This window comes from Tympanuchus pallidicinctus, unplaced genomic scaffold (genome assembly GCF_026119805.1).
Source record: "Tympanuchus pallidicinctus isolate F22 unplaced genomic scaffold, pur_lepc_1.0 scaffold1, whole genome shotgun sequence".
NCBI classification, from domain to species: domain Eukaryota; kingdom Metazoa; phylum Chordata; class Aves; order Galliformes; family Phasianidae; genus Tympanuchus; species Tympanuchus pallidicinctus.
The window spans coordinates 40606915-40751093 of record NW_026294618.1 but is presented as its reverse complement, the minus strand read 5'-3'; positions in this window follow the sequence as shown (position 1 = coordinate 40751093).

The following is a 144179-nucleotide window of genomic DNA, read 5'->3' as shown; positions in this document are numbered from 1 at the left end:
GAAAAGTACAGAAAATGGATTCATTTTCTCTAATCCTTCATAACAATATGCATGTTTCACCCCACTCCACCCTTCTAAGCACATAATACTAATAAATAATTAAACATTTTAAAGGCCAAAGAACCTTATTGAGGCTATATGGTGCCAATTAAGCATGTGGAAGGAAAAAAGAAATGAACTCTGCTCCATCAAGATAGCAGTCCACCTTTCAGAGACAGGGTACCATCTTTCCTTGTTATTCAAATCCATAGCGTAGATAAATAGCATGAGTGCATTTCTGAATTAGCTTGTGTTTTTGCATTTTATTTGCATTATCACCTGTCCAGAAGGACAAAATCCAAGTTTTTGTTTAGTAATTAATGAATGTTACCTTAAGGTCTTTGAAAATTCTGCATTTTGTTATCAGCTTTCTGGAAAAAGTAATTTATAGGTGTCCCTTTTAAGTAATGGATTGTAATGCATTGAGACTGTAGGTGTCTCAAATATACTTCTTAATTATTTTAATATGATCCTCTTCCATATCTGAATTATTCAAAAAACACTTATTTCTCTTGATCTGAGAAGAATATATTTTCCCACAGTTCTGCAAAAATGAGACTTGTATTTCTAATCAAAAACTCTCAACTTGGTTTCCTAGGCAGACGGATTATTTCTTTTCTTTTCTTCTCTTTTTTTTTTTTTTTTTTTTTTTTTTTTTTTTTTTTTTAATTATGTTATAGTTATTTAATTGTTTTTTTGTTTGTTTAGACTCAGCTCCCACATCCAGAAGCTCCACTATTTGGTAAAGATTTAGCTGACATCAAGCTCAAAGAATTCACTGAAATAGTCCATTTATGTGACAAATATTCCAATTATGAGGGGATGATAAAGTCATTACTAAGATTTTTAAAAGAAATAAAAGGAGAATATTTTCCTTTCTTCCAGAGAATAAAAGCTGCTAATGTTAGGCTTTTAGTTGGATAAGATTAAGGAATTTTACATGTTATTGTCTGCTTCCCCACAAAAATACACATCTATGCTATGGAGTACTTCGGGTTTCTCTTCTGTTCTTTCACTTGCTACATATTCCATGAAATAAATTATTTTTAACTCCAATGGCACATACAATGAAGTACAAGAGGCAAGAAGAAATAACAATGTAGAAGAAGATGTGAAATTGAAAACTTGAAAATTTGAAAAAGAAAGAACTGCCTTGTAATTTTGTTAATTATCAAAGTTGATAAATTTGGGGATAAATTTCCAGTAAACCCTAAAACTGTTATTTCTAAATTCTAACAAATGATTTTATTGCAAAGGTTGTGACAAAATTAATTTCAGGAATTTCCTGTAAGTTTTTAGGTCTACTATAACAATTTTCTTTTGGAATGCAAAAAAAAAAGAAACCCAAACCAACAACTGTTGATGTTCACATATTATACATACATAATCAAAGAAGAAATAGAAGAAGAAAGTAGTCCCTTTATCACTTTCCTGCTGTTAGTAGGAAAAGCATAGAACGTAATACCATTTTAACATGACAGATTGACTCTGGCTCTGTTCTACCAGCTGCTTAGTAAGTTAGACTATTAATAGATGGAAAGAAAAAAAAATGAAAAAGACTGTAGACAGGTAAGAAGAAAGAGACAGCAAAAGAAATCAACGCAGAAGATAGGAAAGAGAAGAAAGCTTATGTTCTCATTTCAATAATATCTTCAGATGCAGCTATAGAGGTGATTTGTAGTTCCTGCTCTTCTTCCCTTATTTAGTCTACAGATGACATCTTAGAAGATCAAGAAAAAAGCCCACTCATTAGGGAAAAAGTGACATTTTAAGTGACATTTTACTGTTTGGTTTCATCTGTCAGAAGACTTGCAACATATGTGTGAAAGAGAAATTGATTTTGTATCTATAGATTTACAATGAAAGGAGGTGTTCACTGTAAAAAGAAAAATAATAAATCTGAGATCTCTTTATCTCAAATCACATTCACTTGAAAACTATTATTTGATAGAGAGATGAAATGTCAGTCCAGACAAGAATATGGAAGTGTCAATAAAGAATTGGTTAACTAAAAATGGGAAAGATATCTGAGCAGCTGGAAAGCAATAAGGAGAGCCAGAAACTATTTTCCAAAGAAATAACCCATATATAATTCATTTTTACACTAAATTTTGTGGGTTTTGCCATTTTTTTAATTTTTATTCAAGGAAAGATGATCATATTTGGACCAAATTCTTAAAAAAAAAAAAAAATTGAATGAAAAGAAGTTATGAAAAGAAGTTATGATGAATTAAAATATTTTTTACTGTTTTTTGACTTCAGGAAGCAATGAAATACACTTCACCTTTTCTTTTTCAGACTGAACAGACAAATTTTATTCAAGTTATACTAACGGTATTAGAATAATTCAGTTTTTTCACAGAACAACCTCGTGTCTATTGATTTCTCATCATTATCCACATTTTCTTCTTCCTTTCTCAGAAGTGGAGAGAAGCAAAGGGATTGAGAGGAGATAACACTCTTTTGAATTAAGACTCCAAATCTTTTTACTTGAAACATACTTGGCACTTCATAATTCTATTCATTACTGGCTCTTTTCTATTATAAACAAAAGTACTTTTTTGTTTGTTTGTTTTTAGTTCAGTGAACCAATTTTGCTCTCTGCAGAATTTTATTCATATCATCGTGATTTTTTTACTATTATTTCAAAGCATCCTAAAGCAGTTTGCAGACCAAACACATGAAAACTGCATTCCTTCCACTGAAGTGTAACCACTTGGAATGTGCTGATTTATGGTAATGTAGCAGAAGATAAAAAGATTGAAACTGTCTAACTGGAACTAGAGTAAATTGATTTGCCCAAAATATAATTTAACAAGACATTGCAATTAACAACTCTGTGCCTGTTAGAAGTGTCACAAGAGCCTTGATTGCTAGAGCTGGTGAGAACATTAATTTTGCACTTTATATGATAGATGGAAGCACTAGCTAAACTGATTCCTGTTTTTCTAAGCTATAATAGTATAATGAAATTAATTAATTAAATTTATCATTCATTCTGCTCTTTTGGGGAGTATGCAGAGGAATAAAATAAAACAAACAAAGAGAAAGAATCAAGAAAAGCAAACAAAAAAAAAATCCAACCCAATAACAAAAAACTCAACTTTCTCATACCCTTCAAATTCTTTTCATCCTGTTCAGACCTACAAACTCTGTTATGTACTGAGTATATTTTTTATGGTTATTAAGCACAGAAGCATTAAAAGGAAATCCAAAGTTGTTCTGAATGTCTGTTTCATACATATATATCTGTGTTAACATGTTGGGTTTTCTGTTGCACTTAACTTGGTATCTGGGCAATTTTTTTGTAAAATTCGTTTTCTAGGATACTTATAGTACATTTAAAATAATTTTAAACTAAAAGTTGTTGGTAAAAACACAATAAGCTGAGGTCCAACCTGAGCAGACAGACTGCACATATTTTACTGTCATAAGTCACAAAGCTGCTCTGCTGAACAGGACAGATTTAATGAGTATCATAGAGTGTCCTTGTTTTGGTTGGGATAGAGTTAATTTTCTTCCTAGTACTTGGTATGGTTTTTAATGTTGCAGACCAGTGCCTACGTAGTCAAAGACTTTTCTTCTGCTGATGTGCCAGCAAGGAGGCTGAGACTGCTCAAGGAGTTACGAAGGTATACAGCCAGGACAGTTGACCTCAAATAGCATTATGCATCTCTTCTTTTGTATGTTTTCTTTTATCATTATTATTTTCATTTCCTTTTCTGGTCTATTATACTATCTTTATCACAATCCAGTTTTCCTATTCTCTCCCCAGTCCCACTGAGGGTGGGGGATAGTGTGTGAAAGGCTGTGTGGTGTTGAGCTGCCTGCTCAACCAGTTAAACCACAACAAAGGGCATGGTATTTCCACAGTTCTCCATTAAATTCACATCTGACAGAAGCATTTGTTTTCCTCTGTGAATAACCGGAAATAATACTTCTCTTGCCACAACTTTGATAAATACATTTGTTTGGAATACAAGGAGGAATCGGTCTGACACATAAAAATAGATCTAGAACTGCTTTGTAGATATTGCTTTGCTTTTTCTGCAGACTATTGCAAGATTGCAACTTCCAGTACTGTCAATGTCAACTTGTCACATGCCTGGAGGATTGTCAGCTTGGGTCACTATTTATATAATTGCCATTAAGAACAAACCCAAGGACTTGAAATATTGTTCCCACTAATGTGAATTGTGAATTTAAATTTTCTTTGTTATACTTTCCTTTAGATTTAAATAATAGAAATAACATTTTACTGTCTAAAATCTGAATTCTGAACTTGAAGAAAAATGGGAAACATATATTTATGGAACATATCTACATTATTGGCCTTTCTCTGATTGCTTAAACGCTGATTATTATTGTTCAGATGCTTGATATATTTGACAGGTAGAAAATGTGAGTTGCATGAACCTAATTACATTTCATTTTGTCCATGAATTTGGCTTTACTGTGAAATGTTGAGGAAAATATTAATTTCACATCGAGTCTGTGTTGAAAAGAGATTGTGGTGAGGCACATCCTAAAAATAAACGAATTAGGATGATATTCTTTTAACAGAAAAACTGTTTTAAAGTGCTCACACAGACAGAAAAGGTGTTATACAGCAGAAACACTAGATTTCCAGGATCAGATGAGTTTTTTGCATTATCTTATGTTTTTAGAGACAAGATAACTGTGCTTAAAAATGTTTTATTTTACTATTTATTTATTGATCGAAATGTTCTCTACTTTTGAGGACTTCATTGAAAGGAGAAAAAAATGCATAATTTAAAAATATTTATATTAAAAATTATTGTAAAAATAATTACTCTCTGTATTCCCCATAGTGAAGGATGAAAATTCTTTGAAGTTAAACTGTGTGTTAGTAAGCATGGCTTTATATACTTATAGGCTTCTTCCCTAATTTCTAGAGCAAAAAATTTCTGTTCTGCAATGCATTTTCATTGTGAAGAGCTCAGGTCAGCACTTTTAAGTGCTTTTTTCCAAATGTGTTCCAATTCACAGAACATAGTTTCTGTTTTTCCCTATATTGATTTTAGCAGTTTCAAGTAAGCCTGTTTTCTTTATATAAAAAAAAATCAAATAAATCCCATCAAGTAGCAAATTGTTCCTTTCAAACTGTCATTAATGAGAATATCAGCTCCTCCATGACATATATATTTTAAAGGTCTTTTAATTTTGATTTAAATAATTTACCACGATTCCATTTCTTCACTGTCATTTATGCTACATTTCTGTTTCATTCTTTTTAAAATTAGATGGAATTCTCAACTATCTTAATTAATGTTTTGCAAGACTGAGTAGACAGGTACATTTCATATTTCTTTATTATAATTATCACAATGATATAACAGATAATAATTATTTTTTTCTGTAAAGAAGTGTTGCAAGTATAGTTTCAGTTTGTAGAACATGAAATTTTAACAACACTTATTACACAAATAACACTGAAATAAGCAAAGAAATAATGATATTTATGCAGTGAGTGAAGCTAGTTCTCAGTCTACAACATAATTTTGGACTTCAGTACTCTTGAAATTCAAGGCATGTACTTTCACTTCCATTCAGCAATCTGTCTGCCAGTTCGATTGCCTATATGGACGCCTCAAAACCAGCCTGTGTAAACACTAAACTGATTGAAAACATGTCTGTGAGTGATCCAAGAAGGTTTCAAGTCATTGGGTACCACAGATACAAAGTGCTGAGATAAGTTCACATTGGCAGGTAAACTTCATTCTCCGGAGGAGTGCCTTTTACTAAGCACCATGGGCCCTTGTGTGTTTTCTAGTCATAGGGATGCTTAAGATGTTGTCCCAACAACAATGTTGTTGTTGTCTTCCAAAAAAAAGCATCTCTTCTCTTCTCTTCTCTTCTCTTCTCTTCTCTTCTCTTCTCTTCTCTTCTCTTCTCTTCTCTTCTCTTCTCTTCTCTTCTCTTCTCTTCTCTTCTCTTCTCTTCTCTTCTCTTCTCTTCTCTTCTCTTCTCTTCTCTTCTCTTCTCTTCTCTTCTCTTCTCTTCTCTTCTCTTCTCTTCTCTTCTCTTCTCTTCTCTTCTCTTCTCTTCTCTTCTCTTCTCTTCTCTTCTCTTCTCTTCTCTTCTCTTCTCTTCTCTTCTCTTCTCTTCTCTTCTCTTCTCTCTCTTCTCTTCTCTTCTCTTCTCTTCTCTTCTCTCCTCTCCTCTCCTCTCCTCTCCTCTCCTCTCCTCTTCCTCTCCTCTTCTCTTCTCTTCTCTTCTCTTCTCTTCTCTTCTCTTCTCTTCTCTTCTCTTCTCTTCTCTTCTCTTCTCTTCTCTTCTCTTCTCTCTCTTCTCTTCTCTTCTCTTCTCTTCTCTTCTCTTCTCTTCTCTTCTCTTCTCTTCTCTTCTCTTCTCTTCTCTTCTCTTCTCTTCTCTTCTCTTCTCTTCTCTCCTCTTCTCTCCTCTTCTCTCCTCTTCTCTCCTCTTCTCTCCTCTTCTCTCCTCTTCTCTCCTCTTCTCTTCTCTTCTCCTCTTTTTCTCCCCTCCCCTCCCTTCCCCTCACCTCTCCTCCCCTCCCCCATCCCTCCCCCCTCATCTCATCTCATCTCATCTCATCTCATCTCATCTCATCTCATCTCATCTCATCTCATCTCATCTCGGGTCTGTATAACAGAGTAGAAACAGACTTCTGTAGCATGTTTGGAAATCTGGATGAGAATTTTTTCTGATTTTTTTTTTTTTTTAAACTCTTCTTAAATCCAAATGCTTAATTTCATGTTCCCTCAATTTTCAAGCTCCAATTAAATCACAGGCTGATGTCTCCTCACAATATTTGCAATGCCAAGAACATGTCAGCATCTTTATGTAACTATGGGTTGACATTGCTGAATTTTCTGGCTACATTTAAAGTAACTGGGTTCTAGAAAGAACAGAAACTTTTGGTTTCCGACATCCTTGGTACATAAATCTTTTATCTTTTGACCTTTTTCCCATCAGTTGGTTTTGTATGAATGAGCAAATTATTTTGTTTTTAGTAACTCTATAAAGTACTAGTATATATATTTTATATATATATAGTATTAGTATATATTTTTAAACAGTTGCTGACAGCGTAGTTGGAATATTATATTGTTTCTTTACTGTGAATAAGAGTTCTTATAAAAGTAAAAATAGAGAGGATAAAGGCCCATATTTGAGTCTAAAAAAAAAACCTTTTTGTTTGATTAATTATAAACCTCATGCCTTGAATTCTTAAGATGAGGAGAATATATTATTTGAATGACAAGGGGGGCCCCATGAGATTATTTATTAATATGAGAAAAGAAATTAAAATTTTGATCTAAATATTTAATGTTTCAGATTTCCTTAGTAATGTATTTGCTCATGAATTAAAGGTTACACTTTCAAAGCAAGTTTAATTTGCACAAAGTTTATAAAAGTTGAAAAAAAAGAAAGGCATGAATGTTACATCCTACTCACTCTTAATATGAGGTAGATTTCAGAGTACAATGAGGTAAATGAGGACTTTTCTCATACTCATCTCTCTCTTTCTGTCTGACAGCATGCCACACACAGTACTGCTTTAATCTGTCATGCCATCCCCATCACTAAAACTGGAAGTCAGTGCTAAGCTGTCCACCCACAATTTTTATGCCATGCTATCCTTAGGTGTACAGAGAAATGGCAATTAAGCAGACTAGTTTGGCTCAGGCTCCCTATGAAGAGAGGTCGAGAAAAAGTGAGGAAATTCTCCAGAAATAGAAGAAGATCACTGATAACTGAATATCGGAATATAGTCAGAATTTATGAAGGCTTCTCAGCATGACTATATTATGCAGAAAATAAAAAAATAAAAATAAAAAAAGAATCTGTTTGAGCTTTCATGTTTACTTCTAACTTTTTCACTCTCGGAAAGACTGACAGTCTCTTCAAAACGAGAAAGAACCAATTGGAGAAAGACACTGGAGAAAGTTATGTTCTTACCACTTAGGTAGTGACAATATAGAGGAAGAGAAATCAAGGCAAAATATATTGAAATTAGATTAAAAACCTGAATATCAAATGTGCATTTGATTTGTTCTTATTTATTTACTCTCCTAATCAGCCAAAATGAAACACAAAGTGATGAAATAAGCTGTTAATGATAAAAATGTTCATGGAGATATTAAGGAATATTAAGGAAAGGATATTAAGATATTAAGGAAAGACTAGGTGAGTAGGTGAGGCTAGCAGCTTTAGTGGACGAAGGATAATGTAAGACTACAACATTTATTCAAAGTTATATCACTTATTCAAGATTTCAACATTTTCTGAGTTCATAGATTTGTATTGCTAAACTACATCCTTCAGAAAAAGCTGAATATTGGAGTGTGATTTCCTGTGGGCTGTTTGAAATATTTGAATATAAAATAACCTGAAAGTAAGGAGGCTTCACAAGAGATCCACCTAGAAGAACAGATGTATGTTAGCTGTAAGCTTATATATATATATATTCATGGTGTATAATACACGTATAAAATATTTATTTATAGCAGAACCTTCTACATCTGTATATTAATATTTCTGTAATATTTCTTTAGAATTCTTTTGGAAATTATTTCTCTGTCAGAGAATTGTGAGCTGTTCATAGATACAGCCTCCATGCAAATGGCAGAACTAACAAAGCAAAATATTTGAGAACATAATAAATATGATCTATTTTATCTGAATGAATTCAAGGGGGGTGGCGAATGGTCTGTAGATAAGTGTGCAAATATTGTCATAATTTTATTATATTCTCATGTCATTATTGTCAAATAACTATTATTCCACTTTGTCTCAGGATTTTCACTTGCATTAGATTATATGTTAACACTCACCAGATATTACGCCTGGAATTTTCAGAATGAATGGAACAGAGTTCAGATGTATGAATATATGGAATCATAAATTAGTTTTTTCTCTCAAACATGGTCTCTTTGCTTTATTATAATGAAATAATATGTTTTAGAAATACCATAGGAAGTATTTGGAAGGATGACAGAAGAAAAAATATCAATGACAGACCAGTAGAGATCAAAACAAGGTTCTTAGCTAACTTAATCCTGTGGATTTGAGAATTTGTATCTAAACTGAAGAAAAAAACATCTCCTATATAGTTGAAACAGTGTTAAGTTCTATTTCCTTAGCTAATTAACTCATTTTGCTGTGAACACGCACAAGCTACCAAACGTCACAATAAGATCAGCTAATGTTTGAAGGTAGATCACACATGAAATGTATTGTAAATATTGAGTAATTTTTGAGTAACTTCTGTATTCTGAAAAATATGAATAGTAAAGAGCAGAAGGGACATTTAATATTAGTATCGGTATTGACTAAAAAAAATATAACAAACATATGCTAGAAATTTTCTCACAATGTCATTTAAAAAAACCTTGAAAATAACTTTTAAAATTCCTATATTCAGTGAAACTGGAGCTAAAGCCACATGCCTTCTTATATGCATCTGCTAAGTTCACATACTTGCACATCAGTTCTATGCACTTTCAAACTGTTGAATTGCATAGCTAAAAAAGGCTTTTATAATTTTCACTTCAGAAATCATTTGGATAAGTGTAGATGCTGTCTGACAAAAAGATGAGAAATGAATCATACCTTGTCAATTGCAACTCAATCTTAAGCAATCTGCTAAATACATAGCCTTTCTTCTTTTGAAATTTCAAATGAAAATTCAAAGAGGAACTTTAATTTAAGCAAATAAAAGTATATAAATCTGAGTATCTGTCCAAATGAATATTATTTATGGTCATAAATATAGAAACATACTTGTGTTTCTACGTACATGCTCATGCACATACATAAGAAAGTAGAAGCAAATTGAGCAGTCAGAATTTTTAATTTGTAACTTTTTATATCCTTACTTTAAGAAGAAAACTAACCTGAATACATAAATAAAAACAGAAAGACTAAATAGGATTTGAGATATTTTAAAAGGCTTTTTTCATGCTTCTTCCTAGTTTTTCTTCATGCATTCACATTAAAATTTCTGATACCACGTCTAATGGAAGTTTAACTTTCAAGTGTGAGATTTAGATATATGTTAGATTCATCCACTCATATAAGTGGATATTTACTAAGTGATTTAAGAAAGGAGTTGCCCAGTTTGTTGTCTGTCTATGGTACAGGAAGAATTAGTAATTAACCAGATCATGTATTCTAGTGTCACCGCACTCAAATTCTCCTTCAAAATCATTTGAATGGATCAAATGCACATAAAACCTAAGCTTAATAGGCAAGCAGAAGTTAGGTCACATGCCTTGATTAGAAAGTTTACCACTCACTGATTCTAAGTAGGTAAGGATTTCCACTGCATCACAAACAAAAATAAAGCTCTATTTCTGTGCTACCCATCTTGAATTCTGGTCACCTTATGTATCTCAGAAGCAGAAAGTGACTACTGATTTTTATTTTAAATTTAAGTTTAATAAGCAACAGCCCCTGTCAGCTTTGTCATTCCTGTCTGAAAGATCAAGAGCTATAACAAGAAGCAATAGTAAGGGAAGATTAAAAGAGACTCAAGCAATGAAGAGAATTTAAAAGACTAAAAGCCAAAAAAAATCAGATAACCAGATAAGAAGATAACCAGTTGAGAGACATCAGAACTGTGACAACAAAGATATAGTCAGTAGCATAGTCAGAGATTAAATGAAATTGGAGGCAAGTGAGTTTTAGAAGAGCAAAGCACAGGGATGGAGGAAGTAAAAGTACAAAGAAAATAACAGCAAGGAGGAGAATAGACGGATCAAAGGAAAGAAATTAGATATACAAGACATAAAGGAGAGAAGCTACAAATAAAACCTGATATTGCATTACCTAGGTAAGTAATCAAGCAAACACCTTCTCAAATTTTGAAATTATACTAGATAAAGAGTACTGAAAGCTTTAGTGTGAAAAGAAAAACACAGAATATTACTTAAGGTGGAATGACTATGTTTCCAAAGTCAGGAGGTCTCCATAAACTTATAGTACAAAAATACGCACCTCTTTAATGTGTGCTAAACTAAAGTAGTTCAACACTCAGTTCAGTATCAGCAAGATCAAAACTGGAAGGGCTAGAAAGGGCAGAAGGAAGAACATTATCGAGAAAGCTTTTTACATTTATGCATAGCAAATTTGGTGAGTTCTGCACTGCATTCCAAGTAGCAGTCACTTTAAAGGCAAAATTATATCATTGTCAGTATATGCAAAGAGGCAAATTCTTGTTAGCATAGAGTTTGCTATGCTAACAGGGGAAAAATGTGTATTCTATTCTTACTCTATTGCAAATAAATTGAGAACATGTAGAGAAAAAAATAACTCCCTAACTAGGTTCCATTGGATTTCCTATAAGTGAGGAAAAATATATTGAAAAAAGAAAATGAAAATAATTACAGAAGAACAGAATCATAGAATCATTGAGGTTGAAAGGGATCTCTGGAAATCAAACTTCCTGGTGAGTGAGGTAGGGCTTCCTAGAAAACATCAGTAAACTTCGTTCAGATTGCCTTTGAATATCTCCAGAGAAGAAGACCCCACAACCTTTCAGTAGAGGGTAGCCTATTCCAATGCCCCATCAACCTCACAATAAAGAAATTTTTTCTCATGTTTAGATTGAACTTCCTGTGATTCATTTTGTGTCTTTTCCCTCTTGCCCAATCCCTAGAGGTTCAATCACTCAGAAGAGTATGGAGTATGGACACAACCTTCTTCAAGTACTTAAAAACATTGATCAGATCCCCCCTTCAAGCCTTCTTTTCTCCAGGCTGAACAGGCCCAGCTCCCTCAGTCTTTCCTCGTAGGAGAGATACTCCAGTCCACTCATCATTTTAGTAGCCCTTCTCTAGACTTGCTCCAGAAGTTCCCTGTCTCTCTTGTACTGGGAAGTACCAGAAGTGGACATATTACTCCAGGTGAAGCCTCATCATAGAATCATTGAATTGCTTGGTTGGAAAAGACCTTTAAGATCATCCAGTCCAACCACAACCTAACCATGCTACCCTAACTAACAACCCTCCACTAAATCATGTCCCCGAGCACCACATCCAGGTGGTTTTTAAACACAGCCAGTGATGATGACTCAACCCCTTCCTGGGGAGAATCATTGCTCATTAGATGAGGAAGATTACCTTCCTTGATTCCAGTGCAACCCAGGATACCATTGGCCTTCTTAGCTATGAGGGCACACTGCTGGCTTATACTCAAATTGTTCTCTACCAGATCCCTAAGGTCCTCTGCAGAGCTGTTTTCCTTCCAGTCAGCCCCCTACCTATACTGTTGCATGGGACTATTCCTCCCTAGATGCACTTGCCTCTCCTAAAGTTGCTTTTGTTGAATTTCAAGAGATTCCTTTCTGCCCATCTCTCCAGCCTGTTGAAATCATATGTTAATCTAATTTCTCATAAAACCCAAGCATAGCAAAGAAAAAAAAGAAACAGCGTCTCTTTACATACTAATGTCTAGAGTTTATTTTCTAAAAAAGCCTTGGAAAAATTGCGCATTAAATAATTGGAACACTTTTTTTTATTATTTTTTTTTTTTCCTTTTTTGATATATTTTTCAACAAATATTTATATAACATCATAAAAATTAAAAAAGAAAAACCCAGCAGAGAATTCCTGAAATTTTCAGGAATTTCACACCCATTTTTTTTTTTCTTTACCAGATATTTTTTAGAATTAATCACTAAGTCTGCCACACAGACCTTATTCTGATAATTAAAAGATCAGGTGGCTTACGCAGTTTGGTAGAGGAAGATCCTGCTGTTCTGTGGATGTCTATGACAATTTCATGAGTTTATTTTTATCTGAAACATATGAAACCTCAAGATTGATTATCACTGTAATTATAAGTAGAGTTGGCATTTAAATAATGAACATCTTTTTCAAATATTTTTATAGATTACATGTAAAAGTAAGATAATACCATAAAGATAATGAAGAGCATAATTAGTTAAGTTTTACTTTCTATAGTATTCATATATTTTCTAGGTAATTATTAGAAAATTTTGAACAAAACAATATTTGTTGTAACTTTTTTATTAAAAAACTTCACTTGTTCTTTGAGTAATCTGCAGAAAATGCACAGTTATGCTAGAGGTGGTTGAGTAGTTAATGAAGATTCAATAGAAGCTCGAAATTGACCAGTTCAGTAATCCTTTCCCATTTATCAAAAAACATAGAAATCATAATATGTAGTTATTTTCAGGCAGGATTTTATAGAAAGCAAATAAAATTGTTTAACTTTTCTTGTTGACCATTTTCGATTGGCAGATAAAGGTAGATCTTTTGAGTATGTCTTAAATAGGAGAAGATGCTTTCATTACTCTGAGTTTAAATTTCACTGAGAAACAGGAAAGACTGTCTATCATGGTTTGATTCAGGTTTTCTGATTAGATTTAAATTACTGGTTTATTTTAAAAAGCCTTGAATGTGTAAAATTACTTAAAAAATCATAAAGAAGATAAAGTAAAATAGTTTCAGTGTCATAATTATTCCTTAAAAATATAGATTACATCAATATTATAGAAATACTTTGGAGGATGTATGTTATCAAATCATTAGGGGAATATTCATAATGAATAACAAAAATTGGCATGCGTGGAAAAATAGGAGGCATTTTTTTGCTCAGTCTATCTCTGAAACTTGATCATATTCCTCACATGATCGTATTCCTTACAAACAATTATCCCTGTTATTTATTCAGAACTATATATAGTTTTTTATAAAGACATCAAAATGATACTTGAAAGGATGTGGGGAGACTGTTCCTAAGGTTGTATGAAAATAAGCTTCCATGAGCTTGTATGAATGAGCATCATCAAGATGGGATGTGTTGACTAAAGTACACTAGGGATTAAGGAGTGATGTTGAAATCTTCATCCATGTATCATGATAACTGTGCCTGGATGAAGATGATCAAGTTTCAAGATGAATAATTTGGAGTGACAGCGGGCAGGTAGAGATTGCCGAATAGCTACATGCTGTGACCTGTGAGCAGGTTACCCATATTTCCTGCTTACAGTTATTTCTGTTTGAAGACACACAAGGAAAATGATGGATTCAAAACCTGTGTTTCTACATTAAACAGAAGGAAGAAAATAAAAACTATAGATATTTGGGGGGGGGGGGGGGGGGGGGAGGGGGGAGGGAAGAAAAAAATTAGTTGTGTTAGCTCAGGCTGTGTTAAACATTAGTTTTATGACAAGGAAAACAAAAAGTTTAAAAGTTAGATGAAGAATGAGTAAAAGCAATAGAGATTAAGAAGTAAATATCTGCAGTCATGTGGATAAAAATTTTGTAATTATGAAGAAAAATATTACCTAAGGAAAAAAGATGAGAGACTAATGAAGGTAACCACAAGGAGTTATTGTGAAGAAGGTTGAATGAGAAAAGTATGCCCAGAAGAGATTTTAATGCAATGACCATGATGAGGGCTAAATCAGACAGACAAGTGATTATATTTTCAGTATATTGGCAATATACTATTACTGACAGCATCCAAATAATGAAGAGATAATGTTGAATTAGAAACCAGTAGATATGGACAGCAGACAATAACTAGAGAAGAAGATAGAGTGGGATAATGCAGAAAGAGTGAAAGTGAAAAAAATCTGGGGGAGTGAGATTATCTAAAATATCTGTATGTATAAATATCTATAAATAACATCATCCTTAAACAAACAAACAAACAAACAAATTTTAAATGCACTCATCTACATTTATTCAACAATGAGCTTCATTTGTCCTCAGCTACATGGAATTTTATTAACACTTTCGACAAGAATTTCATACACTGCTCTCTGAGATGATTTCTCATTTGCTACTAGTATTAAATCACTCTAGAACAAAATCATTTTAGAAAACTCTTTCCAAGCCTCATTAAATGTTCTGTTTATAAGGAACAGGCAGAGTAATTTATTTCAGTAGTATTTACTTTCCTTGTCAGTATGTAGTAGAAGTACTAGTTGTAATGTAATTTATTTTAGAAGGAGATACATTTCTTCCTTGTGATACATTTGTTTACAGTGATCTTTTTTTAAAATGCCTAATTTATATAATAAAAAATACATTATTGTAAGACGTCACCATTTAGCTATAGAAGAAGCTATAAATTATTTCCAATTAAGATAAATAGTTTTGGTGAGTCTATCCTATTCTGATAAATACATATTTGTTTTTTTTTGTTTTTGTTTTTGTTTTTGTTTTTTTTTTTCTTCTTTCCCCTGTTAAGTAAAATTTATAGCATTGGGTACATTTGGAGATGACAATAAAAAACTTTGGTTGAAAATATTTTATTTAACAACTGTACCATCCTTTCTGATCATTTAAGGAAAACAAAGTGAAGGAAATCTGCCACAGCTTAAAAAAAATAAATTCTGCTGTTGGCAAGCTTTTAAAGATTTTACTGACTTTAGAACTCAGTTTTAGAAGTCTGCACTTAATAGTAACTGTTACTGTTCACTAAGTCCTGCTATATGTGTGTTTCCAGTGTTACAATTTGAACAACATGATCTGCTCAGGGCTCAGAAAGCAAGAAAATGAATCAGTAATATGTTTTTAAAATTATATTCTCATTTTAGGATTACAAAAAAATTCTCAGTCAATTGATTACTGTATGAATCCTTCTTTGCTTTCTGGCTCAAAGCTTGCTTGTTGAAGTATTTCTTGTGATAAAACTCTAGGAGATGAGAGATGGGTGATACCGTGTAGCAATCAACATCACTGTCTGCACAATGTTACATTTGAAAGCATTTATCTGGAGCTGTTTGCCTTCAGAAGGGAGTGCTCAGGGCTGTTTACTGGCAGAAGATCTAGCCTGTGACCCAGTAACTCCAGCTATGAGAGACTTGGGGATGATACAGTTGTATCCTGTGAAGGCAAGATACAAGTTGGTACCTCCCTGCTCCCTCTTATCTGCTGGCAAGGCCTGGAAGATAGGAACAAAGGAATTTCTGCTGAGATCCCAGAGCCAGAAGCTGCCACTCCAATGAGATCTGACTTAACTACTTTGGATTTGAGCTGTCGCTCCAAAGAGAGCTGGCTCAACCACTTTGGACTTATGAATTAGTTGGTACTTTCATTGAGAAGTTGCCATCATCACCATGGTCGTTGTCACCCTCAACAGAACAACAATGCCTGATGACCCACCACTACTGAAGATCAATGACTGAACTACAAACCACACTGGATCCATGGTGGTGACTATCTCCATCTTGCTTCCTATAAAGACTCCTTGCTTCTTCTTTCCTATCTTTTCTATCACCCTCCTTTCCTTCCCCATTACCCTTATTCATAGTAGTGTCCATCCTCCCCTTCCTCATCTCCCTGATTAAGATTGGTAATAAACTGGTTCGACCAACATTTGAACCTTTGTTTCTTAATCTCATGCAGGGTATACAAATATCAAAGAACCTTCTCTCCCTCCTATAAATCGGAGTGAGACAATTATCCTCTAAAAAACCATCTTCCTTTGTATTAGAAGTTCTGTATTCTGGTCATGGAAACAGTGTAATAATGATAAGGATTTTTGAAATATAAAATTGTTCATGCAAAAACACTCAAACTCTAGCTACACTGAACAAGTTTTAAACTTGTTTAACTGTGTTAGGAACACTGGGAAAGCAAAATGTGATATATGAGTAGAGGTATATAGAAGGCTTTAAGATTATTTTCAAGTCGCTTCTGTCAACATTAGTTGCTTTGCTTTTCTTTCTATTAGATAATCTTAAAATCGATAATTAAGCTTTTATGAAAATGTACTTGGTTATTGGAGAAGGCCTGATCCCATTTGTTAATTAGACATACTCTAGCAGAATAGCTTTAGTTCTTAGTGACTGAGCTTTTCATACACTTTGATTCAGGATCTTGATAGCTTACTTCCTTTTCAGTGGAGAGATTCATAGTTTCTTGAAAGATGTAAGAGATTATCATAAGCTTATTTTCTATTATGAATGCCAAGTGCAAATTTGATATGCACATTTACGTATGTTCTAGCAAGACCTTGTGGATGAAAATACTTCACTCTGTTCAGAAACTAAAATAAATGCACATTTTCTGCACTGCATAGATTGCATTTGAATGATATGTTATTGTGTTTTCCATAATAGAAAACACTTCAGGACAGAAGAAATTTTTTGGACCACATAAAGTGGTCAAAAGGATTAATACAAAGTAGAATTTATATGTGTGCCACAAGGCTTTTTCACCTCATTGGTTTCTAAGCTGGTGTAGTGCTAAATTCTGATACAACATCAAGACTGCTTAAAACATAAGCACTTGCATTTTTAACGAACCAATCCTTGAATAAAGTGCATGCTATGCAGATGTTACTTTTCACCTGTGTTACAGAAACATAAAAATGTGTCTCTTCCAGTATAATAACAAATCAGTATATTTATTAACACATTATTATTAAGTTTCTCAGGGCTCAGCATGATATCTAAATGTTGCTGAAGTTGAAAATATAAAATCAAGTGAAGACGCAGAAGAAAAAGAAAGGATTTGACTTCTGAATAAGTAAACTAATGGCATGAAACACAGAAAGATGTTTTTTAAAGTGTATGTGCATATAATTGATTTTAGAAGAATAAAAAAAGGAAGACTGAGCCCCATGAGTATATTCAATTGTTTGTTGAGTACACAGCCTAGGAACATCACAGTTTTGAATTAAATTAAAAAGAGGAATATAACAGAATGGATCACAAACAGTGTTTTCAAGAAGGTCAGAACAAAGCTGGTGCTCTCAACACACTGACACTCAGTCCGAGAAACTTCCAGGGAAAGAAAATCACAGAATGACTGAGGTTGGTAGGGTCCTCTAGAGGCCATCTGATCCAACTCAGGTGCTCAAACAGGGATGCCCACAGCAGGTTGCCCAGGGCATTGCCTACGTGGCTTTTGAAGATCTCCAAGCATAGAATCTTTACAACCTCTCCATAATCTATTTCAAGCATTCAGTCACACACACAATAAGGAAGTATTTATTAGTTTTTTGTTTGTTTGTTTGTTTAATTTTATTTTTATTGGAACCTCTAGTATTCCTCCTTGTGTCTAGTTCCTCTTATCCTGACACTGGATGCCACTGAAAAAAGCCTGACTCTATGCTCTTTGCACCTTTTTTATAGGTGTTCATACACTTTTACAGGATATCTTGCACCTCCACTTTGAACAGCACCAGTCTCTCAGAATCTCTTCTTCCTTTTAGTAGAGGTACATGATCATCTTGGTTGCCCTCTGCAATAAAAATACTGTAAGAATTTTCTAGATCAGCAAATTATCTTGCAATATTCTCTCTCTTAGTTCCTGGAAACTTCATTGAAAACCAGTTAAAAATATCTACAAATTTCTGATAGCTTCAATGAACAATTTTTCTTATCTCCATCAATGTTAGCCATTTTTCAGTACACTTGCAGTGGTTTACCTAACAAGAAAATATTTCTTTGTATTTGAGATATTAAACTTAGCAAGAAAAAGGTGTTTTCCTTTTTTTTTTTTTTTTTTTAGATAAATAAATAAATAAATAACAGAAATGGAGCCTTGAAGAACAAGATGTTAATGAAGTTTCTATGATGTGTGCAATATTCTCATAGGCAGCACAAGGATAACATTAAAAATAAATTATTAGCACAAATATCTATGTATTATTTAAATTTATGCAAATTTAAAGGATTGCTTTCAATAGCAGATGGTTTTCTTATTTTGCAAGAAAATATTTTAATAGAACAGAATTACTCTGGAATGAATTCAGAGCATATAAATTTGAAGTAAGAGGACATAAGATAATAAAAAGAGTCAGGAGAAGTGACATTTAAGGGAAGAGCATGTGCATACTTGTATGAGGAATGTCAGGATCTGAAGGAAGATAGAGGCTGCTGAAGGCAGGAAACTGTGACTACATACTCAAATACAAACAGAGTTCATTAATTGATTACATGTGTCAAAGTGGGATTGACTATTGAAAAATATGTATATTGGATCTAGGCCTATGAAAAGAGGAAAATTTAAGACTGGAAACTAGAGAGGTTTGAAAAAGTACATTAAGTTTGGATAAAGAGGAATGACTCAGCAGGAAAGGAGAAATATTAGACCAACAGGTAGGACATGAAGGACATCAAAGTGATAGGTGAGTATGAAGACTGTCAAAAGGTATAAAAGTAACAAGGGCTGACTTGTTATTTTACAAGGGAAAAGAGTTCTGAGATGGAAAAAAAATAAAAAACAGTATTAATAGGTATAAGAAAAGTATAAGAAAACAGCACTAGAAAAAATGAGGCAGATATGAACACAAAGCATAGCTAAACTAGCTAAAAAGGAATTAGTTAAATATGATAGTGTTGAGTATGCTGGAAGAAGTTGAGCTGACTGAAGTACACTCCTTCAAATATACATAAATACAATCCGGAATTTGTAGTGGGAACAGCTTTCACAATTGTTATTTATCTGTACAGCGATGTATCTTGATGAATGTTTTAGTGTACCTCTGGCTCATTAGCTCATATGGTAGGGTTGTGTTATTAACAACCTTGCTTTATTGTGCAATGGCAAATATAATACAGTGTAAAATGCGCACCTTTCCAGAAACATGCCTATAAAAAGTTTTTGAGACAATCTATTTTTATTTGTTAAAGGTACAGTTTGTATATGCAAGTTGTAGTCATTTACTAAAATTCTTTGGGGACAAAAACAAAACAAACAAACAAACAAAAAAAAAACCTGTTTTTAAAAGCCCAGAAGTTTAGAAGCCTGGCCAATTGGAATAACAAATAATGGCTCAGAAATTATTTAACTTTACGTATGTAGCATTTGATTTTCTTGTATTCTGTGTCTATTGACTACAAAAGAAAGAGGTCTTATCAGGTCTAGTTTAAAAAATTGACATATGTAATACAGTTTGTAATCCTAACATTACAATTTTTAGTAGTACTGGGAAAGATATGCTGAAAAATTATACTGAGCCTATAGAAATGGAGTTTATCAGGAGGTCATGCACCCTATATTACTGATGTAAATCAGACCTTAGGAGATTAAAAAAGTATTTAATAATACTCGTTTGAGAAAAGATTTACCATAGGTGGATACTTAACACTTGTCTTACTTCTGCGTGCTTAGGTTGTAGTTACGAAAGAAATATTTTGCATGTTTTGTCACTAACAGTGATCTTGATTTTATAGCTTTAGACAATTAACTTGCAATGCTTTAGGTTTGAAATGGTCAAACACACAGTCTCATATGATAATGTTTATGCACTAATCTTTAGATGAACTTCACTATTGTATACTATTGCCATCGCCCAACCTACTGATTAGGAGGATTCTTCCAGAGTTAACTAAATCAATCTGTGCCCATGACAGGGGGACAGTAGGTCTGTGAGCCCCTTAGCCCCCAAAAGTGGGAAGGAAAAGGGAAAAGAGTTAGGGAGATGAGAGCTGGGCTCAAGAGAAAAGAAAAAACAGAACATCTGCAATGATCTAAGGAGGAAAATTTTACTAACTATGATATCAGAATGCAAGATAACACAATATAATACAATCTAATTGAAATTGAGATTGATGAATTAAATAAAATAGGAGAGAGAGAGAGAGATTTCCAAAACCAAGCAATCCTGAAAGCAATGGCTTGGAAGCATCACTACCCTCTCTGCCAGAGTGTGCATGAGCAAAAGGAAGGGCCAGATCCCGTAACTTCCGTAATCTATCTTCCTCTCTGGCTGTGAGGTAGTGTATTAACTCTTAAATTTCCTGTGCTTTTCATGATATTATTGTGTGGAATATCAATAACAAAAATTACAAAACCGTGACAAATCTCATGGGCAGAATCATGAATGTAAATAAAGAAACTTTTAGGTGTGAGTTCTCTTATGTGAATCATTCTGCTTCAATTTCTATCTGCTGATGTCCTGCTCAATTTATAGGAGGAAGAGGAGGTTCTTTAAATAAAATGCACCTGTTGTGAGATTAAGAAACAACGGCTCAAATGTTGGTCTAACCAGTTTATTATAAATCATAATCAGGGAGATGGGGAAGGGAAGGAGGACAACTATTACGAATTAGGATGATGGAGAAGGGAAGGAGGGTGACAGAAAAGACAGGAAATAAGCAAGAATTAAATAAGCAAGAATTACATAAAGTGGGGATATCCACCAGTGTTCCGGTTGCATGCCGACCAGATGGTCCGAGGCAAAGCACAGGGGGAGAGCAGCAGCAGTGTGGCAGGCTCTGGGAATCAAGCAGGTAGCAGGAAGAAGCCACAGAGCGAGTCTAGGAGGAAGCAGCAGAACTCAGGTAGCAAGCCCAGGAGAGTCCATCAGCATGCAGACATTCCATAGTGAGGAATCTGATGGCAGACACCTTTGCTCTTCTTCAGCATGCTGGTAGAGTGCAGAGCAAGACCAGGAGGGAGAGGGGCAGGTCATGAGGCTTCTCATGGTAGAAACCTCTTCCTCTTCATGAGGAATCTGTTGCCAGAAAACCTAAACTCACTGTTATAGGTCCCCTTTTTATCCTTCTTCTGACAATGTGGCATTCCTCTGCACTTGGGTGAGAGTCACATGCAGCACTTTCCTAGCAATATTTCTCGAGATAAACTCACAGAAAAGACTGCTTCCTGGCCATTAATATGCAGCATATATCTCTCCTGTTGCCCCAGCCTTGTGCATCTATGTCCCTCAGGCAAAGGACTTCTTAACCCTTGCCCAGGACTTGCTTGGACTTGTTCATCTGTGTCCCCAGCAAGCTTTGAGGCAATGATGTAAAAGAATAATCTCTTACAGCTGAGGATTTTGAAAAGATGAAGAAATACATAAATTGCATTTACTAAACTTTCAGTAGTTGGGAGGCAGAAAATACTGAAAAAGTGGCTGAGTCAATAGTAGAAATCAACATAGATAATCAGATAACAGATAATCTCCATACTTGAAGCATACTATTATACTGCACATTGTCTACCTAACACCAGTGTTGGTGCTCACAAGTAACCATTCTTGATCAAGATCCAACTTCTTGTTAGTACAGATCTATCACAAGTAGAGGCAAGATGTGTTGGCATGGAGACCAACACAACTCCTGAGGAAGGGATGCCTTAATAAAGAGAAGGTAACAGTGAAGAATTCTTGTTTTACAAAGCTAATTGAAGTAATTTTCATTTTTTCTGTTTCATGGGTTTTTTTTTGTGTGTGTGTTTTTTTTTTTTTTTTCTCAGTTGAGGACACAGAATTGCAAAGTAAATATCTGTCACTGTATTTTCTGGTTTCAGAAACATAATATCTATTAGCACTGGGTGTCTGAAATACATATAAGCAAAGGATTAAATAGAAAAACTCTTCGTACCTTGTTCAGAGCATGGATGAAGTCTTTTTGTAGCAATTACTGTGAGATATATGCAGTTTCAATATAAAGATGATTGCAGTTCTTGAAAAGAGAGGTATTGTGTTATCTTTGACACAATTGCAGATTAATCCTAGTCCTGGGTGAACACGTGTAGTCTAAACCCTGAGCAAGCATGGTTTTACATTATAGTTATAGTAGGACAGCAAGGAGTATGTATAAATCTGTCATTATACATAGAGCAGACCAAAAACAATTAATCACTTAGTCCTAGCTAATAAACTCTGACTTCTGACTGGCATTTGTTTGATGCAGATTGAGTTACCATCTGCCCACAATATTCCAGGCAAATAAGGAAGTGTCAATTTATTTTCCTAACAAAGTACCCTGCTTGCCTTGTCAGCAGTATACTTTTTTCTTTAGGGCTAAGTCAATTAGGAGACTTTGGTGGCATTCAAATTTCTTCGATTAAAATTGCCATGCAAAGAGCCACTGACTGGCATTCCACATGCTCTTTTCCCAGGAAGGAGCTTTGTTTACCAGCCTGTGGGCTGAAGCAGAAAGGGAATTCTGACTCTGTAGAGTGTAGACAATGAGAGCATTCAACTGGGAGCTGACAGTACTGAAATTCTGCCTTTTTTTTCCTCTGAACTATACATTCGGTATTAAATTTCTAATAGGAAAAACACTATGGAGAATATTTCTTGATTTCTCCAATCTGCTTGCTTTCTTATTCTTATAAAAGGACACATTACTGTTATTCGCAACTCTTTCCTGAAATTTTGAAATGATAACAAGCTGAAGCTCACCTAGTCTATATCAGCCATATCAGCAGAACAAATATTTGTATCTCATCCAATTGTTTAAACTGTAGTGACAGTATAACAGGTATTCCTGGAACCTTTTATGTTATGATACTTTTGAACTACTTGTGATATATAAATTAGGTTAAAATTATTCATGTACTACATGTGTCTGTTTCCAGTGTCTATGATACTCTCTTGAATGATGTTATGATATTCAGACCTCTACATTTATAAATATTGGCCTTGCAGAGAATAACCTAGGGATACTGATAGATGAAACGTTCTACATAGTTTGGCAACATGCATTTTTGGCCAGAAAGCTAACTGTATCCTGGATTGTATCATAACAAGTCTGGCCAGTATGTCAAGGATGGTGATTTTCCCCAACTTGTTAGGCACCACTGGAAATATTGTATTCAGCTCTGGGGCCCCTAACATATGGAAGGCATGAATCTGTTACAGGAGCTTAAGAAAAGGATCATAAATATGACCAAAAGGCCAAAGCACCTCATGAAGACAGACTGAGGGTACCATAGAGTAGAGAAAACTGTTAATAGATCTTAGAGCAGCCTTCCAGTACTTAAAGCTGCCTACTAGAAAGATGGGGAGAGACTCTTTTCCAGGGAGTGCAGCTATACAACAAGGGGTAACGGTTTTAAGCTAAAAGAGGGTAGATATAGGATAGATATTAGGAAAAAATTCTTTTTTGTGATGGTTGTGAGGCACTGGAACAGGCAGCTGAAAGAAGTCATGCATGCCTCGTCCCTGAAAATCTTCAAAGCCAGGTTGGTCCTTGGGCAGTCTAGTGGAAGGCATCCCTATGGCAGGGAGGTTGGAGCTAGATGATTCTTCAGAACTCTTCCAACTCAAATCATTCCATGATGTTATGATGTTATGTGTTGCTTACCTTAAGGTAAGCAGTGTTAAAAAGCAAAATGCTGCAAATTGGAAATTCATACAAGTTATTATTTAAGATTAAACATGAATGAGAAACAAATAGATATTTTATTACTTCAGTGTCTATAAGACACAAATAATTTATTTAAGTCCTGAAAACAAATTATTCTGAGAAAGAGTTGCTAATCTTGACTAAACATAACTTGCCTCTGCAAGGCATTCTTACTATATCACACTTTCTGAAGGCATTTAAACACAGAATTTTAATCCAATATGCACAAGTGTTGCACTTATTTGAAATGAAACTACTTTTGCCAAAGCTATTACAAAGTAGAAACCTAAGTTTAAATTCAGTGGGTTATATATACACACTTTAAAGGGGCCACCCTCAAAAGAAAAGCATGAACATTTCTTCATCCTTTTTTTCTTGTTTCCTTCATTTTATAATTTTTTAATTTAATCTGTGATTGATATAACTGATCCTGGAAGCTATAGCCGTGTTTTTTGTATGCCTGCCAGTCTCCAGGAAATCTGAATACGCGTCATAGATTAAGATTTCAAATAGATCTTCTAAAACTAAATTATATACTCCTATGCCCTTGTGCAAATGAACAACATTCATATGTTATCTTAGCCTTGAACCATAGAAATTCTTGAGCAAATATCTACTTCCTACACTTTTTTATTTTAATTACTCTTCATCACTTGCTATTGTCAGTGGAGGATGCCACTGCAACCTTTCCCCAAAATTATTGATATTCATTGAAATCACATGTAGCTGAAGCAGTGGGATTTTCGAATGCTAAAATAGTTTTCTTTCCTTTTTTTCCTTTCTCCTCCCCTCACACCCCCCCCCCCCCAAAAAATACTGATGCTAGAAAATTGAAATGAAAAAGAAACTATGAGGTTTTTAGAGTGGATAACTTGTAATTCCTGTCTTCCTGTCTGAAGAAGTATCAGAAATTTCTGAAAATATGTTAGAAGCTCTGAATAATAGCATTGCTTTTATATATGATACATATAAAGGAAAATGTTTCATCAAAATTACTTGGTGGATAAGACCTTTTTAAGGCAAACAATCATGAACTATAGTATAGGAGATAGGAAGTAGAGCTCTGGCCATAATTTCATGTCAACATAAATCTCCTAAAGATGAAAATATTTTGTTTCTTTTCAAAAAAATATTCTTCCTATAACAAAAATAGCTGTATTCAAAAGAGTAGAGGAACTGATGGAAGAACGGTTTTCCAGTAATTTAGTATAGTAAACTTTAACTGCCACTGGTTTTAGTTTGAACTTGATTTACAACAGTATATATTCTACTCGCATCTACCTACCTAGCTACCTACCTACCTATCTATCTTTCTATCTATTTATCTGTGTTATATGGGCATTTTTTGAACATCTTGTTTTTATCCTCCTGCTTTTTGTTGCACTGAATACTAAGTTCACATGTAGGTCATTAGGCACTACAACATCCAGAGAATTTTTAATCAGACCTGCAACACTGAAATTAATTTGTGAACAGGAAATAATTCTATATTAATTTTTATTGATGTAGCTACAAACTGTTGATAACCCATCTTCTTGCTGTCTCCTTTGATTCTGGGATTCATAATTTATGCTTGTTTATTTCCTTGTTCTGCTTTTATTTTATTTTGTTTTGGGGGGGAGGATATTTTAAGCAAACTTAGAAACAAAAATCAGTGCAGAATTTTTAACATTGTATTCACGAGGAGGAATTATACCCTTTGTTCTCTTAAATTTCAAGCATCCCAAGAATAGATTTGCATTTCATTTACAGATATATTTTATCTACTACTCTTTGCTTTCTTCTGATATTGCACATGATAAAGCTATATTTTAACAGATTTCATCTTGTATTTTCAAGATTCTGAATGTACCAGCAGACTCTATAACTTGTCTCCTTCCTTAAGAATTGTACTTCCTTGTCCTGAGACTAGGTATGCCCTGATTTAGCCTTATGAAGTCTCTGCTCTCTCAACTGAACATAGAGAAGTCTAACTAATCCTTTTAGTGGGCTGGGTATTAAATCTCAAGCCAGACTTTAAAAGCGTCTGGAATTTTTTATGTTCATAATTTTTATCTCTTGGGTAAAACAGTTGTGAAATACTTAATTTCTTTAATATGTAAAACAAGATTCAGTACATTTTTAAAAACACATAAACAACCTCAAATCTGAAAGGAATATCCAACCTAAAATCTACTGCACTGATATAAGAAAGTAACAAAAGATATATTGGAACTTTGTATAATTTGTACATCAAATGCTCCAATCACATAAACATGCTGTTAGCTTCAGACTGCCTGAAGTGCCTTTCAGCATAACACGAAGGACAAGAGTAGAAAATGTATTTTGTGCAGCACTGGCTTAATAGGAAGTCTTAATCCTTTCTGCTTAGGGGAAAAATTAAGCTAGAAGTATCACTCAGATGCAGAAAAATAGGTTTCTGAGCAGAGAAGTAGCAGTGAATGCTACTGAGTTTTAGCTTAAAAAGTGTTTTTAAAAGCAGACATATATAGAGCAGCTATAACTTCATTTCCAGTATCTCTAAAGGAAATCGTCCTGAGTGAGCAGACATGAAGGAAAGATTATCCCTGAGTGTACACTGGACATTTTATTCCTATAAGTATTTGTTTTCTTGTGAATAAGGATTTTCTGCCTCTGTCATATAGTCTTTTCCTCAGACACACATAAGTAATAATTTTTCAAGAGCTGAATACATAGGTCTGTTTGGAAAATTTTTACATATGCCGTTTGCCTTTCTCCAGATTATGTAGTTTGGAGAAAGCAGATTAAAGGTCAATATGTTTATTGTCACCTGCTGTGGGAAAAAATATCTTACAGCAGATGATGCAAATAACTCAGATTTTTCCTATCCCTTTTTCTTTCACGTGTCTACTTCCTGATGTTATCTAGTTTAACTAAGCCAAAGATAAATTGGGCAGCATAATAAATGTTAGAACGCTGAACAAAAATCACTCACTGAATATTGTTAAAAGTTCTGGGCTCCACAGTATAAAAATACCATATGCTGGGAGGCAGGTCCTATGAGAAGAGGTTGAGGACACTTGGGTTATCTGGTCTGGAGAACAGAAGGCTGAACGTTGCTCTCTACAACTTTGTGAGAAGAAGTACAGAGGGAGGTGCCAGTCTCTTCTCCCTGATCACTGATGACAGGACATGAGAAAATAGCATAAAGATGTGTCAAGAGAGGTTCAGAATGGGCATTAGGAAACATTTATTTACTGTGAGAATCATCTTCCTAGTAAGGTGCCTAATGCCCCATGCCTGTCAGTCTTATGAAGACATTTAAAAAATACCCTCAATTAATAAGCTTTAACTTTTGGTTAGACTCAAAATGGTCAGTCAGTTTGACTACATTATCTTTGAAAGTCCTTCCAAGTGAATTAGTCTATATGAAATGGATCATATTCAATACTTAGACTGGACACTTCTAAGATAGTGATATACATATAGGAATACTAAATTCTTATCCCGTTATTTCATACTCATCAAAACCTCCTGAGATAATCAGTGCAAGTGTCCATTGCTTTCATGCATTTTCAACAGCACATTTTTTCATAGTTGTAGTACTTCTTAGGTCCTGTGTGTTAAAAATAATGTTGCTGTTGATTTAATCATGAGGAATCCATTTTTGTTCTTGTTTGGAAAAAGCAGTTCTGAAAAGTCATATGATTTTCTTGTTACTGATACAAATATTTCTTCATTTTTAATCACTATTGGCTAGTAAGAAAGCATGGGAAAGAGCAGGCCAGTGACCTGAATAAATTTTGTTTCTTTAATCAAGGATTGAATCTGTTCAGGTTCTTGTTTCAGTCATGATTTCTCTATACCTGCATACTATTATTGCGAACTCCTGAACACCGTACTTATTCCAGCAGCCTGATGTTAGGAGACATGCCAGTATGTGGGTGTATGCATAATGGTAGCTCCTGAATGGAGTTCCAGATGGCAACATCCAAAGGCTATCTACCCATTTCCACTTGATTCTGCAAAGCTTGATAGAGGGTTATCTCTTGAGATGCGTGCCTTTTCAACTTTTTCTTTGTTTTTTTTGATTATTTGTTTGATTTTTTTTTTTTTTTTTTTGGCCCATTCCCAATCTGTGGGAAAAAAAAGTAAAAGCTAGTTGTAAATCTGATATATTTAGTGAAGAATTTACAGCAATCCTTAGTGTTCACCAACCTTAATTAATTCTGAATGTGAATGTAACATAGGACTAATCTGTAAACACTGTCAAGACATCTGAAAATATAAAGAATAGAAGCCTATTAATACTTCCTTCAGAAAACAACTGACATACCTTCTGCATAAATAATGAGACTCTGTAAGCAATTTGACACTTTTTTTGCTCAGTTAAATTTAAATTAGGCTGTGCAAAAACAATGATGAACAGACATTCTTAAAGATGAGACAAGAGTTACTGGTTAACTGTGAGAAATTATTCTTTTATGCCATTGCCTCAAAGCTTGTTCATGAACGAGTCAAAGCAAGTCCTGGGCAAAGGTTGAAAAATCCTTTCTCTGACGGACACAGATGGACAAGTCCTGGGCAAAGGTTGCAAAATCCTCTGTCTGAGGGACACAGATGGACAAGGTCAAGGGTATGTAGAGAGAGATAAGCCACAGCTTAATGGCTGTGAAGCGGACTTCTGTGTGGACTTATCTCAAGGAAGATGGACATCTCAGGGGATACTCACATGGCATTTGCTCAAGTACCCAGGGATGTCACATAGGCAGGAATAAAGAAGGATAAAAGAGGGATCAACCACCATGAGGCTAGGTATCTGCCATCAGATTCCTCACTATGGAATGTCTGCATGCTGATGGATTCTCCTGGGCCTGCTACCTGAATTCTGCTTCCTCCCAGACTGGCTCTGTGGCTTTTTCCTGATACCTGCTTGCTTCCCAGAGCCAGCCATGCTGCTGCTGCTCTCCCTCTGTGCTTTTGCCTCGGACCATCTGGTCAGCATGCAACCGTAACACTGGTGGATCCTGCTGGTGACTGTCCCCACTTTACATAATTCTTGCTTATTTCCTATCTTTTTTTGTCGCCCTCCTTCCCTTCTCCATCATCCTAATTAATAATAGTAGCTCTCCTTCCCTTCCCCATCTCCCTGATTATGATTTATAATAAACTGGTTAGACCAACATTTGAACCGTTGTTTCTTAATCTCATGCCGTATATACATATATCAGAGAATTCCTCTTCCTCCTATGAATTGGAGCAAGACACTGTTTTAACATGTAGATTAATGCAAGATAAAAAAAAAACAAAACAAAACAAAACAAACAACAACAAAAACACACACACACAAAAAAAAATCAAAACAACCCACATAAACTGTCGGAGATTCAGACTTTGACCAGAAGAGAAGGAGAAATTAAGGCACAAAAGGAAGGACAGTAGTTAGATTTATGAGAAATATTCTTAGCTGGTACTTCTAGTGAAAATACCTGAGTAGAAGTTGAAGGACACTACTTGTGATATAGGGAAATGTAAGTAATATTGGAAAAAAATTGAAAATATATTATACACGTACAAAGTTTACATTAGCTTTCCATAGTTCCAGAAAGAACACTTCATGCTAGTGATATCTTCTACCGCTTGGTTTCTAATGTGGGATATATGTATGGTTATTTTTGATAGACTTTGTAAACTAGATTTAATATAAAGGATGCCAACATGTTTTATAAAGTTTAGTGAATTTGAGGAATTCTTAGAGATTACTACCTCTTTTTTTTTTTCTTTTTTTTTTTTTTCCTTCGGAGTTTTAGGTTTTATCTAAGGATTGTTTGTTGGTTCCAACCAGCTGAAAAACAAACAAACAAATATTTATTTGCATTACTCATAACTGTTTTTAGAACTAAATTCTTTAACAGTGGGTCTATTGACAGTACTAAGTTCGACGTTGCCATCATGTTCTGATTTGAATGACTGAATATTCCAGGGAACTTCTGTTCCATTACTGTGCACTCATTTGGAAAATTAAAAATAAAAACTCAGGGGATACTATGCTTTTATAAATTACAAGATGTATGTGTTGGAGATGGAAAACTTCAACAACTTTTTAAAGCAAATAGTACCTATTTCCTTACTGAGTGTAAAATACTGTGTAGCACATACAATCTATCATGTGAATTAAAAAAAAAAATAGAAAATTTCAAATATAATTTAAAATAATACAGCATTTATATCCCAAATAAACTTGTATCTGTTGAAAGTAATAAGACCACTGTCTTTCTGAAGTGAACTCTGAGTACTAAAATAAATCAAGTCTTTCATTTACCATGAAGGAAAATAAATACGCAGGCTAGATTCATGAAAGCGTTGCCGGCTCATGTTAAATCTTTCATCAGTCAACACTCCCAAATCCTTCTCCTCAGGGCTGCTCTTAAGCCTTTCTCTGCCAACTTGTATGTGTGCTTGAGATTGCCCTGACCCAGATGCAGGACCTTGCAGTTGGCCCCACTAAACTTCATGAGGCTGGCGTGGGCCCTTCTATCAAGCCTGTCCGGATCCATCTGGATAGTATCCCTTCCCTCCAGCATGTCAGCTGCACCACACAGCTTGGTATCATCTGCAGACTTGCTGAAGGTTCACTCCATCCTACTGTCCATGTCACCTACAGAGATGTTAAATAACACTGGTCCTAATACCAACCTCTGAGGAATGCCACTCATCACCATTCTCCACTTCGACAATGAGCCATTGACTGCGCTTGATGTGTTACACACAATAACCCTTTAATTATTTTAGCAGATGTAAGTGACAAAAAACTTCTCAGCTGACACTTAACATTACGCTAAAAGAAAAAAACACATATATTACTTTAAAAGATGTTGCTGATGCTTTAGAAAATGTCAGTGTCTGTTTTAAAACATTAATTTTGACATTTTTCATTTAACCTAGGGTTTTCAAGAATGCAAACATGTCTGTGGCACTTCAAGAGGCTTGAAAGGTAAAGAATAAGGATGGCATTCTCATTCCTCTTTTCATTCTAGTTCAGTATGAGCGGATTAAAGCTATGTCACATTAGTCATGGGACTAGGATATTGGTATGACTGGCATTTATGCTACTGTGTAGCATTAGTCATGGGATTCTGTTATCACTGTCAAGTCCCCTATTTCCATTTACTCGGGATTTCAAATCAGTTCTGTGTAAGGCTGATTCTTTCCTTTAGAGGGGAATACTGTTAAACTTGGCTCACTTTCTAAAGGAACCTTAGGACATGCGGGTCTGTTCTTATTCATAAAGTAGTTATAGGAATTTCCCATGAAAGGAGCAGAGATAAATGCATGGTGACAGATGGTGCAGCCAAAATAAATGTTTCACTATAAAAAGAATTAAACCAACAACTTTATTTAATTATCTATCAGTGTGCAGCCAATAAAATGAGCTGAATCCATATTGGCTTCAAAGCCTACAATCTCTCAGATAAAGTGGATTAAGACGATTTTGTTTTGTTTTTACACTAAATGGTAATCACCCAAACCTTTTGATGCTGTGACTTTCTTTAAATTTTAAACACCTTGCTCTATTAGGGAAGGAAATGAGTGGATATCCATTTCTTCTAAAGTATGTTCTTAATTAAAGCAACTGGAGGCAAGCATATACCTCAAAAGGCAAATAGAAAATACTCAATTCTCAATTAAGCAGCTACTTCCATGAAAATATAAGGAACTAAATGTAAATGCCAAATTGCCTAACTTCACTCGAACCCAGTTTTAGTTTTTTGTAGTTTCAAACCTATTTTCTGATAATCTCTTTAATAAACAACATTAAGTACATTTCCCATCTCTTTACAGTTTGGGTGATTTAGGCACAAATTAACACAGCTAGAACTGGGTTGTAGGACTTCTTTACCACAGAAAACTTTGATTTCACACCATCTACAAACCTTTAGTGTTCGCCAGCCCCTGAACTGTAAAAGCATGTTGGTTTTTTTTTTACCATTTTCTGGCACATTGGCCATGGTGTTTCCAGGAATCAAACTGTCACACACACACACACACACACACACACACACACACACACAAAAAAAAAAAAAAAAATGATTTTGAAAAACAGAGGAATAAGGTTCTGTTTTCTGAACTCACATTCAAAATTCCTTGTTACACAGTGTCTGGATTATTTGCTAACAAGAGTATCTGCAGTTATAACAGATACTGATTAACAAGGTGGTAGTAAATATCGATCTTCAACATCTAAATCAGTATCACTTTCTTGTTTTTCTCTCTTCCGTTTCTCTCAACCTGCCTGTCATATGTGCCTGTGCCTTTTTCACTTCATTGTTCTGCCCTTTTGGTGAAAGTAAATAACTTTCCAAAAAGTGGAAAGATCCAAAGTATTGCAAAGTATGATGATTTTAAAGACAGTTTACTATATTTAGTTTAGATCATACTTGAATGTCTACCTTGTAATTACATCTCCTTGAGAAAATTTAAATGAAAAGCTGGTATTAATATTGTATACATAATGTGGATGTGATCTCCCTCAAGAATTTTCATAAAAGTTTCCCACAATGCATTTGTGCTTTTCTTTTTTCATCCTATTTTTTTTTCTTTGTCTTTACAGGAATACAGGAATGTTTCTGCTGTGTCTGCTGACTTTTTTGTGTACACCTAGCGGCAGAGAGGAGAAGCATCACTAATCAATCTATTCTGAATCATGTGAATCTGTTAAACTATTATGAGTGCACATGGGCAAAAAATATCTATTAATGATATCTCTTCCATAAACATCTAACAGCTGCCTGTGAACAGACAGGGAGACAGAGGACACATATCTAACATTAAAAAATGAGTTGCTTCCCCAGAATTTTGTTATGAGAAATAATGTGAAGGGAGCTATAAGTAGAAAAGTCATGTGAATAATTCACTGTTGAATTTGCTTTACAGATTTTCTTTAGTGCTTTTTGGCTTTTATGTTATAATTTCAATTTATTAGTTGCCAAATTTTACTTGTTCAATTTTTTCTCAACATACTGTACCACATTTCACAGTAGAAGTTTGAAATGCAATTTATGCTACATTGGTTGTGATCACTTGTCAGTGTTAATTATAGGCATTCAGAAAATGAGTGAACCAAAGAAGCCTTGAGATCTGAGACTCTTGTCAACACAGATTTAAGAAAATTAATATTTAGGCACAATTGAGGAATTTAAAAACATTTATTCTCTTTTAAATACACGTAGAGCACTGAATAATTGCTAACTAGATTGTTACATGTTTTCTTGGCTAGGTAATTAGCAATGTTTTCCTATGCTGACATATGGCTATTGCATATCCATCTATTTTAGTCATAAAAGTTAGGGCTTTTGTCATCTTGGTTTAGCCCTCCACAGCATCTCAGGAAATATTCTGACTTTTTCACTCAAAGCTGTCTGCATCATGAATGAAGAGAGAAAACAAAAGATTATTTATCCCAAATGTCTTAGACGTCTACTTACTATGAGATCAAGTGTTCCCTGAAAACTGAAGTGTATTTTCATTAATGAAAGTCTAAATAAAAGCTGCCATTTAAGATCTGCAACTGAAATCTGATTCTGCTCTCCTAGTTCTGTTTCAGGTAACCAACTTAGTGTCAAACAGAGCATCAGAACATATAAAATTTATTGTTTACAAATACTTCAGAGGATTTTCAGCAATGTTTTTACAGTTCTAAGTTTAAGCCTATCATAGGTTTCACACATCAAAGGTCTTGTGATTTGCTGAAAGAGAAGGGAAGTTGTGGAAGAAGTGCTGAGCAGACAAAATCTGTTCTGGAAAGAATGTGATGCCTCTGGCACTGCAAATAATACTCATTAATGTCAGATTTCTTTTACCATAAGAGCTAATGACCAGAACATCTAATACATTTTAACACATTTTAATACATTTAGCTGGTTAACAGTAACTCATGTATTTTATTCCAAAGCAAACATTGAGAAAGCAGAATGGTAGATTCAGAAATGGTAAGAAGCTTCAAGAATTCCAAAAAACACCAAAGAACTGACCTCCAATAATCTTATTTTCTTTGATTTTGATTTTGATTTTATGCTTGTTGGCAGACTGAGTGTGAAAATGTGTTGAATTCTGTGGTACTTTTATAAAGACTGCTGCAAAGCAAGAAGTTTGGAAAAAGTTGTATCTAGAATAAAAATCAGAGAAGTATACAGAGAAATATTTTTTTCTCTCTTCTTTGAATATTTAATGGAGCAGTTGAAACTTACTTATGTGCATTCCTGTATGTTAAAATAAATATAAGTAATATAACATAAAATGTAAATAGACAAAAAATTATAATTGGCTTTTACATTCGGTACATGGGCAGACATAGTATACAACTGTCAAAAACAATGTTTCCTAATTACCCAGGAGTCCAGAATGGACTGTTTACTTAATTTACTTTAATCATTTTATTTTGTATTTTCTTCATTGTATATGCAAATGATATGACAATGTCACCTCTGGCATAGCTGTGGGTGAAAGAAAGAAAACTACTGATTGATCTTTAGTCAGAATTAATTCCTTAACACAGTAGACTTTAACCTGAGTTTAGTCTCAGAAATGAAATTTAAATGCTTATATGGATATACAGTCTTGATGTTTTCTTATGCAGATTGGTACCATAAAAAGCAAGCTGAATCCTTCTGAACACGATTATACAAGTTATTCTCAAGTGAATGGAGAACCAGGAGCTAGAAGAAAGAAAAAGTAGATGTTTACTGAGTATATTTATAGAAAGAAATCTACAGTGACGAAAATAGTTATTTCTAAACTGTTACGAGTTAAAAAAGTTTTTAAAATGGACATTTTTTTTACCAACATGAGACACAAATTAACAGAAAAGAATTACTTTTATACGATTAATATATTTTTCAAATCTAAAAAATTCATATAGCTCATTATTTCTAGTATAATATAAATAAATAAATAGATCAAATGAAATAGATAAGTCTAAGCCTACTTTTTCTTCAGTTTGCTTAACCATAACTGCCATGCACATGACTGCTTCAGTGGATGGGGGAAGGGCAGTGGATGTCATCTACCTGCACTTCTGAAAAGCCTTTGACATGGTCCCTCACCACATCCTTCTCTCTAAATTAGAAAGGTGTGGATTTGAAGGATGGACTATTTGATGTATTAGGAATTGGCTGGCTGGACATAGACAAACAGTTCTGATTAATGGTTCTGTGTCAGAGCGGAGGCTGGTCACAAGTGGTGTCCCTCAGGGTCGGTGTTGGGACTGGTGCTCTCCAACATCTTCATCGATGACATGGACAATGGCATCGAGTGCACCTTCAACAAGTTTGCAGGTGACACCAAGCTGAATGGTGCAGTCGAGACATTGGAAGGAAGGGAAGCCATCGTCTGGAGAAGTGGTCCCATGAGAATCTAATGAGGCTCAATAAGGCCAAGTGCAGGGTGCTGCACTTGAGTTGGGGCAATCCCAGGTATTTATACAAACTGGGTGAAGATCTCCCTGAAAGCACCCCTGCGGAAAAGGACTTGGGCATGCTGGTGGACAAGAAGCAGGACACAAGCTAGCAGTGCACACTTGTGTGTGCACAGGCCAACTGTGTTCTGGGCTGCATTAAAAAAGGGGTGGCCAGCAGGGAGAGAAAGGTGATTGTCCCCTCTACTCAACTCTTATGAGGCCCCATCTGCAGTACTGCATCCAGGCCTGCGGCCCCCAGTACAGGAAGGACATGGAGCTCAGTGCGAATCCAGAGGAGTGCCATTAAGATGATTAGAGGGTTGGAGCACCTCTCCTATGAAGAAAGGTTGAGGGTTCTGGGCTTGTTTAGCTCGGAGAAAAGAAGGCTCCAGGGAGACCTCATTGCAGCCTTCCAGTACTTGAAGAGAGCATATAAATAGGAGGGGAAACGGTTGTTTACAAGGGTCAGTAGTGGTAGGACAAGGGGGAATGGTTTTAAACTGAGACAGGGGAGGTTTAGGTTAGATCTTAGGAGGAAGTTTTTTACCCAGAGGGTGGTAACGCACTGGAACAACTTGCCCAAGGAGGTTATGGATGCCCCATCCCTGGAGGCATTCAAGGCCAGGCTGGATGTGTCTCTGGGCAGCCTGATCTAGTGATTGGCAACCCTGCACGTAGCAGGAGGATTGAAACTAGACCACACTGTGGTCTTTTTCAACCCAGGCCATTCTATGATTCTATGATTCTATGATTCTATGATTCTATGATTCTATGATTCTATGATTCTATTATTTCTTATTTAATTATTTATTTATTTTTATTCTATGTGTTTTGATGTTATTAATGCTGTATTTTATCTTGTTTATTTCTTTATTTGTTTTTGTTTGTTTGTTTGTTTTTCCCAAAGAAGGCACACTGTATGTTATATCATGCTGTCCAAGCCAATACTTGCAGATCATATGATTTTTTAAAAAGTGTAATATTATATGGTTATACTTATATCATTAGAATAGTCTATATTAAATTCTGTAGTCAATCCAACATATCATATTCCAAAAAATGTAGGTATCTCCAAGCTACATGATTTATATATTTGGCAGTATCAGTATTCATTTTCAATGCTCCTTTAAACTTTGTTACAATGAACATGATATTTGTAATGCAAGAAACTCCTTTTTTTCTTCAGGCAATTCCATTATGTCTGAAAAGTTGTTTTTTTTTTTATTTGATATGACCATTTTATATTTACAGACCAAATTTGTGTCTTAATTCTTCCTCACTTACAGCTTTAACAAATCTAGTAAACAATTACAGAGCACATTTAAAAAATGTATTTGTCAGGATTTATAGATTTGCAGCAACATCTATGCTCATTGTTAGATTCCCTGATATATGATAGATCTGATACTTTGGTACTACTTTGAGATTTAAAAATATCTAATTTTGTAAACAATCAGTAAATATTTTTTATCTTTCCTAAGTTTCTATATGCATCTACACTGGCTTTACCTTGTACCAAGTTATAGATTCACTCTTCTGTGACTTTTTTCTATAGGATTTCAGAAACAATAGACATTTTTTTCTTGAAAAATGTATTTTAGTCTGATATACAGATTAGAACTACATGTAGTTGTGCTAAAATGGCGTTGAACTATACTTCTGTGCATCCAAGAGAAACGCTGTTCTGGCAGTTGTTGAAGACCGTGTAACAAATGTGGTTACGTTTTTACATTCTCTCTCATCTTTGCCTTCTTATTGGTGCAGAAATTAGAAAGTCAATAAGGAATGAGGAAGAAGATTGTAGGAACAGAAAAGCTGTTGTGGCTACATCAAAATGTCAAATGGGCATTACTCATTTATAAATAACCATAGACGTAAAAGTCACACAGAGTCATACAGAATGGCCTAAGTTGGAAGGGACCTCAAGCATCATGAATCTCCAATCCCCCTGCCACATGCAGGGCCATTAACCACTCCATTTAATACTAGACCAGTTTGCCCAGGGCCCCATCCAATCTTGGAGGCCTTGAACACCTCCAGGGATGGAGCATCCACAGCCTCTCTGGGCAGCCTATTCCATCACCTCACCACTCTCTCTGTAAAGAATTTCCCCCAGACGGCCAATCTAAATCTTCCCTCCCTCAACTTAAAACTGTTCCCCATTGTTCTGCAGTTATCAACCCTTTCAAAGAGTTGATCCCCCTCCTGTTTGTAGGCTCCCTTTAGATATTGAAAGGCTGGAATGAGGTCACCTCGCAGCCTGCTTTTCTCCAGGCTGAACAAGCCCAGCTCCCTCAGCCTGTCTTCATAGGAGAGGTGCCCTAGTCCCCTGATCGTTTTTGTGGCTCTCCTCTGGACCCCCTCCAACAGCTCCCTGCCTTTCCTGTACTGGGGGCTCCACACTTGGATGCAATATTCTAGATGGGGCCTCACAAGAGCAGAGTAGAAGGGAACAATCATCTCCCTGTCCCTGCTGGCTATCCCTCTTCTGATGGAGCCCAGAATACCATTTGCCTTCCAAGCCGAAAGAGCACACTGCTGTCTCATGTTAAGTTTTGCATCTATCAGGACCCCCAGGTCCTTCTCTACAGGGCTACTCTCAAGGACTGCTCCTTCCAGTCTGTACGGATGCCTGGGATTCCTCCGGCCCAAGTGCAAAACTCTGCACTTTGCCATGTTGAACCTCATCAGGTTCACCTGGGCCCATCTTTCAAGTCAGTTGAGGTCCCTCTGAATGGCATCCCTTCCTTCCACCATGTCAACCACACCACTCAGCTTGGTATTGTCAGCAAACTTGATGAGGGTGCACTCGATTCTGTTATTGATGTAATTGATTAAGATGTTCAAGAGACACTGATAAAGATGTTCAAGAGTCTGTACCAAGACAGACCCCTAGGGGACACCACTCATTACCAGCCTCCACCTGGACATAGAGCCATTGATGATCACCCTCTGTCTGAGGCCTTTCAACCAGTTTCTTATCCATCGAGTGGTCCACCCATCAAATCCACAACTCCAATTTGGAGATAAGGATGTGGTGGGGACCATGGCCTTGATCAAGTCCAGGTAAATGACATCAGTTGCCTTCCCTTTGAACACCAATGCTGTCACTCCATCATACAAGGCCACCAGATTGGTCAAGCATGACCTTCTCCTGGTGAAGCTGTGATGGCTGTTTCGGATCTCACGCCCTATCCTCGTGTGATCAAGCATGTCATCCAGGCCATGATCTTCCCAGGTACAGAGGTGAGACTCACTGGCTTGTAGTTCCTGAGGTCCTCTTTACTCCCTTTTTTGTAAATGGGAGTGACTTGACCCTTCCTCCAGTCATCTGGGACCTCACCTGAGAGCCATGACTTTTCAAATATGATGAAGAGCAGCTCAGCAACCACCTCATCCAGTTCCTTTGGAACCCAGGGATTCATGCCATCCAGCCCAATAGACTTGTACACATTCAGTCTCATGAAGCAGTCTTGGACCTGCTCTGTCCTCACAGTGGGGGGGATTTACCACCCTGGTCCCCGCCTAGAGGTTTAGGGATGCAGGGCTCAGGGACATGAGAAGTACTGGAATCCTGGCTGCCAGTGAAGACCGAGGTAAAGAACTCATTCAGTACATTAGCCTTCTCTTCGTCTGTTAAAGTAAGTTCTCCTTTTACATTTACCAAAGGAGGTACACTCACTCTGGTCCATCTCTTGTGGCCAATGTACCTGTAGAAAGTCTTCCTATTGTTTTTCATGTCCCTCCAAGTTCAGTTCTGCCTGCACCTTTTGTCTTTCCTGATCCCACATCTGTAAGCCCGGATGGCATCCCTGTATTCTTCCCAGGTGATACGCCTTTGTTTCCAGAACTCGTACACAACTTTCTTCATCCTCAGCACACCCAGCAAGTCCTTATCAAGCCATGCTGGCTTCCTACCTCCTCTGTCTGCTTTCTTATTCAAAAGGACAGAGAGTTCTTGTGCTTTCAGGAAGGCATCCTTGAAGAGCAGCCAGCTCTCCTCAACATCTTTGTTTTTAAAGACAGCATCCCAGGGGATCTTGGCCAACAGTCCATTGAGCAGCCTAAAGTTCGCTCTTCCAAAGTTCAGGATCCTGATGCTACTCTTCGCCAGGACCACATCCCTCGAGATCACAAACTCAACCAGGGCGTGGTCACTGCAACCCAGGCTGCTTCCATCCTTAACACCTTCAATGATTTCCTCCGCATTGGTGAGCAGCAGGTCCAGCATTGCTTCACCTCTGATCGGTCTGTGCAACATCTGGACCAGAAAGTTGTCACCAACACATTCCAGGAGCTTCCTGGGCTTCTTGCAGCTCACCGTGTGATCTTTCCAAGAGATATCAGGATGGTTGAAGTCCCCCATCAAGACAAGAGCCCGTGAGCATGAGGGCTCCCACATCTGAAGCAAGAAAGCCTCGTCAACAGTTTCCCCTTGATCAGGTGGCCTGCAGTATACTCCTATCACCGTCTGGCCTTGGCTAGACCCATTCCTAATTCTAATCCACAGGCTCTCAACATGTTCCTAACCGTTTCTCAGAGGGAGGTCCTCACAGTCTATTCACTCTTTGACATAGAGGGCAACTCCCCCACCTTTCCTACCTAGCCTATCTCTTCAAAAGAGCCGATAGCCCTCAGTGGTGGTATTCCAGTTATGGGAGTCATCCCACCGTGTTTCATAACTTTCCAAGCGCATCACAGTGTCCAACTAGTTCTGCCTATTTCCCAGGCTGTGTGCATTGATATAAAGGCTCTTCAGCCAGGCTTTCCATCTCACTGCCTTTATAGAGGTTCCCCTAGAACAGCAGCATCCCCAGCACCTCCCTGCCACTGTCCATCCCTTTGTACTTCTCTATCATCGCCCATCAAGTTTGGTATGAGCCCTCAAATGACCTGCTCAACCCCAGCAGTCCTGATTTTGTTCCCTTTCCTCTTCATACCTAGTTTAAATATCTTTCAATGAGACCTGCCAGTTCCTCAGCTAAGATCCTCTTCCCCCTCAGAGACAGGCTACTTCAATTTGCAGCAACCATGCCAGGCGCAGAGTAAGTTGACCCATGGTCAAAAAAACCAAAATTCCTGTGTTTGCACCAACTTTTAAGCCATTTATTTATGAATTGGGTTTTTTTTGTACCTCTCAGTATCCTGCCCTGCCACTGAAGGTATAGAAGAAAACACCACCTGCATACCCACTCCATCTACTACATGTCAAGGTCCCCTGAAGTCTTTCTTGATAGCCCTGAAACTTTTCTCAGCAACTTCATTACTGCCAGCCTGGACTATCAATAAGGGGTAATAATCAAAAGGGCGAATCAGTACAGGAAGTTTCCTAGAAATGTCCCTGATCCATGCCCCACGGAGGCAGCATACTTCCCTATGCTAGGGTCAGGCCGACATATAAGGCCTTCCGTTCCTCTCAGCAGGGAGTAGCCTACAACAACCACCCTTCTGTCCTTCCAGGTGGAGGCAGTCTTGAGGCGCGGGGTCGACTGCTTTACCTGAGGCATCCTCACTGGTGGACCTCCCTCCACACCGCCACTCACCTCTCCCTCGAGTTCCAGGGCCTATTGCACAGACTTATCGCACAAACCTATTGCACAGAGGCACCTGGGGAGCTGAGGATGGTCAGGATGAGGTCCTCATAAAAAAAAAGTCCTCACACAGAACTTTTTACTCACGGGTGGTCAAGTGAACCTGTGTATATTACCTAAATCCAAAGCACACCAGCATTGTTAGTCTTCATTTACGTATTCATACTGAAGCTACAGTGAATTTGAATCTTTATATAACAATGCACATTTGAACATTCCTCACTGCTTTATTTAGCAGTGCTGCAACTTTTAAGCATCTGAAAGTCTAGGTTTCAAGGTAGTTAGAAACAGGACAGCTTTTTGCACAAAGTACACATCAGCAGACTTGTTGCTGAAAACAGTCCATCACAAAAGACTAGAGAAGTTGATTAGGTCGGCTTCAAACACCTCAGAAATATTTTTAGTCATTATATTCTGTGAATTGATTAATGTTAATGTTCATAGTTCGTGGGTAATGTCCCATTAGACACCTGGTTTCTGACTTAAAGAAAATGTCCCCCTTCCACATAAAGATCTTTAGATCTTTATTGAGTATATATGTGGGGTTTTTGTTGTTGATTTTTGTTGCTTTTTTTTTGTTGCTTTTCCTTAGAAGCTGTAAAAACTTGTTACAACCTTGTAGTTACAAGTTTGAGAAATTTATATCAATTTTTTAACCTTTTTGTTCCTCAGTTCATGGATTTATGGAATTGTGTGTCTTCGAAGTGCTATTTGAGAACAGTGTTTCAAGACTTTGCACTCGATTGTGTTTGCTAACTACTTTCTCTAAAGAGTGCTATCCTGGCTTTTTGAACTAACCAACCTGCATTCAGTGGTGAATGCTGAAGATAAATATTGCTCACTTATTACCTTGGACATGAAGAAATTCACATTCAAATATAAGCAACTTAAAGTACCCTCAGAGAAATTGTCAGCACAATCTGGGTAGATTTAATTTTATCTTATAATAGATTTTAGATAAAAAATATAACTTATATATGGTGTTAGAAAAATATCTCTGGCAATCCAGGGCATAAAAAGACTGAAATATTTTTCTAGATATGGGATAAAAATATAAGCCATTTATCATGCTCAGTGTTGTTCAATTGTGCATAAATTATATTAGATAATATTATTCTGATTACATCTCTATGGTGAAATGAATAATGGTAGAAAAACTTCCTGTAAAGCTGTTGTAATGGGTCTCTATAGGACTGCAGTTTGATTATATATTTTATATTTCTTTGGGAACTGGGAAGAACTGAACTGTCATCTGAACTATCAGGAAATTTTCTTCATTGTATTGGTGTTACAATGACTGTTTCTGTTGAGCATTTCAGACTTGTCATTTTAATAGCTAGAAACTGGTCAAGGAGGATGGCTTTCCAGAAAATACGGGGCAGGCAAAATCAAAGCTCTCAATAGGCCAGGATTTTTGCTGGGGAAATGAAAAGATGTTAGCATTGTTTTCCTTTTCTAATGACTTATGATTACATAAGTATTTTCTGTTATATATCTCACTGTGCTATGAACTGTTTAGAATCCAGGTGAAAAAAAAAAAAAAAAAGGATGATCCTTGTATCTGCCATGAAAGACCTTCAATGCCTCTTTAAGCACAACATTTTTCTTCCACATATTGATTTTATATTTGATGATTTTATCCTGTTCCTCTAGAAGATATTTTAAAACATAAAAAAGTTTTTGTATGTTTTCAAATTCATAACTTAGTTTTTGTCTTACACTTAATTTCTTCAGGAAACAATAGTGCAGATGTACACACAGAGCTATTAGGACATTTTTAGAAAACGAAGAAAGAAAATGGCTCTGATGGCTCTAAGTAGAAAAGTAAATTCTACTTCACATGCTGTAGCTTTTAGACCTGGCTTAAGTGTCTTGGAGGTCAGGAAAACTAATTAGCAAGAGTTTAGCTTGAGCTGCCACTAAATATCTGAAATATCTTTTCTTTAATCTCCTGTCACCACAGAGTATCCTCTCATGTTATTCAATATAACAAAACAAAACAACAACAACAAGAAAAAGTAGGTTGTCTAAAACACTAATGGTCTGGATTTTCAAGATAATTGGTGTGATAACAGTCATGTTATTAGTCATTATTTTGTCCTCTTTGCATTTTAGTTGCACAAAACTGTTATTAATATTACAGTAAAAACATGCCATTTTTAGTCATTAAAGACTACCATTTATCAGTGATGACTTCACCTGTTTATACTAAATGATGAATATAGGAAAGAGAGTTTCAAATGAATATCAGAGATCTATTATCAACCTTTAAATTGTTATACAGCTTTTATCATATTGATGGATTAAGACCATTAAACATCTTCAGTAATGTTGAACAGATGAATCACGTATGATGTTCCAAGAGAAGTATTTTTCTTATAAACAAATATTTTCTTTCCTTTTAGGAGTAGAAGTAATTTCTTCATTTTTCAACTTCATTTGTAGATAATAGTGCATGCTACTGTTATTTTAAAGATTGAGCACCCCAAACAGATGGAAATCAGCATCAAAAGGATTACTTTAATATAGAGATGCTTGTGTTAGCTTTGCATTTTGAGGCAGAAACTTAAAGATAAAAGCTATCAATATTACACTTCAAATTTGGATTAAATCTTAGTTATATTCTAATTTTCCAGTTAGCATCAGTTTGAAACTGGAAAGGGGAAAATCATGTGATCTGCAAGTTCAGAAGACTTATGGCTGTTCTGTAGTGAACACAATGCCTGTCTTTAAAATCAGACTGTATTTTCACTGAAGCATTAAAATAACTAAAGAAAATCTTTGATACTACTTCCTGACATAGAGTCACAATGTAATTTTTTACATTCTCTGACCTGGTCTCAGTTGTAGTAGTGGTGCCACTCACATTTGACACCTAAGTAGAAAACTGAGACAATTAATTATAATCTAAATCTTAACATGCTTATTTGCATAAACCTATTTCCTAAGCAATTTCACAGTCCTAAGTCTCAGGCTGTTACCGTTTCATTGTTATCTTACTATTGTTATCTTACTCAGTTATAATACCATTTTCTTTGTAAAATTAATCACAGAATCATAGAAAAGCTAAAGTTGGAAAGGACTTCTGGGAGTCATCGAGTCTAACATCTGTAATCAAGCAGGGCCCCCCACAACAACCAAGTCAATACTCAAGTGACTTTTTGAAGATTTCAAGGAAGTAGACATCACAACCTCTCTGAATAACTGATGCCAGTGCTCTGTTACCTACAGAGTAAAGAGATGTTTTCTGATGCCTGATTTTCAGAGGAAATTTCCTATATTTCAGTTTGAACTCATTGCCTCTTGTAAGTTACTGGGCACCACAGAAAAGAGTCTTTCTCTGTCTTTTTTGCACTGTTCCTCACAAACATTGATGAGATATCCCTGAGTCTTCTCCAAGTTAAACAGTCTAATTTCTCAGACCGTCCTCATAATGGAGATATTTCAGACCCTTCAACATACTCTTGGTCTTTTGCTGAACTCTCTGCAATATTTCATGTATTTCTGTTACTAAGGAACTCAGAAGAAGCTCCAATATTTCAGATTTCACCCCTCCATTGGTCAGCAATTTAAAGAAAAACTCACAAGACTTCTTACATATATATATCTTAACCAAATTTCACTTTATCGTGGAGGATTGACTGTAGTCCAGCGATTGCTTTGGTCACTGGTAAGTTCTCTCACCCTCAGCTCTGGCATTATTTCAAGCCCTCAGGTACCAGAAGCCCATTTCTGGCTGGCCCACCATTGCCTTTGTCTTGACATCTTCACTTTACCTGGGAAAGCGTAATGTTGTAATCAGGTACAGACAGTGGCTAGAGAGCAGCTCAGCAGAAAGGTATCTACAAGTTCTGGTTGTCAGCAGGCTAAAATGAGCCACCTAGAAGCCTAACCTGGAAGCCTAAGGAGAAAATGACATTTTAAAATGCATCTAGCTGGTCAGAAGAGCTGATTCTCCCATTATATTTAGCCTTTGTAGGGCTTCAGCTTAAATATTTTGCGCAACTCTCTACAGCATAAAAAGGATAAAAAAAAATACTTGAAAGCCTTCAGAGAAGATAAAGATGATAAAAGAGCTAAAAGGCATGTTCTATGAGAAGAGGCTGAGGGCACTTCGACAAAAGAGGCTGAGATATGAGACCTCTTTTCTCTACAACTTCTTAAAAAGTGCAGAGGAGGAGATATAATTTCCCTCTTCCTTGTAACTAATGATAGAACCTGGGGAAATGACACAAGGTTGCAGTAGGGGAGGTTTAGACTGAACATTAGGAAAGTTGTCTTTACGAGGAGAATGCTCAAATACTGGAATAGAGTTTCTAGCAAGGTGTTTGGTGCCTGTTCCTGTTAGTGTTCAAGAGACATTTGGACAATGCTGTCTCGCTCCAATTTATAGGAGGGAGAGGAGGTTCTTTTATTATCTATATACCTGGTGTGAGATTAAGAAACAATGGTTCAAATGTTGGTCGAACCAGTTTATTACAAATCTTAATTAGGGAAATGGGGAAGGGGAGGATGGACAATATCATGAATCAGGGTAACGGGGAAGGGAAGGAAGGCAATAGAAAAGATAGGAAAGAAGAAGCAAAGAGTCTTTATAGGAAGCAAGAGGGACATAGTCACCACCATGGATCCAGCGAGGTTCGTAGTTCAGTCATTGATCTTCAGTAGTGGTGGGTCGTTGGGCATTGCTCTGTTGATGACGACAACAACAACAGCAATGACGACGACGACTCTGACCATTTTCAATGGTTTCAAAGTGGTTGAGTCAGCTCTCTTTGGAGTGACAGCTCAAACTCAAGGCAGCTTCTGGCTCTGGGACCTTAGCAGAAAATTCCTTTGTTCCTATCTTCCTGACCTTGCCAGCAAATAAGAGGGAGCAGGGAGGCACCAACTTGCATCTTGCCTTCACAGGATACAATGGCATCATCCCCCAGCCTCTCATACCAACCTGGAGCGGTTTAGTCACAGGCCAGATCTTCCGCCAGTGAACACTCCTCTGCACTCTCTTCTGCTCTTCTCTAGAGCAAGCAGCTCTGGAGGAAGGGGCTTTCAAATGTTCCCAAAGTGATATTGATTGTCACACGGTTAGCAGCCATCATTTGCCTCCTCAACAAATCACTCAGAGTCTTATCACAAGAAAAACTTCAGGAAGCAAGCTTTGAGCCAAAAAACGAAGAAGGATTCTCACAAATGCCCTTTGTAATATATTTTTCGCTTTTACTTTTGGTCAGCCCTGAAGAGATGTAATGTCTAGTTAGTTCCTTAGATAGTTCCTGAACTATTCCTTTTTTAATATCTATTTCCAACTTCCTATTCTGCACTGCAGCAGTTATACACTTCATGATTCAACAATGGATACTAGTTTAAATGTTTACCACAATGTCAGCCATGGCAGGCTGAAATCCTGAATGACATTTACAGTCATAGATGTACTCAGAACTCAATTTCCTTGACATATCTGATCTCTTTTCACCCCATATTGCATGAAATCTGCCACTTGAAGAAAATCAGCTTTGAAAAGTATTTCATTTTTAGTTGGCTGTTGTTTAGATTTAGGTATATAAAAGCTACATCTAGTTATCAAATGATGTCTAATGGTATTATGATAGAGTTAGGTTGGTGTGGTTAGATCATGGTTGGACTTGATCTTTAAGATTTTTTCCAACCTGAGAGATTCTATGATTATATGATTGTGACCACATCCTGCATGGTCAAAAAGGGAGGTAAAGCGGGGAGAGTAAGCAGATCATTCCTTCTTCAAATTTAATAATGAAGTTTGTCAGACTTTTAAAGTAGCTGTCGCTTCCCTGTCTAGTACAAGAACTTGGATAACATTTGGATAAATAAAGCTGAGTGAAATTAGTGTAAAGATTAGTAATTACAGTACACTTCCTCAGTATGTTTGTTTTCCAGAGGAAACATGGTTAATATATAACAATAATGTGACATGATGTCTATTAGCAAAAAACAAAGAAAAAAACACAAAAACAAGCAAACACAAACAAAAAACAACAAAACAACTTTTTGATTAGACGGTACAAATCAAAGGAAGTAAGACATGAAAACAAGACTTATGGCTTTCATACACCTTCAGATTTCTTTTAGATATCACCAAAGCATTAAGCATGGTGGTAGTGAATAGTACAGTCTTTTCTAAACATCACTTATGCTCTTTAGCAACTGTTTGATGGAGATGGACGGTTAACTCTTTTCCACTCATTCATCAAGTTCCTTCAGTTTTTGAATTTCAGTTTTCTTATGGGGATATATTTTGTTAGTGCATACAAATTAAAATACAAATACTTATGTGAAATTTTATCATGATAACTGCCATATGAACTATTTATGAACTGCCACTTCATAAATTCTGTAACTTACATATACAAATACAATTGAAGTGCTGTATTTTCAGTAACTTATTTTTGATTGTATTCTTCAGAAAGCCAACATGCACACTTCCTTTAGAGAAAACTCATATTATGTGATCCTACAGTTTCAGTATATTCTTCATTTTTCAAGGAAAACACCATTTAATCAGGAGCGCAGTAAAGGAAAAAAAAGATTGAAAAAGGACTAATGAAGCACTTAATCTGCAGCTGTATGAAATTTTATCTTGGGTCAATTTTTTTTCATGCTGGCTGATCATAATTGCTTCAGCAACGCATACTAGTTGGTCTACACAGCTCCAGGTGGATATTTTGAATACTTTAAAGACAGAGATCAATTAAAATGGCATCAAAGATAATTGATTAAAAAAAGAGAGTGTTTTTTATTGGTGGTGGTAGGTTTTTTTGTTTTGTTTTGTTTTGTTTTTTTGCTGGCTGGGGCTTGTATTTTTTTGTGTTCAAGTTAAACTCTGAATTTTTTATTCAAGATAACAGATTCAAGTTCATTTAATAAAATAGGAAATGAATCATAGTATCTATGTCACAAAGAAATTTAAAAAGAAACTATAATTCTTATTTCCTCTTGAAGTTCCACTTAACAGGAGCATTATTACAACCCAATTCCTGTTCAAACAACTAGAAAGGCTGAAATCTCTGCAAGATTTTACAGTATTGAGGGGTATTAGATAATTTTACTAAAATAGAATACTACAATGGATTTAACATTTATAATAGCATTTTATTCTATTTTTAGACAAAGCATTTCATAGAAAGCTATTTTACTTCTCAGTCTTATTCTGTTCTCTGACAGAAATAATTTGTTCTACAGATTAATAAAATCTACACAAAACATAATTGTTCCATGTCTTATAGAAATTTTGTATGAAAACCATAACAGAAAAAGTAAATTAACTGATTATTCAATTCCAGTGAGTTTTGCTGAATAGACTACAGTCTTTCTTGATACATAAATCCTGAAACCACTCACTCTGAAAATGTCATTCATTTCTAGTTTCTTCTTTATTCCTTTCTCTTTTTGCTGAAATAAATGATGAAAACATTTACTCAAATTTTAAGAGAAATATGCATAATCTTGCATGAAAAGAAAAATAAAACATTTTAAAATAAAATTACTTGATTATGAGTTGCAAATATATTTGCAGTGAAAGTTATAAAGCAAATGCATATCTACTCTGGGAAGCAAATTTAATGGAACAAAATTCCTCCATCACAGCTTTGAATTCCTGTCAGTTTCACATTACTGACTTTCCTGAAAGAGAGAGCTGAAGAGATATGTTCAGTATTACTTACTATGTAGATTTTATCGGTATTCTGAAAATAATCAAGTTTGGACATTTGTTACGTTTTGTAAATTCGTGTTGATTAAAATAATGTGCATGGCTATTGTCCTAAGATCCAAAGAATACAGTGAATCACAGACCAGCAAAATAGATTAGAAGTGAGTAAAACAGAGTTGACTGTGAAAGAAGGTGATCTAAAAGAGTGAGAAATAAAAGTTTTCTCTTCTAGGTCATGAAATGTTCTGGAGTTTTAAAAATTAATGCAAAATCCATAACAAAAATAGAGAGAAGAATTTCCCTCAGGAAAGGAACCTAAGATAAAAGAGAAAGAGGAATAGAGAAAGAAGAGAGGGAGGGAGGAAAGAAGTGAGGGAAGAAAGGAGGAAAGGAGAGACAGAGGGTGGGATGGAGGGAGGAAGGAAGGGAGGAAGAGAGGCAGGCAGGCAGGCGAGTGGGAAGGAAGGGAGGGAGGGAGGGAGGGAGGGAGGGAGGGAAGAATGAAGGAAGGAAGGAGAAGGAAGGAAGGAAGGAAGGAAGGAAGGAAGGAAGGAAGGAAGGAAGGAAGGAAGGAAGGAAGGAAGGAAGGAAGGAAGGAAGGAAGGAAGGAAGGAAGGAAGGAAGGAAGGAAGGAAGGAAGGAAGGAAGGAAGGAAGGAAGGAAGGAAGGAAGGAAGGAAGGAAGGAAGGAAGGAAGGAAGGAAGGAAGGAAGGAAGGAAGGAAGGAAGGAAAAGGGCAAAAAGAAAAAGGAAAAAATGGAAAAAGGGAAAAATGGGAAAGGGAAAAGAAGAAAAAGGAATAATGTAAAAAGGGAAAGGAGAGAAATGGAAATAGAGAATCAGTTGGCTGAATGATAAAAGCTGTATGAATGGAAAAAGTACTATACTAACAGCAAATATTATATTGACAATGCTATGTTTATTATATGATATTTTCTTTGTAATATTTAATAATAAAACATATTGATGCACTTAATGATATGCATTACACTGCAGAGAGGAAAAAAGAATTTTTGTAGTTTTAGGCAGAAAATATAATGGAATTCAGAGATTTTCTCAAAAGTACTGTTTACCACATGACTAACAGAATTTATGTTTTTTGCTCACTAATGAAAACCAGTGTACACATCAACAGAAGATGGACTCTGTCAGGCTCTATTTCAGCATAGATAGTGTGACATAATTTTTTGAGTTTAAAAGTTAGTAACGAGTGAAGGGAACATGAGTTATTAAAAATATATTTATTTTAAATCTCTGTTTATGTAAGATTCATTCAAAAAATTTTAGGTACTAAGATGAGTTAGTATGAGAAATATCAAGAATTTACCAGACGTCTATTAATTGAGACTCTAGTTACATAGCTGAAAAGTGATGAATACAGCTCTCACTTCTGAGAAATGTCTTCATATACTGGGGCTGTATATAAAATAAGATTATTTTACATGGAAAATATTGACTAATGAATTATATAAAAATATCTATATTTGTTGGGAAATATTTATGTAGTCACTCTTAGGGAACTTTTTAACCAAATAAGAAAGACAAAAGAGCTATTTAAATATCATTAATAACAGTAGTGTTTTCTTTAATCTTTACTTAAGTACTCTCTTATGTTTAGCATAAGTTGGTAGGTTTAATTTAATAATGTTTAAAATATATTGAGTGGTAAATGATTTGTAGAAATAAAATAAAATGTTTCAATTTAATTTAAAAGAAATTCATCTGTCTTTAGCTGAACACAAAACTAGAGAAATATTTCAGACAGATTGAAGGACAAAAAAATGTTAAAATCTTACTTTAAAACTCTTCTGGAATTTTCAGCAGCGGAGAAAGATAATTAAAATATGCTAAACAGCAATAACCTCTCTAAAAAAAAAAAAAAAAAAAAAAAAAAAAAAAAAAAAAAAAAAAGCTAGTTTTGGCACTGAGCTAATGAAAAGATGAGATAAGCTCATTTTAAATGAAACCATGCATGAAAGAAGGATGTCTGTGTTCTGCAAGAGGTTATGGAAAAGAACATTAAAACATCTCCTTGAGCTAAATAATACAATTTGTATTTCTTTGTTCTGCAATCCTTGATTTAACAGCCCTCTTTGCAGCACGTTACTGACTTGCACAAACAAAAAAAGCACAGGAAACCATTAAACCAGTACAAACTTACACTGCAAAATCAAAAGTAAATAGCTTTGAAGTACACAACTTCACATGGACAAAATATGTCATGACTAGATGAAGCTGTAGTAAAAAGGGTAAATTTTATTTTTTCTTGAAAAGATTTTAACATGCTGTTAAAATGTTGTTATCACTGAAAATATTTACAGCACCAATGCTTCTAATCTTCAACTGCAGCAGAAGTAACAGTCTGATTTTCTGATTCATGCTCCTAAGAAATACAGGATTAGTTGGTCTCTTCCTTTCTTGTATGATTCTACCCTCTGTTCTGCTGAATAAGCTGTTGAATGAATGGAAATGTTCCAAGGATCAAAATTATTCTGCTGGCTGCAGATGGACTATACTCACTATACATAATTTCCTCATTTATAATATGAAGTTAGTCAGACAGATTTCTTCTGTTAAAATATATCTAAGCAACTGAGCTGTATTCATAGGAGCATTGTTTACAGTCAGCTTGACTAAATTGAATTTGCTGCTAAAATTTCAAATCTTTGCCAATCTCAGACTCTAAAGTTGATAGGACATAATTATTCCTGTGATCTTAATATCTTGATCAGGTGGTTTTAATCTGATTCTTTGTCTTTGCCTTTGTAACAGACTAAATAATAATATCATAATCATAAAGTATGAATCTCTTTGAATTTGAAAGTCTTTGGGAGAGAAAAAAAAACTAATTTGGCTCATTGGTCTCTATAGAAATGTTCCAGAGATTTCCCTAATTGTAAGTTTAGACTTCTGAACATCTTAAATGACAGTTTAGAGTTCAAGCATCTTGCTGGCTACCTTTTCTGTGTTCATAAAGAAGCTTAAAAGTAGAAATAGCTTTTTATGATTCTACATTGGAATATTATTTATTCTTACAACATATTCACTAAGGTTTTTACTTTGTTCATGTTTTTTAGTAATTTTAGTGTATGCTATGACCCGGAAAGTTGTTGCGTAAAAGTCTAGCTAAGCTCTGGTAGGTGAATTGTTGTGTTAAATATCTTAAAGACCACTCACATTTAATTTCTCAGCTTCCATTTCTTGTTCTAAATAATGCTTTCATTTATAATCCAAATTTAATTCAAGGTTCTTATTTTGATATCATGAAATATTGGAAAATATTCAAGTGAGAATCTACAAACTGATTTGGCATGCAATTAGAGATTTCAGAGCACACCAAAACACGCAACTGCAGTACTGCTTTTTCTCTGTCCTTGAGCATCTGTCTTTACCAAACAACTTTATTTGTTGGATCCCTCTGAATAGATTTAAAATTTCTTTGCTTTCAAGACCACCATGAATACTTCAATTTTAGTAGTTGTATGCTGGTTGTCTTATTTAAGCTTTATTGTAGCTCATATTTACACTTCATTTTGAATAAATATTCCTTTGCTTCTGAAAGACCATCTCTGCTATAGTGTTTATGGAGCTCACGATATTGAGTTTCCTACTTTTAAAGCTAGATATTCTTTTGAACATGATTGACTGAGGAAGAAAAATGATACTGTTTCTTTAAATAGTCTTATGGTACAGTATGAAACACTAGGTAAAATACATTTTGGAAAAAGGATAAAACCTCTGGATTCTCAATTGTATGTATCAATCCCAAAATACAGAATACCAACTATGTAAATATAAAGATCTCTGAGGATAAGACTGTGATGACTTGTAAAGCATGACTGAAAGAAGAGATTGGAATAAATAGTTTTCAAAAGAAAATTTCCTTTCAATTTTGAATTTAGGAATTCTCTGTGATGTTTGCTTCGAGAAACAATTTGAAAATTCTGAACATAAGATCCAGTCAGAATACAGTGATCTGAATTTTAAGTGAATGGAAATCAAGAAAAAGTTGACTGATTGTGACCTGTTTATATGGTCTGATATGAAAGTGTCACTCATAAATGAAAATTCATCTCCTATGTTGCTACTGAAAAATGTACTGGGTAAGTTGGATTTACAAAGTGTTGAATGTGAAATGTAATGAAAATGTAATATTGTATACTTCAAACTGCACAGACTTCGAGACATTTGATTAGTTAACAGAATTCTAAATTTTAAAATGAATAAATAAGTTTTTTTCAAATCTATTACAAACTCCTAAAGCACATACTCATAGAACTTCCTTTTTTGTGACTCATAATATCTTTTACCTATCTTCTTTGTAGAAGTACTACTTGTAAAAATATAGAGTCCATATAACAAGTCCTTTCTTCAAAAGTCATAGTACAAAGCAGTTAGAAATATTACTTAATCTGATTAAAGAGATATGCAACACTTCTAAAACACTGAAGTGACACCAAGCAACTTAACTACGTAGAAAAATCTACAGTGTCTTTCCTCAGAAGGACAGAGAAGAGGGGGAGAAGTACCTCCCTTGACCTGCTGGCCACCTGATGTTTAATGCACCATGGGAAATCACTGGCAACTGTTTGAATGTTTTCCATTGAAATTGCACTAAGAATTTATCCTTGTTTTGGATTCCCTTTGCTAGTATTGAGCAGAATTGATAATGCTGTTGCTTTTTAAATATAAGGGCCAAAGGAGACTATTTCAGTGAATAGGTAGTGAGTGTCCTTGGAGGACTTACTCCTGTAATTTAATAATGTTGATACAAATTAAACATCTGTTCACTTCAGAAATCTGGCAATTCACACCACAGCAACATTAAATGCCTAATTCTACTTCTATCTATTTCCTGACCCAGGACTGTATACCTGAATTTTCAGATTTTAAGTCCAACTTCTTCTATGGATGTTGAAAATATAACTTGCTATTTAATGCCATCCAATTTCTGTTATACATACCTTATAAGTAGCCAAAATGAAGTATCTGAAGTAGCATGAACAGTATTTATCACACACTGTCCTGACAGCACCGTGCTTCTGGGAGTCTACAAGAAGGCATTCTCTTCCAGTTTCACACTTCTCAACAGTCAGTTTTTTTCTTTGAAGTGGTGGATCTATACATGTTTTTAGAAAGGACCTTAGTTTTGGTTGTAGCACAGTAATATCTAAAGAATTCATCATTTCACTTCGTCCTTTGGGTTCTTTTGGGAGGACACTTTGAGAGTTGCAGATTCACTTCGGTGAGTTTTCATATAATATCACTGTGGATATTATTCTACATTGTTCCACTACACAATTTATGTAACTTCTGGACTGGTTTTCTAATTTTGGATCAGCCTGTCCAGCAGTGAGTCATTTTTTGCTTCTGTCATTAGTTACTCTCACTGTTGGAATGTTCTTGTTGTTGCAAATATGAATGTTTCCAGTTGCAGCTTCCAGCATTTTTCTTAGATTTTTTCCTCTATTAGAAAGCTCATTTCTCTCCATACAGTGAAGATGCAAATTGGGGTGACTCTGTCAGAGTATGGTGCAGCAGTTCATGGGACAGTTTGTACAGAAGGGTGTACAGAAAGGGAACTGTCACCTGGGTTTTTAATGGCAGTTTTAAATTGCTTGTGAAGAGCTTCACCATGGTATGTGCCTGGCAGAATACCATGTGACCTCTCCAACCACATGAAGCAATGTGGCCACCTAGATAGATCTGCAAAGGAACATACAGCCGTCCAGGTCTCAGGCTGCAGTGTGCTCAAGTCCTCATTCAGTGAAGAATATGGGCCTAGGCTGAAGAACAGCTCAACCTGGTGGCAGAGCTCCAGGAGAAGGTAAGCAGGCTGAAGGGCATCACAGATTTGGGGAAGTAAAAATTTTCCAATCAGATCAAAATTCATTATTTTTAGAACTACAAATATGTAAGTCAATCTGAAAGTAGTATCTTCTGTTTATTTCCATAGAAACTATGACGGATACAAAGAGCATAATTGCGTTATTTGAGTACTGGTTACAGTGTTCAACTTAATCTGTCATAGCACCAACATCCACCTCGGCTGTCATGGGCCAACGTAATAAAATATAAGGCATTACTTTTGGAGCAGCTCTTGTACAAATATATATATATATACCCATATACATACATTCACATCTACATAATCATGAACAGTATCTTTTCGCTACTCAGTCATTCTCCAGAATTTTACCTGGTCTGAATTCCTACTGAAAGACCATATTCTTGAACAATTGCTAATTAATTAATCATCTTTAACACGAGAAGTAAAACAAAGAAACATGACTTGTAGCCCAAAGTTACAATTTTGGTCATTATAATTAATGAAAAAGTCTTTACAAATCAAGCAATCTTTGCTTTGTTTCTTAAATGTTTACTGTTTCCAAAAGTCATTAATTATCTTGATTCAACAAACTATATGCTATTATCAGTATATCTGAATTCTAATAAGCAATATTCTTAAAAATATAGAAGTCAAGAGAATAAAACCATCTGGTTCTGTGATATGCGTTGTTTTCTACTGTTGTTAATAAATATATTGCTTACAATATGAAATTATATCTCTTGTTAGGAACTGAAAGATATCTTGCACTTAAATACAGTTCTACTCTACACTGAGTGACAAACAGTTGGAAACAAAGAATGGACTTAAAACATTGCTTCCTTTTGACAGACATAATTTTTTTTGCTATAAAAACAGTGGGTAGGCATTAATTTTCCCACTAATTAAATCAAAAGGTGTAATTTCATCATTAATTATATGTCAGGTGTATCAAATTCTGTGTATCAAGTATCAAATCCTAAGCCTCCAGTCAGAATTGTTTCAGGTTCACTACTCATAGACCAGGAGTGATGGTGATTAAACCATGCATATGAATAATTATATAGAAAGTAAATTAATGTGAATGATGTACTTAAAAATTTAGGCACCTGTTATATAATTGCTGAAGTGATTACATAATTCATTATTGCAAACTATTCAGATTATAGCAACTTTTTTTTGAAAAATGTCTTTTCAAAGACAGACATTGATTCTTCTCTACTTGAGAATCTGAGAAAGATTCTGATTGGTCTTACAGGCTTAGAGGTCAAACATAGACCAGCATATGCCAGAAACCTATTAACTATCATATAGAAGTTAGATATCCTGTCTTATGAATCTGGGATTATTTTTAGCTCGTTTTTCAGTGAGTGGGGGAATAGATCTCTGAGTAGGAGGTAAAGTGAGTAGAAAATGAAATAAAATCATTTCAATCCAAAGAAAAGGAACAACGAGAAAGATGAAGGCTTCAGTTCAAATGCATTATGTAATATTTTTAGCAGCACTTCAAAGGAGTACTGAGGTAACTTAACTGTTACTCTGTAGATATCTATCCCTGAAAATATTACCTTGAATATCTCTTTGCATGAGCCTCTTAAATAAGGGATATTTAATAATGATTTTTAATGTCTCTAATATTTAAACTATTATTTCTTACCTAAGACTCTCGGAGATGAAAAAAAGGCACTCCATGGGCATCTCCTGTCTGATTCTCTCAGATATTCCATTTGAGTGAGTGTTCCCTCACCCTATTCTCATGGTCTGATACACATACAGCTGAACTCTACACCAAACTCCAACCAACTTAGGTTTCAAAGTATTCCTGTAGAGAAAAACAAAAATGTCCTTAGGGGGAAAAAAAAGAAAAAAAAAGAAAAAAAAGAAAAGAATGCTAAGCTCTTTCATTCAATGTTAAGGACAAAGTGATTTTAAATTCTTCTTTGAAAGGTTGCAGAGATTCACAGTATAAGATGAACTGAACTGAATTTGTCCGGGGGTATTGCTGCCCAATTAATTTTCCCTCCAGCCTGGCAGGAGTTTGGTTACTCAATGGCTCAATGCTTTGATGATAATTATAGGGTTGTTAAAAATACACTTCGAAATCACTCACATTTGAATGTTACTTTATAGGGTTTGATAGAATAAATAAACGAACAAACAACACCAGTTCAGTCTAGACTCTATAGACGACAGTTCCAGGTAGGTAAAGATGTCTCCCAGTAACATTTCCTGATTGCTTGGAAAGCCTTATGCTTGCACTTTACATTAGCTCTATATGGTCCCATGTTCAGCACAACAGTTCTTTTGATCCTGTAGACACAGAGGCACTTGCAAAGGGATCTTGCATATCTATAAGGATTTCTGAACATAGACTTTGGAAATAGTGATGTATGAAAATCACTAACAAACTGAAAATATGGGTATGAAACCAAGCACACACACTGAAATGCTGGAATTTCTTTGGTCTCTTCGGATTTCATCAAAAAGTTTAGTTCTATCTGGGACTCCCTGTGACATTTATGACAGTATTTCAAACAGAAACTAGAGAGTGAACTAGAGCAGCTTAATCAAACTGCTTGTATCTTTTATTCTGGAAACACTAGCTGCAACTCTGTCCCAAGCTGCATTAAAAGTGGAATTCGCTTCAAGGAGCTTAATACCCTAGATCTGCAGCAGCCAGGAAGTTACTATACACTGAAATGCAAATATAGTGCAAATCTATAAAATAAAGAAATATGAAGTCTATGATAAAATAGTTCAGTTCAACATGTGAGGGTCTAAATTAATCTCCTTTCCTCTGCTGCAGAACATACAGGAACAGAGAGAAGCTATGAGGGAAGGAGTTAAAACACTGGATATTTTATTTCCATAGGAAGCCTTGCTTTACAGCTTTTCTAGTGCTCTCTTTTTCTGCTTAACTTTGGTCCTTGAATGAAGTCAGTAAATCTGTCACCCTTACCATAAGGAAGTTCTTCTGCATGTTAGCATAGAACTTCCTATGTTCAAGTTTTAATCCCTCTGAATCATGACTCCTTCAGCACAGACTACCTCCTAGGAGTTTCCAGCCATGTTCCATACAGTGTCTTTTCATGGATCCCCAAAAACACCTTTTCACTTATCTTCCTCAATTCTGAGGCATATTTTCTTGCTTTTTCTCATTGCCATATTTCTTATACTGTACAGCAGCTGCTGTTGTCTTGTAACTTCCTTAGCATAGGCTGTACAAATGCACTTTGATAAACTTCCCTCGCCTTATTGTCCCCTGCTGCACTTGTGTATTCATAAACCTAAAATCCTTGTTTACAAACTAAGTGTGCTGACATTGGATATTCTCAAAGGCGTCCTCTTCAGGGAAGAGCTACTACTTTTTATTTTATTATTACTATTACTTTTTTTTCTGCCTTTTATCAGAGCAGAATTAAGTAAGCTGTAAGGAAAATGTTCGTATTACAAGGATAAGTTTCCTCCATAATATTTTCTTAAAAAATATATATATATATATATAGCATCATGACAGTTATGTTTGAGTTTGAGCAGAGTCAATCTGATAGATCAGTTTGCTTAAGTCAAAAACTCATCTAAACAGGAAACTTCCGGGTGTGCCTGCAGTTGTTTTGGTAGATCTTTGACCAGACCACTCTTCTGATTAATTAAGCAGAAGTTATCTTCAGTAGCACTGGATTTGGCTGTTCTTTATATAACTTCACTTACATCTGTTCTTTTTAGTCTGCAATAAGATCCAGGAGAGGAGTGTTAATGAACCTGAATCACTGTACAAATATATTATCCATTTCATTAAGCTTAACCTTCCAGAAGTTATTTTCATAGCATCATAGAATGGTTTGGGTTGGAAAAGACCTTTAAGATCATCTAGTTCCAAATCCCTGCTATAGTCAAGAACATCTTCCAGTAGACCAGGTTGCTCAAAGCCCCATCCAGCCTGGCCTCAAATGCTTCCAGGGAGAGGGCATCCCCAACCTTGCTGAGCAACATGTTCCAGGGTCTCATCACCCTCACAGAAAAGAATTAATTCCTATTATTTAGTCTAAATCTACCCTCTTTCAGTTTAAAACCATTTCCCCTCATCCTATCACTACCTGCCCTAATAAAAAGTCTCTCCCCAGCTATCCAGTAGGCCCTCTTCAGGTACTGGAAGGCCCCTATAATAATATATATATAAAATAACCTTCTCCAGGCTGAAAAGCCTAAGCGCTCTCATCCTGTCCTTGTACAGGAGGATGCTCCAGTCCTCTGACCATTCATGGCTATCCTCTGGATCTATTCCAACAACTCCATGTCCTTCTTGTGCTGGGGGCACCAGAACTGGACAAAGTACTCCTAATAGGGTCTTATGAGAGCAGAGTACAGGGGCAGAATCACCTCCCTCGACCTGCTGTTCACACTTCTCTTGATGCAATTCAGAATACAGTTGGCCTTCTAGGCTGCAAGCACAATTGTGTATTTTATATGCCATCTCCAGAAACTGAAGAAATGAAAGAAAACAAAGAAAACATAATTTGCACTCCAAGTTCAAAATATGCCAAAGAAAAATTTTGACATGAGAAATATTTGAGCTCAAAAATTTGTAAACAATATAGAACATTCCATGAACTGCACATTCCTTGAGGGGTACAACTTAAATTACTTCCAAATCTTACTGAAATCTTCAGCAATTACTTTTTATACCATGAAAGTTACAATAAATCAAACGCATAATACACATATTTTAGCTTATTTTTATACACTTTACCTATTCCTTAGATGTTTACTCCTGAAATGGTAAATGAAAAAATATACCTCTTTTCATATATTTAATAATTTAACTTACTAATAAAAAATAGAAATAAAAAATTCAAATATAAAAAAGAAGTGAATGTTAAATGTTGATATTTTAAAACAAAAATATGCTTTGAAGCTACAGAATTCAGATAACTTATCCTAGAAAAAATATTTTCTAAAATAAAAAATTCTTTTAAAATAATTTTTCAGATTCTACTGGTATTGTTCTTTAATACCTGCAACACATTCTCCTCATATTCAACCATTCAATTGTAAAATATCCTTAAATAAATGTCCTTGTGACAGATTATACCAAGAAAATACCCAAAGGGCAAATATTTTTAATTACTTTATGGGAAATACTGTGTAAGTGGGGTATTAGAAAGATTATGAGATCCAACACAGTAAGTATTATTGCTGTTCTGATAACAGTTTATAAAATTACTGAAAGCTGAGAGAAGCACTTCTGTCTATAATTGGGTATTATTAGTTGAGGGCATAATATAGATGCATACTCTGGGTCCATCCAAGGAGATTTGCATAACTGTTGAAAAACAAGTGTTGATGTGTTCCAGTGAGTATGTTCCTGCTATATAAAAGAGCAGCTTATATTGAAAGTGTATTTATTATAAACTGGGATCCATAACTAATGGTCTATTTTTTTTCTTTTTAATTCTAGATGTGTTGAACTAAGTAGATAGAAAGTTCTGTAAAAGGACGGAGGAAAAGTTATGCCTGATAATGCCTGTAGGAATGTACTTTGATGTCATTCTTGATTTCCAGCATAGGTCAAGATGGGTATGGATAGCTGATATAGCTGATGGCAGCAGAATATTGAAATGTAGCAAACTTTAGGAGAAAAAAACGAGTACCAAGCAGCCACTGTTACATTAAAAAATAGTTGTAGATCTGAGAAATATAGAATGTTAATACGTTTTATGAAGAAGATTCCAGTCAAAAGGATAGTGCTGAAATTTCATATTGTTTATTTTACCTGTGTCCAGACATGCTGATACTTTTTCCCTTTGTAAAACCAGCGACTCTGAACCACGTATGGATATCGTGTGTGAGCAGCTGTGCATCCTTTAGTGGTGCCTTTAGAGTAAACTAACAAACCTCTTAAATAATAGAGAAATGTATCAGTAATAGAGGTTTACTTAGGTTAGTTAGCTTTTCTAAAAAGACATTATCTTAATGTAGGATTGATAGTCAGAATGGGTTTTTGTTGACCCTAGTACCCAAGTTGATGTAATATATTGGGTAATGGGCAGAACACATTATGTCACACAAGTACATTCTTAGGGTGCTTAATATCTATGTCAATGTCTATAAATACCTGTATCTTAAAATTGAAAAGTATTTTCAAATACAAATGTTTAGTCAAATGCTCCACCAAAATCAAATACTGAGAAGAGAAAATGTTGGTCTACTTTCTTTCAGATGGCTAAAGTAAGTTGATACAAAAAAAGCAAACAAAACATTGTTTCTTGAAGGAGGGATGTTCATTTATTTTATATTTTTCTAATAAAATAATACTCAACTGTTTTTGTGCAGTTAAAGTCCACTTTAAACAGGTTGAAGGAAAAGATGAAACTGCAAGAAATAAACAGTAGTAAGAATCTCAATTCTACTTCAAAACTTCCTGGGAAAAATAACATACTTAATTTTTTATTTTTATTTTTTCCCCAGAATGTAACTGTTCCCTTAATATTTTAAAGACTTATTATAAGTGATGGGTCACTGCTTTTACTTGGCATTCTGCCAGTTTGGGGATACATGCTTTCCGTCAGTCTTCCTAATCATCTCTCCAGCCCCTTCTGTGGCTCATCACTAACTTAGCCATCTGTTACCACTGGATGAAAAATCCCAGAGTGTTTAATTTTCTAGTCTAATCACTATTTGAAAAAAGAAAGCAAAACCAAAACAATGAAAAAGTAAAACCCTTGAAAAAGTATCTCCTTCTGTTTTACTGTAAGAAAGATAACACAGTTATTCCTATCCAAATATGCCAAAGCTAATTTTTACTTTACACTAAAATGATGAATTCCATATATTGCATGATCTATTTAAAATATTATTTACTTAGGATTTGTAGGAGACATACAGGAAAAAATGCAACATTCTTGTAATTTTTCTTTAAAACTACAATAGTGTTTGCTAACATAAAATACTTACATTGACTATACATATTTTAATCGTATAGGTATTTGCAAAGAAATTTTAGTGGGATTTTAAGACTTTTTTTTTTAGCATATTTATTCTAAAGTATTTTAATTAGATATTGAAACAGTGTGTATATAAAAATGGAAGAACTACAGCATGTGTGAAAACTTGCCATGCCTTTGGATTTTAGATTCTGAGGAAGAACCACCTAAAAGATCTGTTCTGGATGTTTTGTTTAAGCTATCAATTAGGGTACTGATTTGTGTCAGATGAAGACATGATTTTGCACAGTAGGAGCTGTCTCATAGGAAATAGACTGAGCCCATCTGTTCGGAGACCAGCCATCAGCAAAATGGAAAAAAGAACTTTTGGTTAAACAACTTTCAACTGACCTGAATTGGATTCAAATGAATAATGTATGAAGAAATGTTTGGGACACAAGCGAAAAAGTATCACAAAATATTCTCTGCAATTCTGAAAAAAATGATTGCCTCAGTTGTATTCACTCTTCCTCCTTCATATCTGAAAAAACGTTTTCACTGTCTTTTTTCTTGTGAATGTATTTCTCTACTTTTCATACCAAAACTTACATTTGTGTGTCAGAGAAAACAGACATAAACAATTGTTTGCATTGTTCTATTTTTCTTAGGATTCTGTTTCTGAAAATATTTTGATTGTTCTTCTGGGGGAAGGGATCTGAATATATTGGAAGTTCTGACACGAGCTTGGGAGGGCACACCCACATATAGGTGTGCAAAACTAGAATTCACTTAAGAAGAAAATAGTATGCCTACAAAAGGAAATTGTTAAAGAAAGTATAAGGACTTGTCTCACTCCAATTTGTAGGAGGGAGAGGAGATTCTTTTATTATCTATATACCCGGCGTGAGATTAAGAAGCAACGGTTCAAATGTTGGTCCAACCAGTTTATTACAAATCTTAATCAGGGGGAATGGGGAAGGGGAGAACGGACACTATTATGAATTAGGGTAATGGGGGAAGGGAAGGAGGGCGATAGAAAAGATAGGAAAGAAGAAGCAAGGAGTCTTCATAGGAAGCAAGAGGGACATAGTCACCACCATGGATCCAGGGTGGTTCGTAGTTCTGTCTTTGATCCTCAGTAGTGGTGGGTCATCGGGCATTGTTGTTCTATTGACGACGAAGGACGATGAGAGAGGACCATGGTGATGATGGCCCCTTTTCAGTAGTTACAGAGTGGTCGAGTCAGCTGTCTTTGGAGTGACAGCTCAAATCCAAAGTGGTTGAGTCAGCTCTCCTTTGAGTGGCAGCTTCTGGCTCTGGAGCCTCAGCAGGAAACTCCTTTGTTCTTATCTTCCTGGCCTTGCCAGCAGATAAGAGGAAGCAGGGAGGCACCAACTTGCTTCTTGCCTTCGCAGGATACAATGGTATCATCCCCCAGCCTCCCATAGCAAACAGGAGTTATTTGGTCACAGGCTAGTTCTTCCTCCAATAAACACTCCTGAGCACTATCTTCCGAAGGCAAACAGCTCCAAAGATGTAAAATTGTCCACACAGCGATGTTGACTGCCACACAGCACCCATCACTTGCCTCCTCAACAAACTACCTCAGGAAGCAAGCTTTGAGCCAAAAAAAGCAAAGAAGGATTCTCACAGGACTAGGAAGACATTTTCATTGAGACAATTCAAAAGTCCTTTGAAACTTGAAAGAGTCAATTCTCGACACGATACCTATGTCATTATGTCTAGTGTGGACTAGATGTATTTACGCATGTATATACTGGGACATATTGTCGGTAAACTATGTACAAACATATGCAATTTAAGTTGAGACTTCCCTAGTTTCATTAGTTATCATTAGAATAACATAAATGATGGAAGCCTAGCAGTAAATGTTACATGTAACTATATTATTATACTGTTACTACATAGATCACATCACTGTGAAGGAGCATACAGATTTTATAGCACAGATTTTATGAGACAGTATTATTGTGAAATCTTAAACTCTGAAACATTTGAAAAAGAGGAAAAGGTGGCAAGGAGGAAAAAGAGTATGACGGTTTGACCCTAATAAAATATAAAAATCAGATTTGAGCCGAGCAGGCAATGTCAGTTTTATATGCTTACCTGTCAGTTTAGCTTACAAGACCTAGAAGTGATAAAAAGCACAAATTTAGAAAGAAAATCTGGGGTAATGGTGCATTTTCCTCTTTTTTAGTTCCATGTTTTAAGTCATTCCTGCACATTTAAATTTAAAAATATTTTGAGAAAATACATTCAAGAATAACATCAAGAATACAAATTATTATTTTTCTGGTGTCATAATATCCATATTTGATCCACTGCAGGGACGTCATAAGGTTGCAGATTTCTATCTTCTTCTGGTTTATTGGTAGTAATATAGGGACTTTTCAGAAATAAATTGATATATGCATTAGTAAGCCAACATCTTTTTCTTCTTGACAGAGATTTTCCACTCAAAATTTCTGGATTTCAAGAAAAAACCTTATTTATTTTTTTTTTTTTAACAGCGTGAATAAAATCCTGATGGCCTTTATATCAGTGAGTGTTTTGTATGGTTTTTTTTCACTTAAATATGCAACACTGTATCATTTTTCTAAAATCAGTTATATGATTTATATTTTATCTGTGTTTCAGGAGGATTCCTCAATTGCAGCAAACAAGAGAATATGGCTGAAATACCAGAGTTCTAGGTAAGATGAAATCTTGTCATCAGTGGTAACTGTCTTCAAGTGATATACTTAAAGACACTGCATATACTTTTCAGGGGCAGGAAGCATATGTGAGATTCATGAAGATGTATCTTGAAGGTTACAAAGGAAATTGTGTATTTGCTAAATTTCAGGGAAATTACCAGAGGCAGCATGTCATTTGGAAGCTTTTGTTAAAAGATATGTCTATCAGAATTTTTCTGCTGTCATGTAAGTGGACATTGAGTATTTCCATATTATCTTGCAGTCAATAACAAGGTTTACATAAGTAGAGAAACCTAGAAAAGCATATTCTCTAAGACAAGACATAATTACGGAATGGATAAAGTTTAAAGGGAGCTCTGGAGGTCTTTCACTCCAACACCTCTTGAGCAGGAGCATCATGTCCAGAGAGTTTCTAAACGTATCTAAGGAAGAAGATTCCAAAATTTTTCTGAGTGACCTGTACTAGGCTCAGTCAACCACACAATAAATAAATGCTTCCTGATGTTTAGATGGAACTTCCTGCATTTCAGTTTGTGGCCTTTGCCTCTTAATTCTGACACAGGGAACCACAGAACCCTTCTCCAGGCTGAACAATCACAGATCTCTCAGCCTCACCTTACAGGGTAGTTATGGAGCTACAAATTCCCTTCATCATATTCAAGCCCATTCACTGGACTCAACTCTCTATGTCTGTGTTTCTCCTGTATAGGGGAGTTCGGAACTAAAGCCAGCCTCACCATTGCTGAGTAGAGGGATCTCCTCCCTATACCTTCTGGCAACACTGACAGAGGTTAGAGTTAAGAATTTAATCAAATTGTAGAAAATAGAGATCTGTTGATTGTACCTTGTCCAAACCTGCAGCAATTTTGGTATCTGTGGCCATTATACTAGTAAATTATAAAATCTGAAAACGTTGACTCATCAAATATTTTATCTGAGGAAAAATAATTGAAGTCTGCCCCCTTAACACCCTGAGTGATGCAGAAATTGTTACGCTTCACTAAACAAGCAGTCGTGTTAAAATTCCTTTGAGAGATTTTTCTTAATAGAAGTCATGAAAATTAAAAGTTATAGTTTTCATTTTGTTTTTCTTTCTTTTACAGGAAAAAAGAATATCATCATCTGTAGATGGACTTAATTGTTTTGAAAGAGATGTGCTCCCAAGAGGAGAGAAAAATGGTGATGCATTTTTTCTCTGGTCCTTTTTAGTCTTCTTTTCTCACAAAATATGAAAGAAAATACAAATGTGTTGAATCTGAATTTTGTTTCAAAAGTGATTAATAATAAAAAGATTAATAAAGTCATAATAAAGTATTATTTCCTCCACCAATTATTTCCTCCTCCAATAAAGTATTATTTCCTCCTCCTACACCAGTAATAACAAACATCTTTTTTATGATGAAATAATCTGCTATAATTATTTACATTTCTGTCAAAATAAATGTAGTTCTACTTTGACCCTGTAAGTGATTTTTATAAAAGTAACACCTGTCCATATTGATATCACAGTAGTTAAAAATAAAAAAAAAAAAGTCAAAAACAACTCTGGATGTTAATACAATTACCTCTTTTCTCTGTAATATTATTGAATACTGTGCTATGAGTTATCATTTCTGACAAATCTATTTACAAACCTTATGGTTTGTAACATGAATATAATACAGTATTTCCAATATTAAGCTCAGAAGTAGGATGAAATAAAAGGCAGGTATTTCAATAAATTAATTACTGCGTGACTATACTAAAGAAAGAAATTTTCCTTTTTTTGCCTGATTAATGTAACTGTCTACCTTGTTAACTGCATATGTAATAAATAATACTGTATGAAATAAATACAAACTCAACATTATCTTCTGAACTGTGTGTTTTTTCAGTATTTAAATGTTATATCTAAATATTTAAGTATTTAAATGTCTACATTGAACATTACAGTCTATTTAAAACTTCAAATTTGAAAAGTTAATTTGACCTCTTGTAAGATCAGTTTGTCTGATCTGACTTTTTACTATCACTATGTCAACGGTTTAAGGGCTGGTTCATCCCGGTTCCGTGACCAGTGGGGCGGAGGGATCTGCGTATCCGCGCCTCCGGGAAAGGGGAAACAGGGGACCCCAAAATACTTGAAAACAACAGCAATAATCTGAGGTGGAACAAATGATTTACTAAATATAGTATTAGCAAAAAAATACAATGAAAGAGAGAGTCTGTCTGGATGGTAGATAGACCTCACCACAATGCTGAGGTGAGAAGTGCAGTCCAGTTGAGCGACTGAAGGAAAGCAGATGGCAAAGCGCAGACAGTGAAGAGCAAGTGAAGAAGAAGGAATCAGGTGACCTTGCACAGAGTTATATCTCCTTGCTGACTGCAAAGCCTCCTGGGGAAATGTAGTCCTTCTCCATCGACAAACATTCGGCAGAAGTCATACTCCCCAGTGCATTACATGATGTTATGGTGTGGAATACTGATAACCAAAAATCATAAAACCATGACTCACTAGAAGAAATATGCAGTTTGAAATACTGAGATTGTATCTGGGAATGTTTTGGGGTGTTTTTTTGGTTTGTTTGTTTGTTTGTTGTGAAACAGGAGACTCTTAGTACACGCAGTTTCATGAAATAGTATATGTTATCTTTACAAAAGTGCCTATCTGAAGGAATGTCTAATTGCATATGGATCTTGCTTTTGATGAAATTCTCATTTTTCTTTCAGCATACTGTAATGAAAGTTTATATAATATAACATACTAGTTATTTCAAGCATTAAATCTATGTTAAATCTATGAAACCATGAGGTGCTTTTCTTCACTAAAAATGAAAGTATTATTTAGATTATTTTATATAATCTTTCATTATGGTGCTTCAGAACACTTCCAGAAACACACCTACAGGAAAATATCATTTGATCAGAATACTACAAATCAGTACATTAAGAGAATACAAGCCACATACAGTCTCATAATTACCTAGTTGTTTCTGTACTATTTCTTGATAATGGAAATTGATATCAACTTAATGACGTTATACTAATTCTTCTGAATTGGGAAAAATTGTTTGAATATCAAAATAATTTATCAGAATTACTTATTTTTTTTTTCTTATGTGAAAGCTGAAGATAATAACAGTAAATGAATTGGACATTCAATCCTGCACAGCAGTTCTCTTTTCATAACAATTTTAAATGTAATTTGTCATCTTAAAATTCAGTAATTGGACTGTTTTCAGTGGCTTTTTATTTTTATTTTTTAATAACTTTATTTTCACTGAGATTGGTTTACACAATTTTGTATTAACATTTCTTATGGGTGCATGCTCTTTATGTCAAGCAGTGTTAGCACATATCACCGATGTGAATATGCAAACTGTTTTTATTAAATATAAACAAGAATTTTGTCACTTTAAAATGTGCTAAAGCAGTTTTTGTGGTTTTTTTTTGTATTTTGTTTTTTTGTTTTTTGTTTTTCCCAAGGCTTTAATGTCCTAGCATGTATCCTTTTGGAAATTGCCCATACTCAGTCTAGTGCTCTTCCTCCACAGATCTTAATGGAGGTAAACAGAAATAATTTACTTACATTTTTGTTTCATTAAAATATCAATCCACACTCTCAGCACAAATATTTAAATTTCCCCTTTTAGCTTACTAATTTAAAAGTAATTAAACATTGCATATAATTGACTAACATCTCTGAAAAATACTTTGAAAATTGGTTTTTATACTCACTTATAAACAGGTGTGTCTGTAAAAGACAGTGAAATTTTTAGTGTTGATTTTAATGGAGTCATAGATTCTTTGATTTTGTGAAACTCCATCACTCAAGTTTTAATTAAGAATGGTAAAACTTGACTGTACTGAAGATGTCCAGTCAAACTTTAACTTACATGTATACATGCATGTTCTTAGAGAAACCTAGATATTTCACAGAGACCATTTTCAGTGCATATCTATGGATGCTTTGTTTTCAGGTGGTCTTCTCTCCCAAACAAAACTGAATTAAGATTTCAGAAAAGAATTAGCATAAGTTGTCACATGGGATAGAAATCCATACAAGTAAAAAAATTCTAAGTTTTTCACTTCCTAAGAGATTCTTTTCCCGTCTGTGCTGTACTATGAAAGAAGCATTGTTCTTAGATCAGAGATATGAACCTTGTAATGTCATGCAAAATATACATGCTCTTGTTTTCAGATCACATAATGGACAGCAATTCCACCACAATAAAAATAAATGAATAGCCATATAAACGTGTAAATATAAGGGCAGGTAGAAACAGGATGAGGGGAAATTGTTTTAGACTGGGAGAAGGTATATTTAGATTAGATATTAGGAAGAAATTCTTTAATGTGAGGATGGTGAGACATGGGAACAGTTTACCCAATGAGATTTTAGATGCCTCTCCCTGGAAGCATTCAAGGCCAGGCTGGATAGGGCTGTGAGCAACATGGTCTAGAGGGAGGTGTGTGTGCCTATAGCAGGGGCTTGAAATTAGGTGATATTAAAGGTCCCTTTCAACGCAAAATATTCTATGATTCTATGATGATTCTATGATATTCCTCCAAAAGTGTTTACCCCTACAGTTTCCTTCTGATTCCTACTATGCGCGTCAAGGAAGAATGGGGAAACTACGGCTCTGTGTTTGCTTGGAGTGTCTGAATTTCCAACACTACAGTAACCCAGTGCGAAGCAAAGGACAAAGTCAAGTTCAAACAACTTACATTTCGTAGAATCATATTATCATTAAGGTTGGAAAAGACCTCTAAGCTCATCTAGTCCAATCTTCCAATTACCACCAATGTTGCTCACAAAATGGTGTATATGAAGGATCCAGGTGCCCTTTAATTTGATTTTTTTTCTTTCTATAAATTGTTATGATACACATTTTTCAGTAGGCAACTCATACATGTATTATCTCAACATTGCTGTTTTCACTATATCTACCATCCTCTTCTCTCTCTCCTTTCTTCTGAATAACTGCATTTCTATTGATCTTTGCAGTGGAGTGGAGACAGGGATGGGAAGTGCAAATGTATCTGTTGGACTGCTTGCAAGGTACACTGTGAACAGCTAGAACCTAGTTCTCCCCTGTATGCCCAAATGATCCAAACATCCTACTTAATCAGAGCTATGAAATAATTATCTTGAGTTTTCATAATAAATACATACTGTCATTCTAAATAAAGGCAGGGCATCTATGTCAAATATACTGTGTAAATAAAAAAAATATATAGTGTAGTAGTTATAGGATTCACCTATTATCATTTTTCTCCAGATGGAATGCATTTTAAGCTACCACTGAATTTATCCAACTGAAGAAATAGCAATATAAAATAACACTGTCATTTTTCTGCTCCTTTCTTATTTGTTTTATTTTTTCAATTTTTTTTTCTCAAAAAATTTCAATGGAAAATGAAATTCATATGTATTTCCAAACTGTAGATAGGACTTACAAGGCTCACCTTTATCACTTTTTTTTCTTCTTCATTTTGTTACTGAAAGTCCTCATAAGTTTGCATCTTATATAAATTCTTTAATCACTAATTTTAATTTAATTTGCATTGATAAGAGCAAAATGTCACTGTAAGCTAAGACTATTTTGACATGCTCCAGGAGATGAGGATTTGATTCTTTCCAGAACAAACACTTGTTTTCGGATGTCTTATTATTCAGCATAATTTGTCAGGTTCATCTTTTACTCTCATCCCCAATTTGTGCTGGGTAGGCAGATTGATGAAGATTTTAGATGACTTTAGCTCTTACTGTCAGTGACATTCATGTTTTCAGTATCAACAGAAGCCATTGGTGAAGCCAATATAAATTATGAATATCTTGCCCAAATCACATGATTTACTGTGGCCCATCTCTAAAACTAAGTTTTTGTCTCTATAGTCTGTGTTGTTTTTTTCTTTCTCTTTTTGTATGTGTGTGGGTGTGTGTGTTGGTTTATGTCTCCTCTCTCTTTTTTTTTTTTTTTCCTTCCCCCAGACCCCCCCTCCCCGAAATGTGTGAAAGAATGTAACTCATTATGTTTAAACATACAAACATATTTGCCTTCTCTTTTTCTCTTTCCAGTTTCCATGGTAACCAATCAAAACTAATAGAGGCCCACAGAACGTCATGTTCGGATACAGAACAGTAATATAAAAGGTTCAATTTGTAGTTTAAAATGGAAAGCAAATAACAGTGTGTTAATATCAGTCTTATAAGTGCATATTTAAAATGTAAAAGTTTAGGTGGAACACTTTTAGTGTTTTACAGATTACATATACAGACACAGACCTTGCAGAAGCCTTAAGATTGAATATAAAATGTTGGGGAGATTAAGCAGAATTTTTTTTAAAATATTGCCAAGAATTTAAAAGCAGATAAATTATTATTTGTGAAAGCATATGTCAAAGTGACCTCTATTTCCCCTGTGATCTACTTTATATTAGAAATTATAGGAATCTCTCTAGGAATACACAATATGTATTCTGGCTAATCGTTAGATAGAGGACACTTTGTCAGACAAATAAAATAATCCAAATTTTAAATAAAAAAAAAAAAAGAAAAACAAAAATAATTATAACCTAAGATTACTATTTTCAACTATAAAAGTTTGTTTTGTTTTGTTTTGTTTTTAAGTTTTATTTTGTGAATTGTCTTAATCTATGACTCTTACTTAAATCAGCACAGCTCCAACAAATTTGTCAAAGCTGGGCATCCTTGTACCAGCCAAGGATCTGTCCGTGAGCATATTTAGCATATTTAGAAGGTGAAACTAAATTTCTGTAGATCAAAGAACTGAACAGTTACTGTGTGTGATCTGGGAAGAATGTATCAGTTTGCATGTATCAAAGGTAACAAAAGATTCCCACTTCCAGCCCTTTCCTGAAGTTCTTAGTCCTTCACAGACCTTTCTACGGCTTGATGATGAATTAAGTGTGGACACTGATTAGTGTTTTTTGTTTGTTTGTTTTGCTTTTTTGTTGTTGTTTCTGTTTTTGTTATTTTCAGATGGATTTCTCTGCTGTAGTTTAGATCAAATGTTTGTGATACAATACAAAATAAGTGGAAAGGGAGAGTGAAAACAAAACAAAACAAAACAAACAGGATAATGGAAAAGAACATTAGCCTGTTGGCCTTTTGTGAATGCAATTCAAGCAACAGTACAGGATATAGCCCAGAGAATCATATTTTACTGATAAATTTTAAGCTGCACATTTGTCTGTGTATGTGTGGGGATGGGGGGGATGGAGAGGATGGGGGGTCAGGGAATGGGGATGGGGATTGGGAGGAAGCTAGTGTTGTTTGTTACTGTTGTTGTTTTGTTGTTTTTGCTGTTGTGTTTCTTTTTTGTTTGTTTGTCTTATTTTCTTCTGTGTAAGCAGAATCACAGAGTCAAAAAATATTGTAATTGTAGGGGGTGGAAGGTTGAAAGGGACCTCCAAAGATCATCTGTCTTTCCAAACTTTTCCTAAAGCAGTTTCCCTGTGGTTGGTTACACAGGAAAGCTAGGTTCTGAATATGTCCAAATAAGGAGAATTCACAACTTCTTTGGGCAGCCTGCCCAGTACTCTGTAACTTTCAAAGTAAATAATTTATTTCTCATGCTTGTATGGAAAATCCTATGTTCCAGGTTTGCCCATGGTCCCTTGTCCTGTTGCTGGAAACCACTAGAAAGAGCCTGGACCTATCCAGTTTACTTCTATTCTTTAGATATTTGCAAGCATTTATAAGATATCCTCTTAGCCTTCTCTTCCAAGGTCTCTCAGCCTTTTCTCACGAGGGAGATGCTCCAGGACCCTAATCATGTTTGCAGTCCTCTGCTGAACTCTCTCTAGAATTCCCTGCCTTTCTTAAAACTGAGGAGCCCAGAAACAGGCACACTATTCCAGATGTGACCTCACTGGGGCAGAGTAGAGTGGGACCTATTGACCACGCTCTTTTTAATGAGTTTCCAGATACAATTGGACTTCTTGGCCAAAGTGTCACATTACTGGCCCATGGCCAACAAATGTCCACCGAAACACCTAGGTTCTCCTTCTCCACAGAGCTCTTTTCTAACAGGCCACCCCCTAATCTGTACAGATTAATATAGCTTTTCCTCCCCGGTGGAGGCTATGTTTGCCCTTCTTGAATCTCATAAGATTCCATTTTGCCCAACTCTCCATCCTGTCCAGGTCTTGCTGAATGGCAGCATAGCCTTCTAGTGTATCAACCACTCCTTCTAGCTTTGTATCATCAGCAAACTTTCAGAGGGTGTGTTCTATCCCTTCATCCAGGTCATTGACGAAGATGTTAAACAAGACAGTAAACATGTGGACAGTAGAACTGTTAAAAAATATTCAAAGGAAGACTAAGCTAATGTGAAATGCATTTGGAAAAATCACCTGTTTTGACCAGCTGGTTATGCTGTGTTTAATGCACCCTAAAATGTCTTTTGTCCTCTTAGATGTCAGGACACACTGCTGTATCATGTTTAGCCTGCTGATAACCAGCACACCCAGACTCCTTTTTACTGAGCTGCTTTCCCTAACCTGCTTATCTCACAGCCAAAAGGATGAGAATAGTATGAAAGGCCTCACTGAAATGCAGAAAGAAAACATCTGCCACCTTCCCTTCATCTACAAATGCATAACCTTGGAAGAGGTTTAATTAATAAACAAACGTTTTATCTAAAATGCTCTTTAGGACCATTAAGCCCATTTAATAATCGACGGCTAGGAATTAGCCTGCTCTACTGGCATTATAAAATGAAAGTAAAAATATCTCTGTAGTACATACAGAGGAGACAATACTCGGTGTAGTCTGAGTAACCTGACTTCTCAGGATTTTCTGTTCATTTTATCATGTTGAACAGTGAAGTGCAAGAAAGTCGTGACTATCACAGACAAAAAATGTCCTCAAATATTCTTAAGAATTCACTTCATTGGAAGACACACTTCAAGAATGTAACTTAAATAAATAAATAAATAATCAGATAAATAAGGATGTGAATATCTTTGCTAATTTTATATTGATTTTATTTATACTTTGGAGGAAAAATCTACCACTAAATAATGTCTGAGCATATTCTATACATTTAATATGTTCTTCTAAGGTTTGTCTTGCTATCATACTTATATAACAAACTGTATCCACTTGTGATACTTAGTTCTGGAATGTGTATTTACGGATCTAATCACCAGTCCTGATTTTGACAGATGATAATGAGATATTTTTACACAGCATAGTTTGTTATTCACTAGCTCAGAGGAAAATTTTTTTTCTTCCCTTATAATGAATACACTGTTTGACATGTCTGACTATGTGATATCAGTTGAAAAATTTTTGGTGAAAATATGACTCCTTCATAACAAATCCACCAGTGATAGCTTTGGCAAATAAATAAATAGATACAGCAGTGACATATCTCTCAGTATGATCTTCTAATGAGAGTGTAAAAATAGGATTGAAAAACTGAAGCACCATAAATATGCTTTGCCTATGCCTGTCACTTCATTTTAGGTAACTACAAAGAAAACATAAGTTTCCCAGGAAGAAATCATTATAGTAGTCATATAAAAAGAGATTATTTTGATGATAATAAAAAGGTGAAATAGTAATTGTCAGAGGACTAAACTGGATAAGTACTGGAAAGGATTATTCACTGGCTATGTATATATTCTCGAGGTGAGTGGATTCTTTTACCCATAGAGAACATCATTTGCAAAAAGACTTTTTAGATGAAACGAAGGGTGAATTCTATAAACACACCAGAGGTGTATATTGGTGGCATGGAAGTAGAAGTTGAACTTTCTTGACATTATTCTGTTACATTCCGCTGCCATGCAATAGATGGCAGCAGAGTGGCATTCTGACAAAATGACATCTGATATGGAAGTTTGTATGAAGCAAAGGTGTGTCATTTAATTCCTCTGTGTGGAATAAGTGGCACTCATTGACGTTCTTCTATGCTTGCTAAATGTTTATGGAGATCAAGCAGTGGCTGTTAGCACAGTGGAGTGGTGTATCTTTGCAGAAGCAGCCCAGGACAAAGATGCAGTTCTGCAGAGCATCCTGAAGTGAATCAAGCTGGGGGAAATACTGCCTGTGGAGACCTGTGTGAAGCAGTGCCTGGAGCTTATGGGCTGACCACAACCTATCATTTACTGTTCCCCTGCGCTGCCTGAGGGGAGAAGGTTGGAAAGGGTTGAAGAGGGGAAAGTGTCGTTAATTTGTTTTTAGTTCTCAGTACTATAAATTGTTAGTAATAACCAATACACTGCATTAATCTCTTATGCTGTATCTGTTTTGGCTGCGACAGTAAATGGTGAGAGATCTCCCTGTTCTTACTTCAGATGATTTTTATCATATTTTCTCCCCTGTTCTTTTAAGGAGGAGAACAAGAGAGTGGCATGGTGTAGCTTAGCAGCCGCCACTACAATCATCCTGGTGGTCACAGAATAAGTGAAGTTACTGATATTTGCATTTCTCTCTAAATTATTCCTGGTTTTGTATGGCTCTTCAACTACAGGGAATAACAACAGAAAACCTCAGGAAACTTCAGGAAAATTCCTCTGAAAAGAAGAGATAGATTGTTGATTCATATTTCATATCCGCTTTCTGTTTGACTTAGACACTTACTATATGGTGTTGTAAGTCTTGTTTAATTAAAAGAAACTGCAGAACTCTGGTTTTACTCACTGTTTGCAGCTATTATTAGCAAATATTCAGACAAATTCAAGACAATATATAGGCCCAAAGCAACTTCTTAACTTCTTAGTCACTATGAAACTTTATTGCATAATTATGAGTCATATTTTATTGATGATAAATGAGAATGTTTTACAAGTATTCATTTAAAACAGTCAGACTGTACTTAGGAAATGAAAAGAAGGAAAGGAAAATTCCAGCTTGTTTTCTAGAACGAATATGCTACACCATTTCAGAAGGAATACAGTTTTGTACTCTTTGCACTGACTCTTTCTAGCTTTTTCATTTATAACTATATGCCAGAAGGACACTCCCTTTTATGAAGAACAAACATAAAAAAAATAAAAACATTCTTGACAGAAAAAAAGGGACATTATTGTCTTCTTTCTTCCAAAAATTCAAAATATTTTTTCTGATGGATATGTAAATAGAAGATTAGAAAATATAGAACTTAGCTCCTTCTTTTAAAACTCCTAAGAATAGCACATAAAATAGAAGTAGCACAGTAAAATGAAGATTCTTCAACAGATAACTGCCTCTTGATTATTTTTTAAGATTTTTTAACCCAAACTGCATGCATTACTAAATAGACATCTTAGGGAGGCATTCCAGCATCCTAAGTTTCAAGGAAAGTTTTGGGAGATTTCTCCAGAATGGTACCTTGATGATTCTAGAGCTGGAGAAAACCTTGTGTAAGGTCTTTTTTATTGATTTTGTGATCCCTCTCTGTCACATCATTTCATGCCCTCTCTCCAGGGACTCCAAATATTCTTCAGCCACTCACAGGGCTGTCAGTTAGTCTCTCTCCTCTATCATTCTTACATCCCTCCTTATGAGTCCAGCCACGCTATTGGAAAAACAATTTTGTCCAATTATGTGAGGTTCTATCTCCTCATACAGAGGCTGATCTGCAAACAGGGCCTCATAGTCATAGAATCCAAACTGCTCTTATCAACAACAGTTCTCAAGCTATTCTATTAGTGTCCTCTTCATATGTTTTAGCTTTACCAGGAGAGTTAGACACCAGCTGGGCCTTCATGCTCTTGACTATTGCCTTCAGAGCCTTATAGTCACTTAGATACTGTTAGGTTTTCCCTGGCAGTATCATTAATAAGCCGATGAAATAAAAGTAGGGAGTAGCAGTGACAAGGATGAGCTCTGGCACCCCCTAAACACACCCTGGTTTTGAGTCCCCAGCAGGTAGCATTCTCTTGCTTGTAGATCAGGTCTTTACCAGAGTTGTCTTTTTTATTCTGTGATCAGATATATCTTCTAGCAGGGGTCTGGGCTGAATGGAGCAGGCAAGAAAAAAATGCCAGCTCGCAGACAGATCCTGAGAAACCAAATAAGTGCTTGACAAAATATGGCTGAGTTGCCCTGATGGAGCACCAGAATATGTATAACTGATGTAAGTACAGTAGTAGATAGAAGTGTTGCTTACTAGAACATATACTACCTTGAGCATATAAATAATTCTAATAATTGTGGACTCTTTCTTCATGACACTAAAAGATAGGGAAAACAATGCCTAATTACGTGAAAAGCCTTAAATGTCTTGTATTCCTCCTTAAATTCTCTAATTTTCAAGAAAAAGATACAATCAAGAGTAAAAAATTGGGCAACTTTTTCAATAACATGGAGGTCTAATCTGGTAAACAAATATATATTTTTTTTCTTTTTTTTTTTCTTTGCTGCCAAATTCTAAGTTCTACTCTATAATTTGAATTTAAATGGTTAGGGTCTTAAATGGTAATGTGCACAGCTCTATCTTTGCAACCAAATTGAGCTGTACTTCCTGAAGTGAAAAACATGCTCTTAAATCCCTGTTTTTATATGTGTGTGTATAGGTAAAAATATTTATACATTTTCTGTTCTTAGCATCTGTTATGACCGGTACTTGTTAGATAGCTCTTTGTTTGCTAAGGGTTCCTACAGTTTTTACTTCACCTGAAACCACAGTCTTTTTTTTTTGGAACTGATTATCATTTCTATGGCAACCAATTGTAATACCAAAATGGAGTATTCTTCCTTCAGATAGGGAATAGGCAGCAGGATGTGATTAATCCTTACAGTGCAAGGCTATTCTGAAAACTCTCTATAAAAATAGTATTGTCACATTCAATAGCGTTTTTCCCCCCATAATTTCTCAATCAAATTCATTCCAGTTACTATTGAAATGGCTTTTCTGTCTGTCAGCCCTCTAAGTTAGGACTGGGATTTGGAAGATTATTTGTCTTCTATCTGACTCATGGATCATCAATAATAAAGGTTTTTGCAGGTCGAGTATTGCCTTCAGATTCACTTGTGCAACTCCATTACTTTCAGTCAGATTGCATAAATGTAACTGAAGGCAAAAGACTGAAAACTGTGGAACCAAGAAAACAGTCCTGAAAGCAGAACTTTTAGTTAACAATTGCATTGATTATATTCAGGCCGGAGAATTAAGCAGGACTTTCTCCCAGACCTATATGGCTTTTGTTGACTTAAAATTGATTTCTTCTTATTACACTTTCCTTTTGACAAGTTCAACCATACACAAATAACAGGACCAAGTTACAGATTGTTTTCATGAAGTGATTTTGATTTTGAGAGTATATAATTAATAAAGGTGAAGTACTGTCTAAAAGCTATGGTTTGTATCTTTTTTTCCTTACTTAATATTTTTGAAAACAAGCTTCCTATTGTCATCTCTGCACTGTATGTGCAGCTGCATACTGCCACAACTGGTTTTCTAGAAACTTCGGTGGCTCTTAATTCTGCAGAAGCTCTCCATTAATACAAGGTGTTTGAGTCCTGAGGGCACTGACAGTTTGCTTCCCTTGCCCAGTCCCTTCCTCCATGGCTACTGCACCTAACCCAAGACAACGTGTATCCTCTGGGGCCATCAACTCCTTCCCCAGTGGGGCTGCAGCAAGACTTGTCTACTGCTCCACATAGCCTGGTCTTTCTCAGGTTGGCCTAATTGCAGGTCTATGTCCCAGCCTAGCCTCTTCCTGACCTCATTAGCATGATGTACCTGATTCCTGGGTTGTGGCTGCCTTGTGCCCACCAAATTCCCTGTTCATCTAAGGAGTTTGGACTGGTTCTAGATACCCACTTCATCCTAGGGTTCTGTTCACAGAGTGCCTCCAGCTAAAGCAATTTCTTTGACATGAATAAATGCCACTGTCGTACTTACACTGTGTCTATTTTGTTATTTTTTTAAATTAAAAATCAAGGTTTTTTTTTAAATTACTGCAATTGTAATTCAGTAATCATGCTGTTGATTTTACATGCCTTGTCCAAAGTTGTCACTAATTTTTTAAATTACTGTGACAAAGGGAATACTAAAATATTGAAGACAGCAGAACAAGCCCTAGTACAAATGAAAAACTAGCCTAGATGGTTTTCATTTCCTTGAAAATAGCATTGACCTGGTACTCGAATGCAGAGAGTTTAAGCGTGGCCTACACTCACAAGCAATCCTACTAATCAACAGTAGGTGTTTTGCTGATTTTCTTCTGACAAAATATTGGACATGCATATGCATTCAGTAGTCCTTGGCATTCAGTGAAAACTCACGAAATGACTCCACATTCCCTAATCTGGATTAAAGTTTTTCTTCAATTTGTACATGCACCGAATCAAATAAAAAGGGCTGTTTTTCTATCTATCCATTTTCCAAATGTACACTTCTAGCATAGTTGTGTACTACATAATTTTTTATAGATATGTTGGGTTGAGTTTTTTTGTTTTGTTTTGTTTTGTTTTGTTTTTTTAATATTAAATTCACTACATAAAGAAGTGTTTGGAATCATAGAATCCCTTCCCACTGGGAAGTGAAGGAGTGAGGGAATGACCACATGGTTCTCGGCTATCTGCTATATTAAACCACAATTATATAGTTTGTAAGATTAGGATGAAATTACTTTTGGAATGCTGTCTGTAATCATGTAGTCACAGAATCACATAGACTGAAAGGAACCTCCAGAGATTATCTGGTTGAAAAGAGATTCAGTGAGATCAGATTGTTCACATCTCTGTCCAGTCAAGATATGAGTATTTCCTAAGAAAGAAATTCCACAGTCTCGCATAGTAGTATGTAATATGTAAAGATTTAAATGTAGTATGTCCAGTAGAGAAATATTTAAAGAAAGGAAATAGTCAGAATATGCAAACAATATTCTTATTATTCATACAGATTTTTGATATAGACATACAGTCTGATATTTCTCATTTATCATCCATTTAGTTAGCATGGCAACATTTAGTTTTAAATACAAAAATCTACTGTAATAGTAAAAACAATAAAAATAAAAATCCTTGTCCCGTGTCCCATTGTAAGATTTCAAGCATTTGCAATAATACTGAAAATTTTCATTCAAAATGCATCATCCATTGTTTCATACATTGATTCCTTTAAAAGTAATAATACAACACCAACACATAAAGTAACAAGAATAACAGCTGGGTCAATAGTCACTAGAAATTTGCCAAGATCTTCATTACCTTGATAAACTATGGATTATGTTACATAGCAGTAATATATGCCATGTTGTATTACATTTTTTTCTTCACAGTGAAATATGTAGGCTTTATGCATGAGAATGTCTAAATGTTTTGAGGAACTTTATAGAAGTTAGATCAGTATTACAACAACCACTTCAAAACACAAAAAAGAAATTCTAACACCTTGCTTTTATAACATTATTTTATTTGAGAAATTTTCTTGCCTCTTTCTTTTTTTTTTTTTAAATATCACCTCAAAACAGCAATTGTATATTTTCCTGTTTTTATTCACTTATATAAAAATAATGAATTGCATTGAAAAAAATGCATTAAATACCTTCAGAAAAGAAAAGGAAACAGAACAAAACAATATTTTATAATGGAATCTTTCTTTCAATATTTTCTTTCAATGCTGTAATCTCCTTTCTAATTATCTGATATAACTATGAATTCACAATACTTTACTACTACTTCTTACAACAGAAGTTTGTTGGTATTTCCGCAGCTCTAATTCAAATCTTATCTGCTGTGTTCTTGAAATAATTAGTTACAATATGAGGGAGTAAATCATGAATCAGTAAGGCCAATGCAACAGAAAGTACCTAGATATATAAGTATGGTTTTCAGATAGTTGAGAGAATTCTTCGAATATGACTCATATACAAATTAAGAACTTCATCTGTAGCATTAACGCTATCTTAGCAATCAGAATTTGGACATTGTGTGAAGAGAAATGAGGGACTTGTGATAACACTTTTCATAGAATCATCAAATAGCCTGGGATGAAAAGAACCTCAAAGATCATCTAGTATCTGGGCAGGGTGACTAGGCAACCACTTCTCATGAGAGAAGGCCTATTTACTTCTCTTACAAGTACATGTGTTTGTAATATATCCAAATAAGGAAGCAAGATGTAATGAGTGGCGATTTGTTAAACTTGGCATTTTGGGGCTTAGAAATTACCTTCCACGAGAATAACATAGTAGGAAAACAATTTAGACCTTCAAAAGATACTCCCCCTTCATATCTGACTGGCAAACTTATTGAACTATATAATTTGTAAACATCTGTTTCAAAAGTTAAATTAGACACTTGTACTTTTTGTTTTGGAAATAATCAAATGCTGTTATGCTAAGACATTTATTAACCTTGTAAAATTATTTTATCATTTTATCAGTAATTGAACTTATTTGCAAACAAAGCCTTTATGTTTTCAACAATAACTAATGGTGTATAGCTCAGTTACCACATAAAAGACACATCCACATAAATCTTACAAAGTTAATAAACAGAGCTATCACTGTAAATGAAATAATGAGCAGAATTCTCTGTGAATACTTAAGAACTAACATGTGCAGACTGTGATAGTGCCAGGAATGGTCTCCCTTCTCTCCATCCTTTAATTTCCCTATACTGATAAACTGCAATGAGTCTCTTCACTCGTGTAAGAGACACAGTCACAGTAACTTTCTAAGAACCTTGCCACTAAATTATTGACACAAATTCCATCATTGTTGAGGAAATAACAACTGAAATGGATCAATGGCCAGAGCCATTGTGAAACTTCTTTTTCCTCTTATGTTGATATTGCGGAATAAGATGTCTCAAATATTTATAGCATGGCAACATGCTTGTTGCCTTAAACAGTGGAACACACTGGTAGTTTGGGGACACGCTTACTTATTTGCATGACAAGTGATCATCGTTAAGATAGTTTAAAATTATTATTATTTTTTTTTCTTTAAAGAGACTGGTAAAAAAAAAAAAAAAGAGAAATTGTTAAATGAGGCTTTTACTTTAACAACCACTCTAATTCATGATCCTTCAAGACAGACACTTTCCTATTACCTTTTTTTTTTTTTTTTTTTTTTTTTTTTAAATAGTAATATGTTCACAGTCACCTAGATGTAATTAAAAGTTCAATTAAATCAATCATGTTTAGAGGAAGGACTGAGTTGAAATGGACTGAACTGTATTTTTATTTTTCCTGTTATTGGAGTAAACTCAAGCTTTCTTGAAAAAGAGATATGCATAGCAAATCTAAAAAAATGAGATACAGCTTACATTATTGATTACTGGAAAATGATGTTCTAAACCAGAATGATCCAAGCTTTCCAGCATTCCTAGTAAGTCTATTTTCTTACTGGTAAGGCTATATGTTTGTAAGCAAGAGGAAAAAGCAACAACTAATTCTTCTTCAGTTACAGTGTGGAATATGTGAGTAATGCACTGTCTTGAGATGGATTTTGCTTTAGGAGTAAAAAGCAATCTAGGCAACAAAAAAAAACTATTTTAGATTACAATACAAAAGAGGTTAAGAATATAATGCACGTCTCATAACAGGTAATGCTGGAAAAAGAGTTCAAACCATACCTAAGAATCAAAGCCATGAAAATCTGAATAAGTCCCCAAGTTTGTAAAAATCCTGGGTGGATCTATTTCCTTCAGCTGTATTCAGATGTATTTTTCCCACTGTTATTAAAAACCTTAAGTGAAAAATATCTCATTATCTCATTACTTTCTAGATCTATTCATTCATCAGTTGCAATCTACTCCTTTGTATTTTACTCCCCTTATGAGATTTATCAATAATCAATATTTGATTTAAAAGGAATTAGTTTTTTTTATCTTTCACTTTTGTTAATTTAATACACCAAACTGACTTTAACTGTTGTGCTATACACAACACATATTCTTTTCTCTTTAAACCAGATAGTGAAAGTTTTTTTTATGAATGCATAGCTTTTCTATTTTTTTTTCTTTTTTTGCTGTGAGGAAGAAATAACACAGAGAAAATGGTTATGTATTTTGAAGTATCTAATATATTAAAAATATCCTGGTGGAAATAAAGTTATGAGAAGAATTCATTACTTGATTCTGGCAACATCTTACAATATATTGCTCTTCATAGGTAGAACTAGTAAATTCCACTCGAATGAGGAAGTTTCTTTTTTTTTTCTAATTCATTGCCCTGCACCATAACTTCTCTAAACATGCTGTTGTCTTCTCCTCCCCTTCACTTTTTCATGCACTAATTATGCAATGCTACAATACATCCCCTACATCATATGGCTCATTAATCTAACACATGAGCGACAAGCCATGAGAGATATAAAAGTGTTTTTTGTTTTTTGTTTTTTTTTTAAGGGGATGGACATGTAGTTGAAATATTAACAAAATACACTCACAGATAGAAATATATATCAACTCTGATTCTGCCAAATATCATCATGATTCATCAATATTCATATCAATATGAAATACCTTTTCAATCTAGAGAACATCATGCTTATAGGTTTACCTAATTGAGTTTTTAATCAGCATTTAAATGGTCTGAATGCCAGAGCACTGTGGGAGATTAGAGATACAAGAGAAATAGATGGTGTTGTTAAAAAAAAAATAATAGTAAATAATAAAAAAAAAAGATACAAAAATCAGACCTAAAATTGCCTCTTATGAAGATTGTCTAATAACCAGATTCTAATGCTCCAAGATCTCTCTATCTTTTTGAAAGAAGTGGAAGATCATTAAGATTATTTTGGGAATTGATTCTCAGTTCTCAGAACTTCTCTGGGACCACATAAAGAATTTTCCAAATTAAACGTGGGATAAACAAGTACAGAAAGGTGTCTGAAACAGATGTGGGAAATTGTAAGGGATAAAACAGCTAAAATGAAATAAATGTCAATTGATAGAATATTTTAATCCAGAGAGAGCAGCACAATCATGTCCAAAGACACTTTATTTATGATTTATTCTACTTTCTGATGGCATTTCTAGTTTAATCAAGAAAAAAACAAACAAACAAAAAGAAACAAACAAAAAATCCAACAAAAAACAAATTAACCTCCAAGTTAGATATCTCTAACTTAGTGAACTTTGTGCTTGTAAAAGGAGATTCATTAAGTCATGACAGAAAAATTCTGCTGTAACAATTTCCATAAATAACATTTTTCAATAAATTGCCAATAGTACTTCCTATTATTTTCCAGCACAACATTTCATGCACACAGCAGGCAAAAGTATTTTTCAGTAGTAAATTGCTTGGTTTTAAAATTTTTGTGTAAAAATATACCTTAAAGATCCTCCACTCCTCCAAACCATTTCTGATATCAGTCATACAGCCCATTTAGAAACAAATCTATATTTAAGAAATGAGAGAGTTTAGTCCAAATTCTAAAAATGATATTTTTAACTTCTACAGAGAAAGCTTTAACTTTCTTATAAGATAGCATGAGGACAGACTGAACTGTCAAGAACACTGGACAGTTGAGGAATATTTGTCAAATAATAATTTTTTTTCAACAAACATGCAAGAACATTAAGCATACTCTTCACTTAATTAAATATACTATGGTCCAGAGTGTTGTATTTTATTATTCATTTTTGAACTATGCAATTTTGTAATTTTGTAGGCTTTGTTGTTTCTGCTGTATGTTTAGCTTTGTATTTTTCCGTGAAAAACTTTACAAGACAACAGTATCCTACAATTACAGGAAAAAAAAAGAGGGAATAGAAATACCGAATACTTGCTCAATAGAACACCTCTGCAACAAACAGCATTTCTTGGCACCAACTATTTACAACGGAGTGGAGTAGAATGAAGTATAATGGAAAAGGGAAGGGACCTTCAGAGGTCATTGAGTTAGCCTGTCTGACCTCTTCAAGGCTAAGCACAAGTTGAAGTATATAATTCAGGTCATTGTTCTAATGCTTCTTGTAAAATTACAGGCACGAGGCACCACCTATCTGTGTAGGGAATTTGTTCCAGAGTTTTACCAAATTTATCATAAAGAAATTTTTCTTCCCCTCTTCAGGATGTTTCAGAGAGGTAATCTCTTGGACTCTTTTTCTCCAGACTAAATAATCCAAGTGCTCTCAGCCCCTTCCTACACCTCCCCCTCCCTCCCCCAATGTTCCTTCCAGTCCTTTTACCAAATTTATGAAGCTGCAAAAATCACCTCTTTTGAATGCCTACTTACGCTGTGTTTAAAACATCTGAAGATGCAGTTTGGCCTCTTGGTCCAAGATACATTACTAGCTCACGTGGATTCTGCTCTTGTTCAGCAACCCCAGATCCCTTTCTGCTGTGCTGCTCTCCAGATACTCCTCTCCCAGTCTGTGTCTGTCATTTCTATATCAGAAGTTCTTTGAAGTGCATAAGACATGTCTATCAATATCTAGTTAGTTTTTTCATGTTTTTTCTGTTCTTAAATGATCTCCTCTTTTTGAAAAAGAAGAAGAAATACTTCCTGCAGAAGAGTTTTATAGTAGATCTAAAAATATATGGTTTTCTGGGAAAGCAGGGCTGATATTAACATTGGCATCAGAGAACAGCCTTTGTATGAAATGTCAAAGAAAATGATTCAAAGTTTTCAATATAGTTTGAACGAAAAACAACCTCACATTAGAGAGATATTTTAACACGATGAAAAGATTCTGTTCATCCACTGAACCTTTTCAACAAGAACAAACTTTTTGGTTTTAATCTAAACATCAAGCTGGTACATACTTCTATGTATGTCAGACTATTTGCTCTGATGATCAAATGTCACTAGCAATCTGCAAAATATAATTAATGTCATAGGGAGTAAAGTATTATCTTTTTTTCAAGGGTAAAATTACCTTTGCTATGTTTACCATTCCAGACAAATAGTGGGTATTACAGTCCCCAGTCTCAGAGTTTATAAAACAAATAAATTTTAAAAGATTGCATTATTATAAATCCTTCCAAAAGGAAACAAACAAACAAACAAACAAAACAAAAAACAAAAAAAAAGAAAAAAAACAAGAAACATCTTGCTACTTATGCTCTTTTCTACTGCTTTTTAAATTTGAAGTGTGAATTAGTTCTGTGAGGAAAAAAAATAGGAAAATCACTAGGTAAGTACATGATATCATAAGTTATAACAAGACATTATCTTTGGGAGAGTTTATGCCAGCAGGAACAGAAAAAAAGTATTTAAATACAGATCATTTCAAAAATATTCTGAAAATGTTTGCTTTCTGACCCATCTAATCTACTACAGGAGACAATTTCACAGTAATTTCTTCTTTCATTCTCTGTGTTGGAAAACTTTGTCTCTGGCTCACATGTTTTAAAGGTCTAGATATATTATAGGGTACACTTAGAAGGATATGCATTTTACAGAAAGGTTAGATGAATGATTGATGTAAAAAGCCAGATACATTCAGACTTTATAGTAAACAAATAAGACTGCAGCAATTAGACGATGGCTAAAACAAAGACCTGTGCTATTATTCGGAATGGCTTGAGATGTTGTGCATGATCCTTATCTTCCACTCTAAAGAGATAGAACTTCCTGGCTTCTGTTTACCTGATTCACATCTTGCATTTTGAATGCCTTTAAAATGGCACTTCTTTTCTGTGTTTGAGCAATTGATCAGGAAGGCTGGAATTTAATTCAGTAAAACAGTTGCACTTAAATAACCACAATTTAACTAAGAATAAAAAAAAATAAATCATGGTAATCAACAGAAATCGAAGGAAACCAAAAGAGACCTAATAAATACAGTCATTGGAGGAAGGAGAGTAATGCTATGATTGCTGTTTAGATGTCTAGTTAGTGCAGTTGATGCTGTCACTTAAGAACATATGTGTGGGCATAATTTATTTTGCAATGGAATCATAGTATCATAGAATCATAGAATCTCAGAATAGCTTGGGTTAAAAGGACCTCAAAGATCATCTGATATCAACTGATGTGCCCTGGGCAGGGTCACCAACCACTAGAACAGACTGCCCAGAGCCACATCCAGCTTGGCCTTGAATGCCTCCAGGAATGGGGCATCCACAACTTCCTTGGGCAATCTGTTCCACTGTGTCACCACTCTCTGTGTGAAAAGCTTCCTCTATCTAACTAAATATCTAACCTAAACCTCTCCTGTCTCAGTTTAAAACCATTCCCCCTTGTCCTACCACTATCCACCCTTGTAAACAGTCGTTCCCCCTCCTGTTTATATGCTCCCTTCAAGTACTGGAAGGCCACAATGAGGTCTTCCCAAAGACTTCTTTTCTCCAAGCTAAATAAGACCACTTACCTCAACCTCTTTCTTCATGGAAGAGGTGCTCCAGCCCACTGATCATGTTAGAATTAAGAATATATTCATATATATGCATATGTATCTACAACTAGAGATCATTGTAAAGGGAAGATTTACAAGACTAACAAATCAAACCAGTTTTAAACTGTAAGATTGAGCTTTTCTAATTTAACTCTCATACTACATATTTTTTGTTAATGATCTGTTCTTATCTAACGTTAATTATAATTGTTACATATACAAAATCTATTATTTTTTTTTCCATTTTAAGTCTGCTGTGATTATACCATACAATGGAGCTGACTTATGTGCATTCATGCAGTTAGTATCATTTCTGGTTAACAGTGATGGCTGTGGTTCTCATCCACAGAGAAGATACAGATTGAGAGCTGTTAAACAGGAGTACTCTGAATGGAGATCTGTTTGTCCTCTTTCTTTCCACTTATCCTGTCTTGTAGACCGATATTTCTATGCTGTAGTCTTCCTCTCAATAAAGGGTAAACGCATGTGGGCAGCTGGGTATTTGCTCCTGATACCTCATAACTTACTAATTTTTCAGTCATCCTACAATGTGTACTGCACATTGCTCTGCCTGCAGTCTTTTTATCTATTCTATATTTTCTCTGTAAACTTTTTTTTTTTTTTTCCTGTATGCAACTGCACATTGTCTCACCTTTGAAATTCATGTCTCATTAACTCATTGAGAGTAACGTATGGCTATATGGTAACAGTGTTATAATATACCTCTTCACTGTTGGCAGTTTCATCAGTTCCATACATGCAAGGTTAACAAATACAAATTATATACTTAACAGTTTTTTTTCTTATTTATAGATACCACAAATTTCACAAATGCAGTAAATGAATCCTCATGTCACTATTAATCCTAGGGCGCCTATTAGTTGCAAATTTTGATAAATATTAGATTTTATTTCAATTGGATTCATGACTTTTATTATAAATAAGGGCAGTTTAGATTACTACAGCGGAGCTCGCCTAGTACTATCAGTTACTAGTTTATGGAATCCTCTAATAATTCAAAATAGAATTATTTACTCAGTCTCAGTTTTATCTAAAGACTTCTACTGTCATTCCATTAAAAAAAAGAATATTGAGCAGAATGTTTGTGTGGCAGACACCCAGACACACAAGAATATCAGCTGTGAAGTGATACTGTCTTTTATTGAAATAGGAATTGTACTGAAGTAAATTTTTGGCGGAAAACAGAAATGCCTTCTGCTTTTTGAAATGACACTTTTCCACAAAGACGAAAAGAGAAATAAGGAGTAATTGCTGTCATCTGTCTGGAATTCTTCAAGGCTTTTGAAATGGTCCCATATCGCATCCTTATCTCTAACTTGAAAATACATGAATTTGAAGGGTGGGTTGTTCAGTGGATAAGGAATTTGTTGGAATGTTGCAGCTAGAGGATTGTGGTTAATAGCTCTATGTGCAGGTGAAGTCCTGTCTGGAATGGAGACTCTCAGGGATCCACCCTGAGACCTGTGCTCTTCAGGATCCTTATCAATGACCCAGATAATGAAATTGAGTGCCAGCTCATCAAGTATGCTGTTAACATGAGTGGTGCAGCTGATAGGACAGAAGCAAGGGATACCATCCAAAGGGACCTGAACAAGCTCAAGGAAAGGGCCCAAATTAACCTAATGAAGTTCAACAATGTCAGTTCAAGGTGTTGCACTTGGGTCATGACAGACCCAGATATGGACACAGTCCGGGTGGAGAACTCATTCTTCAGAGAAGGACCTTGGATATTCTGGAGTACAAAAAGTGGGAGCCAGAAGTGTGAATTTGCATGCCAGAAGGCCAACTGTATCCTGGGCTGCATCAGAAAAGCTTGGCCAGGTGAGCAAGGGAGGTAATTATACAACTCATTTCTGCCCTTGTGAGGCCCAGCTGAAGTACTGTGTCTAGGACTGGGGCCTCCAATGCATGGAAGTTATAACTCTGTTGGAGCAGGTCCAGAGGAGGGCCATGAGGATGATCAGAAGGCTGGAAGTCTGTTATGAAGAAAGGTTCATGGAGCTGGACTTGTTCAGTCTGGAGAAGACTCCGGAGACTTCATTGTGGCCATCCAATACTTAAAGGGAGATTACAAACAGGAGGGAGGCTAACTTCTTACATGGTCTGATAGTGATTTGAAAAGGGGGAATTTTTTAAAATAAAAGAGGGAAGATTTAGGATAGATATTAGGAGAAAATTCTTTATTCAGACGGTAGTGAGACACTGGCACAGGCTGTTCAGAGAAGTTGTAAATGTCCCATCTCCGGAAACATTCAAGGCCAGGTTTGATGGGACCCCAGGTAGCCTGATATGGTAGATAGCAACTTGCCCATGGCAGGGGGATTGGAAGTAGATGGTCTTTAGGGTCCCTTCCAACCCAAGCCGTTTTTATGATTCCATAAAGCTACAAATCTATGAATCTCTAAATCTGTGAATCTATGATCCTATGATTCCATAATTCTGGTCTTAAAAAGTTTCATACTATTGAAAAAATTAAAAATTTGGATTTCAGTCTTCAACTGTATGCTGTCTAAGTATATTGCATAAAATATTATTCAAAATTACTATGTAGTGTTGGTCAAAATCCCAGAAGTATTATGATTAGATAAAATATCTACTTTAAGCAAAGGTTTCCTATGCAATTGAAATTCTTTGCAGAAGTCAAATACTATCTTTAAGCTATCTTTTCTGCCTAATAATGCAGTTTTTCCATGCATACTGTCTGAGGCAATAAACAGATAAAGGCAGATCAGATTACTGTCTCCCTATGGCGGAGTGAAGTTTTTGCAAATCAATATTGTAATGAAATATTATACATACATTCATCTTTTCCACCAAGAAGTCATAATGGAGATGATTATACTTCAGGTGTGTTTAGGATATCTGATAAAGTATGTAGAAAGTTTCTTTTTGGAACATATGCATTTCTAAGAACTAAAATGCAGGAAAATAATGGTTTCACAGTGATTTCAGTGATGCCTTTCACTTTAATATGATTTTCATAAACATTGATAATTGAACACACAATAGTGTAGTAATATAAAATAAAATAATATATATATATCAGTATATCAATATACCTGTACATACAGAGATACATACATATACATAATGACTCCTGATCTTTACAGTTTTTAAGAACCTAGTTTAAAAGAAGCTAAGCAACTTCTGAGATGTCTGTATTATTCTTCTGATTAAACATTTAATTTGCATTCTAATTGATTTTGCTACATATTCTATTATTTCTTGAGTTCCTTCTTGTTCACAGTATGTTCTGAGTGCAAATTTAAAATTATATTCAATGGTAATATCAACAAATGACCTTCTCTTAAAAATGCTGAACATGTTACTTTCCTGAACAATTATTCATTCCTTGTGTACCTGTTATCTTTCAAAAGCTGAGATGAATAATGCAATACTAATGAGAAACGGAGATACCATTCCATCTCATAGAATGATCATTTGTAGAAAGTCTGGTTTGCAGCAGTACATGTAACTACTTAGGACAGAAAAATAAAACTGTTTTTATACTCTTTGATGTCACAAATACCTGTATCTATAAATCTTCTGTAGAATTATAGTAAATATTTTATTCAAACCTCTCTAACACTTATACTCCTTTGTTCAGTTTTGGAAAACTGGATTATAGATTGGTAAGAGGTTCTCTTCTAAAAACATTCCCTTGATTTTTCAGATAATATTAAACCTTTCTGAATGGCCTGTATGACTTGTGTAAGTTCGTTCTTTCCTTAGTGGGAAGCTAATACCATTTAGTATATAAATAATATTACTGATTTCAACTGTACTTAAATATCTCAATGTATAGTTGCACTGCAACGTATATTGAGTGAGGTCATGTGGCATGTGCAGGACAGTCTGAAGATCAGGCCCAGGCAGCATGGTTTCATGAAAGGTAGATCCTGCTTGACCATCCAGATCTCCTTCTGTGATCAAATGATCCACCTGGTGGATGAAGGAAAGGCTGTAGATGTAGTCTATCTAGCCTTCAGCAAAGTCTTTGACACAGTCTTCCACAGTATACTGCTGGAGAAGCTGGTAGCCTGTGTCTTGGACAGGTACACATTTTGCTGGGTAAAGAGATGACTGGAAGGCCACAGTAGTGATGAATGGAGTTAAATCCAGATGATGACCAGTAATAAGTCATGTTTCTCAGGGGTTGTTACTTGGAACTGATCCATTCAATGTCTTTATTGATGACCTGGATGAGGGCTTTGATTGAACCCTCACTAAGTTTGCAGATGACACCAAGCAGGGATGAAGTGTTGATCTGTCTGGGGAGAGGAAGGCCCTACAGAGGGATCTGGGCTGGTTGAATAGTTGGGCTGAGGCTAATGGGGTGATGTTCAACAAGGCCAAGTGCTGCGTCCTGAACTTTGGCTAAAACCCCAGGCAGGGCTACAGGTTTGGGGCAGAGTGTTTGGAAGACTTTATGGAGGAAATGGATTTGAGGGTGTTGGTCAATGCTCCCCTGAACATGAGCAAGCAGTGTATCTAAGCAGCCAAGAAAGCCTGTGGCATCCCATCTTGTATCAGAAACTGCATTGCCAGCAGGAGCAGGAGGGTGATTGCCCCTCTTTACTCTGTTCAGTTTTAGGCCCCTCACTACACTGAAGCCCTGGACCATGTCCAAAAAAGGGCAATGAAGCTGGTGAGGCGCCTGGAACACAAGTCTTATGAGGAGAGGCTGAGGAAAAAGGAGTTGTTTAGTCTGGTGGAGAGAAGGCCCAGGAGACTAGGTGAATGTTGCTCTCGGTTGGAAATGACCTACAAGATCATCTAGTCCAACCATCTCCTCATCATCATTGCCACCACAAGCTTATCATATCACGCAGCACTTCATCCAGACACCTCTTGAGCACTGCCTGGGACAGTGACTCCACCACCTCTTTGGGCAGGCCATTCCAGTGCCTGACCACTCTCTGAGAGAAAATGTTCTTCCTTATGTCTAATCTAAACCTCCTCTGATACAACTTGTGGCCATTACCCCGTGTCCTGCTCGTAGCCTGAGAGAAGAGGCCAAATCCCTCTTCATCACAACCTCTCTTCAGGAGGTTGTAGAGTGCAATGAGGTCTCCCCTGAGCCTCCTCTTCTCCAGACTGAGTCACCATTGATGAAACGCTCCACCCACTGCCTTACTGTGCTGAGATCCACTGTTTCATCTCCATAAATTTTTACCAAGTATTGATAAATGTCAATGAGTGGTGTTTTTTTTTTTTCTATGTTGAGGTATTCAGTTCTGCATCTTTTCTTCATTCACACTTCCATGTCAGACACCATTTTTTCAGAGACAACCCCTCTGATTCCCCTGTCTCATGGCAACAAAATGTAATGGAATATTGATGGAAAGGTTCAGCTTCTACTTCTATATCAACAACATTTGCCTCTGATATCCTGAGCCAATGTAATAAATTAGGAGGCATTACTTTCAGAGCTGCCCTTGAACGTATAACATTATAATGAGGAGAAAGAGGGGGCAGGCTGGGCAGACTTGCAAAAAGTTGAGGAATTTTAAAACATAAAAAATCCTTACCACCATGAGCACAGTGAGTGGATGCAACGTCTTGAACTGTATGTGCAAGAGACTTCAAAGGAAGAAGTCACTGTAAACAAGTAATGTAATGTATGGGAGACATAGCAAAACAATGATAGGCTCAATGCTTTTTACAATACCCAATGAAACAAACAAACAAAAAAAAATGACACTAACTTTTTATGCAATGCTTACTAGGGAAGTGTGAGGAAAAGATCCTCAGCAGACACTTCCCTGAAGAAATCATTCTACATTTCCTTTGTGTGTACATCAGAGTATCATTTCCAATGGTAGGTAAGTAGTTATCTGTAGACTGCACTTTTTTGAATATTCTGAACATTTTTTTAGCTGCCAATCAGTATGACTTGGGAGATAAGGAAAAGAATGGTTTCCAGTTATCCATGTTGATGTATATTTGTGTTCTATGTTTACAGCATAAATCTGAATTATGCTTCTGAATTATGTTTCTCCTCCATACTGAGATGCCATTAAGGCCTTCATTGCTAAAGCATAATTCCCTCCCATCTTCTTTCATGGCCATGCAAAAATTGGGAATAAAGGAATTTAAACTAAAAGAGCAGAGGTAGCATCTTTTCAATAAGAAAGAATGGCTCAAATAGACAACTCATCCTATAAATACCCCTCATTTAATGCTGTATGATTCCAAGGAAAAAGAAGAAATCCCATGTGTTTGTTTTTCCTGTAGGATTTGAGATAACTGTCATGATAAAATCTTGACTGAAGCACTGGTCTTTTAAATAATATAATATAATAAATAGAATAGGATTATGATAGGTTGTCAGCTACCTGCTTTAAATTCAAAATGCTGTTGACTTCTTATCAATACGGAAAGACTTTCTTCTCCTTTGGAATAGATCTTATTTTCCCAACTGAAATAATGTAGGGAGCTAGCAGAGATCTAAAGTTTACTTACAACTGCATTTTCTCCTGCTGTTTTCCAAGTGAAAATGTAGAGTTTAAAATTTTGACTCATGTGCAAAGTATTTGTCACCAAGATGTATCATTACAGAAAATAGATACCTTTGTATTGTGTTACTTTAAAGATTACTGTTTAAAGATGAAAAAGTAACTGGCTACATGATAATTTTAAATATATTTCCATTAATATTTAGTTGTGAGCTCTAAAATCTATACTAAAGTTAAGGTAATGCAATATTGTAAATGTCAAGTATTTAACATGTATTTATTACATTGATATGGCCAGCTTATTTAAACAATTTATGTCATCAGCTATTTGTCTTTTCTATCTTATCTTTCTTCAGAAAATCATAATTTGATCAAGAATAAAAATGCTTCATTGATTTCATTATTGCTACTGAAGACGAAGTCCTTTTTGTTTACAAATCGAAAGTCCATTTTTGATTAATCAAACTGCTACAGTCATTTTCAAACTGTATTCGGAATAAAAGAAGTGAGCTTATATACAAGTATATTTTGATCATAAAGTCTCTAGAACAAAAGAAAATTTTTGAACAGAAAAAATATTTATAACAACTTTAGAAACAATTTTAACCCAGTAAAGCTACCTAAAGTCTTCCAATGAAGTATATTTCTTACCAATGTGGTATATCACTACAACATCAGTATCTGTTTCCACTCCTTAGATCAGTGAACTGAGAGGAAGTTCCTGAAGATCGCCTTATTTTCACCCAGAATCACATTTATCAGCAAAATTTACTGTAATTTTTCAATGATATATATTGACTGACTTGCTGTAATTTCATTTATGTGTGTGAAAAATTATAGATCCAAAATATCCCAAGAATCAGTTCTTAGGTACCTTATACTTTTTTTTTTTTTTTTTTTTTTTTTAACAATAGTTTGTTATCCCAGTTAATAATTTGGCAGCAACTACAGGGTTATCTGCTTCTAAAAATTCAACTTTCCTCTCAGTCTGTCTATCCAGCTGCTTAATTTAAGGCATATGTCCTGATCTATTCATTTGGATAGATGATGAGAATGAACACTGTAATTCAGATGTCAAGTCAGTAGTTAATGTTCAGATATGATTAATGGTAATAGAAAAAGACTTATAGACAAAGTAATTGTGCTCTTATCTTAACTAGAGGGAGGGACTTTTATGCATTTTCACTTTCATTTGGTAATATATATATATACTTGCTTAAAATTAAACATTTCAGTTATTTCCTCTTTTTCAAATTAAAAACAAACAAACAAACAACTTTCTTATAAATAGTGTTAAGGACTGGGGGAAGAGAGAAAGAGAATGGGGGTAGAAAGAAGGGAATTTTCCTCCAATCCAAGATGCCAGTTTGGAAATTTCAGATAGCAGTCTTATTATTACTTCATCCAGTAGATATGTGAATGCCTGGTTGCATTCTGTAATAAACATCCCAATCTAAGTACCTAACATAGAGTATAAGGCTTGTAGAAAAAAATATGAAAAAGTCTACTTTTAAATTAATCGAGACAAAATACATATATATTTACTATTCATTTTCTTTATTTGCTTTCCTCATCCACTGTTGGATTTGACATGATTAGTATCAAAATTCCTGTGGTAAAATATCACTGAAAGGTAACCAGAATCCAGGCTAGGACACTATAAAAGTAAACATTCCTGCATAGTTCATGGAAAATTCCTGTTTCAGTGCTTCAGTTTAAGAATTTCCAGAAAGTTGGTGATTAAGTCTATGCTTTCAGCAATACAGGAGTAGCCTATTCTTTCAGTTCACCATCTAGAAACATGTCCTTTAAGAAAAGTTATTTTGAAATTCATGGCAAAAATTGCCAGGATCTCTATTAAAAGAAGAGACATTTCATATTATCTGTATCTCTCTTGTACAAACTCAGACATTTCATATTACCTAAAGAAGATTTGGGTCACTTCCTTGTTTCACGTATGTAAGAACGTGCACTCTTACATCTCTAGAAAGTTCTCTGGAAAGAAGGGCATGCTCCTGCGTGCTTTCTCTTCACCTTTTCTTTTTGGGGGGGGGAAGGGTGGGGAGTTGGGGGGAAGCAAGGGTGTATGTTTCAGGAATATACAAATGAGGAAAGCCTGTGATAACATTCTAGAAACTAAGCTTATGGCATGTGTACAGACTGTTGATATCCTTGGTAAGATCACAGCCTAGAAAAAGTATTTTATATTTTCTAATGCAAATGGCATTATTATTTAGAAATAAAGGAACACTTATTTTACTCTGTGTTTGCTTTTTTGTTTTGTTTTTTTTTTTTGCTCATGGGAGATTTTTTGATAGATTCTATTTTAATTAAAACTACAGCATTTAAACAATTATCCTAGACTTTCATTGTAGTGATTATTTATAGATCAACTTCTGACTGTTCTATAATATTTAAAATATTTTAAAACATCATTTGCATTCATCAATTTTCTGAGATTATGCATAATACACAAGTAACTTATTTGCCTTATCAGAGCTTCTACAGATCTTGAGTTTATAACTTAGCTGTTCCAAGAATGAAATTACATAAACAAAGAATTTCCTTTACATGTGGTAGTATAATTGTTATGTGCACATTCTGTGGCCAATTATGCTAGTTCTTGGGATTACATATTTGGCAGAGAAGCCAGAAATATAGAGCCAAGAACTGTCAGAACTTATAATTGCTTTACTATGATTTAACTGAAGTTAAAATTCACACTTATTGTTTCTGTCAGTATCTCAATCAGCGCCAAAGAGCTGAGTATACTCAGATTTTGTGGAAGCAGAGATTTAAATATTTTCTTTTATTTAGTTATGAGATAATGTCAAAACAGCACAAGAAGAAATATTATACATTATCTCATACAGTTAATCCTAGATGTTGACAGCGATTTTCAATTAGTTCACACATATGTATATATACTTACATGCATATGCTTTTGTACTAGATATCATATACAACTTTATGAGATCACGATTTTATGAGAAAAATGCTTCATAGCATATTCAAAGTAATTTTTATTTGTCTGTACTTAATAGCTGTGTTTCTCACTTCAAAGTACTAAAAAATATCAAACTCTCTAGTGGCACAGTTCATGAAAGAAATTAAATACTCTGGAAAGCAAAATGAAATGCTTCAATTAGTAATAAACCTTACAATAGGCCTAAGGATTAAAAAGTCTCATCCAACTATGTCACACCATAATCTGAATGAAGTTGACAAATTGCTGCTAGATTAATAGAAATTGTAAAGGCAAAATAAATTAAAACTTATTAGCAAAAATAACAAGTTAAATGTGTTTTTCATGTTACAAAAATACTTCTAATTATTTTTTTATTTTCAGTAGAAATGCAATATGTAGGTTTTCCAGGATGTAGAAAATTTTGTTACAACTAAGTCTCTATAAACCTGAGAACAACTACTACAACTTTGTTGTATCATTGCTTTTTCTATTAATGAAGATGTTATTTGAATTACAAGTACAGACTTCTTGCTTGCAACGTGTATATATGAAAATGTGCATGGATCTAGATATTAATATATAATTTATACATATATATAAATAATTCATATATATATATATATACACTTTCAATATATATATAGAAATCCAAGTGACAATAGTTTGTGTACATTAAATGAATATGTTTATATGAGAATGGCAGAATTTTCTCACATGACTGAGTGGAATCTATAATTTTGCTATAAGATGCCTATTTTGGAAAATATTTTCAGGGAAGTTGAATAATAGAAGAATTACAATATCTTTTGACAAAATGAAATACCACCATTTGCTTCTATGTTTAAAAACAAACAAAAGAAAAAACAAAAGAAACAAAATGGTGAAATGCTGAATTCTGCTATTTATGATATATATATTTTTTTTTCTTGTAGAATCACTTGCACAGTTTGTGCAAGTTAATTAGTTAGTTCCCAGACATTTGAATTTTATCAAATATCCTGTTTTATTCTTGTAAATGTAGATATGCCTTATTAACTATTAAAAATACAAAAAAAATATATTACATCCTATAATATATATTATTATGGGAGACCTCTTATTGGAAAGGAAGGAAATCTCTTTTTTTTTAATTGGAAAACTAGAACAGTCATACTGAATAGTAAGATATATATCTAGAAGTAGATTAAGTGATCACTAAATTTTCAGAGCAAAGAGGGAGAACAGAAAATGCATAATTCATAATGTCTTCTTCTGGCATTGTCTCAAGACAGATTTTCCTTGGGATTTCTGGTTTCATTCTAATTATGAAATAAATAGTAAAAACTGAAAAATAATTCTGAAGTATTTGGGTTAACTTTATAAACAAGATACAGCATAATCATAAGACTTCTGCAATGAAAGCTCACATCTTGTTAATTTACAATAATTTTTCGAGAATGTCAAAGTCATGAGATTATTCACTGAAAATGAAAGATAGAAAATTTCTACCTGATTAAATACTTCCTTTTCACAATTATTAAGTAAAGTGTAGATCTCCTTACAACCAACATCTGTTAAGGCCAACAACGTAGTAAGAATAAAAAGTGAGATTTAGATTTTTAAATGATTTCTGATTATAAAATGTAAAAGATTCTGACAGCTCATATGAAGGGGTTTAAGTAATTCCTAATCAATTAAAAACTATGAGGAAAAATAATGTGGGCATAATCATTAATATGACAGAATCTTGTCATTTTTCTTGCATATTTATGGATAGAATGAGTGTTTTCGACAGTTCTTCTAATCCTTGATGTTTTATAGTAACGTCTCTATTGATTCAACAGTAATCACATCTGGATTTAATGTGCAGGAAATTTGTAAAACTGAAGATAGATCTGACGATAATCATAATCAACATGTAGGTGCAATGGATGCGAGGACACCCGAGAGGGTCAAATTAATTGACAGAATATTTGGAAGGACTAGAAGGCAAAAAGTGTCTAGAAAATTCTTTTGGAATTCCTATCAGATACATGATGTCTTGATTTGGATTCATATTTGTCCAGCTAATCCTGTGAATTTTTATTTCATGACAGCATGGAGTGTAGTCAGGACTGTTTTCCTGCATACTTAAAAGAAAAGACAACCCAGATGTGCCAGCATGTTACTGGCATTTTAGCTCCAATTTTCTCACTAACTGACTCAATTTTTCAATCAAATAATTCAGAGTGGGGCTTCGCAGAAATCTTGTGAGCTTTGCAGGTGGAAGATTGGTAAAAATTGTTCTTAAGGTGTGGTTCTGGTTGGATTTTCAGTACCTTATTGGACTATTTCCTATTTACAAAGTCAACTCTGACAATAACTTACTGATATTTAGTAGTAAAATAGTAAATGAAAAACACATATTATAGGAAAGGATGTGCTTTTACCAAGGCATCTTTACTGTGCATTGCTGCTTACTCAACACCAAAAAATTCAGTCCAGAGGGAAATAGAAGATAGCTTTCTAACAAGTGGTAGGAAATATGTACTTGCCATCAATTAAAATCAACTAATCTTGAGTGTTGGGTGGTTTCCTATAAGATAAAGGAAGCCTGCAGAGTGATAACAGGGCTGATAGAGCAGGGGCACAGCCCCACGCTGATTGAACAATATGAGAAGAGTAGGTGTGCTGATAATAATCAGGGTCAGCCAAAAGCCTGGAGTTTACCAAACAAATCTGATGAGGAAGGCTGAAGATTGGGCCTGGATGTCAAATCAGCAAGGCAGGGCCAGAGTCAGTGAAGCTCAGATGAAGGAAAAACCTGTCCTGTAACTTACATAAATGATTAAATATTTTAGAATTTTGAATAGTCAGTTAAGGGTTTATACAAAACATAATTCTTCTGAAATGAGGGATGGTAATTTGTATTCGTTAAAAAAGCATAACATATATTCATTCTTCTAAATAAGTCTTCTAGTAACCTTGAACCACGTAGTCAGTAATCAGTAATGCAATAATCAGTAAAGCCATTATCATAAATCGCTATCAGATATTAGTGTAGCAGTTTCTTGAGCCTAACATCCCTCTTTTCCTGGCCACAGATATCACCTACTCAGCTTTGGATACATGCCCTTCAACACATCTGTTGCTTTGTGCAAATGAATCATTATACTGAGGATTTTGTGTAAGAGAGAACAATTATCAAGAATGACTGAATTTTATTTTATTTTTTCTGCATGTCATTTCCATGTCATTTCGTGGTACTTTCATGAATAGGAAAATACTCTCAGCTGAAAGTTTTAAGCCCTTCCAGGAATACTGTGTCTTACTACCTGAAGTAACCACTTTTTTGAATGGAAAGCTAGTTATATGGAGTGCTTAGTGCATCTGCCAGATTGTTCCAGTCTCTCATAGAGTACCATTCTTTATTAGAAAACAGAACTTGAGAAGGTCTGTGATCTTTCATATGTTTCAAGGCTGAAGTAGGGCAGTTGTGGACTCAAAGAGAGCTTAAAAAGAACATGATCCTCATAATCATTAATAATTGAACAATGCTGAGCTATCAATTGGACTGCTAGGATCTAATCAATAGTTTAGATTAGATATAAAATGTTTAGATATTTAGGCAAGTGGGACTGCAGAATGAATCCTGCAGATTAATGACTGCTGAAAGGAGTGCATAGCTTTGACAAACTGCCAGCATTGGCTTGAAAAGTACAAAAAGAGTAATCTTTCAGAAAATCATGGCTTAAGTATGCATTTATTATACTGTTATCATGACAGTTATTTTGGAGAAGTAAATCTAATGTAAACTAGAGATATTAGAAACCTTTATATCAAGATGGTTCTTGATACCAAAAATGGCTTTTTTGTTTCCAAGCTTATCAAGAACTTCACAGATTTGTTTTATATTGTTTTATTTTATTTTTTATTGGTTCTTAGATTCTACTTTCATAATTAATAGTTAATGCACATTGGTGTGTAGCATAGAAAACCACATGGTTTTCTACCAATATTTTTGCTACTATTGTGTCTAACAGTATTAAGTCAGTGATTTTAATTGTCATTTTGCTGCTCCAGCTGGTGAATGTGCCAAAATGATTAGTTTAGATTTCAGGATTTCCATTTTCAACTCTTATGTTGATTTGTATTCATAGCAATTTTCATTCAGCTGCCAAAATTTCAGTGGAAATATTTCAGTCTGCCAGCTCAAAACATCTTCCTATGCTTTCTTGACCTTTCCCCAGTTACTGAAACCCTTTATTTCTTCCTGTTTCTATTAGCACAGTTAGTCATAATCTTTTCTTAGCAGTTCTGGTACCTTCTCCATTTTTCTTTCCTTATTGCTCTGAAATGACAGGGCAGGCAATATGGAAGGAGAAATCAATCTCTACCATGTCTCAAAAATAATGATTGGTAATATAACAGATCTAGAACATTTACTAAACAGTATTGTATTTAAATTTTATTTGTCTTTTAAATAAATGCAGATTTAGTTTCTTACAGGTACTCAGATTCCTCTACAAAAATTGTCTTTGTTCATGTTTCTGACCTGAACTTCTATCATATAAATAGGAGTTTCTGCATTCATTATGCTGCCTCACCTCTTATGTTTTGTTTATTAACAGTAGTTGTGGTATGAAACCTTATCTTTAAAGGACACAGTAGTGGTTTCACACATACTCTCATATCTGTCTATAAAACACTACATAAAATGTTACATTTTTTTCTGTAATTGATGTGTCATGTAAATTTGTCTGCTCTTCTAATGCCTAAATAATTTTCTAAACAAAAATTGAAATCTTAGCTCTTAAATCAAGATCTTAATCTTAATGCATTGTCTACTTTCTTTATTTCCATTGCTGCAACATGTTAAAAAACTATTTTAAGTTGTTGCTGTATCTATGAAATGATTTTTTTCCCCTCATTTTTAGGTTTAATTAACTTTCATATTGTAAAAATCGAAGTACTATATCAGGGAGGAATGAAAGAAAGGAGAAAGCTTAGGTACTAGAAATGGTAGACAGATCAGATGCTTATGAAAACAGTTATTTAATCAAAAAATAAAACCTATGAACTAAATTAAACAGAGGGTTTATTCTTCATGGATTTGATACTGAAGACAAAAGTTAGTACTTACCTTTAGATTTGTTTTAAGGACTAACACCTATTGAACAAGAAAAAAAATAGGCTAAAGTGTTGCCCAACTCAACTATGTAACTTACTCAAACTCAATTAATTGAATCCATGTGAATCAATAGTTCCAGCAGATTAACCACAGAAGATTCAACTAACTCTTAGATTTATGGTAGAATGTGGTGCAAAAAGCTGAAAATGACTTGAAATGCAATCTGCATCATCATAGGTATTGATACTAAATCCTAGATAAGGGTAAGGATATTAATAAAAAGGTGTGAATAATTTTATTATTCAGAAGTTTTGATCCATGCCGTGCCATGCTGGAATGGGGCTAAAATTGCAGAAGAGAGATGAGAATATAGAGAAGATACAGATGAGCAAAGGTAGGTTAAGAAAAACATACTTTAAATACATGAGACTATATTTACATTATTAAATTAAGGACAACAAAAGAATGCCTTTGAGAACTTGATGTCAACTCAATATAGCTAAATATTTAATATAATCACTTGCACAAGCTTTACTTCTGTTAGCACAATTTGCAAGCAGTTTTTCAGGTTAGAACAGCACAGAAACTTTTTCTATCAAATAGTAAAGAAACAAATAATTCCATGGCACTTGGCTTTAGTATCACAGAATTGTGTTGAGGAGGTTTTAGTTTTTGTGGAACATTTATTACTTTACTAGGATGATGTAATAAGGAAAGTCTAGAAATTAATCTCTTGGTTCTAAATTTGATTATGGGAAGTATTATAAGTACAAATTACTTATCCATAAAATCTTTCTTTAAGCACATTTGTTGCCTGTAAAGCAAGTAATGAGGAAAAAAAATCTGGTAAGAGCATCAGAATGCACAGATCATTTGGAAAAATTGCAAGGCCTGCAAAAAAGAAATTTATTCAAGTGGAATCAAATGTCTTCTACTTGGGTTCTGATATCATTAGATGTGTGTCGGTCTCTTCTGCCAAGTAACTAGCAATGGGATGAGAAGTAATGGCCTCAAGTTGCACTAGAGAAAATCCAATTTGGATATTAGGAAAAAGTTCTTCTCTAAAAGAGTGGTCAAGCATTGGAATAAGCTGCATAGGGAAGTGGGACAATCATAATCCCTGGAGATGTTCAAGAAACATTTAGAGGTGAGGACACTCAGAGCCATGATTTAGTCAGCACAGTGGTGATCATCTGATGGTTGGACTTGTGATCTTAGAAGTCTTTTTCAATGTTAATGATTCTATGATTCTCTGATTAACCACTTCTAAGTTCTGCATGTACTGTGTTAGCATACATTAAAACATATTTCCTTTTCTATACCATCATATAAACAAAAGTGTTGGGATTTTTAAGATGAAGCTGATTTTATTATGAAGAGCTTAGCCAAAATTTACAAAATATGTGATCATGAATGATATATTAAAAGAATGATGCATTAAAAGTTTCACGTGTAATATAAATATAGATAATAGAAAATATAGGTGGTTTAACCAGAAAGAATTCTTAACTAAATTCTTAATTTCATGAGTTCAACCTGCTACAGTTGATAGTTAATTACATTAAGGCAGTTACAAAATGTGATTTTTTTTTTTTTTTTTTGGCATACAAACTAATTTGTTTATTGCATATGAATTTTAGTTGGAGATGATAAACTACTCTTGTTTATGGATTTTTTCAATGTTCTGTCTTCTGTAAATACTTAATTTAAGCACATTAATAAAATGGAGATAAATTTACATATTTGCTTTTGAAAGAAAAATGTGTGATCAACATACCTTTAGCAAGTAAGATTGGTTGGGGGGGTGAGGGAATGCTTGTCACATTCACTAGAAGCCAAAGGCAGAAAATTACTTTATCATGTAATACTTTAGACATTAAGGTGGACTGTTTGACATGATGAATAGTATGCATACGAGCTTTGCATGCTGTACTTTGTAGCTATTGTAAACAGTCTATTAATCTCTTTCATTAAATGCAAAGGCTTCAGAAATTAAAAACTAGGCTGCCACAGGCTTATGTGGTATAGTCTTCTGATATCTAAGGTTATTTCAAGTGATTTGGTGGGTTGACCCCAGCTGGCAAATTAGGTTGTCACACAGCTACTCTCTCACTCTTGCTAGACAGGATGGGGAAGAGAATCGGAGAGCAAAAGCAAGAAAACCTTTTTTTAAGAAGATAATTTTACAAGTAAAGTACAGAAAATAAGGTCTTAAGCTATCTAGTGCTTACTTGTGGAAAAAAAATAAAGCCGAACCATGAACTTCCCCCTTTCATTTTATTGCTGATCACAACATCATGCGGTATGGAATATTCCTATCATCACTTTGGGTCCGACATCCTTTTTGTGTTTACTCTCAACTCTTTGCTCATCCCCTAAACTACTTGTTGGGTGAGAGCTGAGTGGGGCAAATAAAACATGCCTTGTCACTTTTCAAACATCATTCTGCAGTAACTAAAATACTGTTTTTTTATCAGTACTATTTTACCTACAAATACAAAGCACAACACTATACAGACTACTGTGAAGAAAACTAACTCAGTTCCATTCAGAACCAGTACAATCTCCAATTTCAAGCTGTTTATATCTTGCTTAGGTAATCTGCTACATCCTTATTAACATCCCTCTTTCTGTTCCCCTCACTCTCTGTCTCCTTTTCTGACCTACTTCCCATTCACTAATATAATTCCTTTCACATCAACACAATACAACACAAAGTTGTATATCATAGACAATTGTAGAACACATGGACATATATGCAAAATATTTCCACTTTCCATTTATATAATCTAGATTTGTAAGAACCTTCTTTTCAGTCACCTTTAAATTCTTTTGTACTCTCATCCTTATTTTTGTTCATTAAGTTATCATCTGTCTCTCCTTAGCTCTCACCTTCCATATTTCTTCTTCCAGTATCTCTTACTATTTGATAATTTGTAATGGTGATCTCTCTACTTTATATGGAGTTGAAAACATGTGTTGAAAATGTGGAAAAATGAGATGTGAATGAATACCGCAAGCCTGAGTACAGCAGCTGCACTGTATCAGAGTACAAGCTACTTGCGTTCAAAATCAGCTTTGATCTGCAGCTCTACAAAATTACATCAGCCTTCATAGAATCATAGAATAGTTTGAGTTGGAAGGGACCTTTAGGCCATCTTGCTCAACCATTCCTGCTTGGATACAGTGGAAATGCACTCTTTGCTAATGAGCAAAGCCCTTTTTTGCCTGTTCCCTTTGGCTCCCAGTTTGTCTTCTCTGAGGGTCAAACCACTCTTGCTTCCTGGAAGTGAGGAACCTGATCTACTTTTCCTATATTTATTATAGCAATAAAGACATGTAGAATGTCATAGAATGGTATAACATCCTGAGTTCTGGCTATACACAGGATGCAAAATTCAAACTGTATTTCTGAGATCATTCATCATCCAAATGACTTTTGAACTGTCGGGCTTGGTGCAGTGAGTAATTCCTTACGGAGCCTGTTACAGTGCCTGACCAGCCTCTTGGTGAAGAATCTTTTCCTAGCACACATCTTGACCCCTCCAGACACAACTCCATGCTGTTCCTTTGGGTTCTGTTGATGCCATCAAGGAGAAGACAGTGCCAGCATCTCCAATCTCCTTGCGAGTAGCTGTGGGCCATCATGAGGCCTCTCTTCAGTCTCCTATTCTCTGGGCTGAAAAACCAAGTAACTGTAGCTGCTTCTCATATGTCTTGACCTCTAGATCCTTCACTGTCTTTGTTCCACTGTTTTATTCACTCTCTAGTAGCTTTATGTTTTTCTTATATTGTAGCAACTAAAATTGCACACAGAAGTCAAGGTTTGGCTGCACAGTACAAAGAAGAGTGGGAAAATCCCTTCTCTCATCCAGCTGGCAGTGTTGTTCCTGATGCCCCAGGGTACAGTTGGCCCTTTTAGCTTCTAGAGTACATGGTTGACTCAGATTCAACTGCTGCCAACCAGAACCCTCAGAGCTCTTTCTGCAGAGCTGCTCTCCCACCACTCACTTCCCAGTCCGTATAAATATTCTGAATTGCTTCATCCCTGGCACAGAATCCGGGACTTGCCCTTGCTCTTTTTAAAAGATCATGCAGCTGGTGATTAATGTCAACCTCACTTTTTCAAACAGAATTTTTTAAATTCTTTTCTGATGTGTAGGTACACTAAAGGCATAGTTTTACGCTGAAATTATTCCATTTTTAGCAGCAGCAACTCCACACATGTAACAGGTCTAGAATCTCTGTTTTTGAGCTTTCAATTAAATACAAAAAGGGAATTCCAGAATGACAACTTGATCCTTTATTTCATTCTGACATCCTCTTTTCCCCTTTCCCCTTTCCCTTTTCCCTTTCCCCCCCTTTTCACCTTTCCCCCTTTCCCCCCTTTCCCCCCTTCCCTCCTTTCCCACCTTCCCCCCTTTCCCCTTTCCCCTTTCCCCTTTCCCCTTTCCCCTTTTCCCTTTTCCCTTTCCCCTTTTCCCTTTCCCCTTTCCCCTTTCCCCTTTCCCCTTTCCCCTTTCCCCTTTCCCCTTCCCTTCCCTTCCCTTCCCTTCCCCTTTTCTTCTGGTGTACTGAGGTTGAAATTGTAACGTGATAAAAAATATTTAAGTGTTTTCAAATTTCTGTGAAACTATAATACTATTGCTTTGGAAACAATAGGAAGATATTCATGTAGAGAGATGTAATTTATAAATCTTGTGCAGTCAAACATTAATTTTGTACATTTCAATCTGACTAGGACTGGAGTTTGGACTCTTTAGTTGTACTGTGCACAACAGAAATAATCTGCCTTACAAAAGTAGTATGATCTGCAATAAGATGAGGTAATTAAACTATAAATATCTATTATTTATCTGCATAATTTTAGGTGCTGAATTGTCAGTGCCATGAGTGCTTAGGTGTCTCAGAAAACTGAAAGCAGTTAGAAAACAGGAATAAAGAGCATTTTTTATCTTTCTGAAGTAAGCAAAATTTTCAGTAGTAATCTTTTTCAAAATCATGTCCTATTCATGAAAAGAGAGAAAACTGACATAGAAAGTTAGACTAAAATAAATGGAAAAGTTGAAGATTTGCCTAGGAATTCTATTTTTAGTTTTAGGAGTTGCCTAGGAATTCTATTTTTGTTTTAATTTTCTATTTAGGTTGTGGAGTCTCCTTCTCTGGAGATATTCAAAACCCACCTGGACACCTGCATGTGCAACCTTGTGTGGGGAACCTGCTATGGCAGGGAGGTTGGACTTGATGATCTCTGGAGGTCCTTCCAACCCCTACGACTCTGTGATTCTGTGATTTAAAAAAAAAAAAAAAACTTTTCTGTTCTTTATGGAGTTTTCAATGTTTGCAGTATTGAGCTGCTGGTGAAAATGTTCCTTTTGGTCATAAGGAAAGTATAGTTAATTTGAAAAAATGATATATTGACTTACTGATAAATATAACTATGGCAGTGAGATATATCTGTAATAGGTTCTGAATCCTGAACCTACTATCCTGAAGTTTTATCCTGAGCACATTCTTTAGTATATGTACATTTGCCTGTGGACAATATTCCTGTATCAAAGAAAGTATCTGGTAGAACTGATGATTTAAAGTTGTCTGTTCTGCAACCTGGATTATCTGCCTTAATTTTTTGCTGATTTCTGGTTTACACACTTGAATGTTTTAAAAATTTTTCTTTCTTTCTCTTTTTAAATTGCTTGCTTTGAGCTTTCTGTTTTTTATTTTGTTGTTCACTCAATGAATCTGAGACAGCTCAAACAGTAAAAGGGCTTTACTCTACCATGCCAGAAAGTAGTTTTCTTGGTTACAAAACATCATGTAAATAAACCCTATCAGCTTTACAGATAAAAGTAATTAAAATTGACAGTGACTCGGAAGTACTTTGCCAGCTCTGTAAGACTTTCAAACTTCATCCTAAGCCTGACTTCAGTTATTTGCACTGTACTTGAAGAGTTTTTCCAGCTAAAGAATTTTTTCCTTTAAAACTATGACTCTAGTTTATCTACAGTATTGTCCCCAAATAAGCTTTAATCAATTCAGGTTCATTCCAGTCTATTTTCGGCATCTAACAAAGTGCTCAATTTAGGAGCATATTCTGCTATGGCTTCCTATACTCTCAATAGACAAAAGCTCCTGAATCATTCTTTCTTAACTGTAAAGGAAATTGAGAGTAACTCATGAATTAGAGAACTTCATTTGCTGACTGAGCTAGAAGGGATTAATTTGAGCCCTATAGTGCTTGTGTTGTAGTTTGTGAGAGTACAATTATATTTGTTTTAGCAAGCAGAAAAGTTTAATATGTGCAGATCTGTAGAGTAAAACAGTTGAATATTCCTGAATTAATTGAGAGGACTTTATTTCAGACTCCTGCCTAGTCAGATGCCCATTAGTTGGTGGGAGTACTTTTCCTGGGCTGAATATTCCAACTATCTTAAACTGAGGAGAATAAAGTTAGGAAAATGAGGGATCATCTGCATTACTGACTGATGCAGTGTAAATATAGAAAGATTGAAGCTAATTTTGCTATGATTTACTATACTTATAAATTGGGAATTCACACTGTGTCTATTGAAACAAAGTTCACAGCAGCTGCCTGTCATAGCCACATAAACAGAGAAGTAACTGGAGGCCAGAGTTAATGCACCTGTACAATGATTTTAATAACTCAAATTTTACTTCCACTGGAAAGTTAACTTCACATCAGAGGTACACTATAGATCACTCTGTAAATCACACTGCAAGATCCTGCAATGCAAATTAAATGTCTAGTAAAAACGAAAATCCTGTACAGTAAATCTCTAATTCGTACATATATCCAGAGAAGATGGCGTGATGGAAATCTAAGCACAGAAGGTAGGACTGATCAAGAAATTCACTTCAAAAATATCACAGTAATCAAAAACATTGATTCTTTTTGATCAGAATAAGCTTATCTTTAAAGTTGGATAGGTTATATCTTGAAAAAAACAAAACAAAACAAAATGCCATATGAGGGATTATTGCTCTGTATGTAAGGAGTCCATTTACATTATGGTTTGCAGGTGTGCAACAGACCACTGAGAAATTCCAGATAGGAGTTATTGTCATAGACATAGACTGTCATATTGTCATAGTTTTGCACATTTTCTGCGAAACTAAACTGACTCCTACCTGAAGAGCTCTTGAGCCCCATTCTGTTAGCTTTCTTCAGTTTGAAGAGGTCTGTAACATTGAGGAATGTTTATTACCTTGGGGAGGGGCTGTAAGAAAATAGCAATTTTAAGATCAAAACAGGAACTGTTAACATTTAACACTGTATGATATTTCGTGAGGTAATATAAGTTATTAAGAAATATTAAGAAATCATACGAGACTTCTGACTAACAGGAATATCAAATGAATACTTAATACCACTTTAGCATGCTCATTTAACTCAAAAAATATTCTGAAGACCTGGAACCTGGACAGAGTAACACCACTACTCAAATAAAAGCCTAAGGATGGAAAAAAATATTGTTTCGCTAGTTCAACCTTAGTTAAAAGAGAATATTTATTTTAATGGATACAAAAAACAGAAGATGTGATACAGTGCAGGAGGAATATATAGATTCTACAGGAAAAGGTAGTAACTCGGCAGAACCATATTAATGGACTGTTAAAATATTTATAACTGATATCCAGATTAAAATTGCACTATTGGGGAAGTAAAATTTATATCCTAAGCTACACACATTTTGATACCAAGAAGCATATTATCTTGTGATCTACTTATTAACAAAATAAAAGAATATTTCGATTTTTTTTTAGGTAGAAGTGGTGGGTCAGACACATACATATCTCTAAAAGTGTTCTAAAACAACAAAGATATAGCATTTCACTCAAAGGAAGTCTGAAAACCGAACTTTATCAAATATTTGAGGTCATGTATTACTACCAATTAACTCAAATGCATCATAAAAATCACATTTGCTAGGAAATAAAATATATTTATTTTCAGAAATGCTAGTAGAAATATTTCACTTCAAATCTGTTTTTCTGCAGATAATTGAATTCTTAGCTTTTCACTCTAACAGTGATCAGATCTGTTAATTTCTTTAGTAAAATAAGAACAATTAAGTAATTTCCACTGGAACTTTATCTCTCAATGGCTGATCTCTTTGATTAAATCTTAAATGTATGTATGTATTCCATGTCACTGTTTTTTTTACAAACTTGATCAGATAAGCATTCTGACAGAAGGAGATAGACAAGATTTTGACTTGAAATGGATTGAAATATTTTGAAGAAATTTATCATATTATCAAAACCAAAATAAACTACTAATCAGTGTCCTGTATACAGCAGATGAAAATCAGCAGTACAGGTAGACTACAGTGCAAGGTACTTAGATATCATTAACTTATTACTATGAAGTAGTAACATCCCTCTATCATTAATGCCCAGAAATGTTCATCCTGCATTCCCACTGAGTTACACACTTCCCTCAACGGCACACATGCACTCACATCATGTGGATTGGTACCATTGAGATGCTACTTTTTCATCTCTCTGCTTTTTCTGTACTGTGTCTATAGATACATGTTAATTCTTTAGGGTTCCACTTTGCTCCTTAAGCAGTACAGTGCATTTTCTCCAACTGGAGCTGTTCTAGGCAAGATCTCTGCTGGAACTCACTTTGCCATTGCAGAGTGACAGATAATAAACTCCTCCTGATTCTGATTTTTTTTAACATACCCAGTACTCTCTGCAATCTATTTATTTATTTATTTCATTACATTCTTCCTTTCAAAGAAGATTTTGGACCATTTTAGAGTACAATGGTTAATGGATCTTAGGCTGTTTGGAGTTGTGGCCACTCCAGAACTTTTATATATAAAAGGAAAAAAAACCTGGTTGTATTAGATAGAAGTGATAGTTGGAAGTATTGCACGTAAAGCCTTTAATGTGCATTTGATTCATTCTATTAGACTAAAACAAGAAAGCTTTTAGCAGATAAAGAAACAATCAGAAATCTGAGTGATATATTTGATGTCATCATTTTACATGAGTAGCGTGTTCAGAGAAAATAAATACTTCAATATGCAAGCTAAACTATTGTATATAATATCTTTTCTGCTGATTTATATATGCTGGCCCAAATGATGTTTTTAGAATTACAGCTGAAGCATGCGCAGAGAAAGAAACTTCAGGGTATAAGCAATTTAATTGCTGATGTCAAAAGTTCTAGTCAGAAATACAGAAGTTGATTCAGAGAAGAAGCTAATTCTGCACCCTGGAGTAGATTTTCTTACCATTACTTGTGAGAACAAAACTCTTAGCACCTTTTATTAAAAAAAAAAAAAAAAAGCACATAAGGAACACCACAAAAGAAGCAATATCTCTCCCCCTCAAAAACAAACAAACAAACAAACGATAAAACCCCCCACACAAAAGCCACAACGTTATATAAGATAATGTTTTATAGGCATTTTGTCAACATAATCATCACCATAAGCTACGCATTTTCATCAGCAATGAGCAGAAGTCTGCATGCTGTATTTATAAAAATCTGTACCAGAGGACGTGACACACTACTTCTGTCACCACTGCTGAAATGCACCACTCACTGCCTCACTGTGCTGACATCCACTGTTGGGTGTCCATAAATGTTCAGCAAGAGTTGATGAATGTCAGTGGGTGCCATTTTTTTCCATATGGAGGAATTCAGTGATACACTTTTGTTTCATATGCTCTCCTGTATCAGACACCATTTTGTCTGACTCTCCCTCCACTACCATCTGTGCAACAGCAATGAAAATTAATGGAATATGTGCAGGAAGGTTCAACTTCCACTGTCATACCACCAACATCCACCTCTGATGTCATGGGTGAAAATAATAAAATAGGACGCATTACTTTCAACTTCTGTACTTCCACCTTATGTTATATCCTCTTTATGAGATGCAATTACTTCTCACTAGAAACTAAACATAACACAACTTCATTGGAATTTTATTAAATATTCATTTAGAAAAATTTCATTTAGAAAAATTTCATTTAGAAAAGCCTGTTAAATTGTATTTGATTAACAGTCAGAAACATGGACTATTTATATGGAAAACAAGGTACTAAAGAGAACTGTGTTATATTTTATTAAATTAGATACTCTGGCTGAACTATTGTTACATTTAGATAAAATTAGAACGAAGTGGGATCTTTGACTTCATTTGATGGCCTATTTGGATGAGTTTTTTTTTGGAGAGGTGTCTTCTATACATGCATGAATTTATCTGCAGTTGTATTTATTACAAAATAATTTATTTTGAGAGCATAATTGAAATCCCAAGCCTATGGAACACATAGCTGGAGATTTTCACATTGTAGCATTACCACCAATAGTTAAATGCTACTGTTCTCTCCCACTACCATTAAAGAAAGACAATATTAAACTTAAAATTCACACCAGATATCAAACTTAATGAGTAATCTATTTCTCAACATTTCTAGAACTCCCAGGGTGTTTCTCATCTCCTATCAGCTGGTTTTATCTACTTTGAATCTTTTTATGTGTCCTGTTTTAATCAATGGAGAAAACTTCTCCAGACAGGAATTGCTTTTTAGACATATGCTTTAAAATTAGAGGGACTTTTTTTCTCCTCATTACTGGGATGGGAACCTAGGCTGTCTAATTTAAAGCACTAATTTTTATGAGTGAAGCTGTGTGAGATGAGTCCTTCTTTCCTGCAAAGATATAGGAGGATTTGTGGTGGGATATAGGATGTAGATTTGAACAGTGCATGATAGAGTATGGAAAATTGTGCCTGTTGCAGTGACTCAGATAGAATTTGTCAATAAAAAACAAATCTTCTGTGAATTTGAGTGTAGGAGTAACTAGTTTTCAATGGACAATGAACAGACTTGTAATTCTTTCTCTGTATACAATTCATGAGCAAACAAGTATTTATTATCTGAAATATTTGTATTGGTATGGGAAATGATTGGGAGCAGTCAGACCATGCTAAGAATTAATATACTCACTGACCTAATAATCTCTGCTGTTCAGCGTTTGTCCATTGTGAGGTAGTGTTCGCTTTCATTGCTCCTCCACAATCACAGTCATGCTTCATAAAATTGAGACCTGGGTCATGGGCAGATGATCCTTATGAAAATGAGCCACAATTCACAGCCTCATAAACATTCAGGTTTGCAGCTTTAAAGACCATTAGCTGACCTTGTCAGACTTTCATTACAGATTGACAGAAGTGACTCCCCACAAATACTCTTCAAGTATGACATTACACAGGCATGGCATTTTCACCTGTTTGGTGTTTTTTTTTTTTTTTTTTTTTTTTTTTGTTTTCTTTGCAGGGAACATCAGTTACTTTCCTCTCTCTCTGACGGAATTGGCACCACTTGGAGAACAACATAATTAGGAACATCTCCTACCTCCACTAGTCAAAGAGGGTCACAGATCATCTCAGACTGGAAGTGTCTGGGTTCTCCACAGCAGTGCAGATATCCAACTTTCTTTCCATTGTTCTTCTCATACATGCCTCTATCAGCTGCAAGTAGCACTTCAGCAAATTCATTCTACATTATAGAAGCTATACATAAACACAGTATTAGACACAATTAGTTCCAACTGCGTACAAATTAAAGGAGGCTGTGGGGAACCTTAAACATTACACACCGTTAAAATACATATTATTAAAATAAAGATATTAATACAAAAAATGAACAAATAGAATTCCTATTAAACATCTTCAGAAAATGAATGAAATCCAACAACAGAAACAAGATTCGTATTTATGTATGTATGGTTAAACAGGAAAAAAAGTCTGAAATTTTTGACAGGGCTTGAGAAATTTTTGTTATTTTTCTACATGACAAACGTTTGCAAACAAAAATGACAAAAACACTTTCTGAAAGGGAAAGTCTAGCTTCTCAGTATCCATTTGATGTTAACCATATCATAAGCACTACAGGGAAAAAAAAAAATAAAGAAAGAAAAAAACAGGAAAAAATGTCAATTTGTTAGAAATATTTTTATTTTTCATACTCCCATAAATCAGTTAATTAGTTCCTTCATACCATAATCTGGAAGAAACCTGTCTGAAAATCTTGGAGGAATGGGCAAAGTAAATCATCACTTCTTTCTACTTTATATGGAGTATTTAGATCATTTTATGTATTTCCTGCCTGTCTTTAGCTAAGCAACAAAAGCAGAAAGTATGTCTGTGTAAGTACATAGGAAGCCAAGTTCTGTACAAGTTCTACACACTTGATGATTTACAGTATAAACTGAAAAGGCAACCAGGTGGCAAAATACAAAAAGGTAAATATTAATTGTCCAAATATATGTGTGGACCACTCTAAAAGTAATGCTTCCTATTTATTTCCATGGAATCTACAACAGAAACAAAGAGTACAATAACACTATTTGGGAAAGTAAATTCTTAGCAAGAAAACAATCTTTTTTGGCATTATCACTTCCATTAGTTATGAATTTTCACCAAGGATGAACAAGAGCCTGCATACAGCATTCATTAAAATCCGCACCACAGGGGGTGACCTACCGCTCCACAGCTGTTATGATGACATCACTGTGAGGAAAATGTTGTCTATACTGTCCAGCTCTCATCAACCAAAACCAAGTGGAAGTCACAAGTGTTCCCACCAGACTATATGGTGGGTGTAATAGGACCCTCTGGCCTAGATAGGTAATGTACAGCTGTCAAATGGTGTAGATTTAATTTGCCTAATTTCACCTTTTTTTTCAGAGCTTTTTTCTCCCAAATTTTCCTATCTCAACTTCATCATAATTACCCTTCCATAGCACAAATGTAAACCTTTTCACTTCCACGATACATTTATTAAAACTTACTGAATGTAGATGCATAGCTTCTAAATTGTACTTTTACAACATCTCATGAATGCTTAGATCCTGCAGATCCTTAAAGGAACACAGTTTGAAATGTGAGAGATTACAGGATGTCTTTGTATTGTTATTGGTCGTGTAATTGGAGAGCTGCATAGAGTGCCAAAAAAAATTCTTGTCTTTATCTTTACACCCAGCACAATGCAGATGAAGTCTGCAAGTAAGAGTAGCAGACAGGCTTGGATGTTGAGCTATTCTGAGGAATAATGAGATGTGGAAAGTAAAGACTTCTGTTTTACTAACTTATTTTGTTGAGAATAAAAGAAAAACTAATAACAAAATAAGTGATAAAATAAAGGCACAAACACTGAAGAGAAGTTGGTAATAGAGACAGTAGTGAAGACTAGATCTCTTTGATCCTGAAATTATGGGCTACCATAGGAAATAAGCAGAACCCTGAAAGTGATAAGGAGTAGGAACATGATTACCAGGAGAACTCTAGCACTCTGGAAGGGGTTTGAGGGATAGCATAAAACATTTTGAGATCTCAGAGGCTGATAGGACTATTCAAAACATTATTTATGGCAATCAGGGTGAGAGGATTATCACAGTGAATTGTGGATGAATGTATGTAGGAAAATGAGGAAAAGAAGGCATTAAAAAGGGCCTGCTGAAGTGGGATGCTGGTCCTTATACAAGAAAGATTTGGATATTTTTCTATCCTTTTAATTTCAATTAAGTAGAATCTACCCTTACTTTATTCCTTCCTCTTTTATTATTTTTTCTCTTGTATCTACTGTTAGACTTAGATGTTAACGGTCTTTCCTCTGGTCAAGTGTAGACACATACCTAATTGCTGGGCAATGACGGATTTTAGTTATCTTTCTTTCTCTCATTCGAGTCACTGTCTAAAGATAGTTTTGATGTGGGCGGTCCTAGGGAGCCTTGGAAAGTAGCACCTTCATCAGGTTCTTTTTGGGCTGTGAAATCTATAGGTTCATCTGACTTTCATAAATGAACTTTACCTCAAAGCAATGAAGAAATTTCTGTTACAAAAACTTGGCTGACTTCCACACTGTAAGTTTCAAAAATAAAATTTGCTTTTTTTTCTATTGGATGCTAAGTAAATAATGAACCCTGGAACCTGAAATAAAGTAAAGTAAATATACTTTTCCAGTGACCTATGTAAGTAAACCTTTCACAGGTTTCCTTTCTTGAGAATTCATGTCAAAATTCTTAGGAAACTTTCTTACTGACATGTCTCCGTTCATTGTCTGTCGCTTTGGTTTGTACACCATTAGGTTGCAGAGAAAACAACTGAACACAGAATTTCCTGATTCTTTAATTAAATGAGGTCAGTTCATTTCCTGAATCTTAATACTTAAAGGCCATAACAAATATTTCTTTATAATTTTAATTATTTTTTTTACTGATTGATATAGTCTTCACTTTCAAATAGAATCATTTTGCTTTTCCCTATAAGGATTAACTCAGGATGTTCTTGGATAGATAATATTTTGAGGGACTTTAATAATTTCCATTTGTTCCTCTATTTGCTTGAAAATTTAATGATTGTAAAAAAAACCCCAACTTTTGCTTTAAGAAGCTGGATCATCTCTGAACTCCATAAAGAAACACAACAAAAAAATTTAAAGCCCTTAAAAATAGTGAATTTGTCCAAAGTTATCTAAACATACCATCATTTTAATAAAATACATCTAGACTATTATCAGATAAATTATATTTTGAAATTTTTAAAAAAGGAAAAAAAAATCCCTGCTTCCTAAATAAGCTGTGTTTTTCCTATTAAAATTTGCATCTGTAATTATTTTTTCAATGTATATAATCTTTGTAAATACCATTTAATGTATAAACTGGTAACAATGTGCTGCATAATTGTTAATATGCTATATTTTCTATATTGTAAAAAATTAACAAATTAAGTACAAGGTTTTTCACTTGTTAAAATTTTGAAACTATATGTTAATAAGCCAGTGAATGAGGAAGACCAAATATGTTTCATGATTTGCTAAATAGTATAGAGAAAAAGCACTTCCATTTTAGCAGATGAATAACCTGATACTCTGTCCAATCTAAACTACTGTTTATTAATTATCTTGATCTTGTAATGCCAACAAATTCTACTTCATGTGGCTTTAGTGAAAGTTCTCAATTTCCTTCACCTCTGTCCCTGGAAAGATGATAGAACAGCTTGTTCTGGATGCCCTCTCCGGGCAATTGGAAATGTAGAAGGTTATCAGGAGTAGCCATCATCAGTTCATCTGAGGGAGATCATGCTCGACCAGCCTGGTAGCTTCTATGATGTCATCACTTGCTGGGTGGATGGGGGGATGAGAGCAATGGATGTAGTCTACCTTGATTTCAGCAGAGCATTTGATACTCTCTCTCACAACATCCTTATAATGAAGCTGAGGAAGTGTGAAATAGATGAGTGGATGGTGAGGTGGGTTGAAAACCGAATGACTAACAGAGCTGAGAGGGTTGTGATCATCAGCAGGACAGAGTCCAGTCGGAGGCCTGCATTTAGCAGTATTCCTCAGGGGTCAGTGCTGGGTCTGGTCTAGTTCAGTATCTTCATCAGTGACCTTGATGAGGAGATAGTGTCCATCCTCAGCAAGTTTGCTGATGGTACAAAGCTGGGATTAATGGCTGACACACCAGAAGGTTGTTCTGCCATTCAGTGAGACCTGGAGTTGGGTATCCAGAGTTGGGTAGAGAGGAACCAGATGAGGTTTAACAAGAGCAAATGTAAAGTCTTGCACATAAGAAGGAATAACTGCATGCAACAGTATGGGTTGGGGGATGACCTGCTGGAGACAAGGTCTGCAGAGAGGGACCTGGGAGTCCCGGTGGATGACAACCGGCCATGAGCCAGTAGTGTGGTGGCCAAGAAGGCCAATGGCATCCTGGGGTGCATTAAAAAGAGTGTGGCCAGCAGGTAATCCTCCCCCTCTACTCTGCCTTGGTGTGGCTGTGGCCTCACCTGGAGTATTATGTCCAGTGCCAGGCTCCTCAATACAAGAAAGGTGTGATCTCCTGGAAAGAGTCCAGCTGAGGGCCACAAAGATGATAGAGGACCTGGAGCACCTCTCTTACGAGGAAAGGCTGAGTGACCTGGGTCTGTTCAGCCTTGAGAAAAGAAGACTCAGAGGGGATCTGATCAATACCTATAAATATCTAAGGTGTGGGGGGTAAAGGGATAAAGCCAGACTCTTTTTGGCTGAGCATGGCAGTAAGGAAATGAAAAATGGCCACAAACTGAAGCATAGGAAGTTCCACACAAATGTGCATCAGAACTTCAGAGTGAGGGTATTGGAGCACAGGAACAGGTTGCCCAGAGCGGTTATGGAGTCTCCCTCTTTGGAGACATTCAAGACCTGCCTGGATGCCTACCTGTGCAACATGGTCTAGGGAGCCTGCTTTGACAGGGGGATTGGACTAGATGATCTCTAGAGGTCCGTTTCAACCACTACAGTTTTGTGAGTTGTCCGGCAATCCAAATCCATTTTTTTCCGATTTGGTGACCAGGATGTCATGCAGAACAGTCTAAAATGCTTTGCACAAGTCCAGGTGGATGTCATCAGTTGTTCTTTTTTATCTACTGAACACTGTAACTCCATAATAAAAAGCCAGCACGTTTGTCAGGCCTTTGGTGAAGCAGTTTTGGTTACAACACAGAAAAATATAGGAAAAAATAAAGGAGAAGAGAAAGAGGAAATAATAGTGAGGAATAAAAAGGGAAATATTGTTCGTGGGCAAAACAGAGAAGAAAATCTTATGTCAAATGATTACCAAACACTTTTAGTGTATGTGTAGAGATGCTACGGCTCTGAGGTCAAATTACATTCCTCATATTCATTTATTTATTCCAGACATCTCTCTGAAAACATGGTAATTATTAACATGAATCTAGCCAAATTAATTAAGATTGAGAAGCCTGTAACTGTTAATCACATTAATTTGTGCTGCTATAATATAACTGCTTTAATGTAAATTTTCATCCTTTTAAGTGAACTATGACTGAAATTTTACCTAAAAAATGTTTCCAATACTTAATAGTAATTCTTTTTTGTGCATTTCATCCCTCATGCCCTCCTGACATTCTCCTTTTCAAGGGGAACTGGAGATCCCCAAAATTGAACTATTTCCCGTTAATATTTTGTCAGAAAAGGCACACTTAAATTATGATGTTTTTATAAGATTTGGAAATAATTGCTTTTTGCATTTTGAATATTTTATCAATTTGAACATTGCACAATATTTATCACATGATGGCAAAAATATATTTGTATCCTGACAATTCACTGAAAAATATTTAACTACCTGTGACAACAATTTTGTGGACTTTAAAAACATCAGTTATTATTACACAGAGGAAAATTAGCCATTTTATGTGTCAAAGTTGTTGTGAGTTCTAAGAGACAGTGCTGAGCAGCTAAACAAAAACAACGTTTTGCAAATCTGAGTGGCATCTGTCATATGTTTCTCTAGGGATATCATCAACAAAACACTACTAGCATAGATAGTTTTAGGATGATAATCAGTCTCTTTGGAAAGACAGAAGTATTGAATTAGCTAACATCTTGTTTCTCACGGTGACCTGAGTAGCGCTCTTATTTAAAAAGTCAAGTTTAAAATGATTCCCCACTGTAAATCAGAACAGTTTTGATGAAGTCTGATATTGGAATTTGAAATAAATGTAAGAAATCTTTTAATTAAATATAAAAATAAAATCAGTGTATGTAAGAATGCCACAAGATAAATAAAATATGAGAAACACCTTTAGTAGAAATTTGTCTTTCAAAATAAATATCTATATATAGAGTCAAAATAAAGATTATCAGTGATCTCTGAATAGCATGACAACTTTTTTTACTGATGACATAGATAGGATTTTCCTTTTTCAAACAGAAAAAAAAACCCAAGAACACTTAAGATTTAGGTCAATTTGTATTGATTCAGTACTAAACTGTTTACAGGGTGATACTGGGAAAAGAACTTGAGCCTATCCTTTTCATAATAATCATGTGAAAGTGGAAGCATGACTGTCATCTTGTAATAAGTAGATTTAATGATAGCCATGGTTGTCAATAATTGTTTTCTGTAGGTCTTGTGAGAATCTTCCAACAGCATTAGAAATTCACTACTAAGGTAGGTTCTTTGCATATTTGTGTGTGTGTATGCTTTCAATAAGAGAAATAATATTAAGTGAATAACTGGCAAATATTCTGGTTTAAAAGTTATTTCCAAGCAAAACAAAAAAGGGCTTCTAACTTTACATACAGAATTTTGATAAAAATAAGTTAAAAATTCAGACTTGGCTTTGAAGAAAGAATTGTATGATATTGATACCTCTTGATGAATTTTGCTTTCCTATAAACCATAAGGAAAAGTGCGTTCTGTACACATGAATATTTTGTATGCTATTCCATGTTAGTGAATATAAATTTACAATATAGTTTGTGGAACTTAAAATCAGAGAATCCTAGAATCACCAAGGTTGGAAAAGACCTTTAAGAACATCTAGTCCAGCCGTTCACCTACCACTGATATATCCTCACTAAACCAAGTCCCTCAGTACGACATCTGAACATTGCTTGAACATCTATGTGGACACTGACTCCATCATCTCCATGGGCATGCCTAACAACTCCTTCAAAGAAGAAATTTTTCCTGATGTCCAACCTGAATCTTCCCTGGCACAACTTCAGGTTATTCTTTCTAGTCCACACCCATCTTGTCACAACCTCCTTACAGGTAGTTATAGAGAGTGACAAGGTCTTCCTTGAGCCTCCTTATCTCCAGACTAAACAATTCCAGTTCTCTCAGCCTCTCTTCTTAAGATTTGTTCTCCAGATCCCTCACCAACTTTCAAGTCCTTCTCTGAATGCACTCCAGGTCCTCAATGTCTTTCTTGTAGTAAGGAGATCAAAACTGAATACAGTTCTCAGGGTGCAGCCTCACCAGAACTGAGTACAGAGTGGCAGTCTCTCCTCTGCTCCCCCTAGCAACATTATTTTTGATACGATTCAGGATATTCTCTATATGTCAGAAAATCTCATTCTGATATAATGAGAATAAGAACAATTGTGATGATCTGCCCAAAGAAGTCAGTCTCAGAAAATGTAAGCAAATACAATTATGTGGGTTTCTTTGTTTTGATTTATTTTGTTTTTTTTAAGCTTCAGAAATTTCGGCCATGCATATATCTGACATTGACAGAATAATATATAGGTGGCTCCCCAAAAGGCATATTCTATTATTTAAAAGTAACAATAAAATCCTTCTTGTGCAGTGAGAAAATCAAGGTAATTCCCAGTGATTAGTACAAAGCATTAGAGTCGTTTTTTGTTGTTGTTGTTGTTGTTTTTTTTTTGTTTTAATTTCATGGTTGTTCTTTTTTTATCAGTATCTGTACAAATAATGTATATTAGGTGTATTAGGATACAGCAAGAAGAGCATCACCTGCATGTTGATGCAGGTTCATGTCCTCTACTCCTTAGTTCAAGAAAGGCAGGAAACTTCTAGGGAGAATCCAGCAGAGGATCACAAAGGTAATGAAGGGCCTAGAGCTTCACCCTTATGAAGAAATGCTGAGAGACATTGGACTCTTCACTCTGGAGAAGATAGAGAGGGGATCTCATCACAGTTTATAAATATCTGAAGTGCAGGAATCAAATTGATGGGAGCATACTCATCAGTCGTGTGAAACAATAGATCAAGGGAGAACAGGTAGAAAATGGAACACTAACACAAGGGAGAACTTTTTCACTATCAGTGACAAAGCACTGGAACACAATGCCCAGAGAGGTTGTGGAGTCTCTGGAGTTATTCCAGATCCATTTAGATGCCTCAATGGACTCAGTAATTTGGAGAGGCCAATTTCAACCCCTACAATTCTGTGATTTGGTGAAATTTGGAATTTGGCAGCTCAGGTCTCTTAACACAATGAAGGAAATATTTTCAACAGTCTACATTGCATTGCATTTTGGGATAAAAATAAATGTCATTTTATTAATTTGTTCTCTCAGTTAGAGACTCTTAAACACAGTAGTAAATTGAAATCAAAGCCTTGATCGTTCCCCAGTCCTCAGATGTAATGTAGCAAGTTTTTTTTTTCATATGTACATTAAACTAAGAGGCCTAATTCTTGTAGAAAGAAACAGATGCTTCTCAAAAACTTAAAAATCACAGAAAGTAAAAGCTTAATCTCCTGGACTATAAGAATCTTTTTTTGTTTTTTTCTGACAAGAAAATTTGTGCATCCATGGAAACTATCAAGTTGCTGATGACTTTTCATTCCCCTGCTGAGTTAAAAGTGAATTTTTCTATACATAACACTTTGGCTACTGAGAGCTGAACCTGTTCTCTCAGGAACTGATGTTTTGAAAGTATGCTTCTTTCAATAAAGGAATTTCTAAAATTACATAGATGCAGTAACCTAAGAATAGTAGAGGTGCCTGGTGCAAAGCCTATACTAAAAGCAAAAGTTTCTAGTTTCTTGACCACAACTACAGTGCTGGATATAGCTACATTTTAACAGTCATGTACTGTTTTTTGCCACCTAACATTTCATAGAAATATTTATTAAGGTTTGTGCTTAATTACTCAAACATACAGCATCTTAATCTTAGCTATTAGAGAGTATTAACAAATTGCTCAGAATATACTCAGAAATGGTGACTATTTCTGAAGTCATTTTGTAGATCACTTTGAATGCTCAGGATAACTAGGACTGATGATCTTTGACAATTTTTTTTTTTTTTTTTTTTTTCCTTTTCTGACAGTACTATCAGTTTTATTACGCATAAATATTTAATGCATAATGAGACTAATGCTTGATGTTTTGACTACATCCCTCTCCACTTTTTTCTAGAAAATCCATAGACATAGTAGTTCTCAAACATGCGTCTACTGACTTGATCACCTAAGGTGTTGGCTCCAAACATGTCAAATACATAATCTCTCATCCCTAGTTCTTGATGGATGCTCTTTCTGGAACTGCTGCCAAGCTACTTCCAAATAGGTAGAAAGCAGAATCCTTCATCTTTTTTTTCTTTCCTTTTTTTTCAGAAATCTCAATTCATCGTAGAAAATGTTTGCTCCTATTTCATTTATTTATTGTTACATAGTCAGATCAGTATGCAGGTTCTGGAGAAATTGATAATGTTCACAGTCCTAATGTAAGTAGGATAGAGGCTCCTGCTCAGTGCAGCAATTACTTCATGGACAAATATCTTAAATGTGTGTAAAAAAATATTTACCAGCCATCTATTAAGTCAAAACATTCTCAAAAATCATTTTATGCTTCACTGCCCATGGTTCAGTTTAGACATAATCAAACAAACTTTAAATGAATTCTCCCAAGCATAGGTAGCAGTCTAATTTAACGAACAGAGCAATCAATACAAGTCACCCACTAGAAAAACACTTCTGTTGAAATACTTGTTGCCATCACTGGACTGAAAGTAGTAACTGAACTAAAAGGTTAAATATGATTTGGCAGGAAATGGAGAAGTGTTGATATCCTTGTCAGTGCTCCAGATCAGAAAAACAGAAATGCTCATGTATTGTCACTGCAAATATGAATGTTAATTAGGCTTTCTGGACGGCATAAAAATTAGTATAGTTAAAATTCTTATTGAGGAAACTCAAACTTAGAAATCACACAGTGAGAAAGACAATTTATAGGGAAAAAAAAAAAAAGAAAAGAAAAAAAAAAAAAGCAGAAGACAGAACTGGTTGTCCAGCATCATTCTGTCTGATCAGTGAAGATCACATGGCTGGGGCTTCAAGTCCTTAATGTTTGAAAGTACATTTTTATTCCTGAAAGTATAATAACACAGTCTTATGTTTGACTGCTGAATACTTGTCTGTTCTTTTTTAGTGGTAAACAAGGACACTAATCTTAGAATCCTACAGTATCTTAAGTTGAAAGGGACCCTAAAGAGAATTGATTCCAGCTCTAGGCTCTGGCAATTTGAAGTCCCCTGTAAGAACAACAGCCATTGATCAGACAGAGATTTGTTTTAGCTCACTAAAAAAAAAATTAGTTGGTGGCGTCATCTTTGCTGGGTGGTCTGTAGTAGACTCCCACAGTGACATCCTCTTTATTTGCTTTTCCCTAAAATTTTATCCAGAATCTCTCAAGTGTGTGATCAACAACTGACAGCTCTGTACAGTCCAATTTTCATTACATATAACGCCACCCCCCACATCTCTTTTTCTTTCTGAAAACCTTGTAACTTTCAATCATAACACACCAGTCATAGAATCATGGAATCATCAAATTGCTCAGGTTGGAAAAGACCTTAAAGATTATCAAGTACAACTGCAACCTAACCATACTACCCTAACTATAACAACCCTCTGATAAATCATGTCCCTGAGCACCATAACAAAACGGTCTTAAACAAATTCAGGGATGGTGACTCAACCACCTCCCTGGGGAGCCCATTCCAGTGCTTAACAAACCTTTCTGTAAAGAAGTTTTTCCTGATATCCAACCTAGATCTCCTCTGGTGCAAGTTGAGGCCATTTCCCCTCATCCCATCACCCACTACCAATGAGAAGAGACCAGCCCCACTCTCACTGCAATTGCCTTTCAGGTATTTGAAGAGAGCAATAAGATCTCCCCTCAGCCTCCTCTTCTCTGGACTAATAGCTCCAGTTTCTTTAGTTACTCCTTGTGGGACATATTCTCCAAGACCTTCACAAGCCTTGTCCTTCTTTGTACATGAATACATGTATGGAAGCTGTCATCATTACTAATAGATAAACAGGATCTCCCTTATTTTTTATCAAAAAAATTAGTTATAGTGTCTAATTTACCTTTGATTCATTTTATGTTTCTAGTTTTATTTGATTAAAAAAAAAACAAACAAACAATAGCAACAATGAAAAACTCCAAATATTATAGAAACAAAAAGAACTAAAACACCTTTACAGTCAAATAAAATCATAGAATCATAGAATATCCCCAGTTGAAAGGGACGTACAAGGGTCACTGAGTTCAATCCCTGGGTCCACAGGGCACCCTATGAGAGCATTGTCCTAACAATCCTTGAAATCCATCAGTTTGGGGCCATGTGCACTGCCCTGGGCACCTGTTCCTTATTACCCAGTACCCTCTGGTGAAGAACCTTTCCCTAACATCCAACCTGACCTTTCACTGACACAGCTCCATGCCTATCAACTGGATCACATTATGCTAAACAATATATAAATAGCTTTTAGTACTATCTAGCTAACTCCCAATGTAACATATTTCACAGAAGTTTTATAAGCCCTTTTGGAAATGCATTGAATCCATTTCTAGAAACCTCACATGTATTGTTTGTTCATTTTCAGCTATGAAAATAATGAGGGAAGGAAGAAAACATTATCCAGTATGGATGTAGAGTCATTTTACATGTAATATTTTAGTAGCAAACAAAGGGCTCTCAGAAAGTATGAAAATCACAAGTTCAAAAACTGAAAATATCTAGCACTTCCAAATATAACAGATGTTTTTTCCAACTGAACTATTAAAACTTTCAGTCAAAAAGGTTGGAATTTTTTAGTTATTTAGTGTACATTTGATTGTATTTTAAAGTGCTCAAAACATTTAAAATTATTTTTCTTAGTAAATGCAGAGAATCAAAACTTATTCTCTTTATAAGTTGTCAGAAGTTTATATTACTCATTTATTTTTATGAAAATCAGTGCTTTTAGACAGCACTGAAAAACAGTCAGAATTAATGCAGTTAAAGTATGCGTTATTTTTTTAATATTATTATTATTATTATAGTTCACAAATTAACTTCTTGTTTTACAGTTCAATTAATAAAATTACTTTAATACATTTTCAGCATTTTTTTTCTTTGTACTACATTTCAGTTAGATTCTGAAACCCACAGTTTCATAAGAACTGACTAAGACAAATTGAAAACTGAATTAAGGCCAGGGAGCATTGTCAGAAGTCAGGAATGTGGCCACTTTTATAGCTTTAGGATTGAGGATCACCAGGAAGAATTTATCTACAAGATATTGAATACTTGTGTAGATATTTAATGTAACATTTTGTTGGCTCTGGTTTGGTCACTCCAGTAGGGAGAAAAAATAGTCTGCTACTTAACTTTTTTATTCCATATCCACTTTTCCCATTACAGGGATAATTTTCCCCCATTGGGAGAAATGTGTTTCATAATTCAATTCATTAGGATGCATTAACTAATTGTGTCTTCTTTTCTTTCTTTCTTTCTTTTTCTTTCTTTTTTTTTTTTCATTTAATTAAACCAAATTAAGTCAATTATACTTTTCTATCTCTGTCATCTCTTTTGCATAATTTAAATTGGAAAAAAAGAACATTAGCTGGAACAGAAAGAACAAATAATATTCCCCTCTGCAGAATTTGAAGCTCTAATGTCATAGTGTGAATATAGCTTAAAGTCAAAGTGATATGAGTTTAGCATCAATTATTTATTATCATGATTGGTTAGCCAGGGAGAGATTGCGGGGACTTCCGTGGGTGTTTGTTTGCTTTTTCCATCTCATTTGTGTTTTTATTTATTTATTTAGTGTGTGTTTGTTTGCTTCATTGATTAGGTTTGGTTTTGAGAATTATATTGGGTTCACCTGGCAAGTGGAAGGGTTATTTTCTTTATATAATATCAATTTTGTTTCTTGTCTTGTTCATTTCTGTGAAAAGTTCAAAGCTTAAATCCATATTCAGGAATCATCGAGAGTTCTGGATGTCCTCTTCACAGTAGAAGAAAGACATTATTTCATTTTTTTTGTCAAGAATGTATCATTGCATTTGTCTTCTACTGCACTCAGGTTCGTAATCCATGAGTACTTATTTCTACTCTAGGTGGGAATAAGAAAGACCTTCTTTTGTTGCATTCCTACATTTTCCTTCTTCAAATACATGATTATACTTCTATATGAGCTACCTTCTTAATAATTAACAACAAAACAAAATAAAAAAATATCATGTATGCAACTCAAAGTTCTTCTGCATCCCTTGTCTGAAACAATTTGGAACTTACCTTGTTTTTGCTAAAACTAGGGATAATGCTGATCAGACCACAACACAGCTGGAGAGAATGCTCTAAATAAGCAAACAAACAAAAACAAAAAGCAAATAAAACAAACAAAAAAAACCCTTAAAAGATGGCAAGACTAACTGGTGTTTATTGAGAAATGCGCTGCATCTTTCATTATCAAGGCTGCTAACAGGTGACTCAAGACACAGATATGCATTGTAAAAGGATAGCTACTCTGACTTCAAAAGATTCATTTGAATAAGAAATATAGCATTTCTCTTTCACTGGTATTGCATATTGAAGTCTTATTGAAGCCAAGAAAAGAGGGTGCAAAGGTGGTAACTTTGGGCTCTCTTTGCTTGTGACAAAAATCTGAGGCTACAAAGATGAATAAAGAACAGTAATTATTTGTTGACTTTGCTACATTGATTATATAAACTACCAAGGACAAAAGTAGTCTCCCAGTTTGTGTGGTACCTTCTAAGCATCCCCAAGGTTACAAAGATAGTTTCTGAATACTAAGTAAAGAAAAAACATTCCTTGAGAAATATTTGAGGTAGAAAGTAGCACCTTGCAAAAATGTATCTCTGGAATATGATAGCTCTGTAGAAGCCATTCTTAAATTTTTCACATTGGTGTCAAACTCTTGAGATCTATTCTTCTTCCTAAAAACTGTAGACTCACATAATTTTGAGCAGCTATCTTAGTACAGCTACCCTAAGAGAAGAAAATAATATAGTGAACCCATCTGCCCTCTTCACTCAATGAGTTTTTATAGCTAGGGTTAATTAGGAGACAGCTTGCAACATGAGGACACAACTATGAATTTACTGATTGAAAGCAATTTGATTCACTGTGTTTTTTCTTTTTTCTCCTTTTTTTTTTTTTTTTAATTTAGGTTTTTCATCTTCTCTTTTCCCTCTTTTATTTTATTATGTTCTATACTTATTTTCTCTTTTTTTTTTTTTATTCAGTAATTTTTTTTTGTTTTCCCTAACATATCATATGCTATTATATGTTGGTAATAATATGTTGGAAAAGAAAAACATCAGAAGTCATTTCAATATGTATTAATTTAACAAATTATTGATTTTGAAATAGACCTAAATCAGAGAAAGATATCACTCGGTAAGAATTATTAAATTACTCATATAGGTACATTCCTTAAAATGACAAAAAAATATATTGATACAGAGCATACTCAGAACAGTCTTGAAAAATAATGAAGTGTAAGTTAATCAACAGCACTGTGAAATTTTAATCATTTTTATTAAAACAAAAACAAAAACTAAACTATATTATGTATGCAGCAAAGAAGGCAATGACAGTCCCTTCTAGTGTGATACAAGCACAATGGAGCAATAGAAAATAACAAAAAAGAAAAAATAGATTATCCTTTCCAACAGCTGGTGAGAGCTCAAGATGAGTGCAATCCCTATTCAAAGAATTGCTGCTTTTTCAGCTGCAAACCTTAAATGAGGGAGAGAAGGGGTGGACCGAGAGTCTACTCCTTCTGGTCACTCAGATGCATTGCTTGGACCTGAGCTCTCTGGGTTAGCCACGCCTTCTTACCTGTTGCTCAAACATTGATTTGAGCTGTGACCTGTCAATTCTGCTGTATTGTTACTGCAATAAAAAGATAAAGGGCAATTACTAAAATTAATGGAACTGTAAATCTCTATCACCTGAAACTATACTTCCACTTTCTGTATCAGGCTGGTTGCTAATATAGTATTTGGATTATTCTGTTTTTCATGTAGGTTAGTAATTCTAGTTGATCAAATTCTAAGTTAAACACTGGGTGTCAACCTCAGTACCTTTGCTGATGAATGCTATTAGGTGAAATACTGTGGACCTCAAAATTTTAGGTGTTCACATTAATGGGCAAATAGACTGACACATTTTTTTCTTATTTATGAGAAAATTTTTGCAAATTTAACTTACCTAATTCCCTTCCAATCTGGAGAAATTCATGTTCTGACCCTTTAAATATCAGATGAGGATGTGTACTTTCTCAAAAGGCAAAAGGGAATAAGATGGGGAAAAAACATCACTTGGGTTTACATGCCTATACTTGTTAATGTGTCTAAATTGAAAGTAGGCAGGAACAGCAAATTATCCTAAGGACAGTAATAATAGAATCATAGAATGGCTTGGGTTGGAAGGGATCTCAAGGAGGATAGAGATTGAACCCCCTTCTTCATGCATGGCCACCAAGCTCCATATCTAATATTAGACCAGTCAGTAGTAGGAAATCTCAAACATTAAAGCCCAATCTAAACCATGAATGCTTTTTGCTTTGTCAAGCAGTAGATTCAACCTTTTAATGCTGAAATCTATCCATCTAATGCTGAAAGAGAGAATCAATTTTGTATCAAGTGTACAAAATATTTTCATCAAAATAAACTTGTTTTTATCTTAGTGCTTTCTAGCTGACCAAAACATATGCGCAATAAAATCATCTAGGGTCAACTGAAGCATGTTTTATTACTCCCTTTAGCAGTATATTCTAAGAGTAAATTCCTCTGTGTTTAAAGAAGAAAAAGAAAACTGAAAATATTTCTCAAATCTCATATGAATTCACAGATAAGTTTTATGTCCCTGGTTCTTGTTTTTCCTTTCTCCATTTAGGACTAAAATATCTAATCCCCAGTTTATAATCCCCAGTACCAATTTATGACTACTTACTGGGGAAAGCTGCAGAGTGCTTGAGGGTTGAAGTTTCCTAATCACCCAGATCAGATGATCTCTACGACCACTTCACTATTATCCTTCAGCCATCAGTGTCTATGATTTCTGTGCTTGGAAGTCATGGTGTGTGGAGTGTTTCAGAGGAGAAGGAGGAAAGCAAGGTAGGAAATGTGGATGCTGCTCAGATGTATTCTACCTTGGAAGTGCTTCTCAGAACAGATGCCAAAAAACATGAAGAAATACTCAAAACCTTAAAGTACTTACAGTTTTTGCCTTGTCTTTTTTTTTTTTTTTTTTTTTTTTTTTTTTTTTTTTAATGTTTCATCCTTTTTGTATCTAATCTAATTTCTTTTATGTTATATAAACTTTAGGATGGAATTTATTTTTTGTAACACAATACAAATGAAGTTATCACTTCAGAAAAATAACGCTGAAATCAGTATAAAAAATCATACATAACATTAAGGTTATCCTAAATCTTAATATTAACATTATCTCTGATAGGTGTAATTGTAATATTACTAATTTCTGAAGCTTCACAAAGAAGAAAACTACAAGTAAAAGCCTCGTGAATTTTCTCCATATGCAAGGGCTTCTTAGAAAATAATGCCCCCTATTTTGTTATGCTGGTCCATGACATTGTAAGAGATTATTCTTTTACATCGTTGTCTCAAAGCTTGTTGGGGACACAGATGAACAAATCCAAGCAAGTCCTGGGTGAGGATTGTGAAATCCTTTGTCTGGAAACTTTGATGGACAAGACCTGAGCAAGGGTTGTGAAATCCTTTGTCTGAGGGACACAGATGGACAAGGCCAGGGGCAAGGAGAGAGAGATAAGCTGCAGCTTAATGGCCATGAATCAGTTTTTTGTGTGGGCTTATCTCGAGGAAGATGGCCATCTCAGGGGTACACAAATGACTCTCACACAAGCGCCCGTGGATGTCATTTAGGCAGGAGAAAAAGTAGGTTAAAAGAGGAATCGAAAACCATGAGATTTAGGTTTTTCTGGCAACAGATTCCTCATGAAGAAGAAGAGGTTTCTGACATGAGAAGCCTCATGACCTGCCCCTTTCCCTCCTGGATTTGCTCAGCACTCACTCCTTCTTGGACTTGCTCTGCACTCTACCACAATGCTGAAGAAGAACAAAGGTGTCTGCCATCAGATTCCTCACTACGGAATTCCTGCATGTGAGAATCCTTCTTTGTTTTTTGGCTTTGGATTTGAGCTGTCACTCCAAAAACAGCTGACTCAACCACTTTGAAGCATTGAAAAAGGGCCATCATCACCATGGTCGTTGTTGTCGTTGTCAACAGGACAACTCTGCCTGACGACCCACCGCTACTGAAGCTCAAAGACTGAACTACGAACCTCGCTGGATCCATGGTGGTGACTATCTCCCTCTTGCTGCCTATAAAGACTCCTTGCCTCTTCTTTCCTATCTTTTCTATCGCCCTCCTTCCCTTCCCCATCACCCTAATTCATAATAGTGTCCGTCCTCCCCTTCCCCATTTCCCCGATTAAGATTTGTAATAAACTCGTCAGACCAACATTTGAACCGTTGCTTCTTAATCTCACGCCGGGTATATAGATAATAAAAGAACCTCCTCTCCCTCCTATAAATTGGAGCAAGACACTGCATGCTGACAGACTCTCCTGGGCCTGCTACCTGAGTCCTGCTGCTTCCTTCTGGATTGGCTCTGCAACTTCTTCCTGCTACCTTCTTGCTGCCCAAGGCCGACCACGCTGCTGCTGCTCTCCCCCACTGCTGCTTCTGCCTCAGACCTTTGAAACGTCTTGCAATGGAACCGCTGCTGGATCCTGGTGCTGACTATCCCTGCTTTATGCAATTCTTGCTTCCTTCCTATCTTTTCTATCGCCCTCCTTCCCTTCCCCGTCTCCCTGATTAGGATTTATAATAAACTGGTCAGACCAATATTGGAAACGTTTTTCTTAATCTCATGCCGGGTATACAGATATTTAAAGAACCTCATCTCCCTCCTGTAAGTTGGAGCGAGACAGACATGAGAGGCGGATGCTAGTGATACTGCAGTAGAAATTGAACATTGCCACCTGTAATCCATTAAAATATGTTGTTGTGCAACATATGGTAGCAGAAAGACATTCTGACAAAATGGTGTCTGACATGAAAGTGTTTTTGAAACACTCAATTGAATTTGCCATTTAAAAAAAAGTTCAAGACACAGCCCTCAATGAGTAAAGTGTTGTGTGTTGTCTTTTAGGATAGGAAAGATCTGATCTTTTTGAATTTCCTAGAACCCCGAAAAATCGTCAATTCTAATTACTACATTGTGACACTGACAAAGCTGACAGCTCAAATATACAGAATCAGATCAGTGAAGAAGACAAACTTTCTTTTGCAAGCCGATAATGCCAGGACCCATTCCAATTTGAAGACCATGGAGTACATCACTAACCTTGGATGCAGTGTCCTACCACACCTATGGTATAGACCAGTGGAAAGCTGTGTGACTTGTATTAATGAAAGACAGACTATGAGCAATATTTTCTTAACAGTGGCTTGTCATAGCAGCTGTGAAACAGTGAGTCTCCTCCACCAGTGCAGATTTTTATGAACACAGCATGCAGGCTCTTGTTCATTGCTGGTAAAATTGCATAGCTAATGATGGGGACAATGTTGAGAAAGAGTATTCTGTAGCTGACAATTTGTTCTCTATCAAATGATGTTATTGTGCTTTTTGTATCTGTTGCTGTTTCCATGGAAATAAATAGGAGGAATTACTTTCGTAGTGACCTATACATATGAAAAACAGCAACAAAAATCCAGCAATCTGAGCTATTGCTAGATGTCCAAATAAGAGGATAAAGCCTAAAGCACAGATTTTGTCCTTCCTCTAACAGTTCATGTTTTTTCTTACAACTTTTCCATTGCTGTGTCAGCTCTTTGCTGCAGAGCAGTCATGACAGTCAGGAGCTGAAACAGAACTATTGCTATTTCATCCTCCTTCCCCAGTTGTTTGTCAAGATGACCAGCAGTGTTTGAACTCAGGCTTCTGTAACACTGAGTAGAAGATGTAAATCCACCTTGAAATTCAGAATCTGCACTCTCTCTATCTCAGTCAGCTCAGAGCATATTTGTTTAAACTGAAAGAGAATGTATAGCTAAGGACACACTGTGCTATATATGCACTGTGCACATAGTGTACAAGCATAACAAATTGGAAGTTTTTGTCCAGGGAGCTTAAAATCTTAGTTTGAAATGAGAGACAGCAGGTGGATAAGACAGATGGAGAGGAAACCCAAAAATAGCAGCAAGACAGCTGTAACCAGTGTAATAAGCAGTGGTCACACCAGCTGGCTAATCACTGACAAGTGGTTTTTAGCATTGCTACAAAGATGAGCTTGAAGAAAAATTTAAAATAGAAATAGAGAATTTTTAATTGTTTCCACACAGAAATGGAAACATGAGAGAATGACATTGCTAGTGTGAAAAATGTAACAAACAAATGATCAGAAGCCAGGATGGCAGCCAGCACAGCAGTGGGAATCTCCATTTATTATGTATATATGCAACCACAGATGAGATGGACATTAACCTTGAAGGGTTTAGAAAAGGATGATATGAAGCTGCTTAAAAAGAAAGCAAGTGAAGAGGGCTTTTGCTAGTTATGCTTTAAACAAGGAACAACACAATGGTTTGTACAAATCCACCTAGAAACATGCTAGAAAGATTTAAAGGAGACAAGTTTATATACAGTAAAGAAAGAAGAGATCAACTTTCCTTTCTCAAAGTGATACAACAGCTGGTTCAGCAGTGGAGATTGAGATGGTTGGTGAAATTTCAGAGAGGATATTTTGGAGGACTCAAATATTTGTCTTTCAACTTCCAAACTCAAAATCAAAAGGCATCTTCCTGTTATAGCACACAGATCTCTGTGAGTCTGTGATGTGCATCATATACAGGATGTATGGAGACTCTTGATGTCTGATATGTCTTGCCAAACAACCCAGATAACTGTCACCAAGAAATTTCATTGGTCTTTTGAATTAATATTCAAGAAATGTCTGTAGTGAAAAAAATTTGGGGCAAGTTTCTATTTAAGAACATAGCCTTCCAGACTGAAACTTTTTGGTGATGTCTGAAGCTTACATCTCCACATCCACTTCCCTCTCCCCCCTCCCACCCCCCTCTTCTCTTCTTCACAGATGGTTTCAACAGCTTGAGGTTGCCTCATTGCATATGATGCCAAGATGCTTCCTCTTTAGCAGGCAGTTTTTGAGCTCCCATCCACCCGTGCACTCACACAGATACTCCCAACAACTCCAGGCCTCACAGATCCACACATTCAAGCAATATAGAAAATCTGAATATACTAAACCATGGCTATCCAACTTTTTGGCTTGTCTGGGCGGCATTTAGTGAATAGAAATTGTTTTGGGCCACATATGCCTAGGTGACTCCAAAAGTAATGCCTCCTATTTATTTCTGTGGAAGCAGCAACAAAGAGCACGGTAACAATTTGATCGAGCAAATTCTCAGCTACAAAGCACTATTTTTCAACATAGTCACTACCATTAGCTATCCAGGTGGGATCTCAGGAGTGCAGAACAGAGGGGCAGAATCTCCTCCCTCAACCTGCTGGCCACACATCTCTTGATGCAGGCCAGGATATGGTTGTCCTTCTGGGCTGCAAGTGCACATTGCCAGGTCATATTGAATCTTTCATCAATCAATACTCTCAAATCCTTCTCCTCAGGGCTGCCCTCAAGCCATTCTCCACCCAACCTGTATCTGTGCTTGAGATTGCCCCAAATCGGATGTACGATCTTCTACTTGGCCTTGCTGCACTTCATAAGGTTGGCATGGGCCCACCCATCAAGCCTGTCCAGGTTCCTCTGGATGGCTTCCCTTCCCTCTAGTGTACACCATTTAGCTTGGTGTCATCTGCAAGCTTGCTAAGAGTGCACTTGATCCCCCTGTCAGTATCATCTATAAAGATATTAAATAACACCAGTCCCAGCACTAATCCCTGAGAAGGCCACTTCTGACCAGTCTCCACTTGGACATTGAGCCATTGACCTAAACTTTCCCAGTGCAACCATCCATCCAATTCCTTATTCGGTGAGTACTTCACTCATCAGAACCTTTTTTTTTTTTTTTTTCCAGTTTGCTAACAAGGATGTCATGCAGGACAATGTCAGATTCTTTGCACAAGTCCAGATAGATGACATAGACTTGTGCAAAGCATTTGACATCCTATATTTAAATTATACTATTCAGGCTGCAAAGTATTACTTCAAAGGAATGATTTTTTATGTGTGTAAACCAAAATTGTTTAACTACTATGAGGAAATGAATTGAAGTTCTGTGAAGCGTCTTGCAGATAATCCTAGAATTCAACACAGAAAGACATGAGCCAGTTTTACATTTCTTGGTTTTGTTAAGAATAATATGCATTTTAATCTATCCAGAATACCAAAAATGGTTTAACATCTTTGGAAGATTAGTCTTAGAAAGGCACTAGGCATATCTGACACTTACTCTGAGTAAGCTGATCAGCAGCACTATAGTCTAGGAGGAAGTACCCTTGGAATACGAAAAGTAGGACTGAAGCAGAAATAAGCAAAATAGAAACAGAATATTACAGCACCTTAGAACTGTTATAAAATTAGGGATGGTTCCAATAAAAATGCTGAACTCTTAATATGATTTTTCATTGTTTTTCAATCTGCTTTTTTTTTGCTCTGACAGTGATTCTTATTTGTTTGTCTTTATCATAACTGTACATATGGAATGGAAGTGAGATACACAGTGCAGGAAAGTTTTTGATTCATTTATTTTAGTCATATTGTTGCTGGACCATGAAAAGAGCCATCTGGAAAAAATCTATCTAGGATTTTTGAACCTAAATAAAGAAAAATACAAAATGTGCTGTTTGGATGAGTTTTTCTTTGGTTTTAGCAAAGTATTGGCTTAGAAAGTACCCATAGGCTTTGTTGGGAAACATAGGAGGGCTCAAACTTCCACCTGGTTAGTCATACCTCCAGAGACTTTCTGCTATATGTGTCCAGAACCTTTCATGCATATAGAATCATATCATAGAATCATAGAATGGGCTGGGTTGAAAAGGACTACAGTGATCATCCAGTTTCAATCCCCCTGCTATTTGCAGATATAGTAAACAGATGTTTTAAACTCATAAACAGTGCCTCACTATAGGTTCACTTGACTTTTCCAGAACACCTGTAGATAAGCAAGCAGTCCAAAATTTCTCATGTCAGACAAACAACTCAGCTTATGAGATGTCTTTCAAAGTAGAGTCTCAAGATCTTACTGTTTTGTCCTATGTTGCAAAATTGTAGTGAACTCAGAAACACTGCAAGTGGTCATCTTAGCACTGGGGTATTCTAAATAGTATTTATGGTGGAGATACTGTACTCAGTTCAGTCTCATCTCACTGGATGAGTCAAATCTGTTAGTGGTGGTTTTCCCCTGAGTTTTTTGGAAATATTTATTTCAGTTCCTAGTAAAATCAGTGTCCAGAAATGATCTAAAGTGTTGTTTGTTTTTTTTCTTAACTGCAAAAATACAGACTCTTGATCACTGAGAATGTTTATACAGCAAACTGGATGGCTGACTTTACTGCTACCAAAGGGTTAGATTTGATTTAATAAATTAATTTCTCCTGCAAGTGAACCTGCTTCTCAAAATGCTCAGACTTTTATTGCGGGAGTCAATTTTTTGTCAGTTGATGAAACTTTTATTTGTGAATCAACAATCCTACTCTAGTTCACCTCCTTTTCTCTAATATCTGTTCAGTGTCTAAACTATGAGATATATTAGCCATTCATCATAGCTAGGCTTTATACTCACCGGATATTATATGATTGAGATTAAAATTTTAATAATTTTCTATACATTACATAAGTCTTCATGAAAAAAAATAACTTGTATAAAAATTATTTATAATGTGGCATAAATATCTTTAACAAATAGTGAATCCAAACAATCTTAAATACATGGATGCTGTGTGCACAAAAACTGCACAAAAAATTTTGGAGACAGAAAAATAAATGAAGAAAGGCTGCAAATGTGGACTGTTGTTCAGAGAAATGATATAGATAAAATCTACTGGATAATCAGTGAAGTGGGGAAAGGGATGGTATCAAAGAATACTCCCATTGGAATAAATAAAGAAACCATACCTGAATCTCCTGAAGCTGAAGATGCAGAGTTAATTTTCACAGTTGTTTATGGGCTGAAATATTTGAACAGTGTTAGCTTTGCAGTCATTACAGAAATAGAAGTGTGGAAATATAGAACAAGTTGCCACTTGTTCTAAGGCTCTGTTGTATGAATCTCACATCTTCTTTGAAAGTCTATCTATTTTGGTGCAGTTTACCAAAAGATTTTTTTTTAACAAAAATTCAGAGCCTGTCTAGAGAGGGAAATCAATAAAGTACTTAGAACAATGACAGACTCTTGCACCTGCTTCTAATGAATATGGCAGAGAAAGCTCCTTTACACTTTTCTTGGGTAACGTGGCTAAAACTTTTCCAGTTACACTACTGGTTTCTTGAAAATGGAGAGAATATCTCTAAGACTCATGTCAAAAGTTAACACTGTAAAAGAAATCCCAGTCCTCTGTACAGCTTTTTTCAAGCTTATTTTCTTAGGACGTCTAGCTGAAAACTTGATGAAATGTCAAGTCTTCACAGGATTGCATTTAATGAGCAAAACTTCAATTACACTTCAAGGCATTCTGTTTCTTAGAGGCTTTTTTTTTGTTTGACTTGAAACTCTCAACACAGTCTCCAGCCGCTAAAGTCTTGTTTCAGAGAACCTGGGAGATATTATTGATTTTTCTTTTAAAAAAAAAAAAAAAAGAAAAAAAGAAAAAAAAAAAAAGAGAAACAAAAGAAAAAATAGAAAAAGATAGAAAAAAAGAGCACTACCCTTAAGCAAGTTGTGAATACCAAATTACTCCTGTATTTTTTTTTTCCTTGTTTTTGTGCTTTTTAAATTTTTTTAATTTTTTTTTTTAATTTTAATTTTTATTTTTTTAATTTTGTTATTCCAGCTTCTAATTCTTCTGTGTATTAGATCTGTGTGGCTTATTCCTTTAAGAAAATGTGCTTAGGTACTAAAAGCTAAAGATCCTAGCTGTCTTCTCACTTTATAGCTCTACATTACAAATCACACTAATGAAGATAAGGGGTTTATAAAGGCTATACCGATGCAAAGAACATGAAGAGTTGCCTGTGCTAGAATTAACTGTTTTTATCATATGCTTTATATTTTTTCACAAACTTGAAATTTCCTTAACTACTGGACACACAATAATATATATATATATATTTCACTTAAAATAATACCGTCTTCCTTATTATGTCACAAGCATAATCTTTAGACCTAGAAATCTGTGAGTCTTTAAATATATTTGCTTTCAGTTTTCAATTTTAAAATGTCTAAATTATATTGTACTATACATGGGAAGATATGATGTAGATATTAAATAAGTTCAAGAATTTAGAAAATATTATGTCAGTTTTTCTTTCCACGTTCTTAAAGGCTTACTTTTAATTGTTAATGATTTTAACTCCCTTATCAAATGGTTATCCAAAATTTGATAAAATGGATAGAAGCAGTGTCATTTGATCTTGCATTACAGACAAAGCATTAAAAATATCTGAATTCATGACAATTCAGTTTTCAATATTAGATGTACAGTGATTTGAAGACACAACCTGGGAATTAGAGGAAAGATGAAAATAAGACTCCTGAAAAATATTAAAAGGAAAAATTTAAAAGTTATTAAATGTTTTGTTGTTGTTGTTTGCTTTACTTTCTTAGTAGAGAAAGAAATGAGTGGGAATTACCTTATACATTATCTATCTATCTATTTATTTATTTATTTTTAACTGCATTTTTAACTGCATTGTTAAGGATTATGGAAGAGCCACAAAATTAAACAAATTTTTCAAGATGTATGTATGGTTTCTAGAAAGTATAAATAGCTGTATAATTTTTTCCTTTTTTTTTTTTTTTTTCTTTTTTGATCAAATTTTTGTTTCACCAGTCCATATAATGACTCCATTACTCTATTATAATTCTACCATGTGTAATATGAAGACAGGATGTATAAGAAAAGAAGCATAACTGCATAGATTTATTGCTCTGAAATTTAGAGACTGGGTAAATGCCTGCCGCTTGGTCTGTGGAGACAGGAAAAGGGGTAATAGCCACAAAGTTGAGCAAAGGAATCACAGAATCACAGAATCACAGAATCACCTGGGTTGGAAGGGACCTCAAGGATCATGTAGTTCCAACCCCCCTGCCTAGCAGGGCCACCAAACGTACACATTCAGATCAGGTTGCCCAGGACCCCGTCCAACCTGGCCTTGAACATGTCCAAGGACGGGGCATCCACAACCTCCCTGGGCAGCCCGTTCCAGGGCCTAACTACTCTCCTTGTGAAGAACTTCCCCCTAACATCCAACCTAAATCTTTCCTCCTTCAACTTGGATCCATTTCCCCTAGTCCTGCTGTTGTCAGCCCTTCTGAAGAGTTTACTCCCCTCCTGGGTGTAGGTTCCCTTCAGGTATTGATAGGCTGCAATGAGGTCACCCCGCAGCCTTCTCTTCTCCAGGCTGAACAAGCCCAACTCCCTCAGCCTGTCCTCATAGGGGAGGTGCTCCAGCCCCCTGATCATCTTAGTCGCCCTCCTCTGGACCCTTTCCAAGATCTCTATGTCTTTCTTAAAGAAAGTTCCATACCAATATGTAAGGGAACTTTTTCATGGTGAGGGTGACAGAGCAATGGAACAGTCTGCCCAAGGGGGTTGTGGAGTCTCCTTCTCCAGAGATATTCAAGACCCATCTGGATGTCTACCTGTGCAGCCTGCTGTAGGGAGCCTGCTTTGGTTTGGGAAGCTGGACTCAATGATTTCTACCAATCCCTATAATTCTGTGATTCTTTGAAATATATTCAAAACCAATTAGGAGAAATTAATACAATCTAAATATAACAATCTAAGGGGTAGTACCTATCCTGCAGGAAAACAGCCTGTGCAGGACTCATTCTGGAGCAGAGGAAAAGTGTGAGGAGTTGAATGTGGCATAAAAGAAATGTTATAGACAGACCCCAGTTTCAATTTCTTTGGGGAAAGAGGTGTGAGGAGGAAGTGGAGAAGTTGTGGAATATCCACTCATGGAGGTATTCAAAACATCCATGAACATGGTCCTGGACAATGCGCTCTAGTTCATCCTGTTTGGCTGACAGTGACATTATCCTGTAAGATCTCAAAAGGGTTTCTTCCAACATAGCAATTCAGCAATTTGGTTAATAGTTAAATATCATATCAGTAATTACTAAAAATTCTTCAGCTATTATTTCTTTGGAGACCATATTTTATAGATTAGTTTTTGACAGTAGGAGAGTAGAATACTTAAAGCACATTCTTCAAAGGGTTTGGGGAATATAGTTCCCTAAGACATCTTACGTGTTTGTGACTGACTTGAGAAGTCTCATTAGAGTACTGGTGAACTGAGTGTTTATTTTCCTCTTTGCTCTTTGAGAAAATAGTTCTGATAAAGTTTTTATGAATATTTTTCATGAATTACTTCCATTGTGGCTAAGGGGAAGATGAGATAGGGGGAAGAGGAAAATCTGCTTCTACAGAGATATTGTAAACAAGTTCATTGCATTATAAAACATGAAAAGATAGTACAGCTTACTTGTCTCCACATTTTGAACAGATTTTTACATTCTTTAGAATCAACAGTTGTCATACTCCAGACATTCTACCAGGATGCAAATTAAGAGGAGAAGAAGATTTACTTCATTTACCATTGTATTAGATCTGTATATATGCAACATTCAACTACTTTAATAAAAGAATTTGACAGGTAATTGTAAATGTAAAGCTCTAGGCATCATTTGTCATATTTATGTTTTCTTTCTTTATTAAATTTCCTGAAAATCATCTGTGAAGATGAAACTGCACTGATTACAGGTTTTAATTTTTTTTGTGTGTGTGTGATTGTTCAAATAATTTGAACTGTCTGTAAATGTAAATAAAACATTAGGTCAACAATATGAGTTTCTCAGACATTTCTGAAGCTGATTGATGTTCATCTAATTTTGATCTATCAGTTCCAATTATTGTAAGGAATTAACACATAGGTTACTCCAACAAAAGAGGTAATTTTTCACAACTTCTGTTGAGTATTAGCAAAGCAACATGTTAAGGCAGATTTTAACATCTTCATTAATTATCTGGAAAAAAACAGAAGCAGCGTATTAATTAAACTTAGGTACATGGTTAAGCCAACAGCCTGCTGTTAATACTTAGAAGGAAAGTAAGGAATTAAAATTTGACACAAAATTTAAAAAAATTTGTTTTTTTAAAGATTTTATTATATGAAATGATTTCTAACATTAATAAGCTTTTAAAATGATATAGAGAAGTGTTAAAACTTAAACTGAGACAGAGAAGACTATAGATAGCAATCAGATTGAGACATAAAAAAGGTTTGCTTTCCAAAATTCAATTTCCTGCCTAAAGCACAGTCAGTTCTGAGATCAGACCAGCTATTCAGGGCTATGTCTTTCTAAGCACCAGACTGTACAGCCTGTTTGGGTAATCTGTTCCCATGTTTAGAGCATCCCTTAGAACATCTCTTGTTTCAACTTATGTCCGCAGTCTCTTGTCCTCGTGTTCCACCCTTATCAGCTCTTGAGTTATTGTCCTCTTGTTAAATCATTTTTGCAGTCTTCATCAACTGTAAAGTGAGAAAAAAGAAAAGTTTTTTTTTTCCCCTTTTATTATTTAAAATATATTAAGATACACTGATGGTAAAAATTTTTAATAAGTGCTAAATCAAGCTAGCTGGATGAGGCTAGAAAAGAGGAAAGGAAGTGAAAACTTCATTAGTCTGTTCCAGCAATAGATGATTTACAGGAGAAAGGACTTTTTTGAAAGTGTTAAGGAAGAATGTATACTTTAATCAAGAAAAAGTGAGAAAGGACTTGCCTTGTCCAGATGTGAGCAGTAGCATTTCTTCCAGCTCTGAGGGCTCTCTACAGTCCTGCATTCTCAGGGAATTGCCATCTTACGGTGTGAATAAAGTATATAAAATATTTTAAGATCTCTCCTTATGTGTACACATTCTCTTGCACCTGCTGATGTGTGGGTCTGCACAAAGTGCTTGGATTTGTTGTTTTGAGAGATCTGGAAGGGCAGTTTCAAACACAGCTGTACTGATCTACCAAAAGCCTGCATTGCAGATAAGTGATCTGAGGACATGTAGAGTTAATTTTCAAAATGAATCAGAGTACGTTGGTTAAGGAGAAGGCAATCCAGGCAGGAAGAAATGATCTCAGTAGAGTTAACATGGAATTCTCTCTGGCCATTTGAAAGCATGCAGTAAAATTACCTACTATTAGTGCTTTTGGTTATGTTGCTCAGTATGTAATTATTTTTTTAAAACATATTTTTTGTTGAAAATTGAATGGAAAAATAGTATGTTGAAAGATAAACTAGCTGCATCTGTTAAACAATATAGAATAAAGAAAATTGTTTACACAAGAGGTAGTTCATTCTTACGTTTCTGCCTTTGCCAAATAAGCAATTATCTTCTTATTTACTCATTTATTCTAAAAGTGAACATCTTTCTGAAAACATGTATATAGGTAGGAGTGCTTTGCTGACACACACTTATTGGAATAAATTTTTGGACAGCTCATGAACATAAGTATGTGCACAGAGAGATTTTCAGGCAGATATCTTCTGGAGCACTTGGAATAAACAATATTTGTTTCACTTTAAATAAAACCAAATTCCATCTTTAGAAGAGTATCAATCTTCAATTGAGTAGAAAATTATATATTTTCTCCTTTTTTTCCTCTGCTTGAAATCCTATACAAGTCAGTTGAAATTTCTTTGATTTTTGTCTCTGTCAGTCTTCTGCTTTTACCACTCCTGTTTAAAACTATTTTAAATCTAGTTTATTAGCCTTTCAATGTCATTGAAATGTCACAGATAATTTATAAGGCTTGAATTCTGTCATGGTTTTATGATTTTTGGTTATCAGTATTCCACACCATAACATCATGTAATACACTGGGGGGTTTGACTTCTGATGCTCGAGTTCCGAATGTTTGTCCAATGGAGAACTACATTTCCCGAGGAGGCTTTGCGGTCAGCAAGGAGATATAACTCTGTGCAAGGTCACCTGATTCCTTCTTCTTCGCCTGCTCTTTGCCGTCTGCGCTTTGCCGTCTGCTTTTCTTCATTCACTCAACTGGACTGCACATCTCACCTCAGCATTGTGGTGAGGCCTATCTACCATTCAGACACACTCTCTCTCTCTCATTATACTTTGCTAATACTATATTTAGTAAATCATTTGTTCCACCTCAGATTATTGCCGCTGTTTTCAATTATTTTGGGGTCCCCTGTTTCCCTTTTCTGGAGGCGAAGATCTGCAGATCCCTCTGCCCTGCTGGTCCCGGAACCGGGTCAAACCAGCCTCAAAACCGTTGACAGATTCACAGAATCACAGAATGCTGTGGGTTGGAAGGGACCTCAAGGATCATGAATCTCCAATCTCCCTGCCACATGCAAGGCCACCAACCTCCCCATTGAATACTAGACCAGGCTGCCCAGGGGCCCATCCAATCTGGCCTTGAACACCTCTAGGAATGGGGCATCCACAACCTCTCTGGGCAGCCTGTTCCACCACCTCACCCCTCTCATAGCAGAGAACTTCCCCCTGACATCGAACCTAAATCTCCCCTCCCTCAACTTAAAAACATCTCCCTTTGTCCTGCTATCTACCCTTTCAAAGAATTGATTCCCCTTCTTTTTGTAGGCTCCCTATTGAAAGGAGCCTACAAACAACAATGGTCTACAAATGGATTGAAAGCCCATTTGCCGGAAATATTCTGGTTCAAAACATTCACCTTCCTTGAGGTCACTGAGAGTAAGCTGAAGATCCTTGTCTTTACAAATTCTTTTCCTCATCTTATATTATTTTTATTAGTTTACATTTCATTATTTTTCATGTTCTACACTATTATTAGCTTTAATCAACAGTCATAATTAGCAACTGTCTACAAACAACACAGTTAGGATAGCTAATTGATGCTTGCCTTCAGATCATTACTTTAATCAAAAGCTGTTCTAAGGGCAACAACTTCAGAGACAGGCTGAGAAGGAGCTGCACCTGAACAATGCATGGGGCATCATTCAATCTCCTGGCATCAGGTAGCCAGAAGTATTGTCTCATTTGGAAGGAGAACATGGGAGATGGAAAGAAAACACACTTAATAATATGAAGACTTAGACTCTAGAGAAGAAATCTATATATAAAAATAGAGACCAGCAGGATTTTGCCGTTCCTGTTTTCTCATGAAAAAATGAAAGGAAAAAAATAGGAAAAACCAAGCCTTACAGGAGCCTAGCTGAGCATGTTCACCAGCTGCAGAGGAATATGGCATAGTAAAACATTCACTTGCCAGAAGATGACATATTGATGGAATTGCATGACAGTGCATTAATAAATATCACATACACACACACATTAAGACTAACAAAAGACAGCAAAATCAGCAAGATAAGTTTTAAAAGTAGGAGAGAGAGTTTTATTGTAAGATGGAAAGAAATGGAAAATAACTGTTAATAAAAGTGCTTGACTGCTAACTGTGATTTGAAATTAGAAGTGAACTATTACTATTACTGTTACTATTATTAACTATTATTTGCTTATTCATTCAAATGAAAGTGTAGCAGAGTAGGCTACTTGTATTCCCTTGTTTCTGTCATTTCTGCTTGAGTGATTCAAAGACCTTCTTGTAGTTACATAGCTCAAGAGATCATTTTGTGATAGGCTTTAGACCTTGCTCAGTGGCAAAGGCCCTCATCTCCTGGTCTTACCATAGAAATAGTAGCTAAATTGAGATTTCTCCATCTGACTCTGGATACAAATATTTTTTCCACTGGGGCTGTTCTCTATGAATGAAAGCAAATCATTCAAATATTACTGTTCAAAACAGGGTAGCAGGACAACAGTAGCCATTCAACTGGAATCATTTTTAAACAAATATTACACATTTTATTCCTCTTTTGCAGCAATTATTCACTTATTCAGCTCAGATAGAATAAATTTCAAATATTTTTTCTTTTAATTAAGCAATGCATTTACATTGATTTTTCTGAAATACTTCCAATATATACTTTAAAAAACAAAATGCATACACACACACACACAAACAAACAAACAAACAAACAAACAACCAATAACAGAAACATATTTATACTGTGCTAGTTGAGAGTGTCAGAAGGAAAGTATGTCATCCAGAAGAACTTGGACTTGCTCAAATAGTAGTGGGACAAAGGTGAATAGCTTTAAAAGAGTGAAAAACTAAGTTAGATGTTAGCTGGGAGGTTGGTGAGGCACTGGAAGAAACTGCCCAGAGAAGCTGTGGATGCCCCATCACTGGAGGCATTTAAGACCAGGTTGGATCCCCATCCTGGGTAGAACTGATCTAGTGATTGGCTATAGCAGGCATGTTGGAACTAGATTATCTTTTTGTA